The following is a 135,773-nucleotide window of genomic DNA, read 5'->3' on the forward strand; positions in this document are numbered from 1 at the left end:
CGAACGCCTTCTCCAGGTCCACAAAACACATGAAGTGAAGTTGGGCGAACTCCAATGAGCCCTCGAGCACCCGACCGAGAGTATGGAGCTGGTCCAGTGTTCCACGACCCAGACGGAACCCGCACTGTTCCTCCTGAATCCGTGGTTCGACTATCGGCCGTATCCTCCTCTCCAGCATCCTGGAATAGACTTTACCGGGGAGGCTGAGGAGTGTGATCCCTCTATAATTAGAGCACATCCTCCGGTCCCCCTTTTTAAAAAGAGGAACCACCACCCCGGTCTGCCAGTCCAGAGGCACTGTCCCCGACCGACACGCAATGTTACAGAGACGTGTCAGCCACGACAGTCCCTGCACATCCAGAGACTTGTGGTACTCAGGGCGGCTCTCATCCACCCCTGGAGCCTGCCGGTACCTGTCAGCTGCTTCCGGGGTCCCACGAGCCAGCATGGCTCGATAGGACTCCTTCTTCAGCTTGACGGCATCCCTTACTTCCGGTGTCCACCGCCGGGTTCGGGGGTTACCGCCACGACAGGCACCAGACACCTTACGACCACAGCTGCGAGCAGCTGCGTTAACAATAGAGGCGCCTAAAATATATTTCTTAAACATACTGTTAAGCTAATATGAGAAAAAAAACAAAAGTACACTTTTTGACATGGCATGTCATACATATATACATACATATATATACACACAAATAAGGCCATTTTGGGGCATGTGTATACATGCCCACATGTATATATGGGCATTATGAGCTCCATTGTATAAAAGAAAAAAGAAAAAAGAAAGAAAAAGAAATACCAAGCATAGTTTGAAAAAAATGTATAATGCAATTTTGGGTATTAGTGACATCTCAAAAAAGGATTTTCTGACAAGCTCCTCAAGCAGTCTATCAATCACAAACAATGTTCAAAAATCAAGTTTTACAACTTCTAGAGGAGAGAGGGGAGAGAGGGTGCAGTGAGGGCAGAAATACAGGTTGGGTGGTTTCGCCCTCTGCTGGTCTGCGTAGGTCCTTAAACTGAAACATTTTTTACTTCAAAAAAATATTAAGAATTACTGTGCTCCCGTAGTTGAACTTTAATGTTGTTGCCGTGTGATATTAATATAATCCCGTAGAAAAATGTGTTTATGTGCAAGAGCACCCTTATCACCTGACTTCACAACTGTGTCAGATTATAATGACGTTTTGTTTTTTTTTAGTGTTCTATTTTCAAAAAGCTTTCATGGAATGTTGACTGGTAATACTAAACCTAAAAATAAATGTTACCATTGCACGAGACCAAATAAGGCACGTCCTTGAAAAGTTTTGGTGCGGGGTCCATATAATAATTTGATGGAAATAATTTTTTTATTCCACGCTCCCCAATGACTCAAAACCTGTGGACTGTCTTCGTACTAATATTGCACTCAATTTCTTATTTTTGTTTACGTGGACAATTTGCAGTTTGTATTTTTGCCAAAGCCCGTATTAATCAGAAGAAAGGGGGCGCGAATTTGCACTCTCAAAATGCCTTTTCTCGTTTTCCTTAATCTCGGAATGTTGCCCTGGACGTCTCGAGAAAAGAACAAGGTGGGTAGAAAAGTGCACTGAACCTTATTTCAGTTGGTGGCTCGAGCCGAAGCCACCGACGTGTCTGTGCGGACCGACACGTTCAGTTCAGCATAACAACTGGAAATCAGCTGGGAGGCTGGCTGGTGCCGCCGGGCTATCTAACCCGTGTGGGACGCTGACTGTTCAGCGTCGATGTAATGGTGGACAAATGGTGTCCATTAGAGACTTTGGCTGCATTTGCGTTGTGACCACAATTTAGATTGTTCGCCAGATGTATAGTGTTAATGTTACCACCGTTATTCTTATTATTAATGGTAGGTTTTGAACGGCGTCACGACTGCATCGGTCACCTGGAGCGCTGATTGGCTAAGAGCGCTGATCCGGGTACTGCGCTAGATCGAGCCCATTAGCTAAAGGTACCAATATGGCGGAGGTAAGAGGGAAAACAGGGGAGAAGCAATCGATCTTAAATCGATATTTTTAAAATTTGTGTCCTGTATTTTTCACTTTTACTGTATCGATTGGAGAAATGGTAGATTTTCCCACATGTGTAGCGTGTTTCGTGTCATAATTGTCAGTTTTATTGCTCAAAAAAATGCTTGAATGTCGGTAGTGATCCTTCACTACAAGGCCGCTGCGCCTTCGCTCGCTCAGCTGCTGTGGTGTAGCGGCAGCGTAAATTGATACGTAAAATTAACGTTAGCTTGCTGGTTAAAGGTATTAATGCTTCGCGCCTGATGTGATCAGAAACTTGTTATTTTTCAATTGAGGAGTGAATATTTGGCACATATGTCACGAAGCTTGCCCTATCCTGTGTATTGCAATGCTACTCGCAAGAAATTAGTGTTTACATTTTACGGTGCATAACGTTAACTGGAGGCTTTCGGCTTAGCTTGATGGCTAGCTAACTGTTTCAGAAGCCGACACTACGTTAACCGTGGTTTTTGAACATCGTTTGATTCCCTTTGGTGTCGATTATTTCGAACATGTACGATCCTATTGAGTGCGGGGTTTTGTGATTACAACTGCCTTCGAGCGTCGAGTGTAGATTTTCGTGAAAACGCGGCCACCGCTGTTCTAGCCACCTAGTTCAGGTAAAGTTAGCGGTGAATGCAGTTTGTACCTTCAGTTTACGTTCGGCGTCCCCCCGCCGAGCATGGCATCAGTTTTCGGACCTTGACAGTAAAAAATGAAGGCACAAATTCAAGCACAAAAGGCAATGACATTTTCTTTAGTCCAATGCATGGATTTGTAACTTGGTTCTTCTGTTTTGCAGGCTTCCCTAGGGAGTTCTAGTCCAGGTAAGTCAATCTTTGGTATGCACCTATGAATTTGCTTCATGTACAGTGCTGAATATTGCATTGTATTTAAACAATTATAGACTAAATATGACAATGAATTTATTGATTTAGTTTTTTGTTTTGTGTGTGAAAATCTACATTGTATACTTATTTTTCTCTGTGTACCGCTGACACGCCTCCAATCATTTTTCTTTGCTCCCTCAGTTGGCTCTTTATCATCAGAGGACCATGATTTTGATCCAACAGCAGAAATGTTAGTTCATGAGTATGATGATGAGAGGACCCTGGAGGAGGAAGAGTCTCTGGAGGGAGGAGGGAATTTCCGCTCCGAGCTCGCAGATCTCGAAAGGGTAAAAAACAAATTATACATTTTGAAATTTATGAGACGTACTTGGGGAGAAATGTGCTCAAAATACACAACAATTGATATTATACTCCATTGATTTCTATCTTTTTTTATGTAATTGAGTTAAGGATCTTGTTATTGTCATGAAATATTTACTTTTGTGATGCCAAATGTTAATAAAAAATGTACACTGGATAAAGCCACAGCAAACCCTTGATATAAATAGAATTGGAAAAAAAACAGTACAATTTTTTTCTGCAGAAAGATTTAACAAAATATGCTTTTTTAAAAAAATGGAAATTACATTTAGAGGGATTTAATTGGGGATATTTATGTCATTGTCTGTCAGTTATGCAACCATTTTTTGTATTCATTATTTTTGTTGAAATTTTGTGTCATTTCAGGAGGGCAACATGCCTTTAGAAGAGCTGCTTGCCATCTATCGCTACGAGGCCTCTGCAGGCTCCAGTATAGACAGCTCTTCTGGGGACCTGACTGATGAGCTCCCTGACATGACTTTGGACAAGGTACAGGATGCCTCTCATGATGGGATATGTGTTATCAAATCAGGAGATCTTGTGGATTAAAAGTTAAGAGAATCCACTCTTACAGTCACTGTAATGCAACACATTGTGTTTCTATAGGAGGAAATAGCCAAGGACCTGCTCTCTGGAGACTACGAGGAGGAGACCCAGTCCTCGGCTGATGACCTCACCCCCTCTGTCACTTCACATGAAGCTACCGACTTTTTCCCAAGAACACTGCGATGTAAATGACTTATTATTTATATATATATTATTTAAATTTAAAAGAAAAACCAAAAAGCTGCATAACCTAAATTTCAAAAATTTTAGCTGCATGGGTTTTCATTATTAAAATTATTAAATGGTTTTGAGTTTTAAATACCATATTTATTATTAGTTCTTATGTTAACTCATCGTGTGTGTGTGTGTGTGTGTGTGTGTGTGTGTGTGTGTGTGTGTGTGTGTGTGTGTGTGGTGTGTGTGGTGTGTGTGGTGTGTGTGGTGTGTGTGGTGTGTGTGGTGTGTGTGTGTGTGTGTGTTGGAGAGACGATGGAACCAGTAAAAGTCAAACCTAAATGCTGAAATGTTTTGTTTTTGATTAGCTAACGCTATCTCTGATGGTGACAAAGAGTCAGAGTGTGACGATGATGGCCCAAGTCCAGAGGACTCCAGAAAGGTAAACTGCTGTTCCATAGTTAAAGGTTTTCTCACCATGAACTGCATTGACTTGAGCATAATGTTCATCCCAGGAAATAATGGTGGGAAGCCAGTACCAAGCAGAGGTTCCAACCTGTCTCAGTCACTACAAGGAGGGAGAGAAAGGTAATCATTTCAAAATCTACTCTTTACATGCGCCTGGCGTCTCATGTCCTCGCAATGTCGTATCAGGAGTGGGAACATACGTGCCCGGTTGATAACGTCATCGCTTGTTTGTATCCAGCTTATGAAGATGATGACGAGTTACTATGGAACCCGGGTTCATTGCCAGAAAGCAAAGTCAGAGGTTTCTTGTCGGAAGTGTCGTCACGGACAACTGACGAAAAGGCCGGGTGCGATAAACCTGGGATTCACATGCGTGACAACGAGCGGGTAAGCACTGTCCTCACTAACTACCCTTCCAGTGGTAAACACAACCAGCACTGGAACTGCAATACACCCTTTAGTAGTCGTCCTCGTCTTGCAGTCATCTTAAGGTAATTGGGGTTTTGTTTACAGTATCCAGTCATTCATAACCCGCAACTTTTTTTGAACTTTTTCATTTAGGCTTTGACTGAGCTCGTCAAGTGCAACTACAACACCCGTGAAGCACTGGACAGATACTGCAGTCGTGTGAAGTCGTCAAAAGGTAACCAACGCACTGCGAGCGCCCAGCTCTCATTTGGAACTTTTTAAATGATGCAATTTTTGTTATTATTAATATGTATAGCACATATCACTGCCATAGTACCGCTTCCATTATTAGCATGTAATTAACATGTTAATCCACTAGAGGGCATTCAACCTGTAGGGTATTGTTTCAGAGAGATGAGAGGTGACTGGCCGAATGGTTCAGTGTCCACCTTCTGTCTCGAGGGTCCTGGCTTACATTTCCTCAGCCAGCTCACACCAAAGAGGTGCTGCAGCGTCAAGGGTGCTGCTTGAATGTCCTCTTTGTGCTCGTCCACCAAAAGAACAAATTTTGGGCAATGAAACATGCACAAATGTACTGATTTCAGCATCTGAAGCTTGCAGTTACATGCAGTCATTGACTTTGGTGCCAGCCCTATTGATTATGGTGCACCAGCAGTCCGTTAATGTCTTCTTCTTCTTTTTTATTTTCAGAAAAAACGCCTCCATGGTCTGAAGAGGAATGCAAGAACTTTGAACACGCACTACAGATGTACGACAAGAACTTTCACCTTATCCAGAAACACAAAGTAAGTCGCGTTCTCGAGATCGCCTCTGCCGAACAGGCAAAAGTGTTTGATTTAACCCGTGGAAACCCATATTTCAATGTTACTCTGCTCCTCAGGTCACAACACGAACGGTCGCCGAATGCGTGGCGTTTTACTACATGTGGAAAAAGTCGGAGCGCTTTGACATCTTTGTGCAGCAGAATCGGTTCGGGAAGAAGAAGTACAGCAGCTACCCTGGCGTGACGTAAGCAGAGTCTGTTCACTCTACTCTCTCGAGTTCAGCGCACCTGATGTCGAGACTAACGGCGAGTGTTGTTGTCCAGAGACCTGATGGACAGGCTGGTGGACGAAGCGGAGGGACTGGCAGTGGACAGCTCGTCGTCGTCCGTGTGCTCGGGCGCCGGCGGCGGAGGAAGACTGGAGGCCACGACCGACCAGCAGCTCAGCCTGCTCAACTCCATCACCGCCAGTGACCTCACAGGTGAGTCGCTGCACCAGCCGCTCAGTGAATGGGGGGGAAAGTCTTTTGAAGAATTGTTAACTCTCTCTCTCTCTTTTGTTTCACTCACTCTTTGTCTTTCCTTCTCAAAATTCGTCCTTATCCCACTTCACATGCAACTGAGAAAATCGAATTACTGACGGGAAGGTGTCCTCCTCAACAGTAGGGGGCGATATGTCTCTTTTCAGCGGGTTAATACGACCCCTCTCCGGTTGACCTCTCACGTCACCTAACAATAATCCACTGCAGCGTGATACATTTTTCCAAGCGAGGTGGATAATCATAAAGCTTTTTTCATCTGCTACACAACGTACACCAGCGACTGTTACTGACTCACTTCTGCTTTGAACTCGGGCTTCATGAAACAATCTACTGGAATGCTCTACGTCATCACTAGTGCACAAACATCAGTCAGGATGCGCTGTGATGGCTATGATAATAACTGATGTTTTGAATGTGATTATAGACAATGAATCATCAAGTGTGCACCACACAGTCATCATTACAGGTGTTGAATGCTTTAAAAGGGCTTAAAAAATGGATTTTAAACATTTCTAATACAAAGCTTTTCATCATAGTCACATTTTGTTGTGTGTGTTAAACCATAAAAGAGTAAACAAATGACAACGTGTTATGGTTTATATTGTAGACTATTTAATAAACAGCCGACTTTTAATGTGTTCCCACAGAATTCTACACACTCGGAATTCTCTCTCCGTCGCTTTTTATTGCACACTGGAAGTGGTTTTCATTAAAACCCAGCAATGTTCCCATACTTGTTCAGCACATCTGGACTAATTTTCATGCTCTCAGAATGACCGCAGAACATTCAAGAACATTTCATGAGACTGATTACAACGGAGTTCAATGCAGAAATGCGTTACTTACTGTGCCAAGAAGGTGCACGCTATCAGCTGGGGTGGGAGGGTGTGGAGCATGCACACATGCACACATGCACTGTCTGGCTAAACTCAGGCTCAGAAAATCAAACTCCGGTCGCATTATATACATATATTTGTGTGTATACACAAACAAAAATACCCTACCAGTCAAAGGTTTGGATGCACCCTGTGAATTTAATGTCTTTTCTTTCATTGTCATGATATTGACATGGCAGTTTCTCCCTGAAGGCATCAACACTATGTATGAACACACGTGGAATTATGTAGGAAGCAATACGAGTATAAAATAACTCAAACACATTTAATATTTCAAAAAAAACCAACAGCCATCCTCTGTGTGTTTGCAGCCCTGAGCAACAGCGTGGCCACGGTGTGCAGCCCCGCCGACGTGGGCTGCCTGGACTCCTACAGCTTCCCGCCGCTGGACAGCCTCCACCGCGGCGCCCTCGGCCACGACGAGTCCCTGGGCTTCCCCGCCGCCACCGCCGCCGCCGAGCCCGACTGCCTCAACATGCTGGACGCCGGCTTCTACCACTCGGAGCTGGGCCAGCTGGGCGGCGTGTGCGTCAACAAGGACTGTGAGCGGCCCTCCAAGAGACTCAAGATGGCGCTGCCCGACCCCTTCATCAACGACGTGTCGGTGGGCGGCCTGGGCGTGGACTTTGACGCGCGGCGGACAGCCTCACACCACCACCACCGGATCACCGGTGCCAAAATGGCCGTGTCTGTCACGGACTTCGGGAGCCTGGGCGGCGCCGGCGAGCCCAACGGCTTCCTGGGGGCGCACGCGCGGCACCACACACAGCACACTGCAGCACTTCAGTCCGAGTGAACTTCCTCCCCGCCCAGCCCCGCCCAGCCCCACCCCCCCACCCCCTCGAACCCTCCCGTGTTCTTCCCTTTCGAAGCCTCACCTGGTTGTACATAGAAAAAACTGTGACCTCACTGGAGACTCCCATTTTTGTTTAAATTCTATTCTATTATATATGTGTATATGAATATACTTTTTTGTTTTCATTATTTTGTGTAATATGACATCAGTGATGTCTCTCATATAGAACTAAATCTTGATTTCTCTCAAGAGTTTATATAGCCATTTATTTTATTTTGTGTCGTGCGGTCTTGGAGGTTTGTGACGTCCATGCACAGAGGGGCCCAGAGGCTGCAGCAGGAGAGTTGTGGATCTTCCTCGCAACTACACTCATCCTCAGCGCTACATTTTTTTTATTTTATTTTTTTATCATCCTGCCATTTATTTCTTGTGTGTGTGTGTCTCCCCAGCTGCCAACACAACGACTCCATTTTCTGGGTTTTGTGTCAGGATTTAGTCGCTTGTCACCTTTGTTGAAAGGAGTGGTACTGTTTTGTTTCTCCCCCCCCACCCCCTCCTGATTAGTGGTTTGTTGATCGGTACTCTTCCAAGCTAATACTAATGGAAATATTCCCCACCGTCCCCCCCCCAAAAAAGAGAATGTGGCAGGATTGTAAGATGAGAAACACTACGGTGGGGAGCCGAAGTGAATGCGTGCAAAAGTGTTGAGGCGCCAGCAGCGAAGGCCTCGACGCGGCGCTCTTTGTTTTCTCCTGTGGAAGCTGGTCTTTTCCGGGTTTTTGTTCCTTTTTTTCCTTTTTCTGCTCGTGTTCTTACAGTTTTGTTTCAAAGTTGCCAATCTGGTTCACGTGACTTTTTCGCAGCGGCAGCAGCAGCAGCAGCAGCAGCGGCTCGTATTTATTCCACCTCAACCGATCGTGCATCCCCCGTAACTTTCTCGAGAGGCAAAATAGCAGAGTGTGAAAATTGGAGTCGCCTTGTCGGTGGGATTCAGAGTCCATCTTGTGCTGCTTCTTTTGCTGCAAAGTTCAAAAGTTTAAAAAACAAAACAAACGGTAGCAATATTTCAACACAAAGACGTTGGTTTCGTTTTAGTCGTTAAACATTCTCAGCCACCTTAAAGTGTGTCATTACTGCACAGTGAGATTTTTGCTTCATTCTTCGATGCTTCGGCTTCTAGCCGTGCTACACTCAGTCAAGCTTGTCATAGTTTAATAAGAAATATGGTTTGCACATGCTATCCCGAATTAGCCTGCCTGCCCCCTTCCCCACCCCCCACTTTAGATTAAATGCCATTTTCAGACCACTCAGCAGTCTCTCTAAAAGCCTGCGAGCAGTATTATCTATTTAAAGCCACTTTGTTTTTGTATTTAACGTGTTAAAGACTCGAGAATGCCTCGTGTGATCTGGTCGGCGATCTCTCTCTCAGAGTAAAGTAGCAGCGACGGAGCCATTTTCCTCTCGACTGAAGTCCATACGTGTAAGATGTATAAAGAAAGAAATGTTTACCAGGTTATCATGTGTTGATTGGATGCAGTAGTTGTGTTTACTTTATCTATGCATTTGTGCTATGGAAAAATTAGTTTGCTTCAGGGTTACACGGTGTGTGTGTGTGTGTGTGTGTGTGTGTGTGTGTGTGTGTGTGTGTGTGTGTGTGTGTGTGTGTGTGTGTGTGTGTGTGTGTGTGTGTGTGTGTGTGTGTGTGTGTGTGTGTGTGTGTGTGGACAGGATTTGCGCCTGGAAACCACCAAGTTTGATCAAGTGATTCAGTCTCCAAAGCCCACCACCAGAGTATTCACCTTTACCTTTTCATGTAAATAACAAGCAAATAGCCTTTATAAATTCTATTAACGGACCTCCTACACTTGTGAATTTGTGTTAATACGAAGGTTTTACTTTGATCCCTCGTCAGAAGGCAATAATGTGTAGATATGTACAGACGTTTTGGTTTTTTTTTTCTTGCTTTTTACTGGTTGACTTTTGGTGTTTTTGTTTGTTTATTTTTTATTTTATTTTTTTCCTCCCTGGAAACTTATGACACCCCCCGACTCCCAAGCGGCTGAAACCACGCATGCCAGCTGTGTCCCTTCCTCAAGTGTACCACTGAAAACAGCTTTTCCCGACAAGCTTATGGATATTACTCTGTTGCAAAATTGAATTGGCATTCCAACCCTGCAGCCATTGTGTAAAAGACAAGTCATCTTTCTTTGCTTCCTCTTGATAAAGAAAAGCTCTTTCTACATGTCGTCTATATTTGTCTCGATGGTAAAGGGATTGCTGCTGCTCTCGTGTGTTGGGAGCGAGTTTCTCGTCAAACAATGTGCATAATGCAGTAGGTCCTCCAGGCTCTCCTAGCTTTAGCAGTGCAGTGATATTTATTTCACCTGTGGTTTGTACAAAGATGCAGAAAAACTGTCTGAATGTAAAGGCCATTAAGTTGTAGAAGTAGGCTTTTTTTTTTCTCCCCCCCCCCCACCACCCTGTGAATTAAAACGTGATATTTTATTGACTTTAATGTGCAAGAAAGCACTTAACAAATTTCTTTTATATTTTGTATTGTGTTTTAAAGTTTGAAAAACAAAAAAAATATATACAGCAGTTGTGGTTTTGAAAAAGAAAACGAGTCCTTTGAAAACAGAAAACACCTTTGTGTATAAAAACAACCCACAAAACCTAAAAATGTAAATGGAGATATAGACAATCAAAGACTTCACTATAAAAAATGTTCAAGAAGCTATCTTTATTGTTTATAGAAAATTGTACATAAACATTGAGTTGTTTTTTTTCCTTTTGTTAAACATTATTTTGTATTTTCTGTTGTACTTTAATACCTTGTGTACAGATCCAGAAATAAAGCTCTGGAAAAGGTTCGGAGATGGTCTGTTCCCTGAATACCATTGAAACGAAATGCTTAGCTAAAGAGTGACATGCAATAGTAAAGGAGAGAAAACCTGCAAGACTGAAACCAATGACTAATTGTATTAATAATAATAAAAACAGAAACGTCACTAAATCGAAATATTTGATAATTAAACACATTGAGTACATATATAATTATAGCACTGAAAAAGTTTATGAAAAAAAACTACTTTTGGTAATTCATATCAATAATCAAAGGATAAATTGTTTAGAATTTCACGGGAACACCAGACTGCCTTCAGTGGTCGTTTCTAACAACAAAAGTCAACTTGAAAAGAGAGGTGACTGGAGGCAAAGACAAGAACAAGTGTCAAGCAAGGATACACAAAAAGTTCCCTAGTCGTGACTGGAGAGACTGTAAATCATCACAGTAAGTGAGCCCATTCACCATGCATTATTATATGTGTGTTACGATAATAAATGAAATAGAATAACGATCGGTCCACCAATGTTCAGACCTCTTACTGTTTTGGCACAGTTACACATTGAGGAGAACGACCTTCACTCTGAAGGTGAGTGGAAAATGGGGGGAAATATGGGTCCTCCTCCTGAGGCTCCGCTAGTGGAGAACCGCTGGTCTGGAGAGTGTTGACCCACAATCTCCTGTGGTTACACACTGTCGCCCCTACGGGGAAGCACTGCATTGTATTGGGATTTGCCAACGCTGACAAAAACACCAAAGAAGAAACAAGAGGCGGAAGAGGAAGGAGGGAAGGGTGGCGTCACATGATATATCACGTGACGATTATCTTTTAAACATGGCGTCTGGGTCCGCAGGAACCGCAGCCTTCAGAGGCACCATGGCTCCTGTAAGCATCCCAGCAGTGTTTGCCGCGTTGACTTTGCTGTTCGCTCCTGCTGCCGCTGAAATCACAAGCGCCGTTTTGGACAAACAAAGCGGTCAGCTGTCTGTGGTCGAGGGCTTTAAGGAGCACTTTGTAGCCTGGGCCAACTTCACTGATGACATCAAAACATCAGGGTAAGTGGACTCTAAGGTCGTCGTCTCTTTATGTCAGGTTGATATATTTGTTAAAATGTTGTTGTTGTTGTTGTTTTTAAAAAATATATATATTTGAACAGAAAATTGCATGCTATTTGTGACGTATTCCCGCTTGTTTGGGTTGCAACCCGCTTCAGATAACTACAGCTCTTGTTCCTGTCCCATTTGCTGGCAAACAGGATAAAGTTCGCTCGTTTTACATGAGAACAATGATCGCTGAACAACAACCCTCATACCTAAGACATATGAAAAACAAATTCCCAACAGCAAGCCCCCGAAATAAAAATAAATACAAAAATAAATTAAAAATACAAAAACAAGAAGACAGTTTCTTCAGCTATATAGAAATGCATTGCCCTTCCCAATCTCTTGCGCAAAAAGCATGAATAACAGAAGTGAAACACAAAAATGCACAGTCATAGGAGAAGGTTTTTGGCACTACTTAAAACTTCTCCATTCCATTTATTGTTATTAAACATTTTCCAGAGATTTGTTTTGACTGTTTCAAAAAAAAAAAAAGTGTGGCTGCATCTGAGGCACACAAACAAATAGGAATTGTTTTTGTTGCTTATGGTTAATAAGACAAAATAGGAAAACTGAACTCTTTTAGTTCTTCTACTCTGGATGTTTTGCGAGTCTTGCTGAAACATCCAGTTCTGAGCTGGTTGGAACAGTGTGCATGTAGCATGTGGGTAAATGTTGGTGACTGCACTAAAATAAACTGCACTTGGAGACTGACGGCTGTTTCTTAGTGCAATTCAGTACATCGTGAAGGAATGAGGTGTCCCAAAACTTTTTTCCACCCTTGTAAGGTTAAGATTGCAGGAACCTTCATAAGAACTGTGTGGTTTTCCTGATGTATGACTTGCAAATAAAAAGGCTTTAGCAACAAATGAATATATATTTTGAAAAAAAAAAAAAAAATTCTAAATCATGTGACCCATTTGATAAGTTAAACTGCCATCTAAAACTTACAGGGATGTCTCAGACCTCAGCAGGCCATCAACCTTTTTTTTATTATTATTATTATGAGGCAATATGTCCCATGACTTTGAACAAACTGCCTGACGTGATTGAATTCAACTAGACTTAAAACGACCTTAAATGGCTAACGAGATGATAGCAAGAGCAGTGTCACATGGACACTATGGACGTGTGAATCAGGCCCAAATTCTGGCAACAAAAATAAAAGCCTCGGTTGATCTCCGTGCCGCCAGGAAGTTAGTTTCACTTCTTCCTCAGAAACCAGTAGTTGCAAAAATGTTTCCCATGTCATCAAAGAAGAGACACTGAATCTGTGCAATCACTGCACACGTGATCCAGCTGTGCTGACAGTGGATTGATGTAATCGTCAATAACTGCAGGCAGACTACAGTGCAGAGTCCGGTCTTTGGTTTTGTGTTTTTGCTTCATTTACAATAAATGTTGTAGATGGTGTCAGTAATGACATTAAAAACAAGTGATCTGCTGCTGCAGCAACCACAACAGCCACAACAAAGTTTTTTTTTTGTTTTTTACACAAGCATGTGTTATTCATTTCCATGTCTACTCTCCTTAGCTGGGCTTACCTGGAGGTCACCACAAGCAGTCGCTACAATGACAGTCTGCAGGCCTACGCTGCCGGAGCTGTGGAAGCCGCAGTCACATCTCAGGTGAGCATTATTCCTCTCAGGAACCTGTGGTTCCGTGTCAATTACGTCTAATTGAATGTATTTATTCATGCTTGTTCCAGCTCATCTACAAGCACTGGATGAACACTCTGGTCAATTACTGCGGGCCCTTCACGTCGGAGACCGGTTACTGCAAGCGCCTGGAGAGTTACATCAGAGACAATCTGCAGTGGGTTCAGGAACAAATGGAGAAGGAGTCAAATTCAGCGTACTGGCATCAGGTATTTGACCGGCATGTGTTGGATGTCGGATCAAATCAAGAGAGAAGCAAATGAAAAGCTGGAAATGAGCGGTTTGACTGTCCGGCCTTGTCCTCTCCCAGGTGCGCCTGGCACTGCTGCAGCTGAAAGGCCTGGAGGACAGCTACAATGAACAGCTGTCCTTTCCACTCGGGCCCTTCTCCTTCAATCCACTTGGCTTCATGTAAGGAAAAGTAACTCAATTTATATATTATTAAAAAAAAAAAAAAATTATATATATATATATGTATGTATGTATGTATGTATGTATGTATGTATGTATGTATGTATGTATGTATGTATGTATGTATGTATGTATGTATATATATATATATATATATATATATATATATATATATATATATATATATATATATATATATATATATATATATATATATGTATATGATAGTATTGATTTCCTACTTTTGTTTTACATTTTCAATTCAGACTCTTCCAGTTGGGTGGGGATTTGGAAGACTTGGAATCTGTTTTAAATAAGTCCAGCCAGACTCGACCTCTTGGATCCGGTTCCTGTTCTGCCCTCATCAAATTGCTGCCGAACAACGAGGACCTGCTGGTGTCACACGACACTTGGAACACCTACCAGTCAATGCTGCGCATCATGAAGAAATACGTCTTTGACTTCAAAGTCTCTCCCTCAAGTAATTGATTGATTTTTGTATGATCTTCGTCGTCTGTGAATAGACTCAGTGTGACGTGGCACCCAACAAGGCCCTTTTAGATGCTCTTATACGTTTTTATATCTATTCTTTTTTTTTTTTTTTTTTTCAGAATTAAACAGTATTGGCCAAGCCAATCCAATTCCCTCCTGTTTCAGCCATATTAAGCTGCCTCCAACTCCTGAGCCATGTTTGTTGTGTTAAAGGACTAGTGTTGAAGTTTAATCAGTCTCCCAGAGCTGCTGTAATCAAGTGTTGTATTGCCTGTAAAGATTGACTAACTTGAGTATTGTCAACATTGGTAACGTTTCTGTGGATTAAGACCAATTCATTTTATTTCTTTCCAGGCAACAGTTCCCTTCCTGGAAGAACTCAGGCATTCTCGTCTTACCCCGGCTCCATCTTCTCTGGAGATGACTTCTACATCCTCAGCAGTGGCCTGGTGAGAGTTCTTTGGACTTTGCCCTGGAAGGCATGAAAGTGCAGCCACCTGAATTTAGCTTTTTGTTCTGACTCTATGGTTTTATTCTCCTCCAGGTTACATTGGAAACCACCATTGGAAACAGCAATCCTGCTCTCTGGAAGTATGTCACTCCAACCAACACCGTGTTTGAATGGCTGAGGAACATCGTGGCCAATCGACTGGCCACTAATGGCTTACAGTGGGCTGACATCTTCAGCCGGAACAACAGTGGAACGTGAGTTTCACAGACGCCAGCAGAAATAAACGGCTGTGCGGACATTTCACCTTCACTGCCATGTAAAACTCACCGCTGTCTTGAGCAGGGGTGGGCAAACTTTTTGATTGGTGGGGCCACAATGGGACCTGAGATTTGACAGAGGGGCAGGAGCAGATGGATGGAGTGTTTGATAACCCACCCTAATATTTAATGGGATATGTTGAAAACGTGTGCTTTAATGTCAATTGAAAATGAACAAAAGCAAGATTACAACAAAATATCGGTCTTTGAAGCCCCTCGGTATTTCACCCTATATTGAAATGACTCTTTAAACACTGAAAAATGGATGAAATACAGCTGTTATGACTTAATTACTGTTTCGGATTGAAGGGCTTAACATATGGCCCCCGAGCCATAGTTTGCCCACGCCTGGTCTTGAGTGGCGCAGTAAAGGACATTGAAGATAACAGAAATGTCCCACACGAGTGTGTTTATACACAGTGATGCAATGGTGCCATCAGGGAGCTTTGTGCTGAATCAGTCAATGAGTGGCCAAGCAGGCAGGAGTTGTGTCTTCAGATTGTGTGTCTGTGTGTGTGTGTTGTGAAGGTATAACAACCAGTGGATGATTGTGGACTACAAGCTTTTTTCCCCAGGACAGACAAAGTTTGAAGAAGGGCTTCTCCTCATCCTGGAGCAGATTCCGTAAGGCCTCGCGTTCAAACAAACGTGTTCAACGCTTCATTTGAGTGGCATCGCTAAACTAAACGGAAGCTTTTCTTCCTTTTGAAACGGTGCAGGGGACTCATTCATGTCGAGGATAAGACCCGGGAGCTGCTTGAGAAGAGTTACTGGGCCAGCTACAATATTCCGTAAGTGTTTCGTTTTGTTTGGAGTTTGGTGGTAATGTGTGTTACGCTTCTACTTCCTGTTAACAAAGCTTTGGAAAATTCAAAGACATTCAAGGAAATGTTTTAAATGCCTTTAGTTTTAAACTGTCAATGTATGAGGCATATTTTGCTCAATTTTAGGCGAAGTTATTTTTCACAGTGCCAAGGAATTTAATTTTTCTTTCAAATGGACAGTGTTTTATTTTGCAAATTCTTAACCCTTTTCAATCCTGTAATGTGTAGGTACTTTGAGCAGATATTCAATGCGAGTGGATGCAACGAGCTGGTTGAGAAGTACGGCTCATGGTTTACCCTGGACCGTAATCCTCGGGCTCAGATCTTCAAGAGAGACCACACAACTGTCAAAGATCTGGACTCAATGATTCGCCTCATGAGGTTAAATGTATCACAGTTGTGTCCCCCTCCCCCCTCCTCCCCGAGCTTGGAAAAAATGGCATTATCCCGAGTTTTGACCTCTAGTAACCTCTGCATGTGTCTTCTCAGGTATAACAACTTTAAGGAAGACCCCCTGTCCAAGTGCGATGGCTGCGATCCTCCTGCCAATGGAGAGAATGCCATCTCAGCCCGATCGGATCTAAACCCGGCCAATGGGACGTACCCGTTCGGAGCCTTAAGACAGAGGCAACACGGAGGAACAGACATGAAGGTCGTTCTTCTGTCCATCACTCGTCCTCGAGCACCATCTAGAAATGTCTCCCTGTTGAGGTTTGAGATTGCCGCTCATCCTGATGCCTTGTTTGTGTGCGTGTTCCCTGCACAGCTGACCTCCTACGGCATGTTCCGTGATTACGCCATGATGGCGGTGAACGGGCCCACGTGGGACCAGGTGCCGCCATTCCAGTGGAGTACGTCCCCCTACAAAGACCTGCGGCACATGGGCCACCCTGACACCTGGACGTTTAAGCCTGTAAAAGTCACCTGGGCGCCATAAGTGTCCTTTTTTTTGGGTGTTAACAACATGCAAATACTGCAAGAGTGAAAGCCAAGAGTGGCAGTAGCATTGTGGAAATGTACCAGGGTTGCACTAATTTTAAAAACGGGATGTTAAAAATTGCTTTGAATGTAAGACACGATGGCAAGTAATAACTTTACCTTCCGTGGAATATTAAGCAATTAGATTGTGTTAACAGACGATTTGTCCTCCTGCTGCTTGATTTCAGTCATTGAACTTGTAAAATACTTTCACTTTTGTTGAAGAAAAGAAATTCAGCTGAATCTATTTTTTACAACTGTAAATTGCATTTCATTGTAATGAAAATACAATGCAGTATTTTTTTAAATATGATTAATGCAAAAAAAAAAAAAAAAGATCCTCTGAAAACACATTGTCTTCGTTAACTTCTTTTACATCTTTACTCCGACCAATATTCAGAAGTTCAAATAAAAGTCACTTTAAAAAATGGAAGCTGCAAGCAGCGTTCAAGCCTGCTGTGGCCCACCGACCCCTGCGGACCCCTTCCAACACCTGCCGTTGATGCCGCCGTTACCACGAAACCCCTCAATAAGCTTTCTATGGCGTGACTGCATGATTAACAAGAAAATTGTAACTCAAAAGTACTAAATGTGTACATTTAATACTTTTGAGGCGACAGAGTAGCCAGAGATCATTTTATAAAGTGTTACTGAGCCTGTTTTATTGTTTTGTTTTTCAGTAAAGACCTTTCAGAAAAATACTGAAACTTTTGTTCCTGTCAGAACCAAACGAATTAAGAGCATGCACTGGTTTCATAAAACATGTCCCATGACATTTAAAAAATTTGTTCAAATGGAAGGACACAGGCACTGAAATATTATGAACACACCTTGCATTTACATGAATCTCTCTGTTTTTCAAATCTCCCAAAAGAAATAAAGAACAGCAACAGTTTTAAGTTGGGAGGGACAGAAGGTAATAATCATACTGATAAAACCCAGTAAGTGTTTGAAGGTGTGACAAAACACACAACCATAAAATAATAACCCAAAATCTTTGACCAGAATGGAAAAAGCAGGTTGGCATCAACAAAATGTAGATACAATTGGAACTGAAGATGTTCTATTTTAGTTCAGGCTGCGGTGCAAGCAGACCGAGTCTGGATTCACATGATAGTCTGATTTTGACCTGATTAGGCACCAAATTTAGAAACAAATGAAGTTTTCTGAGAATCACAGAACAATAAAAGAACAACTGGCACAACCTACACATTTGAGTTTAAAAAGACAATCCAGATAGGTTGGTCTAAACATAGATTAACATACTGAATATATGATCATCAGGTAGTTGAAAAGGACTTTAGAAAAAAAAAATAACACAGGCTAGAGGGCGAGTCACTGATGAAAACACCAGAGCACCTGTCTAAACAGAAAGAGCACACTGCCGCTGTCTAAACACTGGAACCATCAAAGTAAAAGGTCAAATATCTCATAGTCTGACTGAGGAGGAGGGATCAGCAATTTTCACTGCCTTCTGTCATATCTGGAAGAATCTTTGGGGCGCTGCTGGCGAGTGATGGCCAGTATGGAAACTTGCAGTCTTGTTTGTGCTCGTCCACTTCTCTCTTGTACGCTGCACTCTTTGATCCTCTTTAATCGCCTTTGGTGAGAAGGTCCTCAATGTAGGCGTCAAGCTCGTCATCCGTGTTTATGTCAATGTCCTAAAAGCACAAATTAAGACATGAACAAAAATAAATAAATAAAATGAAATCAGCAATACTTTTAATTTTAGGGCGGAACGGCACATTTGAGTTTGGTCGAAGTGGAGAGACGACCTACCTCTTGCACTTTTTGCAGGAGTGCAACGATGTTCGTTCGTAGTTTCTGCAGTTTTTCGTCAGCTTCTTTGAGTTTGAGTTCATTGCTGTTGCTCTTCTCCTCCACAGCCTTGGCCCGGGCGTCGGCTCTGCTCTGGTACGAGTTGCACAACGACTGGAGACCTGATTCGTACTGCTGGAAGTACTCTTTCTACAAGGAGAAAGACAAAGATGAAGAGGAAGTGATAAATGTGATGAACACACGATTAGAAAATAAAGTAACAGTAAAGACATTGTTAAAGGTCTAGTGTGTAAACTTTTGAAGGAAACCCAGTATTGAAGGAAGTCCACCTGACAGTGCCTTTCGTATTCAGGCCACTGTCAGGTGGGCTTCCTTAAAAAAATGGCGCCGCAAGATGGCCGCTAACTAGGAGCAAGACCTGCTCGATGTATATTCTAATATATGTGAGAACCATTTTAAGGGTAGGAAAACCAAATTACTCTTATTGTACTGCGAGCACACACTTTTATTATTGTATCTTTGGAACGTATATGTTAAGATTTTACCAATACAAAAATCAAGCCAAATATTACACACTGGACCTTTAAGTTCAAAGTAGATCAAAGAAGGACTGGTATTGTAAAAAATCCACCATGTACTCACCAAAGGAAAGGCAACCAGTTCCTCGGCTGTCATGCTGTTAACGTCGTCCTTTGGGATCCGAAAAGCCGGAGGAAAGAAGTAACGCAGCATTGTCCTTAAAAAAACAAACAAACACACAAAAAACATTGTTTTACACATTGCCCTCATTACATCTTCATCCATCTTCACTGGTGGTTGTGCAAAATAGCCGTCGTCTCACCTCAACATGGTGACCAGGCTGTCCGTCACCTCTCTGCTGGTTCCTGGCTGGGTGGTGTCCGGCTCCATGGTTGCCAGCCCCTTCTCAGTCTCCTGCTGGGTGTCGGGGGTCTGACAGACCGGCGACGGCGGTCGCATCAGCCGCACTTCATCGCTACCTTTAAACACCCTTCACACACACACACACACACACACACACACACACAGGGGCGCCAGGAGGTCAATTGGCTGCTGTGGCACCAGGATGGGCTTTAAAACGCACGACGAGACGAGACGAGCGGTCGTACCATCGGTCTTTGGGAGTGGATCGCGGCACGTAATCAAACTTCACTTTCCAGCGAACGCTTTGTTTATTCGCCTCCACCGCGATGACTTTGCCTGTGAACCACTCTTTGTTGACGCGCACTTCAACCAGCAGACCCTTATCTGGGGGGGGGGGGGGGAGAAAGTGGAAAATTCTTCAAGCTGGAGACTTTCAGAGACTATTTTCCCAATTGCACGACTGTTGTCTTACCTTTCTGAGCATTTTTAGCGTCATTTTCTGGATTCTCCTGTATGGACTTTTCAGGTGCCTACAAACACACCACACGTCATGAATACTAATCGGAGAGATGTGGCTTCCTGGAAGGTTTACAGGTTAGAGTTAAGGTTCCAACAGCCTGCTACAGTGGCGATTAAAAGTCTCATGCATGAGGTATTAGAGAGAGAGAGTGACATGCTGGCCGCGGGTTAAAGAGGAGCAAGAACAACAATATTCAGACTTCTAGTTCCATGCGCACCATTAATTGAAAGTGACGGTCGGTTAAATCACCCCGCCTGATCAGAGAGAAGACAGATGGTGGACAACACGAGGTTAATCTCTGCTTCGTTGGATTCACGGTAGAAAGGAAGCGGCTGAAGCTACCTTTCCTTTCGACACACAGGCTGGTGTGGATGTCTGTCTCGTGGGAGCAGAAGGCCCTTTCTTCACAGACTGCGAGTGTGTGCTAACCTGCAAAGTCAACATCAGACTGGCTCTGACTGATCGCTCCTGCTCGACCACCCAGGAAAGTCTGCAAGCCTTCGTCATCCGAGCCCCTTTAATACTAACGTCTTGCCAGCCAACACAATGTTGTTTAAAATGGACATTGTGATCGCTTGCAGTGATTTAGTTTACAATATCTTGAGTTATCAAAGTGAGCAGAATGCAGTCATTATATATATGGTAGTAAAACATGTAAAACTGACACAGTGAGTGATCAATAAAGCCTATTATCTGCACATAGAAAATAAATACAGGTATAAGAAAGCCTGTGTGTTGGTGGAAGCATGCAGTGCAAGCACCTGGAGCAACATGTGCACCTTTGAAGCCTTTCTATTCAGTGCTACTAATGTCAATGTCATGACCTAAAGTTGACAATGACTGTCTATGAACTCTGGTCTTATAGTAGCTGTGTTTCCATTACAGTTTTTTTTGTAAAATAAAAGCGATATTTCTAAAATTTCAACAAAGTACAATTGCAATTTGCAGGTGTTTCCATTGAATGGTGTGAAGCACATAAGCCGGAATTTGTTGGTTTACGTTTGTTTGCTGTCAAGAATGGTTGGTTGTTATATTTTTCTCTTTGATTACTTGTAAAAAAAAAAAATTATTCAGTTTCCTCCTCCGTGCAATCGTAACGCGTCATTGTCACTTGAAGTGAAGTGGTCACATGACCCCTGTACGTCACGTGGTGACGTGTAAAAGTGTCTCCATGACACTTTGTATACCTCTACCTATCGATACGTCTGACCCATTCATCAAGACTACTTTTGTCACAGAGGTTCTTGCCATCCCCTGTGTAGTGCGTAAGAAAACAGATCCAAGCTCACAGCACAATACACAGAGAATGTGGCACAGTGCAGCTCATGCTCAGCAAAACAGCTCGGTGCTTCATTGTCTCTGCGGGGTATCCACACACTGGATGGTGAGTTGGTAACAATGCTGAGTGGGTGCAGCAGACTGAGTGTGAAGTGAGACGTGTCACCGCTTACCTCGTCCAGCTTGCCCCGTTTAGGGGGCGTGGCCTTCTCTACCACTTTGCCGTGGTTAGCGAGCGCTGCAGCCATCTTGGATTTCTTTGTCTGAGGTTCATCTTCTTCACTCTCCTCCTCACTTTCCTCCTCCTCCTCTTCCTCTTCCTCCTCCTCCTCCTCCTCCTCCTCTTCACTGTCTTCCTGTTCTAAGATTCTCTTGCGCTGTCCCACAGCAGCGGGCTTGGGTGACGACGTCTTTGCGGAAGTCTACAAGGAGGAAACCAACACAGCTGCTTCACCATCTTTATGACGCTTGAAGTTAATTAGCCTGCAGCTCTTGGGGGTGAATCTGTGTGAGTTACCCGTGAGCTGCGGGTGGATGGGGGCGTCTTGGCGGACGCTCTGGGTGCAGGTTTGGCTGCAGACGCGGAGGGCTTCGCCGCAGCTCGAGATTTTGGTGGCTCTGCTTTTGCCGGGGGAGGGGCAGGCGTCCGCGTGGGCCGCTGAGAGGGCGCGCGTGACGGTGGGACGCTGGGGGCATTCTTGAGGTGAGCGGGAAGCGGAGGGGAGCGAGGGCGTGCTGTGGATCTCTCAGAGGACCTGGTTGCCTGGAAAAATAAATAATGAAAATACACTGTGACATTCATTTATGACTCAGAATGTTGACTAATTATACCTTTAATTACGGCTGGGCGATTTTGGACTAAAATAAAATCCAGATTTTTTTTTTCTGAAAACTCAATTTTAGATTTAGATTTTTTTGGTAAAAGTGCAAAAGACAATGGAATAAATTATTTCAAATATATTATCTTCATTTTTTTTTTTTTTTTTTTAAAGAAAAATAACAAACAAATTTCCCCATTGGGAATGAAGTGCAACTGAAAGATAATGTAAAAGTATTTTTTTATAATGCATAGTAGTTGTGGGTAAATTATTAATATGGTTGAATTTCACATTCCAAATTCTGACATGATGATATGCAGTGGTATAATTAGAACGAACAATCTCTCATAATGTTTCGATTAAACATGAAGGTTTATTTGTAAAATATGTTTGTATTTGTAAAAGCATCTTGAGCGCTAAAAAGATTTGTACCTGAGAGGAAGTCTCTGTTGGTTTCATGCTGACTTCCAGCGGTAGCTTCTTGACATCAGCGGCAGATTTAATAGTGCTGGTTTTCTAGAGGGAACACACTTTATTAAGACCTGAGAAGGACAGTAGGTTGGAGAGAGAGGCAGGGGCATGCATGGGATACCTGCAAGGTCTCTAGTTTCTCCTGCTGCTGTTTGATTTTCTCTGCCAGCTCCTTCTGCTTGTCCTCAGCCGACTGCTTCTCTTTCTTTAGAACGCCACACGGCAAATTCTGTTTTTGCTCAAGAGCGTCACACCTGCGAGGGGCCAAAATACACGTCACCTGGAGAAACACTTTCCGCACAGCATAAATGTATTCATTTCTAGCTATTGATTTCGATCTGGTTGTACCTGTCCTGTTTGCCGTCTGGGTTCATGAGACACACCCAGCTGTCTGGGTAGCGTTTGTCCACAGCATCCATCTGAAAGGGCAACGTTCTCCACTTCAGACATTTGTCTGAACACAGAGAGCACATTAGGGTCAACATGTCCAATGGCAAATCATAAGAAACAGCATGTGTGAATGTGCTAGTTGGCCTGGACATGAGTGCATAACTCACCACACTGAATAGTTAGTGGAATCTCCATGGCGCGCCGCCTTTTGTATCTCAGCTCTGATGAGGGAGGTGCAGACCAGCTGGCAGACAGGTACCCAAACTCATCCCAGAACTTCACGATGCCTTTCTGAGCTACATGACACAGAGGGGAACGCCGCATTTCAAGCCCAGTTTGAAGGAACATTTTATTTCTATCTACAGCGACTTTGCATGTTTTGACATTTGAAGTTGAAAAGCCCCCCCCCCAAAAAAACTCACCGATATTTGAATCCTTCCAGTACTGCGCCAGATGTTCCCCCATGGACTTCAGTAAATGTCGATATTCCTTTGCATCTGCAAAGTCTTGTTTGTTGTGAGTGGGTTCCAGAACTAAATATGGGACATCCACCACTCCTACAACACCTCCACAGGCCCTGAAATAAACCAATCACCACAGATTCAACCATGTTCAATCATCATTTAAACTCTGTTTGTCTTACTTGCTTTACTTACATGCCTCCCTCCAGCTGGGGTCCCGTCTTCTCATACATCTTAATTAGACGAGAGCAGTTGTATACAAACATTCCATCCAGGTCCCTCTGGTCGATGTTCACCCCAAATATAAAATTCAACTCTTTTGGCTCCTTTAAAGCTCTGAGGAACAAGACGTTGACATCAGTGGATGAGCAAAAAAAAAAAAAGAGTCAATGAAGTCGGTCAAGTATTGCCTCCTTCTTGTTCTTGTCACTTTACTATTCATAACTATTACTGAACATATAGATGAAGAGATCTAGATATATCCAGAACACTGTAAAACAGTTTCAAAACTCTGTTCATACTTCTGCTTTGCTTCCAGAATCCGTTTTTTCATATCAGCGTCCCGTTTCAGCATCATGGCAGAGTCTTGAACCTTTCGAAGGATTGCCTGCGAGAGCAAAGAACAAGATATCAGCACCTAAGATACTCCAGAGGTGATTTTATTTAGAAGAAAACAGATAAACGTTTGTGTTTAAAAACAATAACAACTTAGATTTAGAAAGTGTGTGAACAGACAATCTTATTCTTATTCTAATTTTCTTGCAAATGCACCAAAACACCAACTTTGACTTACCCGCGATTCCTTTGACAGATCCTCTCCCAGTCGGGCCTCCAGGGCTACGCGCTTACTGTCTGCCTCTCTGGCTTTCTCCTCCGCTACAGAAAACAAGGCAATGAATTAAACCTTAGAGACGACACAACATGACTGCAGAAAGCAGATGAGAACACTTGTTTCAGCACCGACTCACCAATCTTTGCCAGGTGATCTGCTTTCTTTACTTCTTGCTCTGCTCGAGTTTTGAACCGGGTTGATGTGTATTTATAAACCCTTCACACAGAGCATGGACAATGAGACAGTAGAATGCAGGAGTTGCAAATGTCAGATAGATGGTGTTTTTATATTACCTTGGTTTATACAGGCAACAAGACAGTCTCTTGGTCCTGACTTTGTGACTCTGAATAAAAATTCTCATGCGTGGGTCAATGTACAGTACGGCAGCATACGCCCTGAAGGACCGCCTCTCTGGCTTCCTGTAAGAGTGGCAGCAATAAGATGAAAATAATAATCAAGTACCAAGTAAAAATATATTTATTACTTATAGTTTCTAATTCCATGTTCTAAATGAACTAAGGTAACGCTGTCGATGGCACTCACACTCCTTCATTCGGCGTGCCAGCCATCAATATGTCTTGATGATCCGTCTCTGCATCCAGCTCTGGCTCTCCATTGTCCATCAGCTTCAGGTTATAGATGATCACAAGAGTACCTTGGAACAAACAGCGCAAATACACACCATACACTGAAAAACATGACTTTAAATGACAAGCAAGGAAAATAACATTTTGAGAGATAACCCATTTGCAGTAAACTGCTTGAAGTGCTTGCTTACCACTGCTACTTTCTATTTTGTTGAACTGCTGCATTAGCTGCTCTTCATTTTTGAAAGGAGAGTATTTGTAGATCAGCTCCGTCTCAACAGCGTATTTCTCAGGGTCAGATGTCAGCGGTTGTTTAGTGTTTAAATCCCAAGATGGAAGAGGTACGATAACCTGTACAGAGAAAGACAAAAAAACAAAACAAATGCAAGCTAAAAGGTTTAGCCAGACTTCAGAATATCAAGGATGTCATGAAATAAGAGGCAAAATCTTATATAGAAAAAGACACAGCATCATATTGAATTTGTTGAATTTGACTGATAATCAGCCAACAGTATCGGCTACTTTAAATAAAAAATACTGAGTCCTGTGTCACATCTCTATAATGGGCTAATGTTTGAGATAACAAAAAAAATCTTTGGACAGTTTTTGCCAAGAGAAGATGGAACGTATGGATAATGCAATGAATCATTACTGTTAGCTTTCTGTATTGTCAGTCCCTACTTATATTTCAAGGCTAATTCTGACCTCATCCAGACCCTCCTCTTCATGGAATGTCCTGGACAGGAAAAGGCAAGTCAGCGCTTTGTCCTTCTTTGTGAACAAAATGAAATCCTTCCCGATGCGCATTGACCCACTGGAGAGGGGAGAACAAATATTTTACATTTAATTTAATTTCAACACGATGCTTCCAGAACCACTGTGCCTTGATGCCAGAAATGGTGGGCAGTTCTTACGATTTCAATCCGTTTCCATACTGTCCGATCTGGGTGGACTCAGGGGAGCGTTTGCTGGACTTTCCAAACTGGATGACGTGGGTGGCCTCACCTATTATCATTTATTAATCATAAAAATTAGCATAGAAACTTTGGAACGCCTTGAAAAGTGAATCGCAATTTAAAACATTTATTCTTTAAGCCTTTTGTCCAGTTTCTGTGGTGAACTTACTTGGGACCATTCCAGTACCATCATCGAGAAAACAAAGCATGTAGCCACCCCGCAGCTCAGGTCTTTTTTCTGAGAGCGCAGCGGAAAGAAGTCATGTTAGGAACAATTGCAGGCTATGCATGTGACACCATGTGACTTTTTCGGATTCATACCTGTGTAGATGTCTATTCGAGTGGCATTGGCATCTCTATTAAAAAACAAATACAAAACAGAGTCAAGCATCACAAATATATCAGATGGTAATGGTGTGTGCTTTGTTGAAACATTGTTTTCAGTACCTTGAATTGTCCACAAGCTCTGCCAAGGCTCCAAATAGGAATTCATGGGTTGTGCTGGAAACACACCACAACTATCAGTACAAAGTATTTAACCGGGAAGAAAGTAAGCAGATCCTCCTGTAACAATTTATCTACAAGGTCATTTTGCGGGTTTTCTAAATGTATTTTTTGTACATTTTACAATTGACAATTTACTTGGGCAGAGGATATATTTCTATTAAACATTTGTCTCTGGTATCCACGAGCATATAAATTCCTTTACTGTATATTAGGTAAAGTATTTAGTCAGATAGGCATAAAGTAAGAAAAGCCTATAAGGTCATTCATGGATTCTTAGTAGTTGATTTGTTTGGAATTGAGCAACTACAGCAGTTGATTAAATCCAACCCTCTCCAGGTCTCTGCCTAATCCCATCCTTAGCAGTGAATCTGGAAAAGTGCCCGGACAGTGAGATCATCACTCTTTCTGAATGAGTCAACAAGATGCATGACTAAATATTAAGATGGACAAACCACCGGAGGCCACATCTCAAGAACTTGAGGTCTTCACGGCAATAAGACGACTCACATTCAATACAGCCAAATTCTGTTTGGTATTTATCCATAATATGACGTTTTAATGGGCCCAGTGATCTCTTGACATCAACTCTCCAGGCATAGTGCTTTTCAATGAAACTAAAAGTTGTTCAGACAGATGGCACGCCTTATAGTATATATAGTAAATGTGCAGTGTGCTTTGAACCCACTGCAAATAGCGTCTCAGATCAATGATGAAGAGCCGTGGCTGTCAAGTAGATTGTAGATATTTCAGACGAGAGAGGAGCTAAAAGCTGGGCCACTCACGAGTTAGTGTGAAGGTATTCAAACGTGAGCTGTGCCCGACTCAGACTGCTGTAGCTCTGGTAGGCCATCATCCCACGGTTCGCTGCCCCTCCGAGTGTCCTGCAGGCGCCCAGTGGAGCTCCAGCAGAGAGTTTGCGAACTGTGAAGACAATTATGCCACAGTCACAGGCTGAACATGCGCCTCAAACACACACCTCTTTCAACTCGGTCCCGCAGTCAGGAAGTGTCTTTAAATTAGTATGGACGATTCTTCACTACATCAAAGTAAACAGCGTCTTGCACACGCTCTCTAGCCCCCCCCTACACGCCCCCTCAACGCTATAGGAACCTCATGGGAAGCTTGTTTACGTCCCGGTGAGATTTAACTGTCTCGCCAAGCAAGGTGTTATCAATTACGGCCCCAAATACCCAAATACAGGCACATGTTTTCAGTTGCTGGCCTAACTGCGTATTTGTATCTATTAAGGCCTGTTCACATTTTGTTGGCAAGTTCATAAACTGACTGGTACAAACATTTCGATCGTTATAAAGCAATGGTTAACAGCACGTAATGTTGAGCGCAAATGAGAAATGTGATGCGTCATTATGTGAGCTTCTTAAGGAAGGCTGTTTATGTTGTTGCATAAACGCATCGCTAGCTAGCTAGCTTCTCCTGGTGTGAACCGAGCTGCTTTCTCAAACTGAGGAATTTCCACTGACTTTTCAGACCGTTTCACGTGACGGCGACTCTGAGGTGGCGTCTCACTAACGTGACAGTCCGTCCACGTTGGCCCCTCTCCTTTACATGGAAAAATAAAATCAATCCACGAGGCCACGAAGCGCCCGAGCATTAAGCGGGACGACTTGGAATCCTTTTCGTGCACTGGTTCCGCCACCCAGCCAATGGGAATTTTCTTCTTCGTTCAGTTTTGTTAGACGGGCTACATTTCAGACTTTGAGGTGTACATCGCCACCTACTGTGCGGGGAAGGGAAGGCATGTCCTTATGTTTGACACTGTTGGTGCTGCGTTACCTCGCTATATTGAACGCTAAAGCGTTCTGATCCATTTTGTTTTCATCTACACAGTCACGTTAAAAGAAATGCAGTTGTTAGCCAACGCCTAATGTTAAGGTATCCCGCCACTGCTAGGTTCATAATGGAAACCTACTGAACTGAAATTCCTCTTTAAGCAACTCGAGCGTGAATATCTATCTAGTCTTTTGAAGTGAAATAAAGACATGCAAAAGAAAATCATGAGTGTGTTTTCATGACTTAACTCGGTTTTCTGTTCCAAAAGAACTTAAAAAAAATGGCTAGTCACTTATGCAAAAGTAGCTGTGTTAATGGATTTAAAATTCAGGTCCCATGAGCCTTGAATATGTATATGTAAATTAGATTCAGATTTAGACGATGAAGATAAAAATCCTCTGTGAAAAAAAAAAAAATAGCAACAGAATTTGCTTTCAACAGAAAAGTGGTAGCAAAGTGGTAACATTACATTCTGTAATAACCGTTACAATTAAACAATAGATAGCAGCTGGGTGCATAACGGCCACTTTCATAAGGAATAGAAACTTGCTAGGTAGTGTGAAATAAGAGCAAGAGAAGGTGAAATCTCTCAACAACAAAAAAAAAATACTTGTGGTCCTAAAGCATACAAAAGATTATTCTCTAATCACATTTATCTTTTATTACTTGTTGACCATCAAATGACTTTCCATCGCACTTTCAAAACAGTTGTGAATTTTTACTTTTGACAAATAGTCAAAAGTAGTATTGATTTCTGGGCTTAGTACAAGCCCTCTTTGAAATCTAATAAAACAAAGTCTCTGAACACCAGAAGAAGACAACTCGACAACTCTGATGGCATTACATGGTCAGTTCCAAAACTCCACAGAGCCACAGATCATATTCTGTTTTCCAGGTGAAATTCAACTTCATATTTCATGTGAGGTGGCTCTCTTTAAACAGAGAGTATAATTCCTTGGGGGGGAAATACTGCTGATCTCTTCTTCTCACCAAGGAAATCCTTCAGGCTTGAGAGGGCAAACATTATTCAGGCGTCAATAAAGGGTTACTGCAAATAAAGGAAAGAAGTAAAGATGGATTATAACATTTTCAAAACTCTTCAACCTGGATAATATCTTTAGTACACACTAAATGATGTAACTACTTTAGATTTAATAGGACTGTAAATTGATGTGAAGTGTGTAATAATGAAATATCATTTAAAAAATAATAAATATAAACAATATATATATGTATATATATATATGTTAATTTAAAAGAATTACATGTTCTTGGTCCAGTTCATTCCAGTTATTGCGGCGCAGGAGTGAATTTGTCAGACTTGCTGCCAAACACAATACAAAACAAACCCCCAGCAGACCCATACTGAATCCCAGCATGTGTCGTGCTGCCACACTCTGTTCCTCCTGTAGAGTGTTAAAAGGAGAGAGTGACTGAGAAGACAATAACAAGGTATTTGCTTTTCCTTTCGTGTTTCAGTATGAAGTCCCATACCTGTGTTAACATGATTGCTAGTGAGGGGTCATTCCTGGAGCTTAAACTGTAACAGGTTTGTGACGCGTCGGGTGCCTGGTTGTTGGCTTCCACGAAGATATACGTAATGTTTTCTTCAGACAAAGGGCAGTCTGGAGGTAATCTTCCATTGGAGCAAAAATGGCAAATTCAAACACACAATAAATACACTCATTTAAATCATCAATTCTTATTCTTTATACAACTAAGCTACTGGTGATACAGATTGAAGAAACTGAAAAACACATACACGTTCATTGGCAGCAAGTGTGTCGGGGCACTGATGGACAGGCAGGTTTGAATATTGTCTCTTCCAGACATAAGCACTACAGTCAGCTTCAGAATCTCATTTTCTGGAAAGTTAAACAGTCAGCCACGGGTTAGAATGATGGCTGTGTGCATAATTTTATAATATATAGTCATACACACCTCCCAGGTGCAGTTGCTCGGCTCTCAAGGTTGTTTGCAGGCCAACCCCTTTCAGTGAGCCACTGTCTGAGTTGGCAGTCACATCCAAAGGAACTCTGACATGCAAAGTGGTCAAAGAAGTGTTTGTAGACTCATTTGAAACAGGTCTATTTGTGTCCAGAGAATGGCCTGTCGAAACAAACTCAGAGGAGCTTGAATTGGTGTTGACACACAGCTGGAAATGTGATAAGGAAGATAGGAGATGGTTCCAGTCCTGCAGCAAGATCAAGCACCAAGGAAAAGAAAAGGTTCATAGTTCAAAGTTCACCATCCAGATCATTTATCTATAGCCAACAAATAATAATGCCTATTTTAAAAGGCGGGCTTGCTTCACAGACATCTTACTAAATATCTTTTATTTTTGATTCAGTTTGCCCAAGGGTTAAAAATGTACATAATCCAGTTTAATGGAAGATAATTACTATTAATTAAAATAAATAAATAAATAAATCTGACAATTGACTCGTTGGCAAATAACTGACGAAACATAGCCACAGTTTTGTGCTCGGTATGGATGGACTGCTTACCTTGGTCGTGTCAGGGTTGGGTGCAGGGTAAGTGGAGCTGTAGGAGCTGAGACTGATGAACGACAAAGCCAGAGTCAAGAGACACAGGAAAAATGTCGCTCCTGGGGGATTGTGGGAGACATACTCCTTCAGGTTGGTCAATGGATGCCAAGAACCCATCTTTTCCAAATTACCTGAGGACTTGAACAGACGAGTAATTTCAGATACGATCTACAATTCTTGACAACAGGACTCAATCATTGTGTTGCTTAATGGGCTTCAACAAGACGACGTTCGTCACAGGTAATCGCTATAGTTTAACACACAATTGTGTGAGAGAATTGAAGTGAATAATAACAAATGCCAAACACTTTCCGTTTAGTTTGATGGTAATAACACGAAGCAACAAGATGGAAAGAAATTACCCCCATCGACAAATGCCAATCAATTGTATCGAGAGTAAATTATATCTATCACCAGACATATGGTCTGGTGAGAGAGCCGAGACGTGTAACTTTGGCTAGCTGTTTGATTTTACAATGTACATTTCTCATATCTTGCAAAACTGCAATACACAAGTCCCCCGTCCCTTTACTTACCAGTCAAAATGTGGTCGTCAGTAACGTAGCACATATTAACCCTTGCCCAAAATTATCTGCATAAGACATAACTCCACGTAGTACGGGACATTGGTACGGAGCTCCTTACAAAATAAAACCAGTAGACGGCAAACGGATGTTCCGCCTAGACCCGGAAGTTGGTGGGTGTACACCACTGGTAATGGTAAACATTGCGCGGAGAGCATAAAGTAAGACCGTTGGCGCTTAAATGTCTCTCTTTTAATCCATAGCGGATGTGATGCATATTATATGTTGTCCTTACATCATTTATTATTGGATAATATCATTATTTATTTGTGAAATAGAAAAATGAAGAACACTGATATGACTGTTAAAAGTGACTCAAGAGCAGTACTTGTCATGCGTTTGTGAAAACAAAACAAGCCGTATTACTGTCACCGAAATAAAAAGGTAGACCAAAGACATGCTATCTTGTTTGTTAGATAACTGTTCTCTAATTTAAATTGTTTAGAATAATTAAAATACGGAGCCAAGATACAGTGGATAGGAGTGAACCTTGACCTACTTCTTCAGTCAAGCTTAGATTGTTGTTGCAGTTGTTCATAGACAGAAAACAGTTAAGCCGTATAAAGAAAAATATTTATAGTTATTTAGTAATTGTATACATATGGTTATTAATTTTATTTGAATATTATTTATATTTACTTTCATTACTTTAAAAGCGTGAGATTTAGATTTGAATAAGGCTGACTCGGGCTTTAACGTGCTGCAATATTTATTTTAAAAAAAAGTTAGTTCTCCAGAATAGTTAATCCAGAAATATTAGTGATAACACATTTTATCTGACTCGGAATGCATGAGATGTTTAAAAATGAAGCAAACTGAAATGAGGTGAGACATAGAAATGAGAGACCAATATTTAAATTAAACACGGAAAACATACAATTGAAGAAAATAGGCTGTATATTCGATGTTTAATTTATTATTTTTATTCATAAATTGTTGAATCGTACTGTGCTTTTTGTTGTGTGTCATCCCAGACTGCAGGCTTTCCACCATGGCAGTGCAAATACCCTTCCTAAAGCGACAGCTTGCCGGAGGCTGCTACAGGGTGTGTTGTGGTGTCGCCAAGCCTCTAGTCCACGTTAGATCAGTACATGTGGCTGAGTCAGGCACAAGATCTGATGAAGAACTGGCCTGGGAGGCAGCAAGCTCTCTGCCGTTCTCTAGAGCCAAGATTGGAACTTTCTTCCAGGAGAGACCAGTGCTGAAGAATCCTTTTCTTGAGGATGCCTTGCTCAGAGGTTACCTGAGAAGACACTTGCCCAAAGTGGTAAAGAGAAAGACTTTACACGTATATAAAGCTTCAGTGGTGGACTTACTACATTGATGCATTCCAAGAAGTAGTAAAAAATGTTCCCTCCTCTGATTAAGTTGTCATGGACATAAAGCTTGGCAAACTAAAGTGAAGACTTCACTTGTTAATCTGCCATATATTGCATCAAGTATTAATCTTTTGTGCATATGAATATTTTGCAGTCATTTGATCGACACAGCCATAGAAGGTCATGTGATCACAGAAATCCTCCTACATTTACAGGCAGTGATCTCAGACTTGTGTGCTTTTGGAGAGCGTGTAGCCAGTGAGGTGGACGAGTGGGGCAGAGAGTGTGAGGTCACTCCTCCAAGGCTGGTTCACTTTGATGCTTGGGGTCGCAGAGTGGACCACATTGTGACCTCTCCAGCCTGGAAACGCATGAAAGACCTATCGGCACAGGAGGGACTGGTCGCCATTGGTTATGAGAGAACATTTGGAGAGTGGAGGTTGGTAGACTGCAGTGATTCCTTTCACAACTCTTTTTTTTTTTTACAATCATGTAGTCCAGTTTTATTTTTATTTTTAAGAGATAGGTCACTGCCAAATTTAAAAATGACAACTCTTTATGTATTTGTTTTCCAGTCGCGTGTACCAAATGTGCAAGTTGTTCCTCTTCTCTCCCTCCTCTGGTCTCTACACATGTCCTCTTGCCATGACTGACGGTGCTGCAAAAGTTATCCAGGTTGGTCCTAAAAGCGTAATCTAACTGTAAATAACAGGTCAATTTTTTATGAAGACTCAGCATCACTTTCATAACTATTAGTATTTGTTCCAAGAAAGCAAGGTTAGAATCTTGTCAAAAAGTTGTTGTTGTTTTTTCTTGAAGTCTTTAGGTATTTTGTGGCCAGTAGATGAAGCCTATAGTCGTTTGACCACCCGCCAACCTGAGCGTTTTTGGACATCTGGACAGTGGATGACTGAAAGACAGGGAGGATCTGATGTGGGTCAGTGGTTAACACATTTTTCTAATGTCCGCAGTGTTGTTTGTGTTCTTATGCAGCTCAAAACTTTTAATTGGAGAGCTTCAATTTCTTTTCTTCCTCAGCCAATGGCACAGAGACAGTTGCAGTTGCTCACACAGATGGATCATACAAACTACACGGCTTCAAGTGGTTCACTTCTGCGACAGACGCAGACATGACGCTCACACTGGCCCGAGTGCAAGACAGTACAGGAGGCATCACACCAGTACTGGCAACTTTTCTCACTCATGACTCAACAGCTTAAATAAATTATTTGCTAAATAATTTCACGCCACTGTTTGCGCTCGTCTCCCTCTGCAGGGCAGCAGGGGTTTGTCCTTGTTCTATGCAGAGGTGAGTAGAGGTGAGGAAGGCCTGTTGAAAGGCATCGAGGTTCAGAGACTGAAGGACAAGCTGGGAACCAGACAGATGCCGACTGCTGAGTTACTGCTGGATGGGCTGCCAGCTCACAGGGTCAGTTACGCAATATCATCCCTTATTGAAATAATAAACCTCAGATCATTCATGCTGTGCTGTTGATCAGCATGATCACTGTGCTTAGCAAAACTGTATTTATCTCACACAGACTTGACCTTGTTTAGACTCAATGAGGAAGTACTTAAACGTTTTAGGAAGTTGTGCGATTACACAAGCTCTTTCACATGTATGTGCTTTCTTAATGTTTGCAGCTGTCAGAGGAAGGCAGAGGCGTGGCTTCCATCGCCAACATGCTCACCATCACCCGGATCCATAACAGTGTTGCTGCAGCAGCGGCGATGAGAAGGCAGGCTGACACTCCAACAAATTATTACTGCTATGCGTACATCACAGTAAGGTTAAATGGTGGAACAGGAAGTGGTCAAATCATGAGCGTTTGAATAATAAGAACAAAGACAGAGAGCATTGTGATGAGGCAAGGAGAGCGATTTTACGAGTTAGAGGAAAGGGAAGCCATCTGTGATTTAGTCTTCTTAACTGAATCGTGACTATTCATTTTTATAAAGATTACATTGATGAAGTGTTTGTATTCAGAGTGGTCCAGTTAGCTCGGGACTATGCAAGTCGACGCTCTGCCTTTGGGAAAATCCTGAAGGACCACGCTCTGCATGTGCAAACCCTTGCAAGGATGGAGGTGAGACTGAGCATTAAACATCAAACTCAAGGCGTCGTCTTCATTCGTGCCTCGCTTAAGCTGTATTGCAAACCTGCAGGTGGAGACTCGCGCAGCATTTCTCCTCCTCATGGATGTGTGTCGCCTGTTGGGCCGAGAGGAAAGCGGCGTGGCAACCCAGCTAGATACAAACCTTCTACGCCTGCTTACACCTGTGCTCAAACTGTACACTGGGAAGCAGGTGAACAGCTATGACTGTGTTATTTGTTGATTAAAAGGTTGACATTGTTACAGTGTCAAGGTATGGATAGGATGTTAAATTTATCAATAAAAAAAAAAACTTAATTGAAATCCCACTTGACAATGTTGCAAGTGAACTGGACAAACTCAAAAGGTATTGAGAATGCGAATCACGCATTATTTAATCTTAGATTTGCAAAACAAATATACATGAGAATAACTTCTAAATTTACATGTTTTCACAAGGCGGTAGCTGTGGTTTCTGAAGGTTTGGAAAGTTTTGGAGGGCAGGGCTACATTGAAGATACTGGTTTGCCTGGACTTCTTCGTGACGCTCAGGTAAGATTAATTACAACAGCATTTTAGGGAACAGATCTCCTAAAATGCTCGTATTCTTGTTTTGCATTCTGTAAAACACATTTCATGGCAGGTCGCTGTGATTTCCCTGTGATTGTTTTCATCTCTTGTAGGTGTTAAGTATCTGGGAAGGGACCACCAACATCTTGTCTCTGGATGTGCTGCGCTGTGTGGCTCGCAGCTCAGGAATAGTTCTTCATGCTTACTTCACTCACACAAAGGTACAAAGGATTGGAATGACCCTGGTCAACAAGTTCAGCCACCAATGAATGCGATCCGAAAAGAATTGTCATTGATGTAGATCTGTGTTTTTTCTTTTGTTCTTTCTTTCCCTGTAGACCCTGATTTCAACTGCTTCAAACATTTCTTCATTGGCACCAGCAGTGAAAATGCTGGGCCAGGCTCTTTCTCAATTGGAAAGTTTTCTTCAGGTGGCAGCTGCCAAAAAACCTGATTACCTGGAGCTAGCAGCCAGAGACCTGGCATACAGCCTGGCTCGAATCTACATGGGTAAATACATAATCTCGTCTCACTTTAAGAAGTTTTCTTAAAAACAATCAACATAAAAAAAACCACATACCTAACATGCTCAGTCCAAAAAATACAACTTGTGCATTTCTAGATAGGCTGGCTTTTTTTTGTTTTTGTTTTTTTAAAATATCGATGAAGGCGTCACACCCCTCATCTCCCCTGCAAACTAGCGCTAGCGTTGAGGGGCTGTTGGAGCATGTAGGGAAGGGCTCAAACTAAGAGATTTTTTTTCAAATTGTTGAATATAGGAAGTACACAACCAAAATGAATCTCTTTATTATCTTATCTATAATGGTGACCCTTAAAATGTCACTGTGGTTAAAAGAGAACCACTGGCGGTGACATTTTGGCCCAAAGTAATACTTCTCATTAGAAAACTTCTCCATATTAAAACATTCTTCCTGTCTGGCAACACCAACATGCAAAGTTCAACGGCAAGTTCCCTACTAACATTCTGTCTGTTAACAGGGGCTCTTCTCATTGACCATGCATCTTGGAAAGGAGCCTCTTCGTCCGACACCTATGCTGCACTCAGGTTGCCCCCCCCCCAATTGTATGTTTTGGTTTTGGTTTTCAAAGACTGTGCACGTATATCACATGTTTTATTGTCTTTTATCAGGTGGTGTGAACAGGACTTGTGTCCTGTGGCAACTAAACAGAAACAAGGCTGCTATGACCCCAGCACTCCAGCACTTGATGCTGCGCTGGTGTATGACCAGCCAAACCAAGACTAGAGCTCAGTCTGCCGTGTCTGTGCCTCATTTTTTTAATCCATCACAATTGTAGTTACTGTACAGTCCAAAATTTCTTACAATTATAATTTAAAGTAAAAAAAAAAAAAAAAAAAGAGTTGACATTGTTGTTTGATATGTATTCATTTTTGTGCAATAAACTGTAATAAAAGTTCACATTATCGCTGTGTTCGCTGTGTACAACTGCGGTATATGAAAGTCACGTCAAAAATGTGAAACGGTGTATTATGACCTCTCAGAGAATACACAACACACCTCTGTAAACTAGAGCACAGCATAAGCTCGCCATAACTGATTTATGGAGACAGACCGAACTTTACTTGCTGCGTTCAAGAACTGTCTGGGAAATGTATGCATGAAGACTGTAAACATTTAATACGATTCGAAGATGACAATACTTCACAGGTTGCCCACAAAAAAATAATGAGCATTCTCTTGATTTACTCTGAAGATCTGAAATAATCCAAATAGATGGCCATGGTTGAAGTAGGTATAATAATTCAAACGAGTTTAGCAAACGTCACATCTCACTTCCTAGTACCGATCCCACAATAATACAAACGGGTATCCTGTTAATAGATTTAAGTGGTGACTCGAGAGAAGCGTGCGACTAACTACCGCATTTACAGTCTCCGTCGTTTTTTTGTTTTTTTTTGTTTGTTTTTTCCCCCACTCGAAGTTTCATGCGGTTTATTGGAATCTCGAGAAAACGGGACGTCCCTGAAGGAGGCGCTCCGTGTTGGAAAAACAGTGGGTGGAGCTCTCCTCGAAGGTGTAAAGACACCATGTCCACGAACGTCCAGCGTTCAGTGACTGAAACTGGCCTAAACAAACACGCCGTGGACGCCAAAGCGAAGTTGCTTTTTCGACAGTGAAGCGAATTTTAAGTGTGTATAATTATTTATTTATTTTTTAAATCCTGCTTTTAAATTGCCCTTGATCGAGACTTCCTGTGCGCTGTACCAAAACAACGCAGGCGAGACCTTCCTGTAATCTCGCCACCAGAATGGATAACGGATAAAGTGAATCATGTCTTTTGCGGCGTTTCTGTCGCTGCTGCCGCTGCTGTTTTTGTGCAATCTGCCCGTGTCCTCCGGCTCATGGGACCCTGGGAAGCAGCGCAGTGCCGGACCGGCCATCCGCTCCTCTGACAACACCACACTACCACTGGCCAGGATGCCCAACAGCAGCAGCAGCAGCAGCGATGAGGTCAGTAAAGCATACACGCATTAACGTGTAATAAATTCAATATTATCAGATGAGCAATGCGTTTGTGCTTTTGGGGCGGGTTTTCCCCCTTCTTCTTCTAGGGAGACGTGAGTGAGCAGGTTGATCCAAGAGTGGCATCTTGTCAGGTGGCTCTTCCGACTGTCACATGATCGAAAAACATGCAACAAGTTCACGCAGCAACCGAATTATGAATCGAATGTAAATCAATCAGCTGCAACAAAGAAGTGATTTAAAAAAATAAATAAATCTATATACATTTGGCATACTTAAAAATATCATCATTATCACCATCCAAATCATACTTTCAAAATTACTTTTTTCTTTACAAAAAAAAAAAATGCTTGTGTCCTTTTCGCCTTTCGCCTCCTTGATCGTCACGCTTTACCACTGGAATGCTTCTCTGTCATAGCGGCCGGCGGGGACGACATAGAGTGAAATTAGTCGGCTGGACTAACAAATAAATAAAGGATGCCCATTATTAAAGAGACAAGATTAAACGAATCGTCCCATTCGATTTGGGAAGATGACAGCAATTGTACCGCCACACTGCAGCGGTTGAGAGTGTTTACCATAGCCACTTTGTGTCATATATGTCCGGGGGAAAACTATGTTCTAGAGTCTGGCTACCTTAGTGCAACACAAACTCATGTCGACAGCCTTCCTGAGACGCATTAGAGATTAGAGAGATAGCATAGCATAGCATAGCATAGCATAGCACAACAGTGCGTGTATTCAAAATCTTTGGCTCCCCCCCTTCAAATTCTTACTTGACATTGAAGAAAGTGGATGACAAAGTAGACGGGCCACCTCTTGACTCTTGACTGACTTCTTTCTCTCCCATACGACGACATTCCCTTCGGCTCCTGCCATTGGTCGAATGAAATCCCGGCGGTAGAAAATGACATCAACCCAAACAGTGAGCACAGTGTGGGGGTGTGAAATGACACCTGTCAATCATTCAACTCGCGTCAACACGCTGCCGCTGATTGGCTCGAAGGGTCGATTGACGTTAGCCAAATGCCGAGGGTGGGACATGATACCCATCGATCATGTACACTATGAAAATGAAAATTGAAAACAAGGGCTGTTCAGTAAATAATGACCGTTGTCGTGCTTTGTGTGTTGTTTCCAGTGCGACATTGTTATGACCCTGAATGCCACAGATCGGTGCAACTTTGTGAAGAACTCAGCGGACTGCACGAACGAGGATGGTTTCATCAACTACCTGGATCTGGCCTTTTGTCTGCTGCCACCCAATATCATTGCCTTTACTGTCACTCTATGTGTAAGATCTCTCTTTACATCTTACTTTCATTTAGAAAAAAGAAAAAAAGAAAAAGAAAAAGAAATTACTGTAGGCTAAGTATACTTTGCCTTTAGAGCAGTTTAAATCATAAAGCAATTTATCTCAAACTCTGTTGTGATTGGTGTAACAGGATATGTTTAATGATGAGTGTAGAAGCAGGAAGGACATGTTTTGAAGATTCAGCACTGTTCTCTTCGGTGGATTCGCTTGAGTGGGACAGATGGGAGTGCCTTATCTGTCCAATGCAAGAGAAAAACTGAAACCTTTTCTCACACTTTGCAGCTAATATGGCTCCTCTTCCTGTTTGTTATTCTGGGACTCACAGCGTCCAAGTTGTAAGTATCAAGTTTTCTGTGTTCACAGTGGGTTTCCCGCCTGATTTGGTCTTTTTGCGAACTGTTCATTTCCCTTGATTGGCTATAGTTTCACATGTGGCTACAGCACATTAAAAGATTATACACGCGTTCTTGCCCTTGATGCCCTCAGAGTATGGTCACACAATCGTTTGCTGTGAAAAGTTCAGTTTGTTCTGCTTTTTCCACACTGTCCCCACTCTCACTTCACACACACTGCAGGAACTGAGTTGCACAGAAGCTGCTTTCTATACTGTAAAAACTCCTCTTTTCACTGTATTTCTGTATTTCTGTATTTCTTCTGTTTCTCTTGCAGTTTTTGTCCTAATCTTTCCGCCATCTCGACCAGCCTGCATCTAACTCACAATGTTGCCGTATCCTTAATCTGCATCTGATGTACAGCCCTCCCAGAAGTTCTGACCTTGCTCTGATTCGTGGCGTTTTTGACCTCAGGAGTCACTTCAAGTGCTTTGACATACATCTATTCTTCATAGTGATAAGCTAGTGGTAAGCCAGTTTTCCTTGACTGCTGCGTGTGCTGAGGGTGTGACATTTCTGGCTCTTGGTAACGGCGCTCCAGACATCTTCAGCGCCATTGCAGCGTTTTCACACCCACACACGGCCGGACTGGCTGTCGGCGCCTTATTTGGTAAGTGAGGCCTCGCCTTGAGAAATAAGCAAACCACGGGGGTCATCTGAAAAACAAGAAAACTGTTTGCCCTTATCTTGCTCTTCCCCTCACCTCCACAGGCGCTGGTATATTTGTCACCACAGTGGTTGCAGGCAGCGTGGCGCTGGTCAAGCCTTTCCCTGTGGCCTCTCGCCCCTTTCTGCGTGATGTCATCTTCTACATGGTGGCCGTGTTTTGGACTTTCTTCATGCTGTACAGAAAAACTACGACGCTCGGCGAAATTTTCGGTACACACACACACAATTAGTGAGCTGTACGGCCACTTGCCTCGCTGTTAACAGGAAAAAATGGTGACTTTTGCTGCAGACCCAAACTTTTCAGTCAGACCAGCAACTAAAACTGTATGAGATTTGAGCGGTAGCTATAGTAATTTGCTGCAACTATGTTTAGGGAATATCCTCATATTTTACATTTAGTCAGTTGTGGCTTTAGTAAGTTATTCATTTTTTCAACACCTTTTCTCTCTTTTTGTTTTCACATTTGCATGTTGATAAAAAAAAGGGGGGGGGGGTCAGAGGATGGAACGTACATCTGTGCTACGCCAAATAAACATAAATCTTCTTCTTGATCCAATTCCTTTTTTAGGGTACCTTGGCCTTTATGTGGTTTATGTTTTGACGGTCATTGTCAGCGCATACATTTACAACCGGCAGAAGCGTTCCAGGAACTCTGTCGTCCAAGATATTCAAGAAGCCCGAGGTAAAAATCCCAAGTACATGCATGCATAGGCAGAATAATGAAAGTGTCTCTCAAACTACAAGGATCTTATTGTTTTTGCAGAAGAATATCACTCATCTGACTCATCGGATGATGAAGTTCCCCTTCTGTCCGACGGCACCATTCAAGACGACTATGGTGAGAACACGGAATGTTTAGAAGCCACTGTGCAAGTCAATTATTACTGGATATAACATGCGTGTGTTTTTCAGAGACAGAGTACGGGTCACTTTTGCCAAGTTATACAACTACTGCTCACATTCTGCTGAGTTCTCTAAACCCACTTGACAGCAGAAAGTGGAGGAGGAAGCCATGGAGCTGGAGAGTATTTAAAGTAATAAAGGTAGGCCTGTATGCGTGAGATAAATTCCATAAATGGAGCAAAACCGAAAGGGAAATGTGTACATGTTGTAAATGTAAATGTTGCACTTGTGTCCTGCACTCATCAGATACCGTTAGAGGTGCTGCTGCTGCTATGCATCCCAGTAGTGGACCCGGACAAAGAGGACAAGAACTGGAGACGACCGCTCAACTGCCTTCAACTTGTCACCGCTCCTCTCGTGTGTGTGTTCACCTTCCAGTCAGGACAATGTAAGTGTGTCACTGTGAAAAAGCAACAAGTTGCAACACTGAAAAAAACTGAAAATGGTGCTTTGTTTCCTCGCCTTTTGCTGCATTTAGATGCCAATTACATGATCCAGGGGCAGTTTCCTCTCTGGCTTTTAATTTTGCTGATGGGACTCTTCCTCTCTGCCATCGTCTTCTTCACCACAAGGAATGACTGTCCTCCCAGATATCATCCAGTAGGTTTTTGTAATGATTAAAACAAACACATATACACAATTTTAGATAAAGGATATGTTAATTATGGAAAGTGTCTTTACAGCAAGGGAAGGTCAGGCATCAATCGTTTTAATATATTCAAGTGACTTTATCTGTAGGTGAGCTCTATTAAGCATTTAGCATATTAACCTTTTCCATGTGCCAGATGAATGGTAGTGTGCCCTCTTATAGTAATTATAAACAGGACAGGATTAATACCCTATGGGGGCGCTATAAACTGAGGAACAGGATCGCCAGTAGGATTTTTCAGATGAAAAAAATGAATTCTTCTGAAATTGCCAAATCGCCATTGCCTTTTCTGTCTGTGACCAAATTCCTTCATGTGTTTTATTTGTAACGTTATGATAAACGTGGATTTCCGCAGGCGTTTGCTCTCCTAGGCTTTGTGGTCAGTGCAGTGTTGATCAGTGCGACCGCCTCAGAAGTGGTCAGCCTGCTGCACATGCTTGGTGTGGTCTGGAGCCTCAGCAACACCGTCCTGGGCCTCACGCTGTTGGCCTGGGGCAACAGCATCGGAGGTGATCTTTATGGAACCAACTTTGAAAAAAAAAAAAAAAAACTAACACTACACATAACTATATGTGGATTTGTGATTAAAACATCTAATAAAAATCATATTTTTACAGACTGCTTCTCAGACATCACCCTTGCCCGACAGGGTTACCCCCGGATGGCGATAGCTGCCTGCTTTGGAGGCATTATCTTCAGTATCCTTGATTTGACTTGTATGACTGAGTTTGACAGTAATATAATTGTTTTTAGGTGTGTGCATCCTTGACTGTGCTCCCCTCAGACATGGTCTTCGGGGTGGGACTGGGATGTCTGGTACAGATGCTTAAAACACACTCCGATGTGCAGGTAATGTTCCAAAACATGTTGACGGGTGTGGCCAAAGAGGGATTAGTGGTCGTCAGTGCTGCGGCTGTTTTGGAACATTTGAACATGATATTTTGTCTCCTTTTGTTTCTCCTCAGTTTGAAGTGGAGGGTTTGTTGATGTGGATCCTTGCGGGATCGCTGGGTTTGTCCCTGGTCATGTCCTTCATCACGGTCCCACTGAACCGCTTCCTTATGACTCGGGCCTACGGGGTCTTTCTCCTCGTCTTCTACTGCGCCTTCCTTCTAATTGCACTTCTCACTGAGTTTGGCAAGTTCCACATGGCTTAGATGTGACTTTGCCATCTGCCTTTAATAAGGGAGATTCTCCCATTGTGAACTTATTGCACACCGGAGGAAGCTGCATACTTATCATATCCTCTTCTGTTAAGGACGTTATTGCACCGTTTTTACATGACTCATGTCTTTGTGCACTTGTTTTGAGTTCTGTGGTTTCAGGAAATCAAGCGGACATTTACGCTCAGGGAATGCTGGGGAATAATCAGATCGACATCATTTTAGTTTTTTTTTAATTCTAAATGGAGCTCTGCTCTGAATCTTAAGGCAACAAAGGACTAAAGAGATAACGTTTAAATAATTTTAATTTACTAAAGTACTGTAAATCAAAAATATACACTGTACAAAGCTGTTTTGGTGAGATTAAACATTTTGGTTTGGTTGTTTTTACACGTGTTGATGCTCTCTGCTCTCTCATGACCTTTTCTGGGGTAATTCCAAGTAGACAGCTATGGAGTCACGATAAACCAAAGATAAAACATTGACAAATTGGATAGTTTAATAAAATTTCTCCATAACTAACTTAAATACAGTACAGAATAAGAAGTTATATAAAAGTAAAATATTTTAAATCTGTTAGTTTTACGATACATCCGAGTTGGGTCGATCATTTCGACTCGAGATCAATGTTACCGTTCATACTTACCAAGTCTGTGTTAATACTGGTCACGAGAGGCCTCTGAACTAAGGCTTCAGGTTAATTTATTACATAATGTACATGAGGTCAAAAAGGCCTATTTCAGTACATAGAGTACACAACAAACTGCAATAAGACAGTGTCCCAGGTAAAAATCCTGCAGTCTTTGAAAGCTTCATCATAGGACAATGTTCTCAGTCTCTTGGTCCAGAGACAATCTTATGCTGCCAGAAAGACATCAAGTAGTTTCTCTTAACTGTAAGTCCCACTGTGTAAAAAAAAATCTTGAGTATGAATAGAATGCTTCTAGTTGGGGCTTCTAGCTTATAGAAAATTGCTGTGGTGTTGATATTGCTGTGTACTTCCTGCCACCTGTTGGTTACTCAATGGGGTGAGGTCCAGTCTGTGCGTTGGACTGAGGCTCAGGCAAGGAAGACAGGTTGGAGACAGGACTGTCTAGACTCTGCTCCAGACTTTGGGCTGTCTCGGGCAGGTTTTCCCTGGAATACTCTGCATACCACTCCTGGAGAGAGAAGTTAGGAGGCTGTTACGGCGAACCTGAAAACTGTCACGCTGTGCAAGTTCGGACCTTTGGGCTTCTTACCAGTATCTCCTCCGCATACATTTTAATGCTGAGGTCACTCTTTGTCCGAGACCTTCGACCTTGATAGACCAGAGACAAGTGCTGCGCGCCCAGAGGGAGGAGGATTGGTTAGCAAGCAAGGCTTTGTGTGGCCAGCAGCAGAGAGACAGTTCAGAGTTTGTGTGTGTATGTGTACTCACCCCGCCCTTGTCCATGGCTTGTAGGACTCCTTGTAGAGAGCTGAGGGACGACTGTCCCGGGCAGATTTGTTTGTACAACTCCAGAGTGGCCAGAGCTTCATCTCGGCCCACCTCCACTTCAAACACTATTCCGTTCTCCTCTATACGTGGACGCATAAACAGAACTGGCTCTTAATGTGATTGTAAAAGTCATTTAAGAGTCACAGAACAATACCACTGGCACTAAAGCTAATCTGTGACACACGCATGTTGATAACATTAGTCAGAAAAATCAACTTGGTCCCACCCTCTGAGTTCTCCAGTTGCTCCCGGTTCTTGCGGCTGTAGTTCATGCGGAACACAAAAGCATCAAGAATGAACGCCACAATAATGGTCATCACCACCTGGAGAGGGTTCAGGTAAAATCATCAACACACAGATGAAGGCAGCAATTGAGAGATCATTTCTGCAGACGTAAAGGACACGCTGAGCATGGTCACCATGGTAACGATGTAGAAGGTCATGAAGTACAGTCGGCTCCAGTGGCTCGTCATGGAAGTTACTCCTTCCTGCAAGGCAGTCACAGTAGCAACAATCAATGAGTACATGTCTGCAAGACAGCAGCTGCTAAAAGACTGCAAATATAATCAAAAATTTGACATTACCATGGTGATGTACCAGTTGTTGACCACCGTCAACTCAAACAGAGTCACTAGGGAAAATAACAGAAAAGTGGTCAATCCACAGGCTAAACATCACGCTGAGGTAGTAAACTAAAGTAAAGTAACTAAACCAAACTGAAAACATTGATTGACAGTGAACAGTCAGCTGTGAAGTGTCAGCTGACACTTGTGAATGTTACGATACAGGAAAAGCTACTGCAACATCCAGATTGATCTCTATCAAGATACACACAGTCTGTGATTTAGTTAATATTGGTTTTGAAAAAACTACTTATTCAGAACATGAATAACATGGACAAAAACTTGTCCAGAAAAGGGGCATAAAAGTCACTGAAGTTTCTTTCAGGGGAGAATTGGGGAAGTTGAAAAAGTGCAGACACGCACAGATGCACTTTTGGTTTCATGTCATTGTTTGATTTTGTGACAGGGAACTCACCAAAACTGCTAAGAATGTTGTTGAAGTTGTTGAGATAATAATAGCCTTCTTCCAACACAGTTTTGTTGCCATAGGTGACGTTAATCAGTCTGTAGGAGTCAGCCACTGTGCTGGTGCTGAAAAGCAAACAGGTTGGAGATCAGTGAGTGGGTGTTAACAAAAGCCCATTGTACTATGAAGTTTCTGATACAGTAAAAAAAAATCCTGTGCTTATAACTTTACTACGATGTAAAAGAAAAAAAAATCCTGCATTTAAGTATCAATGTAGTTATTTATTGACGGTGCCTGTGGGACTTACTTGCAGCAGTTGGGGTAAACTACGTCCGCAAAGAACTCCATCCCCACAATTGCAAAGGAGTAGTAGAAGATGATTAACGTTAATCCCAGACTGGCCATTCTTGGGAAGAGCTCAAACATTGTGTCCAGCACATTACGATACCGCTGCTTTATCTTAAACAACCTGCAGAAGGAGGTGAGGGATCACAGTTAACCATAAAAGCGAACAATAAGTGCCAGTAAGTATGGTGCATTCATTACATGGAGACGAGAGCGTACCGCAGCAGCTGAAGTGGTCGAAGGACGACAATAAAATAAAATGGCTCCATGTCAAAGGCGAGAGCAATCAGGCCCAGGAAGGCAAACACTGTCACTGAGAAATCAAACCTGGGGGAGGAGCACATCAAGCGAATGGCTTCAGCGGTAGGCATCAACAAAATCATGGACACTTAATCCAAATATTGTAAGTAGGGATGTAAATTATCGATGAATTCATTAATCGTTAGTTGATTGACCTCATCAATGGATTAACGATTAATTGGTAATGCCATTTTGCCTGAGAACCTAAATTTCACAATGAAAAATGTGTAAGGAACACATATTTAACCCTTAAATAGTTGAGGGTCCAATGTGACCCATTTTTAGAGAACAGTAAAAACACCCAGAACATTTATCCTCTGATTTCTAATGGGTCACATTTCAACTTTTATTTTTATTTTTTAAAGTTGTTTAAAATTAACTTGTCCAGGGTATATTATGACCATCCCAGTATCTACAGGTGAATTGCTCTTTCCTGCCACGACACTGTTATAATGATATTAACTACCCGTGTAAAAAAATTCACAATTAATTGCGACTAATTTAATATAATCTATTAAATTCTTAATCAACAATTAATCGACAGTTGATTAATTGTTAACATCCCTACTTGTAAGTCTCCATGATTATAAGGGAATCTCATCATTTTTGGTCTGATAAATATAACGTTTTGGATTGACCCCACATCCAGTTATTACTCACAGGTTCCATCCTGAGCTGAAATAAGCCATTGGCCCCAAACCTGAAATTTTCAGTAACACTTCTACACCATAAACTGAAAACAGAGAAACAGAGGGAGAGAAATAATGCCATTACAAGTACATTTAAAATCACAAATGATCAGTTTCAAAGCAGACGCAACAGTGATTGTTTAGTGTTCATGTGACACAGCAGCAGCAAACTCACTGGTCAGGAACACAATGTAACTCCAGGGGACAAGTCTGGACGAGGAAAATCCACCTGCAGGGTGGGACAAGTGTGAGACGAGGGTGAGACCTCTGTTGGAGTGCAACACTTCTCCACACACCTCCTGCTGCATTGCTTTAAGGGGCTGCAAATGATCTTACTGTTGAGTGTGTACGTCTCCACCAGGATCCACACGCCGTTGATGGCCACCACCGCATCTGCAGTCAGGTAACATCAACCATTAGAAGAAACTCTGTCTCATCCTCAACACAGAGACCTGTGGACAATGTTCATGATGGCACTTACACATAGCATACTGGAAGGCCTTTGATTTCACCAGCAGGTTAATGCCTTTAGGGAAGAAAAAAAAAGAAGCAGCGGTTATGAGGAAGTGAGAATGTTTTTGTTAAACGGACTGAAAAATGAGCGCAACCCACAACTTGCCTTTAAAAATGAGAAAGGTGGTGTGTGGAAGTTCATCAAACCAGTGCTCTCCGCTGCGCCTTGCCTGGAACAACCAAGCGCAAAACTTTACAATGCGGTCACGCAGAAAAAATAAATATGCACCGGCACAGAGCCTGTGTAGAGTCTGTTACCTTCCACTTCAGGCCGGTGACCTCGTAGAATTTATAAAAGTCCTGCAAACTGTAGCAGAACAGACACAAGTTAAACCGTGTTCTATGAAATTTGACAGAGGAGCCTTAAAACTGGATTGCAGCGTCAGGCAGTCACCTGAGCATCGGAGCCCCTGAAGTGTTCAGAGCTTTGAAAGTGAGGAAGCGGTCCCTCGCAGACATCCGGGGTCTGTAAAATCGCATCAGACCATCAAACTGTTTGAGGGAGACGCCCAGCGGCCTCTGCGGAGAAAAACAGCAGCAGGCAAAGCTTTTGACCGTTTCAAAAAAAAGAAAAAGGAAAAGAAAGATCAATTTGTATCAGGTTGCCATTATTGATAGAGCAACATGAAACTGTACCTGTCGGCTCACCAACAGCTGAAAGGCATGGTCGATAGCGGAGCGCTTGTGCAGCAAAAGGGATTTAAACTTCATCTTCTCCACATCATTGAACGTGTCAAAAACGACTGCCAGAAGCTGGATGGGGAAACAAAAGACAGTGGAGCTGCTCAGGAAACCAGCCAATTAGGAGGTGACGCAGCAGATGATGATGTCATAATCCCAAAATGTCCCAACTTGTGCTAACGAGCCTTAAACAAAACATACAGCAACATCATTCGAACCATCAACGAGACAGAGGTTTAATTGTCGTAGCATCACCAGTGGCTGTTGCTTTAGAACTGCAACTCTGTGGCTGGACTTTTAGCAATGTGATCCATACCAGGTTCATGATGAAGTAGAGTTCGATGGAGAGGTAAACAATGAAGAAAACACAGGACCAGCGGTTCTTGGAGTATGCTGGCATCATCACATCTGGGAAACTGCAGGAAAGAGGAAAGAGTCAGACCCACGCACGTGCGGTGAACCAAAAGCATTGGCGATGAGTAACAGAAGTAGAAGTGCTGCTAGCATGTTGTGTGTGTGCGTGTAAGAATGTGGAGAACTGAGAATAACTGTGTGCTGCTGATGATGATCTTACTTTGCTGTGGTCAGCAGCACAAACAAACTGACAAGGCTGTTTTCCAGGGTGCTGAAGTACTGGGGTGAGACAGAAGCATTGAAAAGTAACTGTTACAGACTGAAAACATAACTCTGCGATTACAGCCACATTTTGAAATTCAACACTCTACATACTGGGTCGGAGGAGTTCGGAGAGAAGAGGCAGAAACCTGGAGGGAAAAGACACAGTGGTCACACAAATAATGAAGGAAAATCCTTCACTCACTGAAGACAATGACTGCTGTTCAGTTCAATATGTGACTGCAAATTATTCCATGAAATGTTACAAAAATAATATGTTTTCTCACCCAACATAGCAAAAATAACCATGAAGAAGAGCAACAGGAGAAGGATGTCAATAAACGGTGGGAGGGACTGGAAGATCTGACGCAGGTTTCTGATTGGACAGGACACACTTGGTTAGGCTATGTTCACAAATTCATTTGCAGTCGTTAACTCATCTAAAAAGAGTTAACGACTGCAAATGTAGTTGGACATTATTAATTTAAAAAATATGTCATTTCCCAAAGGTGTGTTAGATGTGTTGCTGGTGATTTCTAATAATAATGATATTGCGATGGAGAACAAACATCTCCATACAAACAGCTGTTTTGTCACCTTTCTTGAGAAGCATTCCTCATTTTTTTTTTAGAACATTTCCCCAGAATTAAATTAAAACTGGTGTGTGACAGATTGGAAGGTGTTGCTTATTATGTCTGTTCGGTTCATTTTCGCAGTTATTTAAAAGTAAAGATGAGTAAAGACACGCAGGTTTGAATGGATAAACAGTCGCTGTTGTACCTGCGTACGGCTCCACAGTATCGGCAGTCCACCAAGAAAATAGGTCTGAGAGCTCTGGTGACTCGCAAATGTGACGTCTGCCTGATCAGCACCACGATGGCCTCCACAAACTGCAGCATCAACACGCACGTCTGCACAAGGAGAGGAGACAAAATTAAAAAAAAAAAAAAAGTGAACAGGAAGAGGAGTAGAACTTGAACTTGACTTTGGGGCCTGCAGGCGACAGTGCAGTTCAAATACAGACCAAAAAAAATAGATTTCTCAACGCAAATCAGTGCTTTAAGCTACAAAAGACAAAGCAGCAGTGAAGTTACCTTCACCATGGTCCTCTTGTGTCGGATGAAAGTGTGGAAGCCTAACCAGCGCAGTTTCATGCATAACTCAAAAGCCACCATGACCAACGCCAGCAGCTCTAGAGTGGCGTGGACCTGCGGAGGCGTCAGACACACAATCACTGCAAACTGCGAGCCATGGCTTAATGTTTGCTTCCTTCATGAAGAACACCGCTGACTTTTCGCCAGAGAGCGTTTGTTGGGTTTACTCACGTAGACGTCCAGGCGTAGCGAGGGCACGGCGGGAGCCTCGCACAGCGACAGCATCATGAGCAGCAGGCCGGTCAGCAGCTCCATCATGTAGAAGAGGTGGTTGTGGGCAAACAGGTACGCCGCCAGCGCTTTGGGGTTGCGAGGGTGAGTGAAGAACTTGTCGTTGTTCTCTCCCTCCTTAACGCGTCATTCAAATGGCAAATCAAGACACGGACACTCAGACAGAGCTCTGCATTGCTGCTGATATCGAGTTGGCAACAGTAATGCGCAGTAACATTATTAATAGTTAAACCATTCGGTCACATAAGCTTTTAAGTATGTAGTCATTATTGACATCTTAGTTTCTCCATATGCTGATAATGGACAAATAGTCCACATTTGAATGTCCCAGTTCAAATACAGAAAAAGATTATTTCCCCGTCTTCAATTCAAGCGATCACATGATGCAAATCTGACCCACAAAAAGCACGCAGCGTTTCACGAGGCAGCACTAACACTGCAATAGAAACCAGTTAACGACCGTGCAACAACTCCACTAGCCTTCACGTGCATTCCACACTCTACAACTGGTATTTACCTGCAGGTAGATGGCCGCCTCCTGGTAGTTCATCTCCCAGCTTTGTCGTAAGGAAGCATTTTGGGCGCGGTGGTTTTGAGGGCCGGGTGTGGCGACCACTGCGTTGTTTACGATGTCATAATTTCCTGCACCTCCATCTGCATGAAAAGAAACTCTGTGTCATAAATAAAAACAAAAACGTTTGTTTGCCAACTCAACTCAGGGTGGCGATCCTACCAAAGCCCTCTAGCTCTAATTGCGAGACAAAGGAGGATATCACTACAGGAGTGTCAACAGAGGTGCGGTCTTCATGAGATCCAGCTGCATGGCCACAGAGGCACTCCATTGATCAGGGTGGATTGTTCTATGCCCTTCCGCCGCGTCGAGGAATCCAGGTCCCTGAGGTTCACAGTGCACGTCTGCGCGTCACTCACAGCACATCAATTGTACGCCAGAATTGGTCCGCATCTGGAGGCGCAGATGTCCGAAGATTCCAGCCGTGCCTGATGCACACTTCAGAAGGCACAGACATGAATGGAGTCCGCGTGAGTCCTCGCAGACGGAATTATCCGAGCCAGACAGAGGACAGATCCCAACAATTAAAAATGCTCCACAGGTTTAGGGGGAGAAAAATCCAGAGGTTGCAATCGGAGGGAAGCTATTGTGTCATCAGTGAGAATAATAAGCGACCAATGGTGAGTGCACCTTGAAATTCCTGCCTTAGTTAGAGGGGTTGAACTTTGATTCCTGCCTGGCTGGCGACAAAGTGCTGCAGTAACATGACATTATATAGGCTATCTATACAGGCTATCTAACACTGAGAGGACACAGACACAAGGCAGACAACCACATTTACCAACAATCAGCAAGAGAGCAGTTACAGCATGTAGCAAGGAATTAAACGTCCATCTAAAGTGACATTAGTTCAAACTGCGCAAAATAGACTTCACCCTACAGTAAAAGGGATACCTTTTAAAATATAATAGACTACAGCAGGCTTTTTATTAATGTAAATCAGATTCCATTAAAAAAAAAAAACAACAACCCTCCATGTGTCCATGTGAGCCTCTAACCGCTTATGTAATTGTCATGTGAGTCTGAATGTTCTTTCAACACTATACATCACAAAGTGCAGCTGCTGGCTCGACTCCTACGAGGTCCAAGCGCTGGAGATCATATGAGCTTGTGAGGAGCAGTCACGGGCAAATCCTCCCCACCATGACGCTGGCATTTTGAGCTGAAGTGTAAAGATCCAATTCCGGTGCAGTGGTAGCCTGGCTGTTATCCTGACAGGAGTACATCCAGAGTCGGCTGAGAGTCATTCCAGCTCCATATTTGTGTGCGAACAATAACATGTTTGCAGCCTTTCGCTCAAAAACACGGCGAGGGTGGGCTCAAAGGCACATACAGAAAAACAAAAAACAGAAAAACAAGTACGAGAGTTTCTCCAAAAGTCTAGCTTTGTACCGACGTCAGGCCCATGGGCGCCAAAAGATAAAACTCAACTCCCCCACTTGGCTCAGGGCGTCTGATTGGTCACAAAGGTAATAGAACACGGTGCTCCTTCTCAACGTCCGCAGTCATACTCCTCTCTCCAGGAAGTTCCAATCAGGACAAACAGTGAGATACATCCTGCTTGTCCGCCACTCCCAGATAATGTTTTTCAGAAGAAGAAAAAAAAAATGGGTTCCTCTTCCCGTCGACCTCCACGGTCAGAGAAAGCAATCGAACAAGCAAGCCACCCACACTGACTTGTGTAAGGTTAGACATTCACACACAGCAGACACACACAGCCCACCAGCACCGGGGAGGGGCTGACTGGTGCACAGTCTGCTGATGTAGCACTTTTTCAGATGGGTCACTTTGTAGCTTGTAGGTGAGGCATACAAAAGGCAGCAGGATTATTATGTCGGGCGGTTATGCGCACGCTTTCTCTCCTACGCACACACACACACACACACACACACACACACACACACACACACACACACACACACACACACACACACAAACACACACACACACACACACACACACACAGGACCCTGTCCTGATAGGTCTGGCTCTTCTGGACCAGTGCGACCTGGACATGCAACATGTGTGCAGCTTATTTGTCTGTGAATGTCATTGTAAGGCTTCAGACTGAACATGAGGTAAGTAGAACTCATTTAAAATGCACAGTTCTGTTTAAAATCGTTCATTCAGAATGCCTACACAAGTAAAATGAATGACTTCAACAAGCCAGTGTTCATTTGTGAGGAACAGGTTGGTGAATTGGCTGCTGTTGGCTTTTCTGTGAATCATCCAGACTACAACCAACCATGAATTTTACAATTACTTATGAATATGCTGGACTTAATTTAACTCCAGAGATGTAATTTGTAGGACTTCTCTTAATAGAGGAATAATCCGAAACCTGGTGATGATTTGAGCCATGAGTTGGTATCCTGATGCATGTCAGAAACCACAAATCAGTGGGAAACGTCAAATGGAGGAAGAGGAGCTTTTTTCCTCCAAGTCCTCAAATCAATCAAAAAGTTTTGAAAAAGCAAAAGATATTGACCAACTTAAAATGTTTTTCAGGAATCTGTTACACGTAATAAATAAATAAATAAATAAATAAATAAATAAATAAATGTAAAATAAAATAAAATGGAAAACAATTATTTAACTTTAAAACAGTGCTGCATGCACAAAACCACGCAAATGGTGATGTGTGAACGGGGCCTGGACAATTATTAAACATCTGCATAGGTCTAGCAGATAAGCGCCACAGGGGCAGACGAGATAAGAACATGATCTTACTTTCGTCTCCTCTTTCAGCGTCGTCGCTGAGCAGACCGCTGTTTGCTTCGTCCCAGGTCAAAATGAGAGGCACGTCGTCGTCAGACTCCATGGCAGAAGATGATGGGGCTGCGACTAGCTTTGATTCCAACCAAAATCTCCCGATTTTGGTTTCACTGCCGTATGCAACGGCAGCTAAACAAGTGCATGGCTCGCTGTGCCAGCAGCGCAACGCCCGTTCATCCTCGACGCTGCCCGCGAGCTACCGGGTAGCACTTAGCTAACAAACTAGAAGCTCTCTCGTGCGCTGTACGGAACTAGGCACCGTCTGTTAAAGCACAAGTTAGGACGCCTATTCGGAAACACGCAACGCGTGAATTGGGGGAGTACTAGTCGGTGTCTGTTTCGTCGGTGTCTGTTTTGGTTGTCAAAGAAGGCATTTTACCGAATAAGATGGTCAACAACAAGCCGAGACTGACAGCCTGCGTTCGCTAGATCATCATCACTGCGCACGAAGAGCTTTCTTCCTGATAGCAAGAGTTGGACATGTCGACAGTGGTCTCTAACTCAAAAAATTTCTCCATCTACACTAAGCTTATTGCAAACTGCTGTAAACGGTGTACGACTCCCAGTTCTCAACTGTGTTGTCAACTCAAGTCTATCTAGAATCAACAAACAGTTACGACACCGAAGCACGTTACGGCAGCGGAATGATACATTTCAAATTAAGAGTATCAATTTGGAACTATTTGTTAACTGAGTTTTAATGACATACAAAATACTTATTTTTTTCCAACTTACACTTTGACTTAAGTCAGGCACACATTCAAACTGCAGAAAATTATTAAACATACGAAAAATTGCATTGAACTTTTATCGACGGAATTTGTGTTTAAGGTGTTATGTGGCCATTGCCTCAAACAGGGTAGATGTACATAATAAGATGTATAATATAACAATATTGTTCTGTGTTAGTGTATAATTGTTAGTTAATTGTGTTAGTGTACATCTTTTTTCCCCCTTACATCAACTCAACTGCTGCCATACATTTGTATTTTATTTCTACCTGTGTGTCCCTTGCAAAAAAAAAAAAAAAAATCCTGCATTTTGTTCATAATAATTTATGCTCGAGTAACAGCACATGATTTACATTTATCATTTTAAACAAATGGACACCCAAAAATGTTTAGTTTAGACTGTTTTGACCGTTACTTGTGCTTAGACTAAAACCGACAAACAGCTTTAACAGTTTGCTGGGTTTCTTTTTCAGTGGTTTGTTATTCAATTAAGTTTTACTCAATTTTCATCTGTGAAGGGCAGATAAAAAGTACCAACTGATTATTTATTTATGTAACCCAAATAACCACACGGTGGCAGCAGAGAACCTTGAGTTCAAAATATTTTGGCAGACGGAGAGAGAACGATCCATTCTCTGTATTTATTATAGTATTATTGAAGTTACCACTGTCAGAATAATCTATTGTGATTTTAATTTAAATGATCGTTGTCATGATCATTTCAAAACCTGGCTACTTCCTATGAGAAGTCATGCAAACACTTTTATAGAACAGTGTCTGCAAAGCATTCTAATAAAAAACAAAGCATTTTACCTCTCCACTTTTAACCTACACGAATAAACTCAATGTCTCAATTGAATCAACAGTGTTTGCCTCTTGTTACATCCAAGTGAGAGGGAATCCATCAAATATATTTACACTTGATGTGAATTTCCAGCTAAATGTGATTTGAAGAATGTAGGACGCCTTTATTCGTCTCCCTCTGCTGGGTGTTCTTTTTTGCATTGTTCCTTTTCTTCCTTTTCTGCTTTTTCTGCTGACAGCTTTATCTGTGCAACAGCATGGTCCTGCATGAACATCCTGACCTTGATAAAGGGAACAATCAGGAAATGAAAACTTGAGTTCATTATTTTCTCATGCTCTTGATGTTTGTCCGAGCCCCATCCGGTTACGTACCTCGTCCAGCTGTTTCTCTGTGTCATTTATATCCACCTCTTTTTCTAATTTGATATGTTCACAGGCCAGTTCAAAGAGGTCAAGGGTCACCATTTTAATCTTCACGAGCAGAAGCGTTTTCTTTGCCGCTGTTTCCAAGATGTGGTTCCATTTGCTTTCCTGTTGGCGAAGACTCAGAACTGTCATTCATATAGGAAATGTCAAGTTTTGTTCGGACCAAGTGCTTTGATTCAGCGCCGTACCCATGTCAGAGCTTCTGAGCACACTTTCTCCAGCTCTTTGTGGAGCTGGTACAGCTGGTTGGTCGTGTGCAGCTTCAGTAAGTGATGCTGGTCTTCCAGCTTCCGCAGAGCCTTTCTCTGCTGGTCCACCTGTGTCTGTGCCCTTTTCTCCTTCTCACAGAGTTGCGATTTGAGGTGGAGGAGATTCTCAAGATGGACCATGAATAGGTTTCCCTCTTTAAACTGTAGCAGACACACGTTACTCATAAATACTAAAGTAATGCATTTAGGTTTTAGGTGGCACAAACAAGAACAATTCCAACCTGGTTGTCAGGTGTATGTTTTTTGCCATGCAAAGTGATTACAGAGTGCACATGATAAATTGAGAACTTGTGGAGCATTTAGTAGGATTGGAATATGTTTTTCAGGTTGTATCTTAAGGTTAGCGTTGTTTGACAGAAACAGTACCTGAGTGATGTGGACCACCCCCTCCATGAGTTCATCATACAGAGCATGTTTCTGCAGCTGATGCAGCAGATGCTCCTTCTTCTCCACCAGATGGACGTACTCCTCTTTCAACCTCTTGATCTCCGCTTCCTTGTCAAACTTCTCTTCTCTCTCCTTCTCCGCCTTTGAAATGATCTGATTAATGTGTTCATCCTGCACACACGGACATTAGGGAGAGTGATTTGAAATAAGAAGTCCTTCGTACCCTGTGTAACGCTAGGGTTGCAGATGAGAGCTTTGCGATACCACACCTTGAGGAACATATCAAAGCCAACGCCTGATTCTTTTAGTCCATCGACCTTCTCCTGCAACGCTGCAATGCATTCTTGCAGTCTATCCAAAACCTTGCACAACACACACAGTGGGCACAAGTCATCATTTGCAACATTTACAATGTAAGACAAGGGCCAATAATATTTATAGGCACCAGTGTCGGTGAGTAATCTATTACTAAGTAATCCACTGCTGTAATTAAACTACTTTTTAAATGACGGAGTAATGTTAAGGGATTAGTGCAGCAAAACTGGTCATTGTATCACAATTACTTTATCGGGTAACATGTCCGTTACTTTTCAGAAATATTTTGCACACTAAAAATGTCTTATTATCCACAAAATCCACAACCGAAAACAATGTCGCAGATTATTTTAACAATATGGGCTGTGAAGGCACTCGTGCGGTACATGAGTTTGTTCTGTGAAATGTGCAATTTGTGTTCACAGAGCAAACATTTATTCATGTTAAGAGGACAGAGGCAATATTTGCAATTTAATAAAGCAACTGTGAGTTTGTATTTTTTTTTTTTTTTTTACCATTAGTGTGTAAATTATTTGTAATAAGTAATTGATTACTTCAGAAACAAAGTAGTCAAAGAAGTAATTAGATTACTTTTTAAGGAGTACTCAGTAATGAGTCGTTGGATTACTTTTATGGAGTAATCCTAACAACAACGATAGGCACGCAATAATTATGTGGGTGCAATTTTAAAAAGATTCCCATTGAGACCCACAGAAATACACCTGGGAAGAAAATATTAATCTTCAATTAAAAATATGTAACTTAAAAAGATAGATAAAAAAAATATATACATTTTTTTTTTTTTTTTTTACGTGAGCTCACTAAACAAATTTGTCAGCAGACAGGTAGGTCTCGAGAAGCTGCTTAAATCCCACTGGAAGTCACTCAGGTAAGTACCCCCCTACTTGCTTGTCAGGTGTTGTCTCAAATGACTCGGGGTGTGGTGGTCAGGTCGGAGCACCTGTCTGCGCTCCTCAGCCTCCACGTCCAGATGTTCCTTTTCCTGCTGTTTCGTCAGCAGATCGAGAAGGACATTGGTCATCTGGTAGTGCCTGTCCGGCCCTCCGTCCCTCTTCCCCACGGGCGTCCTCCTGTTCACACACACACACGCGCGCGCACACACGCACGCACACGCACACACGCACGCACGGCGGAAAGTTATTAGCATCGATCGCTCACATTGACTGGCAGCGGCCGCGGCTCCACGCACGGCAGCTCCAAAGCAAACACTCACATCATCTCGTGCTTCAGACGGTCCATCCAGGACTCCTTTATTTCTTCGCTGTGTTGGCTGCTCTTGCCCGCCGTCTCCATGGTGACTCACACACATACGCGCACACGCACACGCACGCAAATTCTTTTAAAGGCGCAATCCGTGATTTCACTCGGTGAACAGAGGGAACGGCCAGCACTCGGTTTCTAATCGGGGGAGGCATATGGGCAAACATCAAAGTCATCGTCACAAAACGATTGCCTCCCTCAGAATTCTGACATTAGGGTCAGATGACCAACGTTATTCTGTCGCTTCAACGTTTACAGCGTGGTTGGTCAGTAAAAACCGTCGGTGAAAAGTCGTTGCCTTTATTTATGTTTTAGTGCAGCGGATTTGACAATAGTGGTTGGTTGGCCGCTTTGTGTTTGAGATCAGTTTGGTTTGTATGTTTGTGCAGATAAGAGAAAGAAATGTGTGGCGATGGAGGCAGACGATTGGCTGTGGCGGTCCCGGGCCCCGCCTACCACAAGCGAAACTCCCTTCAACTTCTTCCTTCTAATATATATGATACTGTAAAACCCATCAGCGAGAATAAAGCTCTTTCACTTTAAGAAAAAAAAAATAAATAAATAAAATTCAATGTTCTGGCCCATTCCCAAATTAAGACACGTGATTCACTTAACGGCAAACAAGGCAAAGGGAACCAACGTGCAAGAAACATGGCAACTGCAACCGTGGATCACAGAGGACGGCCAGGTGATATTTGTCAAAGGAACCTCCAGCTTAATGGTACTTCACCTGCCACCTTTCACACCAAGTGCACTGATACAAAGACTGTCAGGAGCAAGGCGAGAGATCAATCATTCTGGAGAGAGAGTGCACTGCTGAATTATTAATTAATTAATTAGTTAATTTAATTAATTAACGGTGGTGAATCATGAGATATCAGGGAGTTATGGTGCCCACAAAATAATCACTAACCTTCCAATACCTTAAGATCATTTGACTTTCAAGTGCAAAACAGACACATCAATATATAACAATAGATTTAGATGCATGAAGTCAGTTCCTGCAAATTGCAATGGTGACTACTAAAAAACAAAAATAAAACATTATCAACATAATCAATATCTTCAAGAACCTATGTAAATTGCTCATTGTTGGTACAGAAAAGTAGTTCAAATTCCAACAGTAACATGGAACCTAGAATGCAGCGCATGACCCCACAGCATTGATTGACAGGCGTTACCACGGAGGGATGTGTGCTATTTCACTTTGAGCAGAAAAATCACACTTGGAATCACACCTTTCCCGACTTTGACAAACACCATAGAGATGCGTCAAAGCGAGGATACACGCTGGTCCCCGCCATGCACCGGGATGACAGACGCAGACAGACAGGATGACACTGTGATGGAAGCATGTCAGAAACAAGTCCATCTGTGTGACATGCCAAAAGATGTACAGCTTACTTCTCAGAATGATTAATTGGCATAGAGTCAGCAGTTGGAACATGTCTGGTAAGCAACAGTCTGAATAGTTCCAGCCGAGTGCGAAATTAAGAGAGGTGACAGCTATGCATGTGTACAGCAATGTTTTCATTTATATATGTTTCTTAAAAATTGCTATTTGCATTTTTTCCATTTGACTTTAAGATGCTTTTCTCTGTGTTTTGTGTACAAATATCACACGTTGTTTGGTTTATTGGCTCATGCCTCAAAGAAAACAAAACAGTCGTTTGTATTTTAGCAATAGAATAATTCAGAGGAAGAAGAAAAAAAACAGTTATGACCTAGTTAATGCCTAAAATATGTGTAAATCTCACATCTAACTGAGTCCTATGAGTTAATGGGAATTTGACATTGCGTGTTCATAGCACCATGCCACAATATGACAGTGGTAGGTGGCAAATAACACACTTAATGGAAATGCTGTGTGCTGTTATTTTGCATAATAATAACTCCCAGGTGTGGTGCGGATGGTGACGCTGACAGTGGGAGTGGCAGAACCAGAGAAATGCATCTGATACACACGCTCACACACGCCAGTGCGAGTGGGGCAAGGAGGAGGGAAAGGCAGTGAAGAGGAAAAACAACAACAGATAGCTGCCGGCACAGATGCGGCCGCATCCATTTTTGATGAATGGGTGTCTTGCTACAGAAAGTACTTTATTAATACTAATGGAACGATGCTATTATAATAAAAGCGTGTTGTGGCAGGTGAAGGGGCACGGCGTGACGCAGAGGAGATGGAAATATCACACCCATGTAAACACCAGCAGCCCTTTTAGCAGCTGAGGAGGACGAGGAGAAGGAGACGAGCGGGTCAGAATCCATAAGGCCAGACGGGGAGAATCTGAGGACAAGCAGGAAGAGACGAGGAGCTTCTTATCTCAATGGCACCACATTTCTGTCCTGGTTTTGTACATGAATGGCTCCAATATGCCATAAAGCGAAAATAAAAATAAAAAAAAGTAAAAGTTCACACTGTTTTAGAATAACTGCTAGTGGATAGTCGACACGGTGGCAAGAAGGTCATGGGTTCGATTCCGGGCCTGGGGCCTTTCTGTGTGGAGTTTGCATCTTTTCCCTGTGCCTGGGCGGGTTCCGTCCAGGTTCTCCGGCTTCCTCCTACAGTACGAAAACATGCATGTCACCCTGCCTTCGCCCCATGACAGCTGGGAGAGGCTCCAGCAGACCCTAACAACCCTGAGTTCAGAAAGAAGAGGGTATTGAAAATGGACAGATGGATGGATGGATGGATGGATAGTCTTTGCTTATCTCTTTTTCTTTCAATTACAGAGAGAGATCCAACCTGTTATACATCCAGAGAGAGATCCAGCCTGTTATACATCTACATTGAAACATCTTTGATCTTCACTCAGGTGTTTTCCCCTTGGCCAACACCTCAATTTATCCCAAAATGATGTCAATGTTCCTGTTGCATTCACTATATTATACTATACTACCCAGTACTGTACTATACTATACAGTCTGAATATATGATAAAATGATTCTCCCAATGTTTCGTATTGGTTTATGAGCAAAGCATTGCAACGAAAATGCAACTACAATGAAAGTTAAAACCACGGTGTGTGTGTGTCTAAGCTGCAGTGAGTCAAGGGTCACTGCAGCTTAAACACACACACACACACACACACACACACACACACACACACACACACATGAATGTGGCACACATGAATGGACAGGTGGCAAACATTTAGACATCCATAATTAAAGGTCAACAGTGTGTTGCAAACAGATATTGAGAGGAAGTCTGTGTTTATGCTAATGCCTTGTCAGAGGGAGAGGCCGGCGACTCTCTGACACCATCTATTAATGATGAGACAAGATCACCGAAATGCACTGGGTACGAACCAAACAATGCAGCTCCCGGCAAACAAAGGGGCCGTGACAGCGGGCTGAGTGAGTGCTCTGAAATCAGGCTGCGTGTGCACACAGTGTTTTGAGGGAGCGGAGTGTATGAATGGATTTGTTTGTTTATTGATGTTTGTGTTTTGTGTTTGTCTCACAGCAGTGGCCTTGTCTGGCCTGTTTGCAAACATGCTCGTACACGAGATGCGACAAGCCTGCGGGGAAGCCCATGCGAGCCAAATGCGTGTGTGAGCGGGAGAGAGACAGAGGGAGAGTGAGGGAGGCCGTCTCAGGGAAGCTGAGCCACATGGACCTCAGATAACATGCTGGCTAAATGATAGAACTTTTCTGGATACAAATGTAAAAAATAACATATAAAACTGAAATAATACATTGTCATTTATTATTTCCTGTTGAAGATGGAAAACCCATCACTTTTCATATTAAGAATTTTGATGATGTTTGCTGAGATTGGGAACCACAAACATTATGTAATAAGCCAAATGCAGGAGGATAATAAAATAATTTTTTAATTTAGCCAGCAGCATCTGAGGACGGCAGCGTCGGTCAGATCGGCTCTCTGCTGCAGACTGAACCAATGGATGCACTGTCACATTTGGTGCCCCAAAACCAGTTGTGTACTGTGCTTGTCTGGCCCAATAACTTAAACTGTCATTATTATTACAATAAAAATCTACTGCCCTGCGATGAACTGGTGACTTGTCCAGGGTGTCCCCTGCCTTCGCCCTAAGATAGCTGGGATAGGCTCCACCAGACCCCCGTGACCCTGACCTCGGGACTAAACGGGTATGGAAAATGGATGAATGAATGAATACAAATCTACTAACATTCTAGTAAGATACACTTTTAAAAAAACAAGCAATTTGTTGTGGGTTATTCTTGTTTGTGTGCCACCCAAAGTGCTATTTGAGGTCATTGCAGTTGCTTGTTTTTTATTGTCAAGCCAGTAAGAGATTGATTGAGTTTTTTTCCTATCATGAAGAGTTTTTGATTTCATACCTGAAATAATTATTGCAGAAATGAGGCGATGAACACTGATCTGGCTATGTCTAGATTTGCTCTCTTAGCACACGCTAAATCCCGCCAGCGGCTCAGAGTCTGTAACAGTAAGTGAGTAGAGCAGCAAAATGAAGTCCTGCTGGTAGTGATATCATTATGTTGTGTGTCCCGTCTGGACAAGGGGGCCGGAGTGAGGTCAGGGGGTGCGGGGGTTGGGGTGATCCACCAGTGAAAAGGTTTGTGTGTGTCCGACTGGTTGTGTGTCTCTGTCTCAAACTATTTTAGTGTATCTGTGTGTGTGTGTGTGTGTGTGTGTGTGTGTGTGTGTGTGTGTGTGTGTGTGTGTGTGTGTGTGTGCGCGTGTGCGCGCGAGAGGGCAATACATGAAGGATTAGCGTGCCTCTCCAGTCCTCTGGCTGTAATCAGACGGGACATTGGCTCCATGACGTCCTGAAGCCCCCTCCACCACCCACTGAGGGAGCGCCTCACTCCCTTTCACCCTGTCATGTGTGTTTGGCCGCCGCTCTCAGAACCTTGGCGGTATGTTAGGAGTTAAAACAATTATTCTTGCTCACATCACTGTCCCCTCCCCGTTTCCATGATCTCAATTTTAGTGAATGACAGGGAGGGAGGAGGAGACGCAGATCGTTGGGGCCAATTACGCCACATCAGTTGCAGGATTTTTGTTTTGTTTTCTTTTTTTTCCCCACAGCCGAGCCGCTGAGTGAGAGTGAGGGTGAGAGCGCAGCCCGAGACGGAAAGATAACACAGCTTCTCCTGGGTGACAGTTCGCGGGCCGTCAGATAAACAGCCATCACTGATCAAGTTAGTCTGAGCCCTCTGACCCCAGGCTGGACCGACTGCTGTTAGTTTGACCTTTAACCTCTGTCTCTCAGACCATCACAGAGCACAATCCGAGCTCCCTCCAACACCCCTCCTCTAGACACACACACACACACACACACACACACACACACACACACACACACACACACACACACACACACACACACACACACACACACACACACACACACACACACTCCTGCTCAACCTCTTATCCTTGACAGCTCTTATGCTCATATTAAGATCTACTTCAGAGATTTCAGGGCTGTTTCAGCCAGTCAGTCTAATTTAGGGGTAAATTAGCTTGGGTCCCAGTCTTGCAACTCCGCTGTGCTTAACAGCATTAGACCGTTCTTGTGGCTTTTAAATAACAACAAGGATGGATAGTATCATTCAAATAAACCTCGGCCTGCCTACTCTATTGCACCGTGTGTAATGGCGAGGCATTCGTTGTTAAACATTATTGCACTGCCATTCCGCTGACCTCAGTGTGCTTACTGGTTGTAATTACGGATACTTATAGCCTACAATATTAGCACATGCTGATACTTCCATCAACCTGTTTTGCGATGATCCTCTGATCTGATCAAGCTATGCTGCTCTGCGACATGTAGACAGTTGTGGAAGAAAATGCAGCAGATCCTTCAAATATGTGATACTTTTATATTTACTTGAGTCCTTCCCATGTTTCCCGCCTCACAGAGGTTTCCAGCTTCTCCCATTTTGTCACTCGGCCCTGTGACAGAGCACCATGAGACCCATAAAGACAAACCATAATCAGCTTTACCAATTACACTCCATCTCAGGCCACTTTTTCCTCACAAAATCACATCAGTAATGCTGGGCATCGCACAAATGTCTTAGCAAGCGAGGACTCCAAAGGCACAATTATACGTTTAAAACAATAGTTCAGACTGTAATGAAATAAGCTTGAAATTAGTCTTTTATGCCTTTTGAAGGAGCTAATTTTGAGAGAGGAATCACTCTGCACGGCTGCAGCACAAACGCAAGCTCTCCCCTGAAACCTCCAGCATTACGTCAGTGAGGGGAAAAAATGGAGGTCTGCAAGCCAAATAAGTGATATTTAAATTGTTGTTTTAGCTTTCGATGGGCTGTCTTTGCACATAGCAGAAAATACATACGCGTGAGTGTGTGGGTTTGTCTCAGATGATTCCTTTACTCAGTCAGCTTTGAAGCATTGTTAATCTGTAAATTTGGATCAGAATGCGAAAAAAGGAGCGTACGTAGTATGCAGTTTACTGACTCTGTGTGTGTGTGTGTGTGTGTGTGTGTGTGTGTGTGTGTGTGTGTGTGTGTGTGTGTGTGTGTGTGTGTGTGTGTGTGTGTGTAGAGGGGTTGGGGCCATGGTGTGTAGACCGGGGAGATAATGATAAGCACCACTTAGGCTCTTTGATCACGAAGGTTCATCAATCCAGCATTCGACCTGTGTGTCTGAGGTCCCTTACTGATGAATGGGGGTCCCCTGCACGCACAACCCATACACACCCTCTGTGTTCCAGATTATTTTCCACGGCTTTAGCCAGCGCTTCATTTTCCGTGCTAACTTCCTCGACATGCGAGGCCATCTCTTAGCTCTGTTACTGTACAAGCACGCATGAAGTAATGCAATCCATCTCCAGGGGTCGAAGCAGATGCCCCCTCCCCTCCTTACTTGGGAGCCTCTCGCTCCACCCTTTCCTCTCTCTCCTTCTCCTCATCCTAGCCTGAATGTGTCTGAAGACGAGGGGGTTAAGGAGGAACAGACCTTTTGAAGAGCTGCCTGCTTAACCCCTGACCCTACCGTGTATGAAAGAAAAGGAGAAAGGGAGGAGAAATAGACGCAAATACATCAAACTGACTTCACTAACTTTAGAGTGTAAAACTCCTGAAGTCTATTTGGTTTCTCTCTCAAAATAAGCAGGACGCAGGATGAAGCCCGCTAATTCTGTCGCACGAGAGAAAAACACAATCTGAGCAAAATGGTAACATGGAGAGTCTGAGAGAGAGAGAGAGAGGGAGAGAGAGAGGGAGAGAGAGAGAGAGAGAGAGAGAGAGAGAGAGCCAGGACCACCAAGACACCCCCGCTTTTCTTTGTCCTATATTCCTGCAGACCCCACCTCTCTCAGGGCAGCAGGTTGTCAGTGAGGGGGTCCAGCTGGTGGAGAACGGAGATGCCAAACAACCTGTCAGAGATAAGAGGAGGTGCTCCCAGGACCCACAGCGCTCGGACTGCAGCAGTTTGACACACTGCGGTTCCCCTATAATCGATAAGATGGCCGTGTACACCTTTACACTTTGGACCCCCTGGACTTTGTGGCACTAACCCTAACCCTAACCACTACACATACCCTTTGGAGAAAAAGAAGGTAGAGGCCACTGTTGTTTTCATGTCCTCAAGCCACTACATGCACTGATAAACTGTAGTGCACTCTAAAAGAGTTTCCAAATTGCAGGCTCCATACTTTAAATAACCCAGTGGGAATGTTAATAGCTTGTTCCTGCGAGCGTGTTATTAATAGCTTAAAGCGAAGACAGCGTAATGAGAATCTTGCCAACATTTAAAAGTCTACCAAAATTCTTACCCTCTGTGTATATAAATCGGTCTTTATTTTCATTGAACAGAAAAAAAAAAGTCTGTTTTATGTCACTACTTGGAGTTTGAGGGCAAAACCAGCAAGAAAGAGAGAAAAAAAACAAGTATGTCTGAACAGTAACATCTTGTTTCACAACAGCAAACAAATCTTTACAATGCTGCATAAATAAATACTATGAGCAGGACCATGGATATAAAAATCTCATTGACAAGATTCTCTCTCTCTTTCTCACACACACACACACACACACACACACACACACACACACACACACACACACACACACACACACACACACACACACACACACACACACACACACACACACACACTTTCAATCTTCCAACAAATACTGAGGAGGAAGGAGAAGCTGCTCCCTCAACACTGTTGGCTTGTAACGTCAGAGCACCTTCGCACATGTTACTGCATGTAAAAACAAACACGGAAAAGCTAACATTTATTTCTTTCACTGTGAGCCCAAAAAGAGGTTCTCAAAGCCATAAAAGTAGAAATACTCTTGCGGACATGGCGGGAAGCATTCAAATTTACAACAGCGAGACTAAAAGGACTACTTAACAGTGCAGCATCGACACCAACACATGAACAGCACTGAGATCACCTGTGTCTGCTGAGCAATCCTCACATGTTGTGGATCAACAAAGGACTCGTGAATAATTCAGAGAGGGAGGGCAGGGGAGGCAGCATGTGTGTGTGTGTGTGTGTGTGTGTGTGTGTGTGTGTGTGTGTGCACGTGTGCAGCACTATGCACTCTTGCGAGTCGGAGTGGAGAGCTTTCATTGGCTGGCTGTGACTAAACAGAAAGAGCTGATTGGTCATCAAGGAAGGGGGTGACTAAGAGGACAACGACGACAACGACGACTGCGGCGTCAGAGCCGAGTTGTGCGTTTACCCAGAATGCACCGGAAATGGCGTTCACAGGTCCCTCAGCCTGTAGCGCGTGCTAAACAAACTGTTTATCTCCGTGGCGAGGCGCCTGCGGCTGCTGCAGCCCATCTCGCTGGAAATTAACTCACAGCATCCTTTGAGCCGGGCTGACACGAGCGTCGCAAACCAAAACCCACCACCCCCTCCCCCGCCTGCACCTCCCCCACCGCACCGCACTGCACCATCAGCCGCGGGGCCGCAGCCGTGGGAGCTGAAATTATTTTGGTCGCTAAATGTTGAGCACCGCCTTATCTGACGAGTTGAAAAGGGAAGCAGACGTGGTCTGGCGCACTACAGCTTTGTGACATCACTCTTTGGTTCGTGGTGAGTTGATGCCAAATGATGGCGCCCTTTATGTCCAAGATTCACTTTTGACAAGTTTTGCAACAGAAGGAGAGAGAATATATTTACAACCTAGGGGTGACACCTTGTCGCGTAGCACAAAAAACAAAACAAAAAACACATCACAATTATTTACAAATATGATCACATTCGTACGAAAGAGGATTAGGGCCACAAGAAGAGAAAAAAAATATCGCAGGAAGGAGGATTTTATTTAAGTTCTCATTTCGAGTTTTAAGTTGAAATTTCGTGATTCAAAATTTCGAGAGAAAGTCGGCATAAAAAAAAGACGAAATTTCGTGAATCAAGAGGAAATTTCGAGATTAACGATGAATCAATTTATGGTATTCGCGCACCTTTGTCACTTGACAACATGTCTTCTGTGGAACCACTTGTGGAATTGTACTTCAAAACTGGGTTTAGTAACAAGGAAATCCTGACTCTTCTGGCACACAAACACAGTGCGCTAATAAGCATTAGGACATTGAAAAGACTGTGTCGAACTTTACGTCTGTTCAGTAGAAAAAAACAAACAAACTTGGAGGAGGTTGCCCACAAGGTTCACCCACAGCAATGAGGAAAGGAAAACGGAAGTACTCCACTAGACTTGCACGCAGAGCCTTTCGACTTTATTCTCGACATTGTGACTCACTTCACATTGACATTAATTGCAAAATTTCAATTGTATTCACGAAATTTTGTCTTTTTTACGTCGACTTTCCTCTTGAAATTTCAACTTCATTCTCAAAATGGAAACGTGAAAAAAAAAATTATATGTTTTCTTTTCTTGTGGCCCTGATCCTCTTCCGTACATCAGGGAGCAGGAATCTCTCTTCGCTTATCCTTTTTTCTGTTTTCTGTTTTCTGTGGAGGTCATCCCGTCTCTGGCTCAGTTAGGAGGCTGCGCTCCACTCCGGGATGCCGCAGCGGATGTGAGCGTGCATCTCCAGTGTGTGGTAGAGAGGCGGGGACAGGCTGGCCGTGTAGCGGGGGAACTCTCTGAGAAGAGGGCTGAGCTGCCGGCTGTGAATGTGTTGCGAGCTCTGGGCCGCGGGTCCGGAGGTTTGACTCTGGTAGGAGTCGTGGGCGGCGTGGTCGCCCAGCGCCGGGGAGCTCTGGTGGGCCGCGGCGCCGATCCGAGACCCCTGAGGGCTGGCGCTGTAGGGCGGGTGAGGGGTGTAAGGCGGGTACGGTTCCATGGGGGTCATGGCGGAGGGCAGAGGGCAGTTGTACGGCCAGGGCGCGCAGCCGAGTTCGTCCAGTCTGGGCTCGGAGCCCGCAAACATGCACGCCTGGCGCTGACCCACGTCTGAGCTGTAGGGGGAGTCAGAGAAGGCCAGGGTGGAGCTGCCAGAGAGACTTGGAGGACCAGGAGGAGGAGGCGGAGGAGGGTAGGAGGTGGAGTTGAAATAAGACTCGCCCTCAGTTGGCGAGGCGCCGGGGAAGTGTTTCTTGTACGCGTGCTGTCGATGTCCTGAAGAGCAGTTCTCCTCCGCTGCGCAGGGAGACGCAAACAAAAGCACACTGGCTTCAATGACGGCGGCAACAGTTTAACAGGCGACATACATAATAAAATAATCTCTGTAATAATCTTCAGTTATCACCCCCAACAGTTTCCTCCTACTGCATGTAGTTGCACCTTAGAAATATTTTTATTTTTATCCAGCCGATATAGTTTCAAGAATTATATAATTGAACCACTATTACTTAAAAGAGAACTTTTTGCTTTACATACTTGAATTAACATGCAATGCAAGCTCGTACAAATGACCAAGAATGAGAAACAACTATTACAATTAATTCAGCTGCTCACATTATGAATTTGATGCTACGAAAAATGTAGAACAAATACTAAACACGTGCTTATTCAATATGAAAAAATAAATAGGACGAGCTTTAAATGAAAACGATCAATTAATAAGCTGGCACACAATTGTTATTTCTGACTTGAAGGTATAAACAGGCATCTTCTCTGGTCCACATTCCTGACATCAATGATGATTGGATGTGCCCGCAAGTCAAGTAAATATAATTTTACAGTCATCTATATCTCACGTGTCAGTGAACTGGTAGGCTAAAATATAGAAAATCCAATTATTTAGCACATCTAGTTTAAACTATGGTCTGGAAAACCAGAACAAGAAAAAACTTTCTAAAACCTATTAAAATAATATCAAACAACGAGATGGATATTTTCAAATGGTTGCCAATTTGTTGTGTTTTTTTTTTTTTTTTTTTTTTTTTTCAAGCTGAAACAGATATTGGACGAGTGAAAGGTTATCACGTAAGACACTTTTTAAAACTTCCATATTAAATAGTGCAAGTTTGTTTTTTTAGTCAGTGGCAGAAAACAGAGACCAAAACCTGAGATGTACCTCTTTTTTTTTTTTTTTTTTTACTGCATCAATGGAAAGTCAAGCCTTACCTTTCCTCTTGGTGCAGTGGTACACCTGAGCCTGCTGGCCGTGCTGCAGGTGAGGACGGGGCAGGGCGTAGGGGGCGGGCGTGGCGCCCAGCAGCTCCTGAGGGCTGCTGCCGTTCAGGCTGTTGTCACAGCTGTACGGGGAGCCCACGCACTCGGGCGAGGCCTGCACGCCCCGACTGTCGCCCCCGAAGGGGCTGGCAGAGGTGCAGACCCTCTGACGGACGGTGCTGCGTGGCACCACGGGGAAATCCTTCCTGAAAAAACAACAACAAAAAAGAAAGGATTTAAAGGTCCAGTGTGTAAAATGTGGCTGATTTATGATTTTTGCATTGGTAAAAGCCTAACACACTGCACTTAAATACAAAATAATAAAAGTATATTCACAGAACAAGGAAAGTACTTTGGTTTTCCTACACTTTGTCTTTCACATCATAGGAATGTAGATAGAGCAATAATGGTGTCGTGACCATTTATCCTTTTCTCTGCTTTTGTCCTTAATATCCAAACTCAACTAACAAAATAAAATGAATCAAAATTAAATCAAACGGCCACTAAGGCACCGAGGGACTGAATTCACGGAGGGATGCAACAGAGTCCATTGTCCTGGCGAATTGAAAGAAATGAACAAAACAATGACTGCTGCCGCCTCTCTTGCCCTGGTAAAAAAAACAACAAAACATAACCCTTCCCAGTGCTGCCCCCTATGCTTAGCAAACCCATATACGTAGAAAAGCTATTGACTATTCCAGAGCTATAAAATACCCTAAAATTAAAGAACTTTTTAAAGAAATCTCGGTAGTTAAGGAAGCCCACCTGACAGTGGCCTAAATACGAAGCGTGCTCTCAGGTGGGCTTCCTCAAAGATTTGACACACTGGACCTTTAGCACTCAGGCGGGGGCGTAACAACAGTGAACGCAGATCTTCCGCGAGATTTAATCCTTGCATTCGCCATTTCCTCCGTCCTCCTGGCTGTTTTCTTTCTCACTGCTCCTCCTTTGATTCTCGCTGGCCGCTCTCAATCCCTTCAGCTCTGATCTCTCTCTGAGCACACTGCCCTCTTGGTGAACTCTGTGGTATGTAGGGGACAGCGGGCCACATCTCCCTGACTCTCGCTGAGATAGTGACACGCAGACTCGCGCACAAACCCGCGCACACACAGACAACACACACACGCACGCGCACACACACACAGTCGGTGCTGCTGTGAGATAACTCGGCAGTCTAAAAATAAACATCCATCCGCGTGTCACTTCAGATAGAGTCTGCTCTCGGCTCTCCTCTCCACCAACCGCAGCGGCACAACAGCACAGGGCCGCGTGCGTTTAATACGAGCCTTTCTTCTTCCTCCTCCTCTTCCTCCTCCTCCTCCCCAACAGCCTTTCCCTTTGACTTAGTGAAGCTTCTAATCCGGCTGCGTTGAACGGAAGGCATGCAAACAGATACCATGTAAGGCCATCAGCTGACGAGCGCCGACACTCTGAGGGAGGCAGCAGTAGCAGCAGCAGCAGCAGCAGCAGCAGCAGCAGCAGCAGCAGCAGCAGCAGCAGCAGCCTGATACCAGCCGCGCTGGGTGTCGACTTTGCGCTGAACATTGTGGACAAGGGTTCGTCCTTCAGGTGACAATGGCTCACATCGCTGCACAACACTCGGCCTCACACAGACACGTACGCACGCACGACCACGGCCATATGGGCCTCATCATAACAGTCCGAGCGGAGAAGAATAGGACGCAGCGCACACGCACTGAAGCCCACATGATGCTGTGCAAAACAAGCTAACAAACAAAAATGGGTTGGAAAAGCGACTCACCCCTGCAGTTTGGCCATGCGGTGGAGCTCATTGTCGTCGCTGCCTCTGAAGCCCTTAGCAAAGGGATTGTTCTCAATCTTCAGCTGCGTAATCTGATTGCAAAACAGAGAAGGCCTTAAATTGTGAGCAGTATTACACAATTGCACAACAGCACGCCCACGCACACGTGTTCTTCCAAACGTTCCCCGACGCACATGGCTTTTGAAACATTCTCCTCATTGACTGGAAAGTCGATCGTTTACTATTGGAAAAGGGGCCCACACACGAAAAAAAAAAAAAATTTTTAAAGCAGCTGTGCCGCAGCACGGCACGGTGCGCATTCCTCAGCATGCCGACATTTCCTCAGGAGTGGACCGTGTCCTCGCCAGCTGACGCAGAATAAACTGTTTACCGAAACAGTCGCTGGGTTTAAGGATTTCAGGCCAAAGCTTTTAGAGGGCCCGAAGCTCCGAACTTTGATGTTAAGTGTTGCAGCTTTTCTCAGTGATGTCATGGAGGGAAGGAAACCTCGGTGTTGTGTGTTCATCACGCCTTAGGGAAGATAAGGGCTGACGGAAAATAAGTTTAAACTAACTTTGGAAAGGTTATAATCCTGTCAGGTAGAAATTATGTTGGTTTTTGTGCAAATTATTATTTTTTTTAAATGATGTACTGTGATGGGAGCGTGGGAACACAGATTTAAATGAATGGCTTCAATGGTAAAGTTGACGGACATAAAGTATAGGAAATTGCTAATACAGTGGTCACTTTGTGATGGCCAATTTACTATTATCCAGTATGCATAATCAGATACATTCTAAAATAATAATAATAAAATTAAATGAGTAAATACATATTTCTAAAGTGACCTATCGTATAATTTATGTTTGACATTTTAAATGGGTCCAGTATTAAAAATGTCACAATATACAGAGAACTTCCAGAATGTGAATTGAACCGAATTTTGTTTAAAACTGACTATAATAAATTAATGATAAATAATGCAGTTCATGAAAGAAACTTTGAATGCAAATAATCAGAATTTATGATTTCCATTGGGAAAACTCAAGGGAAAAAAAATGATTTGACATTTGTGTGTATTGTGTTGTGAAATATAACACAAGCAGCAGGCCAGAGGCTCCAGCAATGAGTCTCACTATCTGGCACTGTGGAAACTGGATCAGTCAAGATCAAGGGAAAGAAACACATCATTACAGACATTCACACACTCTCACACATGTTTTCCCTCTCTCTCTGTCTGAAACACACACACGCACACGGGCACGCGCGCGCGCGCTCGCACACACGCACAGTGTCAAAGGCCATCATTTGTTTTTCGACATGTTTACAAATTCTGGGTAAGGACACATAAATAGAGACATTGCAAATTGACTTTCTGGAAGCAAAATGCAAACAGTAACATAAGACCAAACTAATGAAAATGTTTCACTTTTGGAAAACTGTAGTGACTGCATTATTTTATCCATTTAGGACGGCGCAACAAGGCTCTGGCGGCTCGTGGTGTTCTGTGTAAAGAGTACCTTGTGGTTCTGGTACGATGTTACGGCAATGAAGGCTGTCTCCGAGAAGACGTGGGTGCAGAAAGCCGTGTTTTTTGAACCAAAGCCGTTGTTCTCATCGGCCTTGACGATGTGGAGGCGGGGCTGGTATTTGTGCATGGAGTTGAGAATTATCTGCATGGGGGGAGGGTTTGAGAAGGTGTGATTAACGGGCCCGTCGTGTTTTCCAAAACCCAACGCTGGCCCATGTTGGGACCAGGTGGAGAGTAGACACTACTTTAGATGAATTATACAGATTTCATGAACAGCACAAATCCCTGAGCTAGACGGAACATATTCACATCCTTACAGATCAACAAATCTCAAAGAAAAAGTAAATCCATCATTTCCCCCAAGGCAAGAGCCAAGATTGAAACAAAAAAAAAAAGAGAGAAATCATGTGGTCTCCATTAAAATAAGAACGGAAAGCACATAGTAGCACAAACACTTGCCATTGCAAACAAATTTTAACATAAGGATTTTTTTTTTTAATTGTCCAAATAAGGTACAGCACATTTATTTTAAGCACGATTAAATTGACTAACTAAATCAAGTGACTGTATTTGTCCTTTATCAGATGAGAAACCATGCATGCATTGACACTTACACATTTAACCAAATAAATGAAGTCGAAATTCTCCAAAAGTTTGCGGCGAGTTGCTCGTGTGTTGCCAAAAACTAGTACAGCAACAAATAAGTGTCCCCACAAAACACAGCTATTATCCGGCCCTCTGCGTTGACGTGCAATTTCGCGCGCATTAGTTTAACCAGAGGGGCTTGAGTTGAATCGCGGTGACGTGTCCGGGAGTGACACGCGGGCCTGCTGGACTTCATGGACTTCACACTCATTCCGATCGTTGCGTTTAATTTAACAAGCGTGGGCAGATTTGGCAACTAGGTTGCTTAATGCGCGTTAGACGAATTTACTTGAAATGTGCACAAAACGCGTGCACCTGCTCTTGGAGACCCAGATCCGGTTCCGGTTCTGGAGCAGGCCGAGGCTGTAGTGTGGAGGAGGCAGGCGGCCCTGCAGGAGGTGATTTGTGCCGTGTTGTGATGTGTGCTGAGTTTTACTGTGTGCTGCCAGAGAGTGCTCAGGTTCGCATGTCTGACTCCCAGCTGTGTTTGTTTGATATTTCCTCCTCCAGTAAAATACCACTCGAGGGTTAACCGCCCCAAAATGCTTGTTTTGACTACTCGGTGTGACAGATAGTCCATTTTCATCAATAAATGACAGTTAACGTCGCCGCCATTGCTCTGCTCCTTCGCAACGTGTTTTATTCGTTAGCTTAAAAAAAACAAAAAAACAAAACAAAAAAAAAAACAGCCAATAGTCCATCTTGGGAAGACTACTTTTCTGGTCAAAGCTACACAAACAAAACGAGTCACCGTTAAATAGGAGGACTTACGTGTCCGAAGGGGTCCAGGTGGTTGTTGGTGAGTTTAAGTTTCTGGAAAGAGACGAGCTGGCGGCTCCAGTGAGCACCGGTGGCGGGGGAGTCCGGGTGGACGTAGAGCCTTCCGGGCATGGCGGGCTCTGCCTTCCCGGTAACCGACCTACACACGGCACATCACGGTGGAGACTCACACTCTGATGTTTGTCTGAGTAGAAAACCACCACGTTGTCCATATATATGTATTTATATAAATATATATACATATATATTTTTTTTTTAGGACGAATGTTTTACGTATACCTTTATTTTATTTATCTTTTACGTATACCGTGCTCGTCTTTTAGGCATGTCGTGCTCATGACCTTTCTCGTACTAGAGAAAAAAAAAGACACCGAACGGAGTAATCAAAAACACACACACACACACACACACACACACAGCAACCTGTTGGAGAGTCCATCAATATTTAATCTCGGCGATGGCCGTTTAGGCTTTAAATGCAGTGCTGTTTTATTTATTTATTTATTTATTTATTTTTAATCTGATTGTATTTATTCATGTATTTATTTATTTATTTTTGAGTGAGTGGACGTGCTCGAGTCTGAAAACTAAATTGTAGTTAAACAGAAATATTAGAAATAACAATGAATAATAGTGGCGTGTATGCATTGTGCAAGCTAAAGGTCAAATGACGTGACGGAGGGAGACGTAAACATTAAACACAGTGTGTTATATTTGGGACAGAACTCGTACATTTGGACTATTTCTTCCAGAAGCTTCTCGGGGTTCCTGATCTGAGCCGCAACTTTTGCCGTTATTTCATTCTGTTGAAGTGGCTTAAGCAGTGATGGTTCTCCCCCTGCAGTCATGGATGTGATCGGATGCACAATGCAGCCGAATAATAGCGCTTAATCCTGGACTGTGGCTCCTTACCGCCCGGTGAACCCTGGATTTAACCGGCGGGCAGTCACGGGTGGAAACTAGGCCACGCTGAGCTGCAAGAAGGATCCGACCTTTTCACGTATAGGCGGCACGACACGGAGGAAAATCTAGAGTTGTTTTGTTTTTGTTTTTTTTGCGGTTTTAAATAAAACAAAAAACGAGTTCAATCAGATGGAATGGTTACTTTTAAAATTAATCGAAAGAGGCTAGGTGAGCTTTTGTTTTAGTCGAGCTAGGCTACCCCATCATAAATCAGCGACGTGTCATTAATCGAGACTGGCAAAATTGACCGCCTGCACACTTTGCCCCCCGGGTAATCCTGTCCAACATAATTTGGACATTTTTCGGATTAAAAAAAAAAAAAAAAAACATTTTATTTTACTAACCATTTGTTGTCTGCGAATTTGTAGCGATGATCATCTGCAGGGACAATGTCCATCAGGAGAATGTACTTGGTTTTTGGGTTGAGTCCCGTGACTTTCACCTTGTAACCTGGGAACATTCTCCTATTGATAGTAAAACAAAGGAACAAAAATCCTCATCAGTTTCTCCCACAATAAGATAGAACAATACAATGTATTCTAAGTGTTCGTCCATTCGTCCAAAAGGTCGAATTAGAAATTAGATTTTATTGCACTGGAAATTTACCTTCAATCTTAGACCCGGAGTCAACAGATAAAACAAAAGAAAACAAAAAAATATTCTACCTTCCAGCTTTGGTGATGATCATCTCTGTTCCCACTTCATCAAATTTAGTCCAGAGTTCTCTGTCATGTAGGAACACCTTTATACCTTCCATTCCCTGCAGAAAATGCAAACAAACAGACATTCCGTTCACCAAATTGAAAACTTTAGAATAAAACAGGCTGCACAATAGATTGTTCCTCCACAAAGAAGTAAATCTAAAAAAATAAAATAAATAAGGCAACATCAATTTCCTTATCGGTGTAACTACTTCAACAAAAAACGAGACTTTTTTTTTTTTTTTACGTGCTCTTCAGATTGAATTACTTGAAAGTATCATTATTATTTGAGTCGATATTCACATTTTGGTCGGTTGCTCCTGTCGAGGTCGGTCCATGCTGCTGGATGGGCGCTGGACGTGGTGAAGCTGGTGAGTTCAGCGTCGTGTAGCTGTGATTTTCCTGTTTGCTGTCCTGTGGAGAATCCATGCAATCCGAGTCCGAACGGTCCGAGAGACCGAACCGGTCCCCTCCGTTCGCCATACCCCTCTGACACACACACACACACACACACACACACACACACACACACACACACACACACACACACACAGGGGGAGTTAATATTGTTATTTAAAAATCCCACTAACGACCTGTTGTTAGAAAAAAGATTTATATTAATATTACATTTCTTTTAATTAATATTACGTTACTAAATTAGCTTTTTGTTTAGCATGTAATGAGATGAATTTCAACACTTCAACACTTGTATAAATTGAGGTCAATCTATCCAAACCAAAAAAAGCATGGTAAACACATTACTCATTATATTATTATCTAATGAAAAAGCAATTATCGCATGCCTCAAATGAAATAAAATCCAATAAATCAATGCACTTCTTCTAAATAACCAATAATGTCATAGCACTAATGATAGTCTCTATTTCACCAGGTCATCGTATGACAGAGATCACACGTTTAACTGATCCAATAACCACAGAACAAAGCACTTTAAAGCCCGAGTGAAACGTAAATGAACTTGAACTTTGACATGTTTTTTTTTTTGTTGGGCCCTAAAGGAAGTCTACTGTAATACACGTCTACTGCCAATAAATATGAAAAAAAACAAAACAACAGTCAGATTTTACACTACGTTGCAGCAAACAATGTCAATGTCAATGCTGCAAGAATCCACTGATATTTCTTATTGAAGCAGTGACAATAAGTTGAGTTAACGCCTCCGCAGTGTTAACATGCAGAGCAAGGGATGAACTGCTAGGTAAGTACACATCACTGACATTAAAACACGGCTTGTGCTCGGCATGTGCGTGTGTTGTGGACAGATGCTGTTATTTCGCAGCATCTCCCACATGGCGCTTTACCTCAGATGCACCGCCACGCGCACCGTGCACAGAACGCGCTCATCCTGCAGCCCGGCCGCCCGTGTCGAGCTCTTCTAAAAGTGTATTTCAAAGGGAAAAGTCCAAATTCCCGCCGCTCGTGGATTTGGTAAGTCCTTAAACATCCATCGCGCCCGCGCATCAGCTGTGGAAAAACCAGGCGCTGCTGGGCCAGTGATGTCCGCCTCCTTGCGCGCACACCTCGGCCGGTGCTGCTCCGCTGCGCCCCGTCACGGTCACGGCCGCCCTGCAGGAGCTGGACGCTGGAGCCTCGGTTCAAAGAGCGGATGCGATCTTTATATCGCCTCTCCTCTCATCACCCCGGCTGACTCGAAGTGCAGTCCCGATTTGACCGGCGATCGTTCCAAATGGAGTCCGCCTCGCGCACTGCGCCCTCCCCCTTTCGCTCGTCCCTGCTCCCCCATAGGTCGGACACGGTACTCGAAGGCTTCCCGCAGCCCAAATCACTGCCGTGACGCGGGCCAATCACAAACACACAAACACAACCATGGACTGTGCACGAGCAGGGGGGGGCGCGCAGACCCCCAGGACGCGCACCAACCTCCACAGAATCACCCTCGCTCAATCGATTGAGGCTTGATAACTCTTCTTATCCAACATTCATCGCGCCGAATCACCGCACATGACGCATTGATTATAGACTTCAATTGAACCCTAATATCCCCTCCTGGTATCCAGCCTATATACATGGATTCTGTCTGATACTGTAGTACTGAGACCACCTATACTGAGTGTTAAAGAAGGAGAGGCTAGACATGTTCTGGATTTAAATGTTGAAGTTCGTTTTATGGCAACAATCCAAAGACCCCAGGGTAGATTCTTCTTCTTCCACCCGGAGGCCCAACAAATTTAAACGAGATAGTCCTGCTGTTTTACATTCTGACGGTCAGTGTAAAGTCATTTCCTGTGTCAACCAACAGCTCAACAAAGACTCAGTATAGTTGCACGCAGCAGCATCATCATCAACATGAGAGGCTTGACGCGAGCGCGCATCACTTTGACTGGATTACTGTAGAATGTGATCACCGTAGGCGTGCAGGGTTGAGAGGGCTGGAGGGGTCACGGAGAGGCCACCGTGCACGATCTGTCCCGACTCTTTCACAGGCCCCTGCTGCCTCCTCTGCTCAGTCTTTTGCGCTGTTAGCTCGCCTTCATAGTTTTACAGAATATGATCCTTCAGTCGTTCACGAAAAGGCCCCCTGGTCTTGGTCACATCTCATGTTGGTCTTCAATTGAGTCGTTGGACCCTCCGGAATGACCCCAAATAGCTTGTAATAGATAGATAGATAGATAGATAGATAGATAGATAGATAGATAGATGTAAGCACATCCTATATGGAAATCGTTCAAAACATCAGATGTACTAGATAATATTCTTATTATGTTGTTAATTATGTTAAAGCCTCGATTACAGTTGGATTTTTTTCCTCTTTTTTTTGCGCTTTATGCCGATATTAAATCCCCGCCAATAAAGAACCGCTCGAGCAACGTGAGTGCGCGGCCACGGAGGTCCGTGTTAGTGCGTGTATTCACGCTCCAATCAAATTGTACCTACTGTACTTTCAATTCAATGGACTCATTTCAGAGACTCGCCTTGTATCCAATTGTTTACCCAATCACATCTAAATAAGACGTAAAATAAACCCCGAGGGAGGATACCAACAAAGTTTCCTGTAGCGATTTATTTAAGTTTGTTTTTTGTTTGTTTTTAAACTGTAGGTCAATGCAAACAGGTTTAGTTAAAACAAAAAAAAAAAAAAAAGTGTCAGGTTGTCGTTTAGACTGACAGACTAAACGTATTGATCTCAAATTCCCTCAAGAAGTATTATTTTAATATTTGAAGTAACTTCAGGTCCCGTATTCACTCATAATTGTCTTCAGTCTACATAGTAATTATTAATAGAATATTTATGTGGTCGATTATTCTCATGCGATGGTGCAAAATAAGGGGTGAAAGCATGTTTGACAGACCATGATGTAAAAACATACTTCTGGCTTTTTGTGCATAGGACGACGGGTCGCTTGTGATGTGAATCTAGTCAGAACAGCGTCTGAGAAACAGCTAGAAGTTGATGATATAATCGAAAAATGAACACGGTATTTATTATTTTATTCGATTCGAGATAATTTTAGAGAGAACAATAAAAATATGAATTATCATCATATCACGAATAACATCATAATTTGATAATAACGTACTTCCCGTAACACGAATTAAAATACGCGCAATAAACAATACAAAATTATAAATACTAAAATATTTCAACACTGTGCTGAAGTGTGAATATACGAAATAAATCAAGTCAAGATTTTCATTTAAGACTAAATTAAAGATTTTTAAGATGAGCTGTCTTTACGTTTCAAGCGATGATAACAATGAAAACAATCAAGGTGTTATTCATCCAGAACTTTGATGTAAAAATGTCTCACTGGAAAACTTATTAAATTATATTTGTACATATAAAATTAATAAAGAAATAAATGGATTAAATAATAAATAAATAGTGATCTTCATACATATTCCCAGTGAAAGTTACTCTTCATTGCTGGTTGAAACTTTAAAATAGCACACTTAGTTTTTAAATTATTATTATTATTATTATTATTATTTTTTTTTAACTTGTGGAACTCCGACAGGATATTATTGCTCAGTTGCCTTGTGCATGCAGTGGAAACATGAGAAGGTTCCAATAATACCTGGAATGAGGTGGCGGTGGTGGCGGCTGGACGGCTCATTATTGTCCCGCACTGACTTCAGCTGACTGGATCCTCTGTTCTCTGTCTGCAGGAAGTGGTGACGGGGTCCCAGACCTCCTGCACTCAGCAGGTCTGTCTCACACACCTCCAGCCCGGCCAGGGTCCTAGCGTGTGCTTGCGTGTGTGTGTGGCATTACAGGGCAAGGTCAACCCATTCCTCTGCAAACAATCACATCACACAGGGCAAAATACATTCCACTCCCCCCCACACCCCCTTCATAACCTCCAGTTTGTAAGGTGGTCTCATGTGGGAACAGCGGAGAGGGTGGGGTGGAGGGTTGGCTGCAGTCCAGACGAAGGCCTCCAAGTCCAGATGAAGGAGGAAAACCTGTTTCGCATTAATGGGATTTCATTTTACATGCTGTCTGAGAGGGAGAGTCTTTCTGCACAGGCTTAGGCAATGCTCTCCTGTTCAGGTTTGTCAATGTGGCTTGGCTTGATGTTAATTGGCCTTCATTTGGCATCAGTTAGTGGTTAAGCAGCAACTAAGTGAGAAGTTTTCACATCACACATCGGCTCAGAGGGAAGAGATCCCTGAAAATGCGAAGATCCTTTTTTAGTCCTGACTCTGCAAACTTGAGCAGAGAAGTGAAACTTTGTGTGACGCTGCCTTACAGAGCAGACTGGTGGTGGTGGTGGTAGACTAGGATGATCTCACAGGTTCTCAGTTGGGACCACTTCTTCTTCTTTGGAGAACTGTGTTAGTTTTAAGAGGTTATAAACCTCCCATTAAGACCCGTTACTTTTTCCTCCCTGACTTTCACAGCAGAGCATGTCGACATGCAAACAAGCAAAAATAACCTTAAAAAAACTGTAAGAAATAAACTATAGAAAAAACATAAAGTAGGATATTTACTGTTTATAACCACCTTCAAAAAGTTTCAACCTCATGCCTTAACTTGTAGTTTTGTGTTTGGGAAGAGATAAAAACAAACAAACAAAAAAAAAACAAAAAACAAGGCAGGACTGAAGCAACCTCCCTGGCTGAGAGTTTTGGTGCATCAAGGTATCAGCGCCCCTTTGTGATAGGCACCTACTTCCTTCCTTGGGTGTTTGTTTGGCAAGACAAAGAAGTAAGGGATGAACTTTTCTCATTTACAAGGAGTGAATCTTCAGGCTTGAGACAAAAAAATACCCCAATAAAATTAATTTTGTATGTGGAGGACCTTTGTAAAGTGTTGATTGCAAATATAGTGGAAATTGGCATGGCTACCAGTAGTTTACTTTATTCTGATTGTTATAAAAAATATATATATTTTATATACTGCTAAGACTATTTCAATTTACAATTCCATTATTTGGGGTTTCTTTTACTTTGAAGGGAACTTAGCAGGAGTGAATAGGTTAGGAAATTATCTTAGCGAAGCAGACATAACGTTAGACGTTATGTGAAGAATGTAGGATAGTGACATTTTCAGTAATAAAGTAATCTTTGTTTGAATTGTCTCCATCTCCACCACCACCACCACCAGAAGCAGGCGACTTCCCGAGTCTTGAGTCACCTCAAACCTGCGGCCAGGACTCCTCGCCTCAGCGCCCTTCAATGTGGCCAAATGAAGTGACGTCCTGCAACTCCCTCTGGCGGTCTTTCACTGCAAACACAAATACTTGCAAAAAGTTAAAGGACAACCGTGACTATTTCCAAACAAAAACAACACACTAAATTGGTACGTTTAAAAGGCATACGATGTTATTAACTATTATTACTATATAACATAAGATCTATTAACTATTGATTACCTGATCCAAATTGTTAAAGAAGCAACAGAAACACAAAGCCCTTTGGCAATGTATTCTGAAGCTCACCGAGCGAAAAATCACTAGTTTCAACATCTTCAAAAAGAGCCCCAGTTAAAAGAGCAGACTGCTGCAAAGTCAACCAAGTGGGAAAATTAACATTTAGAGGAAGCTGTCTGTCAGTCTGTCTGCCCTTCAGAGCTGTCTGTCACTCAGAGGCGTCAAACTAAAGTGTTATGTGACCTTTGCAGCGTGTTTGTCCAGAAATTAAACCCAGGAGGCTCATCGAGCGACAGCGTCTGCAGAGACGCATTCTCCCCCCCTGATGACATACATGTAAATGTAGTGAAACTAGAGAGAGACATAAGCGGCTCACCAAAGGTTATTATATACTAAACGCTACTCCCACGGCCCCGTAAGCGCTTGGGTTGTCCGCGACTTGTGCGACTTTCATCACCGCCGGGCCTTGCTGCACATGTTGCGTGGATTCCCCCTGCCACCCTGAGGACCTCCAGCAGACGGAAAAGCAATTTCAACACAGCTGACATTTCACAGGCACTCAGGGCCTTTTTTGGTGGTTTTAAAAACTGTGACACAAATTAAACTGTTTGGTCAAGGCGCGTTACTCTGGCAGGTCCCGCAGCCGCACAGCTGCGCTCGGAGGTGGAGGAAAGAGTGGACGGAGGTCACGATGCACTTTAAGGCAATTTAGCATTCAGCGGACCTTTGCACTGGACGTGCGAAACACTTCACTTAACACGGCCTGCGGCCACTGCATCGGCAGGCCGGTGTTTGTGTGTCTACATCGCGTGCACGCACTGAAGGCGAAGGTGTTAAAGGGCAGACATGCTGGCAGCGACCTTCTGAACCTTTGGACATTTCCGTACAGACGAATGTTAAAAGTTTTATCGCAATCACTTGTCTTCAAAACAGCCAAACAGAGTTAGTTTGACAAACGTACATAAAGAAAAGACGGAACCAGTTGGTCAACTGTGATGTGAGACTATTAAAAACAACCTAAACTGGACGAATGAAAAGCATTTTTTTTTCTTTTAATGTACAAGAAAGAAAATGAACATTGTGAGCCGGCAGATAAGTGCACACAGCCTGAACGTGGTACCGAATCAGTGATGTCTTGAGGGTGACCTGAGCACAGGCACCGCTACCGATGTAACAGCACAGAGTATCTGAGGCACGACCTCAGAGGGAGCGCTAACATCAAACACAGAAATACACAACCATGAGTGCAGGAACGCACACGTGCGGGCACGCAAACAAACAGACTCCTACAAAATGAGAGAAGCAAAGTGCCAAATTACAATTAAATTACCAGAAGAAGTCGCACATATTCCCCATATACATACTGTATATTTCTATATATCGCTGGAATGGGAAAGTCACATTTGCAAGTGCTTGCAGTACATTCTATGACAAGTACCATCAAGCCTATCACTCTCATATCCTGGTACCCTGTGAATAGGACGCCGCGGAGCATAAAGCCCTGTGTTAAAGGTCTTCTGTGTGGAGGGGAAAAAAGCATATAAAAGCTGAATACAACAAACCCTCTATTAGTTTGGCCAATGAGCAAGTGTACCAAACAGCCTAAAATGACAAATGGGCAAATGCTTGTTACTGTTTAATGAGGGGAAAAGTGGTGTGAGGAGGGGAAGAACACTGCTGGGCTTCGGAGTAAAATCCACTAATCTAAAAGCAAAGGAGCGGAGAGTATAAAAACTCGGAGCTCTTGTGACCTCTTCCTTGTGAATACTTAAAAGTGGAGGCGGGTATAAGTTTGGATTAACACAATGATGTCCACCCCGGGGAGTTAAGTGCAACAGATTAAAAGCATGTGCCATAGTCATGCATGGACGACAAAAAATAAAGAGCACAAAAAAAGATTATTCAAGTTTTTTTTTTTTTTTCTTTAGAAGAGGTTACACCTAAAACACTCCCTGGAACTATCTCACAGCCCTGATATCAACACTCCTCCGGTCCTTCATTTATAATGCACCCACGCAGTCAGCGCAGGGACCTAGAATTAACACCACGGTGCCGAGGCAGGCGTTCACAGCATCGCGTCCATAGCGGCCATCACCCTCACCCTCCAGTCACATTCATTTTTCTCTGTTTTCAAAGCAGGAAAGCAGCTCGGGGCTAGACGTCGGTGGTGCGGATGCTGTCGTCGTCCAGGCTGAAGGGGAAGCTGCAGCCCGAGTGCGGCTGAGGCTGCGAGCGGTGCCTCCGACGGCCGCACGCCGCGTCCCCCGACGCCGCCAGGATGCCCAGCCCGCTGCAGGAGGCGCCGGGGCCGGCGGGTGGCGGGTTGTTGGAGAGGGAGTTGGAGGAGGACGAGGTGGAGGAGGAGGTGGAGGAGGAGGAAGGGGAGGGCAGGGCGGGGGGCACGGGGCTGAAGGCGCTGTCGTCGTCGTCGGCGTCGGCGATGGACGGCTCGCACGGCGGGACGGGCATCCACGGCTGCCATCCTTGGGTCACGGAGCACGACTTGGACAGCGTGGGTCGGCGGTCGTCGCCCTGCAGCCTGCGAGACGCCCAGGAGCTGTTCTGGCTCCCGTAGAGGGAGGACGCGCGCTTGAATAGGAAGCCCTGCCATTTGGGAGGGAGAGACAAGACACACCATAGCTACTGATCACAATCCAGAACCTCTCCTTGCTTCTACCTTGGCTGCGTTCAGACTGCAGGCGAATCTGATTCAAATCTGTTACAGCTCCGCACCTGGAATGGCGCTCTCTGGTCTGGCGTCACGTAGAGTGACGTCACAGAGAGTGAAAACCCATCGGTGTGTTGGTGAGCTGTTCAGACTGAGACACATCTGTCCAAATGCCATTTGAAACTACCTCCCGAAGGCGGTTGAATCCGTTTTGCAAAAATCGGATTTCATGTGATTTGCAACTGTTCAGACATCAAAAGCGCCATCCGGTTTCAATCTGGATGGGCTAAAAATCGGATTTTGGCTGGTAGTCTGAACGTGGCCAAAATTAGAACACAACAGAAGGAGGTGACGGTAGAATGCTGTAGAAGAGGTTGGTGGTCGAGGGGGTTTACCTTCGGTGGACCTCTGAAGTCCTGAATCTTCGTCTGGATATCCGTGATCCAGCCCTGCATTTCTTCAGGGGAGTCTGTCTGCAATCAAGAACCGGCACAGGAGAAAGTATTGAAGGGCTTTTGTGTCAAACTAAATGGCTCCCACAAGTTTCCAGCATTTCACTTTCTGTAATCTGACGCCGCGCCTGCCAGCTCGTCCCACGATGAGAACAACAGTTCAATGAGAACAAAGTTATCTCTCTGTACTTGAAGGTTCGGTGTGTAATATTTTGAGATTCTGAAGAAGAAACAGCGACATCAAGTGGTTACATTTTAGATTGCAGCGTCTTTCACTCTCCCTCCCCCTACTGAGCTTGCCAGTGAACTACGGTGGCATGCGCACCCAAACCTGGACATCTCGTCCACTTTCTTCTTCGTTGGTTTATTTGAAGATGCGGCCAGTCACCCCTAGTTACGAACCGCGCTGTCAGACAGGCTGGATTATCCACAGCACAAAGCTGTTTGCTTCTGGTAGCAAGACCCTTGCGTTCTGTGTATTCTTATATATATGTATGGGAACCGTTCTAAGGGTAGAAAAACCAAATGACTTCTATTTCACTGTGAGTATACACTTTTATTAATGAATTTATGGGCAGCATATTAAGCTTTTACCAATACACAAATCATAAATCAATAAAATCTTACACTCCGGACCTTTAACGCAACAAGTCACTGCAGCACAAGTAGTTGATCTAGATTGCTTCCTGCGGTGTCCACGTACCTTTAAAAACACTGAGTGTTTTGGAAGTGAATGATTGCGAGAGCGACAGGAAAGGCTCGCAGATAAAGGCTGCAGATTTGACAGTGACATACACATACATGTCAAAGTCCAGCTGAGTTATTTGGATATGGGAGCCAAATGTCTATCACATCACGTTCGCAACAAATCGAAACTTTTTTTGGAAAAACAAACTTTGACTTTTGTAGGTTGCGCTGACAACTCCTTTTTCTAGATGTTGCATTAAACTGGACAATCAAAGAAGCAAAGAGGGAAAACAAACCTTCAAATGAAACAGCAATACTGCGTTTAAACTGAACTGAACATTTTTGTTGTTTCAGTTTCCTGTTGACTTATGATTGCCAATGCTTCCTTTTTTTTTCTTGAACAGACAAAAATAAATTGCACGTGCGTGCGAGCTCCCTTTGAGCAACTTCCCATCTGATGTGGCCCCTGCTGTCAAACACAGCTGTTCTCCCAGAGGAGGGAGGGTCTCAAGCAAGAAAGCACTTGTTGTGAACGCCGCGGACGGTTGTGCATTTTTTTCCCCCGCAAAACAAACTCCTCGTTCTCAGACAGCGAGTCCTTGTCACACATCAGCGGCAGAGCGTTGACAGACAACGGCTCATAACATCAGGACGGATACACCTGGGGACACCGAGGCTCCCAACGACAAAACACTTGCACTTCGTCGCAGTTGACGCACAGCCGGTTTGTCAAATGTTTGCAAGAAGCCAAACATCGGAGGCTGCTGCAAGAGAAAGACTTGAGTTGTACCTGAATGTAGAATGTTCTGGAGCCTGTAATGATCTCAAACAAGTTGTCCCTCAGCAGGAGGTCTCTGATGGACAAAAGAGGAGAAAATAATCAATGTGAAATATGTTGAGGACGGACTTGTTACTTAAGGAGCATTGCGGTTAGGAAACACAATGTTCATGTACATTTCCTGCTAAAAAGAATGAAACAGGATATGACCAGGAGCGTTGTTTTTTTTTTAATTTGCAGTACACAGTATTTAAATTGTGTGGCTACAAGTTAAGTCACAGTGTTCATTCTGGTATATGTGAACTCGTGATACAAACCTATTTTTGGCACAAGAGAATAAATCATGATCTAATTGTTGTCTGAATTGGTTTTTATGGTTATCACACTGCTTCTGATTCTACACTTATGGCCAGGCCTTGCTCGTAAAAGAAGTCATTTGATCTCAAGCAACACGTCTGGGAGATTCAAGTTCAGATGAAATGAAAAATAATACATTCCTTTTTCAACTCACTGGACAAAAGGGAAGCTTTGGTTCTATCAGGAAGTGCCAGTCTGTCCCTGATTTGACGTTGGGAGTAGGCCAGCGGTTGGCTTACATGGTTGGCTTGTAGGTCACTTCATGTTAGAAGTCAAATTCTATTTAGTGCTTAAATCGTAAAGCCAATTTGAACATCTAAGCACTAACTTGGCTTTACATTTCAGCCAAGTGCCCCTAACCAATCGTAACAAAGAGTCACAAGTGGCAATAAATAAAAGGTCAATGTTGAACCTTGCCTTAATTAAACTGTATAAAGTTAACATCCAAAAGATCCTAAGACGACAAACGCCAACACTGTGTGCTCATCTGACGTCATCCAAAACAAAGGCTGGGCACTCGAGCAGATTCAAGTTTCCATTCATACAGCAGGCCCACTCAAGGGGGCTGAGCTGTCAAGCATAGATGTTGTTTTGCCACAAAAAAAAAAAAAGATGATTGACAGACAGGCCCGCCACACAGTTGAGCGGACTGCTGTTTGGAATAAAGACACTGTTCTCATCTTTGAAGCATCAAAACAATACAAATTTGTGTTTGTATAATAAAAGTACTGACGCATCGTTTTTTTCACAATAGTGCAGAGAAATAAGACCGGTCAAACAAGAGTTAAACTTCTGATGAAATCACTCCAACATGCTCCCAACAGTGACTCAGACAAACAAATGCAGTGGAACAGAAAAAGACTTTGAGTCCCTGATTTGTTTTTGACTCACCCTGACTTGACGAGACATTCGTGGACCTTCTGAATGTCCCTTAGTAGAATAGACCGCAGCGGCTCCTTATCCTGGAACAAAGATGCATATAATTCAGATACTGAGGGGAAAACTAAAAAAAAAAAAAAATTTGATAAAGAAAACTATATAGCTCTATTTAAGAAGAAAAAAAACTACTTGTTACCGTCTCAGACTTGTAGTAACTGACGGCGTTGTCATCCAGAGTGAAGAACCTTCTCTTCCAGCTCTTCCTCTGAGAAACAAGACGCACAGAAGCAAACCCATTTCTTTTGGTTTCCCCACTGCTATTTATTTATTTTTATTTCTTTTAGACCAGCACACTCACTGATCAGTAATGAGTGGGTACTCACCACATTTCCCTGTTTGACACAGTAACTGCACCTCACCACGCCTGGCCTGGTGCCCTTCCTCTCCTTCCCCTCTGACTCCTCGCCCTCATTCTGAAACGTTTCGTCATAACCGTTGTCAGTATCACGCTGACAGTCATGCAACCGCCGAAGCCACGTTCAAGCGAACGTTTTTTTATTTTATTTTTTAGCGAGTCCAGCTGCATGCTGCGTTCTAATGTTTGACGGTCGGCTTAATAATGCAAACCGCCGACATCGTTGGAGCGACGGTGGCTTATTGGTTATTACTACCTGGATGGGAGTGTGCACCACCACGCCACCAATGATCTCCGTCTTGTAGGCCTGCTGCCTCTTTCCTCCCTGAGTGTCACCGATCACCGCAGCAACGTCGGTCCGCGGTGGCGCAGGGCCTGGTTTGGGAACCTGTCATCAAAGCGACAGCCGCAACTGTTTGTAATAGTAATAGGCAGCTGTTGGAAATGTATTCCGACATTTAAAGATGCAAATCCACCACGCGATCAGGGACATCTTTACTTCATCACACACATCAGACATCATCATTTTATTTACTGCATGAATCAAGCAATTCATAGATTCTTTCTTCATATCTTTTGTACACGTTTTCCCTTTTATTTTTTAAAAAAATCTCACAAGCATGTGATTGTGTTATTCACTTTGCATACTGCAACTTCAACTTGCGGCTCGTTTAAAGATATGCATAGAACCCCAAGACTATGAAAAAAACATTGACTGTTGAAACCCAAATATAAAAAAAAAAGAGACATTTTCGCATTCGTACCCAAAAGACCGCAGAAGTGTGCTTGAGGAAGTAGTTTTTATGCAAGCTTTAAGCACAGCCCGAAAAAACAGAGAAAAAAGCCGACACAAAAGCTCCTCCTGTCAAAGGGGAAGTTGGAGGGGAGTGAGCAGAGCCGTTTCCTGTGTGCAGAGTGCAGGTGAGAGAAAACATTTGTCTGCTGCGATGAGACAAATGGCTGTCGACAGCCGACACAGCCTTCAGTCACAGAGACGGCGACAGAGGTGTCGTGCAAACATACGTGCGCTCATCTACTCTCTCGCAGTGTCGCTTTCACGCCTTCACTGCATTGACAAGTGTGTTATCACTCTTATTCACGCGCATTCATTCATCAAAAAGCTCGAGGGGCGTTTGTGGGGAACGTGTTACCGGACCCAGTGGCTTTCAGTCGCACAACCACAAACAAAATTGATCTCATCACATCTATAAAAAGTTGAGACTTTTTAACCATCTCTCTCTCTCTCTCTCTCTCTCTCTCTCTCTCTCTCTCTCTCTCTGTGTTGTGTGTGCGTGTTTTCTGCTCACTGTGATCTTGCTGGCTTTGTTTAGGGCAGCCACCCAGTCCCTCATGTCCACCACATCGTTGGCTTGGAGGAAGTACCGCCGGGAAACTGCATTGATGACTGAGAGAAACAGACCTCGGTCCCATGAACACACGACCAACACAACCACCACGTTACACAAGTTCAATCGCATGCGTCGATAAAATAAATGCAGCTGTCCTTGACAGCAGCGGGACCGTGACTTTGCATTTCCGTGAGAGACTCACCGAAGCAAAATTCTGTCTTGGGCTTCTGCTTGGCTGTTGCTTCGCTCACCTGGGAAGAGGAAGTGAGAGAAGAGATGAATTAAAGGGAGCAGAGGCGACAAGGGGAGACATAATGCAAGAGAAACGAGGACAGTTGTGGAGATCAAAGGTAAAGAAATTGGACAAGGCAAAGTGGTGGAGAGATGGGTGAGGTAGACGGTAGAGGACAGGAAAACCAAAAACAGAAGAAAGGAGAAATGGGTGCTAATGAGACAGAAGACAAAAGGGAAAAATACACTGCACAGTAGAAAAAAAGAGAGGGGAGCACAAGCAAGAGGAGAAAAGAGACGGAGGACACAAGTCTGTCACAAGTATGTCTCCATGTGTGTTGGGAGGAGGCCTGAGCACTACAGCCAATGTCATTATCGCTCGTCAGCCCACAAACATCTGGAAATCTTCACTAAGGCTGCTCCTGCGTGACACCAAACTCCAACAACAGATCGCTCAGACGCTCCCCCATCAGCGTCTCCCTCTGTCTCTCTACAAGTGCACGCTGGCGTCTTTCAATCTGCACTGTGCACAGCAGGCGCAGCAACGTCAACGCAGCGTCAGTCGGAGGTTCACCTTGGAGATGTAGGTGAGTTTCAGGCTGCCAACGAAGCTGGAACCACTGGGCAGGTTCTGCACGCGAGGGGAAAAAAAAGCAAACACAAAGACTCGTCATTGGCTCAGAGTCCAAGGTTACGCGGCTCCGATTGGTCGGATCCACTTTCTCTTGTTGTTTGTGTAGTCAAGAGCGTGTGCGGAGCACCTGAGGGTTGTCCATGTACCACAGCAGGGCATTTCCCTGAGTGTCCAGGATGAAGTATCGCCTCTGGAAGCGGCTGCTGTTCTCCTTCTCCTCGATATCCAAAAAGCCGCACACACGATTTAGCCGGTCCAAGTACGGCATTGCTCCTGCTAGCACATATCACTGGAAGAACACACAGAGGAGGAAAAGGGGGGGTGGGGGGGGCGGGGACAACAAGAGACACTGGTCAGATGGACCACGGGGGGAAAAAGGAGCAAGAGGATCCTCTTGTAGGACAGGCAGAGGCAGGCAGATAGGCAGGATAAACCATCTTTCATTTACTGTTTAAGCGCATGCACACACACACACACACACACACACACACACACACACACACACACACACACACACACACACACACACACACACACACACACACACACACACACACACACACACACACACACACACACACACACAGGAAGAAAGAAACCAGCCAGCAGCAGCCACCACTCAGCAGTTTTTCATGTGACGTGATTGAGGCTGAGCAGAAAAACCCTGAAGCCCTGAGGCTGAGGCTGAGGCCCTCCACCACACAGCCAAAAATTACAGACTGCGCTCAAGATCTGCACACACACACATTTCCACTGGGCACAGAGGAAAGCGGCAGCGGCGGCGGCGGCTGCGGCGGGCAGACGAGAGGAAAAGTCGGGGAGCGCAGCCGAGATGTGTTCATTAAGACGATGCCATGCAACGAGAATGACGGCGCGCTGGAGAGACTCAGCACTCACTCACTCTCAGCTCAGCCTCTTTGGGTAACGCAGCCGAGAACGGGGCCTTATAAAGTGAAGAGTTTTGTTTCAGTGCATAACAGCACAAGGTATTATGGGAGGAGTTGGGTTCATGACGCGATCCTCATGAAGCTATTTCGGTCTCATCACGGATCTGCATCCACCACAACTGATGGCCGAGACCCACTAGCAGCAGCGCTTCCTTTCTATTCTTCCATTATCTTCCCTCTTCCACAGACTCTTGAAGTTACGTGTTGTGCGTTTAGGCAAAAGTAAAAGTTAAGGGCAGTATATGATTGTGAGTAAATCCAATAAGCCAAGTGTACACAGGGTCTTTGTGGGCATAAAACAACACAAGAAGCAGAAGCACTCAGAATTTCCACAATACAACAAAGAGCAGGGAAAAACAAAACGCAAATAAATGACACATAGCAACGGGCGACACACTTGCATGTTCTTTCTGATGCCGATGCCTGTAAAGCTTCTTTTCAGTGGTGCATCGCTGTGCCACTGAAATAGGTCAAACACACAAACCACCGCAAAGCCCTCTGAACACACTCGGGGTGGAACGGAAAGTCAAAATGATGCCACAAAGTTCACACATATACTAGCGCTCAGACCTGGCACACCCCACACACACAACACAACACAACACACACACACACACACACACACACACACACACACACACACACACACACACACACACACACACACACACACACACACACACACACACACACACACACACACACCATTTTACGGTTATCAGAAAACATCTGGTGGAAGAACTGCAAGAGAAGTAGTGCTGAGCAGAGAAAAATACCACTAATGACTCAAATGTTGTCTATATTATGTAAAAGTACCAAGACTAGAGGGAGTTTCTGTGTCCATGCAGTCAGAGAAACTCCCTGACATCTGCTTCGCTAGCGTGTCCTCTCATGTGTGGACCGATTCAAATTGATGTTACACCCGAGCAGCTCTGTCACGAACCCAGACAACTTTGAAATGCGGCAGTGAAAGCCAAGGAAAAGTGCCAATAAAGACATTAGAAGGTAATACTGAGTCAACCAGCCCCACCCGAGCCCGAATTAGCCACAGATTAAATTGTTTAGGTGCAAGACATTGATTTCCGAAGAAGAAGAAAAAGAAATGAAAAACTGCATCCAAGATGTGCAACTTCCTGAAAGTTGCAAACAACAGTTCCATCAAGTTTTGAGGAAATGAGGTTTTTCCATCGTTGTTTAAGAAGGCAAGGTCCACATGAACATAGACCAGTCGGCACTAAGGAATATATTAACAACTAAAGCTTTTCCAGACTTACTGAGAACCGAAAATATCAGTATCAGAGTATCGGTACTCGAAGATGACAAATATTCAGGCGTCTTACCAGTGAAGAATGTCTGGGAGCAGACAATGTGTTACTTTAAACGCTTCACATCCTTTCAATCTGCCTCGTACTTTCCACAGCCGTACACATTATTTAAAGTCAAATAAGTGAGAGAGGTCCACAGAAGACTCAGGATTTAGTCTGAACGAATACGCACATTATCAGCTCTGCTTTAGTTCATCTCTGCAAGGCGGCAACTTTTGTCGAACTCACTTTCACGAGAGCCAGGAGAGGGCGTTACCATCGGACCTCAAGTAACGCGTGTTCCATTTGTGGTTGTGTAAAGTGGCCTAAATATTCAAACAATCCTAGCCATGTATGTGGTACACTCGACCAGGACTGGACCAAGTTTCAAACTTGTGTGATGCCTCCACTTCCACTGCTGCGTCGGCCTGCCTTTTCACTTTGGTTTTTCAAAAAAGCACAGTGGAATTTGACACTTCCAGCACTGTGCTTAGTCTGCAATGAGGAGACTGGAACTTTGAACAGGAAGACACAGGAAACTTTTTTTGGTGACTGGAGCCTAATCAATGAGGTTGGTCACTCCTGGCACGGAGATACTCATGGGTTGCTGCTGTTGACAAGTGTTATACAGCGTTACCTAAACAATACACAACGGTGGGAAAGCATGATCTGTGCACAGACGTCACCTCGTGACCTTGAGAGGCCGAGGTGACGTCCAAAATCGCGCTCTACTCTTTATATAGTCACTAAATACGCGACACGCCACAGTGCTGTCCCAATCCCGAGTGAACATTGGTATTAACAATGTAGTCCACTCAATGTATCCCACAATGCATCGCTAACAGTAGCGTCCAACTGATGGTCAATATATCCAGTCATACATTAAGCTCACGCTTCACCCAAAGGTAGAAAAGGCCAGCATGTGGGAAGATGCCAACTACAGTATTGTTTGCACAAAAATTCATATATGTACGTACATTCATTTAGATATCGATTTATCAATTACCTCCTGCCGACGAGACGTTTTAATAATGGGACAGCAATGACGTTGTTATTGGCGCCAAAGTATGTTTTCTTTCTTTTTTCTTTTTTTTCAATATATAATTCGGTTAATGAGTGCAACTACGTAGTTGGCTACATAGAACTCCATATAAAGGGAGTTGGGAACGAGAGATTTCGGACATAGCCTGACACTTTAACTTCTCAACACTGTGGAAGAGCACGTACCTTACTTACCATACTATAACAAAAAGTAAAGAGTGGAGGCTCAGAACGTGGAAGTTTCATGTAATAACGAGACAAAAACAGTGAAACTTCCACGTATTTACTTGATACTGTACCCCTCCCCCCCTTGTTTTTTTTTTTTTTTTTTTTTAGTATGGCAGCAATACGCTTCTGTTCGCTCCTAACCGGTGACAGCTGGATGTTCACACTGTCACAGAGCTCCGGCGCCACTGACTGAAAGCCGGCTGCTTGCCTCGTCTGAGCGCCGGGCGGGAGCGCGCACGCATGGAACGTGCGTGATTGTGAGCGTGCAACGAAAACGGTTTAAACGCGTGCTTGCTTGCTTGCTCGCTTGCTCGGTTGGGAAACGTTCTAGGTTCTAGTCAGAAGCACCTGACGAAGGAACGTGCGTTGCGTGTTGTTGGGCTGCGGTGACCTACAGTGACTCACCGGAGACTTTTAACAGGCCGAGCCGGCCACACCTACTGCACTGTGTCAGTCACACACACACACACACACACACACACACACACACACACACACACACACACACACACACACACACACACACACTGATAGATATATGTCTCGGCGAGCCAGAACTTACCCGCGGAGGAGAGTCAGTGCGCGCAACAGCCAGCGCCCCGTTCGGCTCCGAAGCGGCGGGCAGATATCCGGCTTTGGGTAACACCTAACTGCATGATGAGTAAAGTTCGAAAAAAGTTCGTGTTTCGGATCGGCGTACAGCGACAAGGGCCGGCGTGCACGTCGCTCCCACGCTCCCGCCTGTTTGTTTGCGAGATCGGTTTACTGAAGAATTGTCTTTTTTCCGGGTTGGCCGTTTCGTTATTAGAATAAACCAGCCCCGGATGTGATCATGCGTCCTCTCAGCTCCGGCCGGGTCCTCCTCCTCCTCTGCCGCTTCCACCTCCTCCACCTCCTCCTCCTCTGGCTGCTGCACTCAAGAAGAGGAACTCGGTGTAACGACTTTTTTTTTTTTCCCTCCTTTTTTTTTGTGTTGAACTTACTACAGCCCTTTTATAGTTGCGAGTCACGTCTCTTCTTTACTTTCAACCAAAGTAGCGCGCTAACTTTTTTTTTTTTTTTTTTTTTTACTTTGAAAGCCACAACCTGTATTCGGTTTGTGTGATCTCACGTCTTCTCTGTCAGGTGGCAGATTGTGAAAAGGTCCGAGCGTAAAGAGATTAAAAAAAAGACACAGCAATATGATTCAGCTAGAGCAATAGCAGGGGGGGAGACTTCCTGTGTCAGTGCTCAAGGGGGAAAGAATCCGCATGAAATCAGACCCACACAGAGACATTGGGAATAGCTCAGGAGTAAAGTAAAACGACATAGTTTGACCTGAAGTTTCTGCATAAGCCCCAAACCGAATTCCCACAATATGATGTATATTTTTTAAAGGAAGGGGACGACTGGTTTCTGTTTTGGATTGCCGTAGTTCTATGGCAAGAAAATGTGGCCCCCAAAATATCTCGTCTTGGAAAGTCATAAAGAGCCCTCTGTCTCTCCTGTTAACCAGAGCAGCATTGTGTTTTGCATGGTATGAATGAGCTGTGGTGAGATTGTTGCGTCACAGTGTTGGATTCAGCTTTAAGCCACAGAACAAGTGACCTTGCAGTGTTAACCATTATATTTACCATACAGGAACACCTGTCAACAAAGCAAACCAGTTGAAATAGTTAACCGTTTAAACCCAAGTGCTGCTGCGCCTTATGGTCTGAGCTCATTCTGATTGTCATGTAGAATTTTTTTTTTTTTAAAAAGGGGGGCAACACTGATTTGAAAACTGCAGAATTGACTTTTCAAAGCGCCTCAAAATGTTGCACAGTGTTGAGTGTTGGAGCGCTCAGAGCGTGAACTCATGTGTACGATGGGTTTGAACACGAAAAGCGTCTGACTTTCCTCACACACAGCTGTTTCTTCATGTGGTGGAGCCTTACGCTTTTATAAGAGCTTCAGAAACAAATGCTGAAGTTTATTTTTTTTTCATTCAAGTGAATGCTTTTTCAAACATTTTCCTTTCAGCCAAACATCGTGGCCTGGTTCAAGGAAGTGGTTGCATGTATTATGACCTGCACAGTTACGAGGTTGCAGATGGAAGAAGGCAATTTTCCACAAACCTCTTTGGTTTCTGCATAAAAAAAAATACTCTTTCCGTGTCATTGTACAGGTGGCTTTACACCCGGCAAAAATTAACATAAGTCTCTTAATATTTTCTCAGGCTTTTTTAAAGGTCAGGTGTGGGGATTCAAATGTCATAGCAAATTGATCTTATCTACACACAAACACAAAAATAAGGGTGCCACCGTGTCTTTATTCACATAAACACGCATGCACAAAACAGTAGGTATGACTACAATGGGTTTTTTTGCAAGGTTTTGATGCACATATTCCTTATGGTCTTGTGGCAACGACAAAAGTTAAATAATGTAGCTTTTAGATGTAAATATGCACTAGCAATTCAATGAAGCGCCTACCACAACCACACCTACAGTAAGTCCCACTGACTGCAGCAAAACATTTCAGGAGTGCTTAACACCTACACAGTTATTCATCATCTGACGTTTGGTGGCTGTGCACGTTCACATAACCTAAAAGTGAAAGCACCACTTTAGACACCATAACTATCCCAGTTTTGGACAAAAAATAAAAACAAGGAGCGATTTTGGAATATATTTTTCTGACTTGAACCACCTGAGATACTCAAGCTCCAAAATCGCTCCGTTAAAGGTCAGAAATGACATTTGGACGAGGTTAAAAACAAGTGGACGAAAGTGGCGAGGAGCAAAGGATAAATCACGGGTAGAGGCAGAGTTGTTCACAGCTGACTGGAGGCCAAGCGCAGCAGCAGGGAGGTCGCCAGCAGAAGGGAGCTGGAGGCCGCGGCCCCTGCGCTGTTGTGGTGGTGCTCTCCGTGGCTGTGGCTCTTGTGGGGTCCGTTGCAGTTGTCTCCGAAGCAACACTCCATCTTTGCTCCCGAGCTGCTGCCGTGGGCCTTCTCACAGAAACCCTTGTACGTGCACGATTTCATCACGGTGTCTGGAGGTGAGAGACGGTGCGTGATACTAGCAGACGCTCGCAGTCCAATCGCTTTGAAATGACTGAAGGTTGTGCTTATTTGGTGCGACACTGTGCGTCACTTGCGTCACACACGCGCACAAGCACACGCTCACACACACAAGGGCATACAGAGTTTTCTTTGAACCACGAGGGTGATATCCGAAACACTCTGATTTCAATAAACCACTAGAGTTGTTGCTCAGCAGTTCAAATCAACTGAGTGAAGTTGTGTTCCTGTATTTTCTTCCCCAGTTTTTTTTTTTTTAAATTTCAATAAAGGGCAATGTGGACTTGCTGGGGTTCCTTCAGGCTCAGCTAAACTGTCATATTTTAATATAGATGCAAAGTTTCTGCAGCATACAAAAATCATTTTTGAATTATAAATATACAGTATGTGCATTAAAATGGAGTTGCCTTCCTAGGTCCCATGACATTTTTTTTGTGTCATGTAAAGTATATTGGCAGTTCTAATATTGTCGCGTATTTGACCTTTACCTAGATCTGTGCTCTCTCTCTCTTTACGTGGGTGGGTGTGTGTGTGGTTTGTTTTTTGTTTGCACTCATAAACTCGAAGGCTGAATGCAGGGTTGCAATCACTGCTTAAAAAAACTCTCTGTGTTGACATGGAAGGACTCATGCCAAAGCTTTCTGTCCCTCATGTATGGATGTTACAATCCAGGTCAAGTCATGCAATCATGGGTGCGATCACTCACTCGGTCCTGTAATGGTGGAGCAGGCATCGGCGTACTGGGGGCAGGAAGTGGAGCCCTGTCGGTTGCAGTCGTTTTCGTTGGATGCCACACACGTGTGACATTTGAGTGCGTGGACTGGACCAGACAAAATCAGAAGACAACATTTTTGAAGTAAGGCAGGAGTGTGTTGACAATGTAGACTGCACATGAGGATGGGTTCACAGGAAATGAGGAAGTGGAGCTCAGTAATCGTGGTACCTTGTGGTGGGCTGCAGTATTCGTCACACTGCTAAACGCTGTACCACACAGACCAAACTGTACATTCTAAATACACCACCAGTCACAGGACACATAATTCTTATTTAATGGTTTTTCTTTCATTTTCATTTCATTTTCAATCATCAGATTCTTCCTGACAGCTGCTACGCTGTTTTGTTTGCTACGCACGCTAAGCAATCAGAGTCGATTGAGCAAGTCAGGAACTGAATGAGGGATATAGAGAGTGGTAAGTGTTCCGTTTAATTCTTGGTGAGAACGAGCTGGCTTCACAGTGACTCACTGATATTTAAAAAGAGGCTTGATCACGTAAACAAATATCAGCGTGACTGCATTAGAGGCAAGACAGACAGACTGGTGGTCAGCGCCGATTCCTGGAATTAGCTTTTCCAGACATAGCGCACATGAATCACCAGTTCAATCATTCATCGTAACACATGTCTGTTCTTTCCCATACGGCTCCCAAACATGCCCATGTTTTTTTTTGTTTTTTGTTTTTTTTTTAAACAAACAACTCCAGAACTTACTGCATCAATCTTTATTAATCCAATAAAGTTATATTTATTTATTTCTTCAGCATTTCAACTTTTTTCATTGAAATGCTGAAGACGCATTGTTAGAAAATAATCATTGGTAAAAAATTAAAAGAAATATATAATGGGCCGTATTTTTTTAAAACTTATTATTTGAACTACAGTGACGATTCAGCACCTACTTAGTCTCTATGCTGGAAGTGTACTGTATAAGCAGCTAAGCCGGAAATCATTGGTTGTTCCGTATAGTTCAAAACTCACTGTGGTCGGCCAGAGAGAAGAGCAGCAGTAGGGTGAGAACAGTCCTCATGGTGGTAGACAGCTGGGTGGGTCGCCGTGTATTCAAGTTTTGAGGAAGAGTAGACGAGCTGAGTGGAGACTGGGATGCAGGGGACGCTGGGGGGGGGGTCGAGGAGGGGAAGGAGGTTTAGCCATGAAAAGGTGTCACAGGGCATTAAGGTCTTATCCCTGTAAGCCTCATCTATGCTGCACAGGCAACATCCTGCAGACTTAACCAAGCAGAGCTTCGAGAGAACCAGTGGTTAGTGTTACAAAGCCAGCCGTGCCGTGAATAAGGCGTCTGTTCCACCGCCACTCTGCTTGTTCAACCCAAGAGTCAAAGCTTGGTGTGCTTAGTTAGCATGTACAGTATGTGCAAGAATGTATTAGTCTAACAGGCAAGTCTTTTGTAAAAGGGAGGCCATGACACAAATTGCGACAAACACACAAAAATGAGCAAAAATGAGAAACCATAAGACAAGTGCCAAAAACCTGCATAACAACAAATGATATCCATGTTTATTCAGGAAAATGTTGACTTCAGTAAACTCAAGTCTTGTATGTCAAGTGAATGCATCACAAAACGAGCAATGATTAGAAAATCAAGTGAAAATGGCACAAACAACATCAGAGGTAAATGATACAAATATGTGTGTAGTGGCATGCCAGTGGATTGGGGCACCGAACGTCATCTGATTTCCATCAACGATATCCAGTTACAAAATAAGTCTTAATAATAATAACTCTTCACCAAATCACCGTGCCAGACAAATACACATAAAGTTTTATTGGCAAAACAATCATATTTTGAGAAATACAAAGCTGTGAAAATAAACATGCAAATATACAGATTTGTCCATTGAATTAGAGTGTTATTAAGATAAGCTTTCAAAAGAACCCCTCAGTGTTCTGTGGCCAGTGTGATCACCAGTAACTCTGTTTGACCCAAAGGTGCTTTCAAATGGAGGTGGACATATGGCAGCATTTGCATATCTTACAAGTTCTGTATAACTTCATCCACAATCAAGTCATTACTTGACACATTTAGGCGTCCTGGCTTCTTGACACAGGAAAAAAAAACAAAAACAAAACAGGCTTGGGCGGAGTTTACAATGGCGACCAGGACATGACCGTGTCTAAGATTGTCATACGTCTGTGTTCTTGATTCCCCCGTCTCAGAGAGAACCAGGTGGCTTATAGCTTCGGCTGTTGCTCGTGAACAAACTAAATCTCTGCGGTCAGCTCCTCCTCCTCAAACCATCCCAAATCCTCCCCTCTTGTGCAGCCTGACTCAGCCCTGACTTCATTCCATACCCCTGAGCTTCTCTCTTTCACAGCATAATCCTTCTTTTTGTTTCAGAAAAATACATGGATTCGACCGTTACCTTTGCGTAAAAACAATCCTTCAGAAAAGCGACTGAAATATACACAGGCTCTGAAACTCTTCACAACTCTGAAACGGGCCCGGCCTGCGTGATGTCATCCTGTCAGACGAGTTGCTGGGAATTTCAGCCGCTAATCTGCCGGGAATTTAAATTGAGTCACGAGCAGATTGTTGCCATTGGCCGGCGTGACTGACAAAAGCTCTGGACGCGCGCACGGCCTCGTAACAATGAAAACGAAATGATGTGACCGCATACATGTGACCCTGAAACAATGACTAACATGTATGGGGCTCGTCTTCACTCAGGTCATTAGTAGTGCAAATTTGCTAAACAGAGGAAGTGACTTGCATCTTTTTTGTACATAAGCAGCCTCAGTGGCGCAGGGGTGACAGAGAGCCGGAGGGCTGCGGCATGCACGTGGTGCCGCCGCCACGTCGGGGGAGTGGGGGGGGGGGGGGGGGGATGGGGCGGAGGGCGGCGGATGACTCCTCTGGAGGAGGTCACTCAGTCTATCTTCCCCATTTTGGCGATCAGCTCGTCGCAGATCTTGGTGAGCTCCTCGATCTCTCGGTTCTGAAGGAGGCACAAGAGAGGAGGCGTCAATCTTGGGAAAGTCGGAGCTGGTGGGAACGGCACCAAGAAAAGACAGAAAAGAAGCGTCTGGTACCTTCTGCTGCAGAGCCTGTTCCAGAGAGTCGTTCTTCATCTGCTCCTTCCTCAAGCTGGCCGTCAGCGCCGTGCCGTCTGAATTGGCCTTCGCACGCACCTGTGCGATCTCCTCGTTGGCCCTGCGGGACGCGCAACGTCAAATCCATCACGAGCACTCAAAGGGAAAATATTTTGTTTGCCGGACCCCACATTTCCTCTCCGCCACCACGTACTTGTCTAGTTTCTCCTCAGCGTGGACTTTCAGCGTCTGGTATCGCTGCTCCTCCTGCTTGACTCTGGCCAGATACTCCTGAGCGCACTTCTTCAACACCTCTTCATTCTGGGCCATACAGAGCAGGGAAAGACAAACTGAGCATAAGCAGATCCAACGTTGAGTTGAGTTTATGAACATGCTCACAGATTGAGAGATTGAATAGAGAGATTGTGAGAGAGACATCTGTTTGAAAAACACCAGCAGAAGCTCTCGCGATTCTTTTGAAGCGCCGAAAGTCCTCTTCAAAATGACAGAATTTATGTCCCGTGGGCCAAATTTGTTTCAGACTGAGGCATCTGCTGCACAGACTAACAAAGACACAATTCACTACACAAAATGAGCAATTACATAATAAATAAGGAGAATACTAAAACACTCAACAGGCGCACAGAAATGGCTCAAATCATTTGGAAAATAACCCTAACCCTGACCCAGCGTCACATGGCTCCTTTTCCATCCTGTACAATCTACTCATTAATGACTTTGACTAAGAGTGGTTATATGTGCTTATGTCTATTGTGCTAACATATAGATCTAACATAGAGGGACCCTAAGACCTCCTTCCTGGCTTCAGTAAGACATATTGGGAATGCAGTACAGGAGATGTGTCAGATAGGGTACCCACCGCCCCTGGAAGACACAACAACCAGATAGGAGCACAGGGACCAGAGCTACCACAACAAGCTACCCATTAATATTAGAGAGTGTCTGACTTTTAGGACTTTAAAAGCACAACTTACAGTCTGGATATTAGACAAACTTGTGAGCCCCTGTAACCATGTTTAATCTGGGTCTTTCTTGTGAGTGCACTTGTATGTCTAAGGCGTGTGCGTGTGCAACAGTGTAGCTATGCAATTATTATGCGCAAATGTTTATGGCTGATACGTGTGCAATAATATAGGCACAGTTATTACGCATGAATGTTTATGGCCGGTATGTGTACAAGAATGTAGGTATAGTGTAGTACAATATGTGTGGATGTTTATGAGCTTTTTATCTCAATTGTTTTTATGTCAATTGTTGTTTTGTTTTGGGGACTACGGATTCAATTTAATTTCCACTGTCCCATCTAGATAAATTTATAATAATTAAGATGTTGTTCGCCTACTCTAAGGATTGATTGTTCAAAGGCACAGCAGCTGCACTCAAGGAGTCTTTTCTGTGAAAGAACTGGAAATAATTTTTTATTTGATTAGTCTCGTGCCTGTCTAGAGACCTCCAGTCTATGTGAGCCGCAGCCCATCCCCATGAACGCTGTCTCTAATCAAACTTATTTTTGATTTGATTCCAATTTGATCCCCTTTGTGCGACTGTCAACCGCTCTGAACTCTGCTCACCTTCTTGAAGCCCTCCAGCGTGCTCTTCATGTTCTCATAGCGTCTGAAGATGTCGGAGAGGGAGCGCTCCACAGAGTTCAGGTCGGCCAGGGCAGCCTCCTTCTCCGCCGTCACGGCCTGCAAAGCCTTCTGGGAACTCAGCTTGTTGCGTTGCTCATCCTCTGCCAGGGGTGAAGAAGAAGAAGAAGACGACGTCGTTGTGGAAGGATTAATAACTTGTTTCTGCAACACGCTAACATCTCCAGTGCCACCTACGAGCAGCCCGTCTTCTAGTAGTCTCTTCACGTCTCTACTCACCAATCATCTGAGCGATTGTCTTCTCATATTCTGCAACAATTTTCCTGTAATAAGGCAGGGAAAACCCATGATTAGAGCCTCGGCCTCATGACAGACTGGTGGGTCTTAAAGACAATATTTATTTTGCTTCCCTCATGCTGATCATACAGTTTAAAACTCCAGAGGCTCTTTTAAGAAATAAAAGGGGCTGTAATTTCCCAAATTGCTGCAACACGATGCAGAATCAAACCCCCCCCCCCTGTAGCGAGTAGTATTCTGCACTATCTCCAGATTAAAAAAAACAAACAAATGAAAAAAATCATCCAGCGAACCTCATCTCAGTGACTTCTTGTCTGCTGGCATCGAACCTCTTCTTCCAGTCACTCACTTCCGCCTCTTTGGTGATGATCTAAAAAGAAAAAAGATGAATCTCACGCTGAGAGCCGTGGAAGGATCCACTCCATTCCAAACACTGAAGGCATTTGTCACCCTGGATGACAGTGGTGAAAGTGTGTACCTCCTCCCTAATGAGGGTGAGAACTGCCTGCTTTTCAGCCTCACTGATGCAGATGGAATCCAGGACCTGACTTCCTGTTTTTATAATTTCACTTCCCCCGGACTTGTTCATGAGTTTGCAGGGCTCCTCGAACTGCTGAGGACACAGGGAGAAGCATCATTTCCAACATTTAGATAATCAGTTAGAGCACTTTTCAAAACATATCATATAACACCCATCACGGTTTTATTGACCATTTTTCATTCGGTACAACATATTTTAATACCTGTTTAACCTCTTAAAAAATCTAAAGAGGAAGAGGCTAAATCAAGTTACTTGTGATAAAAATAGTAATGCTTGGTGTTAAGATTAAAAGCCAATTTGACAATATGGCACAATTCCACATAATAAATTGACACATAATGCTGGTGTTACATTTCACCTTGAAAGTCTCTCAACTATCCAGATGCTCTTCTATTTGCATCCCTGTATGTGCAGCCACTTTACTCCTTTTGTTTTTTTTTTTCTTCAAACACTGTTAGAAAACGTCTCACTGAATTTTGGCCACCTCTCCCCTGCTGTACTCATAACGCCTGCTCTTTCTCCTTCTCCGCGCCTCGTGACTCTTCTCTCATTTTGTCCTTCTCCGGATTATGACAACCGCATTCTAATCCGCCAAGTGATAAATCTTAATCCATCTGTCACCTGACTGCATACACATGGTTAGCAGACACTGCGGGCCCCCATCTGCTCCACAGCACCGCACAGCATCGCATCAGACACGCTCATTGTGCAGATTCTTTTTTTTTTTTTTTTTTTAAGTATGCAATGTTGAAATGATGAAAGACTTTATTTAGGAATTATGACTCAGAAATTATGAGCAGGGAGTGAAGACAATTCTGAAAAAGTGATTCTTAGAAAAGTGAAATGGGCAAAATAAAACTGAACAATAGACTTTGTTTTGTTGTGCGTCTGGTTTCAGTCTGCATGATCTTTAAGGTGTTCCACCCCCACCTAGTGGCCACTTGCGGCATCACATTTTATGAACGAGTTGGAGACTTTATGACTCTCACGATAGAGAGATGCGACGAACAAGGCAACACTGTACCGACTTACCACAGAGCAACAGTCTGAGGGCTCAAGTTTAGATGTCTCAGTGTCTCCACCTGGGGAAAGACACATGCATGTGAGAGAAAATGAGGTGTCAAGGGATAGATCGACTGTATTCTTTTGTACTTCTGGACTTCTAAAAGAACATTTCAAAATAAAAGTGTATAAACTGTAAAAAATATAATAATAATAATAATTTAAAAAAATAAAATAAAATGTTGTTTCACCTGATTATTAACCTGATTAGAGATCCAGCCACTAACCCATAACTTTTGTGATAACTTGCAGTTTTCATTCAATTCCTGAGAGCAATTATCTACAATATGTTTGGGTACCTTCAGTTGGAGCTCCATCAAATCTAAAATTCACTGTAATAAAATAATGTTGGTGTTTCCTTTTTAGATCAATGTTTAGGGCAATTGGTGCTGTACTGGATTGATAAACACCCAGAGTGGAAACTGGTAGGAGTGTTCGAGGGCAGCTGTAGGACTTATCTTCTAATGAATAAACTGCACTGTTGCAACACCGTTGGAAACCACTGAGCAATCTGCTCGAGACCTAAGCAGTTACAGAATTCTATGCAGGGGGAAAATTACATGGGAAAAGGTGCATTGTCCACTCACTAGTGATTCTCGTGAGCAAACACTTCTTAAAAATGATAAAATCAAGTCATCTGATGAGTCACTAAACAGGGTGGTGGCAGAACCATTCATTTTCGTCTTAACTGGCTGGCTCGCTTACGTGCACATCATGACGTCAACACAAAAACATTAGGATCAGTCTTCACGGGTCGGTTTCGTACTCACAGCTGCCATCCTTGTTGGGCGCGAGGCCGACGCTACTCGCCAGCTTCTCCTCGTCCGTGGCGTGGCCCCCATGTTGCTCCTCGCCGGCCTGTAACAGCAGCACGCCGGCGTTACGGAGCCGCCCAGGAACCAGTCAGTCAGCGTGGCCTGCTCCACACGGTGACTCGCTTACCTTTTCGCAGAAGTCCTTTTGCATCTGCTGGTTGGGCTTCACTTTGCAGGAGTTCCTGAGAACGAAGGTCAACACCAAGACCAGCGTTAACACCACAGGGACCGAGATCTCTGCCTGCGTGTACATGTTGCGATTATTCAGAGCCGGACAAACAGGGAGCCTTACATTCGGACCTCATCGCTCGGCTTTTTGTGCGTGTGTGTGTGTGTGCTGAGTGTGCATTCCCGACCGAATGTGCTGAACTCTGCTCAAGAGGGCAGATTAATGAGAGATTGTTGCCAAACTGAAAAAAAACAAAACTCGGCAACAATGGTTGCGCAAAGCATGGGGAGGGATTAGGTGTTTCCAAGACAACGCTCTGTCCGATACTCTCTAAATATCTACTGGTTCTACACCGTCACTTATGGGGCAAGATACAGTAAGATCAGGTGGACGACACGGCAGCCAATCTGAAGCTTAGGATGAGTTGATTACTGCTGTGCACTATTACTTACACTAGAACACAAAGGAAATGGACTTGCTCGGCAGTCCTGATGCCACGTGGAGAACGACAAAGAAACGAGACAGAGTGACAAGGTTGAAAGACAGAGGGTTGGACAAGAGACAGGATGGGACAAGGGTACGGTTGATATTTCATCTCTCAGAACTGCAACTGAATGAGTATTTCCTGTGCTTATCCTTATGCGTTTAATGTAAGATTAATGATACTAATGAGGTGACAGTGCAGACAGCACGACTATTGGACAAATTAAGTTAAACACAACAACAACAAAAAAAAATCACTAAACTAAAAAAAAAATGTCCGTCATTAAACAATAGAGATTGTTTAAAGGAAACTCAAATAAATATGTTAACAAACAAAGAAACCCTCCTCTCTCAGTAGAATGACCTTGTATTTATGAAACCTGCGTATCTTTAAAAGGTCAAGACTGAACTTGCACACCTACAACACATAATTGAACGGTTATGTTTTGTAGGTCATTTTCAAATATAGAGAGATTTTTAATTATTGACGTGCTACTCGTATTTAAAAATATAATTAAGAGCCATGCACATGTGAGTCATGGTCCAGTTTTAGCTGGGACTTACACTGCGACAAGACATCATCATTTGACTGAGGAAATACTCAATTCTAAAGAATTTCTTATGTGGCTAAAGAGTTGACAAAAAAATTTGAGCAACCTTAAATAAGAGAACCCTTAATTATTAACCCTTAATTCCTCAGGAGAATTACTACTCAGGAGAAAAGACAACGGGTGATTCAAAGGAAATACATTGGGGAGCAGATAAAATATTAATAAAAGTTGAAAAATTACAATGTAAAATGACTGAGAATTGACTGGATTTTCATGGGGGAAACACAGACCATGCAAATCTGTTAAAAGAGGGACTTCTTGATACGCAAAGATTACATTCAGTTGTCATGTCTAATGCTGTGCAGGATTTGTCAGGTGGGAACATCTGTCTAATATCAGATCAGTTCCATCAGCATCTACAAGAGCAATTTATCATTTTCCATTTTACTTACTTAAAACCTGAGCTGCTGCTCTCACAGGTTTGTTTTGCAGTGTCAGAGGTCATATTGCCGTTGAGCAAGTCAGGGTCCACGCAAACGTCATGACTCGGATAGAGGTTTGAATCCGGGCTGGAGTCCGACACCAGCGGAGCCTGGTCGTCCACCTCTGAAGGGTCGGGCTTGTTGAGGGGGGAGCGGACGGACAGCGACGGGGGCCGCATGGCTTGAGGCTGTGAGGCCGCAGCGTCTCTGCTGCTCAGCGTCACATTGAGGTTCTGGTCCACGGCAATGCTCCTGTCTCCAGCTGAGGACCCAGTGAGGTTATTCAGGGGATCGGGCTCTTGGATCATGCCCACTTCCCGGTTCAAGTTCTTGTCCAAAAAGCGGTTGGCAACATCCGGCGAAACTGTGAGAGGGGAATCAAATTACGCAAGTTATGTGTCCAGTTTTACATAAAGCCCAGGGATCAGAATGTTAAACAATAGTTGGGCCAGTAAACAGGCCTAACACAAACAGAGCGGAAACTAGAAAAACTACAGAGCTGAAAAGCAAAGCTTTGCTCTCCTGGCAAAGAACAAACACAGATGAGCTCACGTCTGAGGCTCCCTGGAGACGACAGGCTGCTATACAACTCCGATGTCTGACCTTAAAATGCTCCTGACAATCTTGAATTAAACTAGGAACACTGATGGAGAGAAAACATTGCCTGAAGCATCTTCTCTTCTAGAACGGGACGACCTGCTGATTACTAAAGCCAGTTTTTTGGCAATTATTCAAAGCGAATCTTAAGATTAAGCCAGTTTCATATGATGTATTTTTTAGGGTGCAAGAGAAACAAATCAAGAACACAAAAGTCATATCATCACTTTCTTATTAACACATTTAGCAATGTAAGAGTAGCAGCTGGTGGGTAGAAATATTGTGTCAAAATCAGAACATAGCTGAATTTCAAGGCGATCTCCTTTCATGTTGGTCAGCAACAGAATGCTGTTCAAACAGTAACTGTTTTGACCAAAGAACTCTACTGCAGCACACCTTCCTCAAAGGCAAAACAGAACAACCATCAAAACATGAACCAAGACATTGCAGTTTCATGTTATGCGAGGAACATTCTCTCTAGACATCTGCCACAAACAGGGGCTAACGTGTCGCTGATGACATCACACAATTATACAAGTTTATATAGCGCTCTGCTCGAAAGGGTACTTCCAGAAACACCCTTCGGAGATCAGGAGCAGGCGTAATGGAACCACACCCAGTGATTTAAAGCACCACAACCGCTTGGCTAAGCAAGGCCAAACATCAAGCTTAGCGTCAGGCACAAAGCCAGAAGAAAAAGAGGAAACGGAGACGGGGAGAGGGAGAACCAGCAGAAGACATCGCATTAGAAGCTACAACGGAAAGCTATCTGACGGTGCGGCCGCGTTGTGTTTCAAAAGGACAGGCGGTTACACTGTGGCCTGAGGCTGTTCTGATGAACTGTGATTCCCTTCAACTGTATAATTAGAGTGAAGCAGAATAAAAAACAAACCGTTCTTTATGAAACAAGAATAGATTCTGTCGAGCAGATCGACCGTCTCTGCAACAAGGAGACTCCTTGCCTGGAGAATCTGACTGTTTTTCGCTGCTTCGTGCCAAATCTTAGGCAGTGTGTGCAGAAAAATAATTCATTTCGCAAAAAGAGAGACGATTATTCAAACAATTCAATATTGATTATTTAGTGAAGCTACAACAGGCATCACAAAAAATAAAAACAGTCTGCACCAAGCGAGTAATGACTTACGACACATAGCACAACACCAAACAAAAACTCGAAATAAGCTGCAAATGCCTTTGCTTTTGATTTGCTGCTGAATTTTCTTTGCTCTGTCCACCGGCCAGCATTTTTCTTAAGTCTTTTGTAATTTCGACCAATAACATCTCCCTGTTGTCGAGGGCAGTAAAGCTCCATCTCATTTGCCACACCTATGGTCACACTAAGTTGAACCGATGTTACAGTGAATACAAGCGATTGGTTCTCTTTTATTTGTGCACTGCACATGATGGTGTTACAATGATGGTCAATTTTCAATTCAACGTCCATCACTAATAATATTTCATACACATGGGAGATACACTGCGGTAAGCTGAATTGATCAAAGAAAGCAGACAGAGAATGACATTGTGGTCTAGACGTGAACTCACAAGCATGAAAAATAATAGTTCTCGTCCCCGTGTGACCCAGAACACTATGGCGCACTGTTGACTGTTGACTGAATATCATCATTAAAAACCCATTCGAGCAGAAGAATGTTGCGGTCTGCAGGGGTTTAGTCATTCATTTAGTTGTAGGGTTTAAAAAAATAACATAACTAGCTTTTGGGAATGGCTTCCAGGAAGAAGCTGTAGTCGGCGAGCCAGATACCTGCACCTCCTCACCTGTGTGGCTGGAGTTGTCTAGTTTGGCCAGTATCTTCTCAACCCCCGGAGACTCGGCCTCTGGGGTCCCGAAGGTCCCCTCTGAGTCTGAGCTGTGAAGAGAAAGGCAGAGGAAGTAAGTTTCCAGTTCAAAAGAACAACGCACATCGGGAAAAAAAAGTTAACTTTCCGTAGCAAGTAAACGCTCTGCAGGACCTGCTGTCTTCACAGAGCGTACAGCATCCTGGGAGACGTAAGCCCGTCATCACTCTCTACCGTCTATCTGTTACCCTCTAAAAGGCGCTGAAGAGCATTTAAAGCTCAGTCATCCGGAGTGGAAGATGGTTGTTATGCCGAGCCATTACTGAACTGAACAAACTGAAATGAAATTTCAGTTTGTTCAGGAGTGACCCAGCATCAGAGCCAATGTGTAATTACTGTGCAATAACTCTTATTACACTGATGTTAAGACGCCGTATTCATGTATCTAACATTTAGATTACTGACTCAGAATGGATGTTTGTGTATCACTTCTCTATTTTATTTTTAATCAGACATGGCACTGCAAATTTCGTTGTACTCTGGTGCAATGACAATAAAGCTCTCTTCTATTCAATTCTATCGTCATACATGAAATGGAAACACTTCACATCACTGCCTCCAGAATGCGTAACAAGGCCTCCCCAACAGCGTCCAACCGTCTTTCAGAACAAAGAAGACACTGGAAATGTTCAGTGCTCTGAGCGAGAACGGCAAACGGCTACCAAGGCAAAAACATGGTGGCCGTACAACACGGCGAGGGTTAAAAAAACAAGCATCGGCTTTCGAACATTCATCTTTTCAGTTTCCCAGATGGGCCACGAAGAACAAAAGATCCCTCAGCTGTTGGCGGCTCAAAAATAAACAGGCTGCTTTTATTTTAAATGAAGAGGAAGGGGAGAGAAGAGGAAGTGGAGTCCTGCAAGGCCACCTGCATCCTTTGGCTGTGAAACAGGACTGACACACACACACACACACACACACACACACACACACACACACACACACACACACACACACACACACACACACACACACACACACAAAAAACAAAGACGCACACAGTCTTTGAGTCGGCTGTGTCAGCTGACTCGCCACTCAGGACCTAAATTTACTTCCAGGCGGGGGAGTCGGAGGGGAGGGGCGAGAGAGAGGGAGAGAGAGAGAGAGAGAGAGAGTGCTTCGTGGTTTATCCCTCTTCTCCTGAAAACACACGTAAACATCCGCGCACTAATACGATACAGAGCATCAACAGTGGCAGCAGCCCAGCAACCAAAGCAGCGCACTGGCTGCTCCCCCAGACACACATTCATTCCCACACTGGACTGGAGCTCTATACAAACGCACTCTAGCGTTCACAGCTAATCCTCATATACATATCCCACCCGCCTACTTCACACACACACACACCCCAATGATGGCCCCCAGCTCCTAGCTTAAAAAAGAAATTGGAGATAGGAGAGAGACAAAAAATCTCTGGAAACTGCCAGGTTACCAGGCTCTCTCACACACACACACACACACACACACACACACACACACACACACACACACACACACACACACACACACACACACACACACACACACACACACACACACACACACACAACAAGTGGCCTGGACAGTCTGAGCCTGAGTGCTTGGTGTCTGACGTGGACACAAGATGTTGCACACAGAGTCGCGACAAACAAAACATCAATTTGAGTGTCTGAGCGTCTGCGCTCAGCCAATAATAGCATCGGAAAGAATCTGAGATTATACAGCAGCAATAGTCATCTTGTGTGTGTGTGTGTGTGTGTGTGTGTCCACCACCATCCACCACCTGTCAGCGTGACTCAGAGGAATCTGCAGTCAGCACACAAACGCCCACACAATGCACACAATCAATCCAGAGCTGCTCAAACTTGAAGCGACTGCGAACGAGATTTGTGCTTGAATATGTTTGATTCCCCCGTCAGGAACCACCTGTCAGCTCGCCGCCCGCCTGCCTCTCCCAACAGAACAGAGTCTTGCCCCCCCCCCCCCCCAACATTACCCAGCATGGCCGGGCCCCCCCCCCCCCTCTTACTTGTTGCCTTCATCATGGTCCTGGGCTTCAGGCTGCCCGTCGTCCCCTGACACCCCGGTCACTGCCGACCACGTCCACTTGGCCCACTGCACCGGAGACAACCAGGACATCCCTTCCACCACCAAGGGAGCTTTCAATGTGAAAGAGAAACTTCCTGCCCCCTACACCGGATTAGTTTAGGGCTCCGGTGGCGGTCGATGGTGCGAGCGGCACCGACGGTCCTGGAGAGGAGCTGTCGATGCGTCTCCTCACTTCCTCTCTGCTGTCTTTAGCCTCGCGCTCACTTCCTCCTCTCCTCTCCTTTCTCCTCTCTCGCCTCGTCACTCAGCACTCCCGCGCTGCCTTTCTGCGTGTCTCACTGCTGCTGCTGCTGCTGCTGCTGCTGCTGGGCTCTTCGCGGCAGCACTGACTCACACGGCGCAGATCGCCGGAGCATCAGCAGTCACTCCTCTCCTCTCTCCTCCTCCTCCTCTCTCCGCCCCACTGCCCTCCTCCCTTTCTCTTCCCATCCCTTCCCCGTCTGGATGGAAGATCAGCTGGTTAGCCGGCTCAGAGCTCACCCCCCCATCCCCCGCCCCCGCCCCCCCTGCCTCCCCGTTTCATTCGAGGTGTGACGTTCGGCGAGGAGAGCGAGGAAGCACAGGGGCGCCGCTTCCTGATTTAAGAGGCGAGGAGGTCTGGCTACTCTGCCGGGTCTACCAGAAGTCTGTGGAGAGCAAAAGAGAGCAATGGAGCACAGCAGGAGGTTCAAAAATAGCCCGCGACGGCTCTTAACGATCTGTAACACCACTCTCAGCAAACAGGAGGGCCGCTGTGCCTTTAAAACTTTTTTTTTTACTTTACCCCGTGTGAAGTGGTAAATTTGCTGACGTGGGACGAGCACAAGGCAGCGCGTCTGACGGTAAATGCGTGTCGTTAGCGGTTGTTTACCCGCCGTCTGCCAACAAAATCCCTGGATCACTGTAATTGTTGCAAAGCCGTTTTCCCCCCCCCCCACCTCCAAAATAAGAGCTTCCTGAGGCTCGAAAAGAGGAAGCCCGACATCAGGAAACTGAGCCCTTGCAGTGTCTAGGTACTAAAATACACACAAGCAGAGGTTGCCTGAAGTCTAATGTCTGAGCTGGAAATTTTGGCTATTAATTCTTAGATGATCGTAAACCAACAGAGGATCCATTGTTTACGTGAGAGAGAAAAAACAACAGCCAAAGAAAACTAGGCCATCCAACAAAGCAATCAATACAGAAAAGCCAGAGCCAGTGAGGGAGAAACTATTTGAATGTCATTTGGATGAAAGCACTTTCACACACACACACACGCACACACACACACACATCAGTGTTGTTTGGATTACTCCATAAAAGTAATCCAACTACTGATTACTGATTACCCCTTAAAAGTAATCTGATTAAAATTTCAGACATTTTGTGGAGAATAAGACATTTCTAGCGAGCAAAATATTTTTGGAAATGTAACAGAATCGGGTTTACTTGATAAAGAAATTATGATACAATGACCAGTTTTGCCACGGTAATCCCGTTACATTACTCCATTGCTCAAAAAGTAGTTAAATTACATTGATGGATTACTTAGAAATAGATTACTCGACAACACTGACACACACGTGCCTCTGAGGCGGCCGGTGGAAGGCTTATGTAACTTTAAGTCCATGCTTTCACATTTCTCTCTCTCTCTCTCTCTCTGGTTTTCACACACACATATACAGACACACACGCAGCATCCAGGTCACAGACATGTGCTCTTTTCAAATGACATGGAGCAGAGCTACTGAACCGGGAGGGGCGATGGAGACGATGAGCTGGGTTTGTTTTCATCATTTGAGGCTCACGTGTCGCCGGCGATAAACAGCAGCTCCAATATTGCTCCATCACGTTCAGACCGCCGGAGCAGCCTGATGAAAGCACGCACCAAGGCACATCAGATATGATGTCACACGCTGCTGAGCACAGAGAAAAGGGGCTCTGTTCAATCTGTGATAACTGATGGACTGAAAAAAGAAAATTGGAGCAAAGCTGAAGCGGTGGGGAATCTGGAGCACAGAGGTTAAAACGTGAGTGAAAGGAGAGAAAGTTGGTTTTTAAAAGAGAGGCTTCAATCTAAAATGCCTCCTTCTGCACATTCTTGACATTCCCTCCGTTGTTTCCTGCTTCAATCGTCAGCCGACTGAGAGGACAAACCTGTCGGTGTGGGCGAGGACACGCAAGCCTGGCCAGTGCAAACAACCCCCCCACCAAAGAAACACAACTGAATGAACACCCTGTGTTACAGGAGCCTGTTTGCTCTCCTACACCTTGAAGTTGTAACTGTGTAGCTAAAATTCAACACCTGTCCCCCAAACACACAGGCGCTAGCAGGCTGAGCCTGGGGCAACACACGATGACAAACAGCAAAAGCGGGGAAAGAAGAATCAGTATTGCTTATGTAACACCTTGAAACCACAAATAGCGCAGAGCGAAACGACGGCAGAGAAAACCACATATGTAACACGGCGACATGCAACCCTGAGCCCACAGAGACGGAGGTCGTCGATTACGCTTTGACTGATAGCAGCACGTGTGGCTACGAGCTAAGAATAAATCAGCAATAATAGACATGACAGAGTCATAATAGAGATGAAGCGAAAGCAAATGAGAGCCTGTCTGCATGTGTGTGTGTGTGTGTGTGTGTGTGTGTGTGTACAAAAAGAATGTGCTCTCAGTTCACTCCACTTATATGAGAAGGCCATGGATCTCACATGTGCTATCATGCCACCTTCAGGTCACTGATGTTATTACCCCGTGTTTGTGGGGGGTGAGGGGATGAATGGAAGAAGAAGAGCAAACCCTTTATTGATCCCACAGTGGGGACATTTGCAGCAAAACTGTATAATGCAAAGATCGGTTTTGGATTTGGTAATGCTGACAACAAAGTCCAGAAGCTGCTGTCTGTCTATCGCTGAACTGGCCTGTTTGATGGAGCCGCATGGCATATGAAGACTAAGTTAGACCTGTACTAATGTATCGGTGGATGAGGTTATGCTTCTTCACAAGATTAGTTTCAGTTTTATTGTGTCCACTGTGAATGTATGTCATAGTGCTGCCTGTTGAGCATCTCTATTATCTGGTCACATTTCAAGTTGCTGAAACTTTATCTTTCAAATGTCCCAAATACTCCATGCTGCATCTTTACTTCAAAAAAATATTTAAAAAAAAAAATATATATATATCAGGATTAAGAAAAAAAGAGAGAAGAAGGCATCATCGGTTCATGGCTTCAACATTGTATGGTGGAATGTGTGTAAAGTGACAAGTGTATTTGCTGAGGGCCTTAATCACCTTTCTTTTGTGTAAAAAAGAGGACACATCCTGGAATGCAAACCCTCCATGCTTGTATAAGATAAAGAGTGAAACTGGTTAAGCCAGTATTAGTTGAGATGGACAGAAAGCAGCACAATCATTATCTATAGTTAAAATCAGGAGTGGTGGATAATGTGCAGATGCTCGCTTGGCTGCTACTATAAAGTCCTGTGCTTAGAAAATGTACATTGGTACCAATAGTACCAAATACAAGGAGCACGCTAATATCGAGGCAAGCACAGTGAATATCATACATGTCAGATAGGTTTAGTGATGGACATGAAATGGTCTGTAATGATGTAATAACGCAACACAAAACAAAGAGGCTCTGACTGCTTGCCCTCTTCTGTGATGTGGCTCCATCTAGTGGCCTTTCACGGTACTTAATTTACAAGTGTTGCTAAAACAAAACAAAACCATCCATCCATCCATCCATCCATCCGTCCATTTTCGATTGCTGCTTCGCCGGCACTCGGGCTGGGGTGGACAGGGGTTGTCATAAATACAACCAAGATCGTAATGAGTATAAGAAGTCACTTAATGTTCAAAAAACGAAACTACTCATATTTATGATGTGAAACCTGTTTGTGAACAACAAGTGGGCAAACTTGAACTATATTTTTTGGGAAAGGGAGCTACTTCATTTGTCTGAAGCTCCTCATTAGCAAAACCTGGGTGAATGTAGAACACACTGAACTCACAGAGGGAAAAACACACAGAAAAGTCTTTGATATGCTTTTGCAGAGCACAGCAGCAGTGTTTAGACCCCTCATATCTCTAAATGTTTCATACAGGAATGCCAGTTAGCCGCAATCAGAGCAGAAAAAGCTGCAAGGAGGGAACGGAGTTAGACTGAACGGAGCCGAAGCACTCCAAGCTCCACACACCACACTGGGATTATTAAAGTGACAAGGGAGTGATAAAATAGAAGGGGAGAGAATGAGGGAACAAAGGATGCAGAGAGGCGGGGGTTCAGCCAGGAGGAGTCGGATGGAGACACCAACTGAGTGATTGTTCAGGGCCACAACAGGGCCACAACTGCACACAACTCCCAGAACAATAGTTGCATGCATTGTGCACACATGACCGCACAGAGTGAGGAACCGTCACGGCCCTTTGCTCTTCTGCTTCATAACGTCTCACTTGGTTTTCGTCTCGTCGGATTCAGTGGGACACACACACACACACACACACACACTGCAATGTTGGACGTTTCAGCAATTCTTCTCCGGAGCGGCTGAGCAGCGAGTTTCACTTTCATCCCAGCCATCCAAGTCTGCCATGGCTGATCCATAATGGATGAGTACAGCGACTCTCATGTATTCACAATGCCTCTCTAAAGATAGCAAACTTCTTTCAGCTTCCACTGGCCTGGAATTCACAGCAGCTTGAAATGAGCACTGAATGCAGGTCAGCGTCTTCTGCAAATGAGGGACTGCCAGGACGATCATGGGAACAGGAAGGCCCCAGTACATCACAGACTGGTCCTCTTAAGACATGCAACCAATTATTAAGCCCAAACTAAAATTAGACCAGATGGTGAAGGCTGCGTTTCCCACGCCACTCGGTTGGCTTCCACTTTTCCCACTGGGAGGACCCCGACCCCCACCTGCCCCAGTGAAAACACAGATGCTACAGAATAAAATAGGAAATGTTTGTATGCTCTACACACGGTACATTTTATTCTTACTTTACTCTGCATCGGTATGATTAAAAAAAAAAAAAAAAATGCCAAAACATTCCCCAACCCCATGTACCAACCCTCTAAACGTATACATCTGTCCAGATTATATATACTATATTATATTAAATATTCCCGCTTGTGGACGAGCAGAAGCTGCTAAAAATGGACTTGCAAAGCATCAGATCAGTGGGATTAGCGGAGGGAAAGTGAGAGGGCTCCCTCTTTGTTATGAAGGATTAGAATCAAAAGAAGAGGAGAGAGCACAGCTGTAAAAGTGCCCTTAAGCTCTTGACTAATGCCAGAGCAACATCTTCACGCTCCTCTTCGCTTTGCCTTCCAGCGGGCAGAAACATGCAGGAGCAGGACAGGAAGGAGAGTCTCGGAACAGGACTGTTGAACGCTGCCTTCATGACCGCAGCATGACCTGATCAGCTCACGCTCATTACATTAGCCTCTCCTCCAGAACCTCCAGCTGCATAACCTTCCATCTCTCCTCCCCGTTTCCTTTTGATCTTGAGCGCTTCTAAATGTGGCACCAAGCTCGACGTTATCCTCTACTTCTCTCGCCCCATCCAACGGCCAATCATTTCGCCGAGCCAAGGCCACGCAACCCTATTGGGTCGACGTCGACCTGCTGTTGCCGACTCATCAACAACCTGCAATAACACAACATGCGCACAAATGTAGCGTCTCCTCTTACATGCTGCTCCTCTTCCCCGGAGAACTGACGGAGCGCTTCCTGTTTTGGCTGATGGAGCCCCCCATGGCAACAGCTGAGTCTGCCTCCGATCTGCTCCAGATGCTCCGATCCCTATGTGTCCTTCACCTCCGCGGCGCCTCCCCTTCACGGCGTCCCGCTCGGCCGCTCAGAGCCCGGTGCCACATCGCCCCTCATGACTGACTGACTGGTTATCTGTCCTTCAAGCTTCCACCCAGCTGTCTCTCTGTCGATGCCGTGTGATGCAGTGTGAGTGCTCAGGAAGTGCTGCTGCTGAGCTCACATGAACAGCTCCAGCGGACACAGTCCCGCCTCCTCCTCGCTCTAATCTCTCTCTCTCTCCCCTTCAGATTACAGTGACTTGTCAGGCTGTTCTTTTTTTCCTCAGAAGAAAGACAGAGACTATTTTGTGTGTGTGAATGTGTGAGAGGGGGTGGGCCGGGGGGGATTGCCTGAGACTCAGTGTGTGTCACTGTGCCATTTGGGGGGGGGGGTTGACAGTATTGTTCACGCATGAAAGAGTCCCTTCTTTTGTCGGAAGGCCGAATACCACATGTCAGATCCAGGGGGAGGGATGGAGGAAGATGGAGGAGGAAGGGGGGGGGGGCATAATATAATACAACCTCACTTGTTGAGCCAAGTACCTGTTGTGACCCCTAACCCTTTTCCCAGCAAACACCCACTTCCTGCATGACAATAGTCACTCAGATGCATGCTGCCCAAAGTCCCTCAATTCATCACTATTCCAGCACGACTTGCAACACTCTTTGAAAAGTAGGTGCTGCGGGTATCAAACTATTTGTTTGTCCCTGTTAAGACCACACAAGTCTTTAGTAAACACAGACAAAAACTGAAGGACAGTAAATATGTGTCATAAGAAGAGGTCAAAGGGTGCTTTAAAAGATGAGTCAGGCTTGGCAACCTTGGATCTGCCAACAAAACAAAATGAAATAAGTAAATACAACGAAACAACTCACTACTGGTGGCCACGCGTGTTTCTCAGCGATCCAATTGGACCTTTTACAAAGTCCACGACAACAACGTCAACTTAAATCCTCGTGGTCGTGAACGAATTTGAATTTTGCTCGTGCGTTTTCCCCACATGTCGGTAAATCTAAATTATAGGTCGTTGTCAAGGATTCACGATGATAACGGCACGTGACAAGAGATCAACCGAAGTCCTACCTGCACAGAGGGACCTATGAATATGACTTTCACGAGAGTCCGATGAGGCGTATCAGCAACTGAATAATATATTTGCATTTGTTGAACTTCGCGACAGGATACATATGAATCGCTTTCCGGTTTTCACAATAAGACTAAATTGAGCAGGAATTATAACAGCTACACAAATTACTTCCTGAAGTACAACCATTTCTGTAATTTTTTTTTTTTTTTAGTAAACCTCTAAAAGTGCATTGTGGGAGGCACAAAAATGTCCAGCAGGTGGAACTTTGATGTAAGATAAAAGTCATTAGTTTCATAAAAGTGGGGCTCTGGCTTGGGTTGCCTTAAAGCTAATTAGATTGGAGAAAAACATTGACGTGTTTCAAGTGCGTGAGCAGCTTCAGAGCTCCATTAGCCAAGTTGGTCTTCAAAAAGTCCCCCCAAATCCCAAAAGCCACTTACCTTGTTAGTCCAATTAATAGACTTACTATGACATAGACCTCCTTTGTGTTTTATTGATAGGAAATATATCATAAGCGTTGTTGGATTCTGTTGATATATATGTTGTGTCTAAATGAAGCAACCTGTGTGTTGGTGAGTTTACGACATTTATTCATCATGACAGACAAAGATCACGCTGTAGAGCAACGCATTGAATGTCCCCTTCATTAGTGCCTTTAAAAACACTTCCTGTGCCTTCTGGCTTAGTGGCTTAGTGTAATGTAGCAATTTCCATAATTGAAAGTCTACTGAAACATGAATCAATTTATTTGGCATTACATAATATGGAAACTATAAGGACGAAAATGGTTGTAATGGGATTGTAATAGTTGGGGTGGCGGTATCCGCTTAACCTAATTAAATACATGTATTGCAATACAATCAAAGCAAGTCAAAGACATTAAGAAGCTTGTAAATCTTTAATATGGCACATACACAACATTCACATAGGGTACGCATTGAGAAAGGTTTTGGTATTCATCAGCAATTGATGACAAAAGTGCACACACATAGGATTAGGAGTCTCTGGCCAAAAGGGCTAGTTTAACTTTGACTGAGGTGAAAACAGGCAGGAACTGCAATAGTGTAGTTGTGATATTGAGTATGACAAAAATATTAGTATGTAATACTCAAGTGTTTTGTGCATCCCTACAGAAAAGAAATACAGGTCCTTTGGAGGTGGACTTGGCCTGACAGTGCAGTATTGTTTTATATTAAGAGGCAGAATTGAAAACACTTTTCAATATACAATTTTTATATAAAATACATATATTTACCTAAAAAAAAAAAAAAAAAGTTATGTACAATATACTTAATATCAGTCTTTAAATATATTTAAGCTCAATTAGTTTGGGTATTTTAATTGCAGTATTACGAGTGGCATTTTAATTTTAACAATTTTGAGAACCCCGTGTGCATTACCTCTAACTAAACATGCACGCAATACAAACATACAGAAAATAAGAATGTTATGTTGTTAGGAATTCCTGGATAAATTTTGATATGAACTTTAAAACGGCAAAAGTATAAAGTGGATAAAGAGGAATGGTACAGATCTGTGTGGAGAAAGAGAGAAACCGGCCTGATGTATCAAATGTAATGAGATCACACACACTAATTAGAACAGTACATGCTCACACAATGGGAACACATCCATCTCGAGCTGTCAAGTGCCAACGTTTCATACACTTCATTACAATACACAAAAGAATGTGCAAGCTGAAACCTGTGCATTATAAGTCAAACAAACAATCTGAACAGTAAAACAACATCCATAAAGCTTTATGTGGGAGCAACATGTATAGTTATATTGCACAAGTAAGTAGCAGCTTTCAGGCTTCAAGTGATGTAAGATCCATAGGAAATGGAGCTGCCTGGAGACATTTGGAACAGACAATGCATCAACCTTCATTTTTCCTCACTAAAAAGTCAACATTTTGTAGTTAAAGAATTTTAAGGTACTGAAAAAAAAACTGTTTGGTAGACAGAGGGCTTCTTGGTCGAGGGGGGTCTAGTTAGAGTTTTGAGGGAATCCTTGACCACTTGACTTAAATTCAATATGAGGTGTGAAAGGTGTGACATTATGAGAACAAAGTTCAGTGTTTACATGCAACTACTAATGTGATAAACACTAGTACACAATTCAGCTTCCCCACTTTAGAAAGTGTGTGTTGCATTTTTTTTATCCTTTAGTCAAATATTTGGTATGCTAGAAATTATTGGTGAGCCAAAGTAAAGTACTGACAAATAAACTGAAGACCTAAAACACACAAGCATGCAAACGGAAGCTTGACACTGTTGCAACCTGAAGGGGATTTGTGGTGGAAACACTGCACACCATCATTACAGTTTGGATGAAAATTAAAGTTGTCTCCGAGAATCTGAACCACCTGTCAGTCTTCACTCTGTCAGGTGTAGCTGAGGCATTCTGGAAGAGGACTGTGCAGCCTCTGCTTCTCCCAGATGTCATCTCCTCAATACAGGGCTGCCGTCGTATTTTAAAGTCATCGTTTCACAAAAAAACGCTGCGTTTACTGCTGCGGCTGCTCTAAGGTGACACCTTGTTTGTCATAGATCTCCTTGAGCAGCAGGAGAGCAGTGTCCTCAGATTCCCTAATACAGGAACAGAGAAGGGAAACGGTCATTGCATGTATGGGTCGAAATCAATGAAGACAAATACGATGCAAGAAACGGAAAATATTAGGAGCATGGATTGTAGCGCCGACAAGTGCACTCAACCTTACCCCCTCTCCAGGTACATATGACTCACCAGTAGCACAGATGGGACTGGATGGCAAAAAGATATTCATTGAAGCTCTCAATGGGTTTTTCCTGAAGTACAAAGTCAATCCTGCGTCCCCCATTCAGCATCCCCACTTTGATCTCGGGCTGCTCAGCCTGTTCTCCTGGCTCAGAGGGCTCTGCGTCTTCACTCACGCCTACTGGGACAGAGGAAAAACATTTGAAGGCTCTACAGGAAGGCATGAAAAAGAGCAGAGCAAGAGCAGCCACTTTACCCCCATCCCCCACCCCCAAAACCAAATGATGCAGTTATGAGTTCACATAAATGAGGTGGGTCACTGCTGGATCAATGCTAACGACAGGCTGCTGTTGTCAATGAGTCTTTTCAAGACGTACAAATGAAGTGAACAGAGATGCTGAGCCCTCGACGACAGAAGTAAAAGCAAAACGTTTACCAGCATACTGCATTATGTGCAATTCATTCTCTGTTGAACTTCAGTATCTAAACTACTGACATCAAAGGCCACCTGACTGTAAATAAGTAGTGTGACTCCATATCAAACACAAAAACCCAATTTAAAAAAAAATAACACTGCTAATTTTGGGGCTGGAAAAGATATTGATTGTTGAGGACAAATAAGGGAGTTCATAAACTTATTTTAAAAATAAAATATATGCCATAGGTTGGTCACATTGGCGGCTTCAGATGCACATGGTTAATAAATAAGAACAAACACCCACAAAAGTCTGACAGCAAGGAGAGGAAAGGAAGGATTTCAGGGAGTTGTCAGTAAAATTTAAAGGTTAATTGAAGGTTAAATAGTGGAAGCCAGGTAGCAGAGCGGTCGGGGAAAGAAGGCGTACTGGACGAGCAAGAACATGGGGCAAAACTGACAAATATCTAAGCCTTACTTGTTGCAAGGGAGCTGAGAAGAGTTCATTCTTCTGCAATAAAAGAATAGACGACTCCTATTGTTTGTGATTTCTGCAAGATAGGTGCTGTGGTTGTAACCACAGGATTTGATTTTGTGCAACAACTTTCTCTTAAGTTAAGACTGGGAAGCTGATTGGAAAGAAAAACAGTTCACATGGCTCTCTACTCCAATATGGAACAAGGAAACTGAGAACTAGAATCAGTTTACATGATCTTGTGTATAGCAGCCAAGTGACTATCCTGGCTTACCTTGAAAATAATGCATATAAAGGGCCCGTGGCCATTCCAGTATTTTAGTCCAAAAATCAGCACTTTTTTCTCCCCTCTTAGCAGAAGCAGAGACTGCTGCAGAGGCGAAGGTTCAAGGTAAAGACGCGAGGGACGTGAGGGAATCAGGATCAACCGCAAAAGAAGGCAAAGGGTAGAGGGAGGGGGCGTGCAAGGAAAAGGAAGGGTCAGAGGAGTATGAAGAAACTAGGTTAGACACTCTGTTGTGCACTGCCACACAGACACACTACACCTACAAACACACAGAAGGCAATTTAAAGTATTTGGGTACCGTGTGCCTCCTGGTGGCTTTGCTCGGTGGCCGTCTCTCCTTCCTCCGCCGAAGGCAGTGCTGCAGGTAGTCGAGCAAAAGACTGCCACGCCGTGCGCAACGACCCCAGGACGTTGTTCTTCAAATCCGTGCTCATTCGAGTCAGGCTGTCTTTGAGCTCTACGGCGTGACGAGAAGCAGAGTAGAACACTCACCACGCTGAAGAAACGACGGGAACAAATGAAAGGAGGAGCAAACAGCCATCGGGCCGTACCCAGGTGCATCCTCTTGCGTCCTTTATGGTGAGGGATGAGCATGGGCTCCAGATCCACCTCTGACACAATCATCGGCTCTAACCGATAAGCCACTGGGTCATACTGCACGGCAGAGGAGGACAATATAGAGACAATGATTATATTTTGCACACAGGGAGTCAGCTTCAGCACATGTGCCCCTTGGAAAAAGGTTGTGCTGCGACAGCAGGACCGGCAGTGCTGCGAGCAAAACTAAAGTGAGCTCAACTCACACAACTAAAAAGTGCAGCACATTTCAACTGATAAGGTCCAGCGTGACTAAATATTCACATTTCAGCAATAGATCTGGCTCACATCACATCACAACAGGCTTTGTGTAAACAGGAATATTTTGTGATCCTTGACTGAAGGCCACGCTGAAGACAAGCTAATTATTACACTCTTGCTCCTATCTTGATTGAAAATCTCCACCTCGTTCTTCTAAATTAAAGAAACCGTTTCAAAATCGATTTGTAGTCATTCGCTGAATGATTGGAATGGCATCAAATGGCACTCCCTCCATTGACACAGCACACCTTGCTTGACAGGAACACAACTATGTGTCTGAACAGACCAGAGAGGCGTGTTATGACAGCCAATAGTAACCCAGCTTAGCAAGCTATTCGAGGGCATGGGAGCCGTTTTACATGTTAAGTCAAATGATGGCAAACATGATTATGGTCTTTTTAAGGTAGGAAAACTGCACAATGTTGCTTCAAGGCTGCAGACATCCATATCCTAACTAACTCCAAAGAAACATGGGCGTCGTCTCTGTGATATTGTTCGCAAACTTGGCATTAAGCTGCCTGCCAAAAATCCCACCGATTCTAGGTGCAGCATGGCTTAAGCCGAGTTAATGTTGCTGGCTAAAAACCCCTACCTAGTCATCAACCCAGGCAGCAATGATGCATTATATGGTACTTTGAAAGAGGGAAACCTACTGGGACCAAGGTAATTTTCTACTGCTTTGCAACAGTGGTTATTCCTGTTATGAAGGTGTGCATTTTCACTTTTTACAACCAGCTGCAAGTTCCCTTTGGGGACTGGCTGCATTCTGTAGTCTTTTAGTATTGAAACCTAAAGGCCAATTGATTGTCACATCAATTATGTCACATCACGCTAGATTTGTTGTTTGTTTTGTTGTGGTTTGTATGGATGTGTGTATGTATATGTATAGTGTGTAACACAACTTAATTTGATTATAAGTATCAGCACAAGTGTCTAGACAGGTTTACAAATACAATCAAGTTGATATAAGTTATTTAAGGAGTTTATAGGTATTACTTCTTCTCACTCCTTCTCCATTGTCAATTGTTTTGTCTTATTTACTTTCTTTTGCATATTTGAAATAAACACAATCAATGAATCAATCAAAATCAATTTGTCCACCACATTTGAACCATCCTCCAACCCCAAAGTCCAACCCCAAATACTGAGTCCCAAGCAGGGACTGCCCAACTCGAGCCTCCATGTAAAAATGTGGGTGTTAATGTTGAATGGAGGCCCACTGAACTCCGGGATTTTACTTACAGGGTGGTAGATGTTGTAAAAGCTCTTGCAGGTTGGGAAGGTGTAGTTTGGGTCGATGTGCTTGAGTCCACGCACTGTCAGGAACATTCCGATGGGGGAGCCAAAAGCGAAGAAGGTTTGCGGATGAAAAGCCAGCTGCGGGTAATCAATGGACACCTAGGGCAAGAGAGTGAACCACTGAGCCCGCTGGCTGAGAGATGTGACTGCAAGTGTTCTAGAAAGATACGTGCGCGGTGACATGAACGACTCCTCTGGTGCACAGTGGCGGGACGGAGGAAGGAGAGCACAAAAGCGGGTCAAGGGGAGCAACGGGGAGGAGAGCACTTATGCAGGTCAAGATGAAGACAAGCACATTGTGTGGGTGTGGCCGGGAAAGTTCAGTGGGGGGAGGATGAGAGTCTCAATCACGGCACAGTGATGGAAATTCTACTGCAGACAAAATGGATCGTTTAATCCAGTCTGCACAAGGCCTACTTGTCAAGGGAAACCTGGTGCACTGTGGGATCAGAGCTGGAGTCAAAGGTTGGCGACACTACAAGAGACACACCTGTCCCTTGGCTATACCTCCACTGGTCTATCCAGGCGAGCAGGCGAAGGAGAGAAGCAGGGGGGGGAGGGGGTGATGCTTGGAGCCGTTTCTTATTCAGCTCTAGAGAATTAATTAAAGAGGCGGTTCACCTGCCACTGAAATTTCATCCACTTGCTACTCAGCCCTGTTTCGATGTAGGCTGTGGTAACATTTGCTAATGTACATCACTGAATTATTATTCGGGCAGCCCATGGCAGTCCAACATGAAATGAAACAACAGGAGCGTGTCTCCATACTGTTTGTGTGATGCAGCAGCAAGAATTAACCTGAGACAAAAATGTTATTGCAATGTTTTATCGCAAAATTATCCACAGTAGCCTCATATGTCTCAAACTTTGCCTCAAATTTTGGTTAAAAAATAGTGGTCGTTTGTTTTTCTGTTTTGAGACAAATTGGACCCCTGTGTCTTTCAGACACTTGAATGAGAGGAGACAATATGTCTGGAGAAAATGCAACTTGTTTTGGCTTTTGTTTTTAGGTTTAAGTCCATGGCTACTTCAAGTGTCTTTTAAATCTTTCCATCTGTGAAGCTCCGGAAATGGTTACATTTCCACCAGAGCCAAAATCGACATAGGTTTGAGTATCAGATGGGGGAAAGTTCAATTTTGGGTGAACTTTTGACTTTGCTCGGGAGCTTGACCACTACCTGTCCGATGCCCACGTCAAAGTATTCGTAGTCAACGGCGCTGGTGATGGACGGAGCCCTGTTAAGATGAGGCTGTGGCATCTGCAGCTCCGAGGGCAGGGTAGCCTCCTGATCCGTGCTCCCTACAGGAGGAACTTGCAGCCCAGGCGCCAAACCTATCGCTCCTGTCCTGCAACCCTGCTGGAAAGTGCATTTTCATATGAATAAACATGGATAAATATTTGAGTGACCCATTGGACATTTTTGAAAATCATATAAATGTATCTGCATTTTTATATTCTAAATTTAAATCATAATTCTGTGCTGTGATGGTTTCCATCAATCGCACAAAAGCTCCAAATTGAAACTCAAACATGACAGAATAACGTGCCTGTGGTCTGCAGTTATTCAGAGCATTAAAATAGCCTTAAAACCAAACAAACACATCCATTCAATGCAGTTTTACCATGCAAAAAAGTTGCAGTATAGACAAGCAGAAACTGCTGAATGTCAGACCATGTCTAACCTCTGAAAGCCATCTCCTCCTCATGAAATTGAGTATCTTCTTCCGTGGTCCGAGAGGAATTCCCAATTCTTTCAGGTCACTGTCTTGGCAAAGAGCCTTGAAGGGAAAAGATATTAATAGAGAGATGATTAAATACTGTCTCTGATGTTTTTTGAAGTGTGCGTGCATGCAAATTACCAGTGAATCCAGGTCTACATTTTCTGCCAGCAGTATTTGCAGATATTGCTGGAGGCCCAGCCTTGTAAGAGTCTGCTCTAGTGTGTGGCAGTTGTGAATAGAGGACTCTTCAGAGGGGACCTTCAAAAGATAGAAAACTGATTGTGGCTTAGATTATCTTATCTTTGTGTTTATAGGTAATTATGATTGGCATGTATTGCTTGCTGGGCAATGCAAATGCACCTTTTTTCCAGCTTTTGAGTCAGCCCTTTGATTTGTGAGCAGGTCGAACAGGATCAGCGACCCTGAAAACACACAAAACCGTCCTTCACACGTCAAGTTATACAATTTCGACTGACAAGTTTCAACTGTAATTCCATGTTTGGGCATGCTTTACCCAGGCTGTGGCCCACGACTGAAACCGCCCCGACAAACTCTGGGTGACGTTGTTTGAAGAGAGTGTGCAGGCGGTTGATCTCCGACGCTACCGTGTCCACTATGGTCTGGCAATAGGTGGGGCTGTTGTAGAAGAACAGGTCTAGCAGAGTGTCGTTGGTGAAATGTCTGAGCCTGCAAATGCTGGGAAGGGTGATTCTCTGGATGTCCCTTTAAAAAAAAAAAAACAATTGGGAGAGAAAATGGAGAGTCAGCATTTGGCATTTGGCATCGCACAAGTCAGAAACGCTGCTTTATCCATGTCATCAGCGCTCACTCGTCTACACCAGTGGCGTCCCCGTGCAGAGCGCTGTGCCAGTTAACAGGGAGGAATTCCACTTTCCCCACTTTGCCTTCGTGCTGAGCTTGTTTGTAGTGCGAGGCGAGGAGAGACAGCGAGGCACTCCTGAAGTCGTTCACTGCGGGGAATCGCAAAAGGGCGAGTAGCCGTGAATACGCCTCAATAAATGTGTAAATTGGCATGCACAAACTAGCCAGACTTACCACACTGTATAATTGACCTGAAGCGTAAGTCACAGGCAGGGCCGATGCCGTGCACCATGAAGACGAGGTGATCCACCTTGTCTGGCTCGCCTAGAAATCAGGTCAGGGAGGCAGAAGTCAGGAGGGTGTAAAATATGGGGGACCGATGCACGTGAAGCACTCATACCATCAGGTATTTCCACAGAAATGTTGTCTACTCCTCTCTTGACTGTTCGAGGCCGGGTCTGCTCGGAGGGCGAGGTCATCCATTCATCTTGCAATCCGATAGGCTGATACTGCATTATCAGCTGGGGGCGAAATGAAAACGTGCAAAAGAGGAGTGAATCAAAAAGAACGTTATTCCCCTAATTATAGAATTGTGGATTTATAAAGCCATGGTGCAGATTATTATGGTTTTGCTTTCTGTAGGGCAACCAGGAGTGTCTTGAAAGGCGGGCTAACAAATAAAATGTATTATTATCATTATTATAAGATGAGTGTTTTGGATATTGGCATGCTGAGGTAGAAGCAGACGGCAGAAAGACCGACCCGCCTCGCTGGGAACGACTGAGAAAAGCTGTTGCTCATGCTGCAGCAGCAACAGGTATAAATGCAGCCTTGAGCTTTACTTTGGGATTGTGCAAGATGACAGTCTCTCCGGTGGGAAACTCCAGTTTCTTTTTCCATTCGTCCAGGGTTACCGCAATCATGTAGGCCTCCTACAAAATGAGGGGGGGGGGGGTGGGGGATCAAACAGCAGTCAATGAATGAATAAGGAAATAAAACAGGCACAGTTAAGCGAAGGTTCAAGTGATAGGATGCAGAATTGCACAGTATGAACTTTGAGTGTACGGCTACCTCCAAGTTTCTGCTGAAGTCCTCCGAGTAAGGCATGAACCTGGTGTCTTTGTCCCCTTTGTAGAACCAAGTGCAGCGGCGCACTTCAGTGGGACCTTGTTCCCAGTAGACAGCGTAGCGCTTCCTCTCCTTGACATGGACGTCATACCGCTCTCCATCCACAGCCACCACCACCTCTTCCTTATTTTCTATGAGAAAATATGATAAAATGTTTTAGTTTAAAAAACTGTAATTATTAAAGATATTTTGAAATGGATTTTGCAGGTATTATGCTATGATTTAGCGCTCACTCTAAACATCCCAAATTGCATTTAAGTGCAAAATACAAAAAAAAAACATTGTCAAAAGAATGTGCAAGAAATCTACACATTAATTCACTATTTCAGTGGTCATAATTGTTTTTAAATACTTTTTTGATGACTGTGCACTAGCGTCAACACTAGCGCAATCACGTTTTTAAGTCACCAAAAACTGTGCTGTAGGGAAATTTCCTTCCAGACTGAAGATTTCCAAAGCAAGCACACAAAAAAATCATAAACACAAGGAGCCAATTTTTGGGGGCTTGTCGCTTTTCTTGGCCATCATCTTTTGTGTGTGTGGCCTTTGCAGATAAATACCAGACAACCAAAATAGTTCCAGTTAACCTTTCTCACAGCACTTGGACACGTGCCAGGATAGATGCACACCTAACAGTCCCACTGCACTGAGCTTGAGTGGCATTTCGTTAGGCTTCAGGACACTTTGGACATTACCTGGCAGCCTGTAAATGTAGTGTGTGCATTTGGAGGAAAACCCTGCGGCGCTATGACATTTTGAAATAATGTGATTTTGACCGTGTGACACACCCACCTCCTCCTACATTGATGACAAAAGCCTTGCATACCTTCCAAAGTAATCTACTCTAACATGTCATCCATTGGCAGGAGTATAAAATTACCGTTGCAATAAGCGGCCTCAAGTTTGTCCGAATCCTCCTTGCTGAAGGGAAGCCAGGAGGTGTTGTCCTGGGCCAGGCGGCAGTAGAACCAGTGAGGCGGCACTTCTTGGTAAGGAGGAGGAACTGACTCCATGTCTAACATCTCAAAGGAGGACGCAGAGGAAGGAGAGACCTCATCTACCACACTGGGCACCTGGAAAGAATAGCCAGATGACGCACAATCAATACTTCTTCCTCTTAATGTCAACAAACGCAGTCTTATAAGAGAGAGGGAAAAGGAGAGAGAGGGAGGGAGGGAGGGAGAGAGAGAGCGAGCGAGAGAGAGAGAGAGAGAGAGAGTGCAGTCCAGCCCAGAGGATAAGCCTTTTCCTCTATTTTTGTCCTGCAATAGATGCCAACAGTAAGGAACAGAGCCTTCCTGTTATACTTGTTGCACTCTACGGATCTTGATTCCCATTGTTCCAAGCCCTGCCACCGCTTGACACACCGTCCCACAGACGCCCACTTCCACAACCGCAATCCGATTTTATGGTGTAATGAATCGGCATTATGTGCTTGGATTTACAGCGAGGTTGAGAAGAGGCGGACAGGGTCATAGATGACCCTTTGTGAGAATGAATTCTAGGCCCCTTTCACCGGTCTTACATCTAACCCACTGTACACACTCTATTCAATGCACCCCCTTAATCTGACATTTACAAAATGCCTACCCCTTAAATGGAACACGATTGGATGTGAATTGTTAAAGAATATCTCTGCTGTGAACGCAATAAAACACATGATGTGATAAGTTTATCTGCAGCTGTGGAAATTATAATACTGAAGTGGTGGAATTTAATGAAAACTGTTCGAAAAACTGGTGAAATAGACTCCTTGACACCTAGCGAGGGTGCGCTTTCATTGTCCGTTAAGGAGGAATACCTTAGAAAATCAGTATTAGCCGATAGTGACCATTTGCCTGAACCAGCTTGTTTTTCAACAAGAGTGCTAGCCGATGGCTAATAGCGAGCTAGTTACCTGCTTCCACCACAAAATAACTTTAGGGCAGCATAGTTTCCATATGTGTCCTATGCATCCCAGGCTTTTCAGCTCAATATAACAGAACAGAGTTGACAAATGATAACTTGCCTGGAATTAAGTGAGCGCTATGAAAACGAGAGCCTCTTTGGTTGACGCCAATGCTGATTGCACATTAACATTCCAATTGCTTTGGCCAATCAGAATCCAGGAGAAAATATCTTTGTTGGTTGGTTGTTTAAGAGAACAAGTCTCTTAAACTTGTTCTGTCAAGTTGCAAGTGAAACTTTCCGTTTAGAACTTACGCATGGTGACGTTCTCCCATAGACTTCGTTGAGCGTTTGGTGGTTTTCTGTTCTGACCCCATACTGCACGCATACATTTCTGTGACGTCGCACTCGAAGAGGTCTATACTGGCACCACGTTGGACACTGCTAATGAGTCACACTTGTGACTTTATAGATGCTCAGACTTGTATAGTATTCTTTGTCTTTGTTGCTGGATTTAAAAGCAACTGCTGCTGTTGCAAGCACCTTCAGGTTTTTATTCAATGCGAGTCCCATCTCACAAATGGAGCAGGCAGACAGACTGACCCTTTCCACCAACTCGTGTGTTAAATATTGCACTTTGATCTGGGGTTCAAAGTAGTTTTTAATGAGTCAGCCCTACAACGGGACTGTCTCAACCACCTCACTGCCTTGTCACAGTTTTTCACAGCTAAAAGACAACATCAAGACAAAGGTTTATGAAGAAGCATAGAGGGCAGTGATGATGTAGGACCAGGATGAAGAATAGATCTCTATCAGTAATGTGCCCCCCCCCTCCCCCCCCCCCGCCCTGGTTAAATGAAAAATAGGTTTTGAGGTAGCGTGCTTATGCAACACATAAGCATGCTGCACACACAAAAACAATGCAATGATTAACTACAGCTGATAAGAACCAATGATATGGAGAATACCAAAAATTACTGAATAAAGGGCATGGCATTAGTAGCAATAAAGAAGAATCCCATACAGACAAACAGATAAATGAAGAAAATAAGCCATGCTCAGAGACCTGATCCTCAGGTGGTGTGTCTCCTGTTGCCGTGGCCGCACTGCTGTCAGTTTTGAGGAGTGAGGCGGCCAAAGGCAGACCCCCCTCTTCTCTTGGACTGCCTGACATCAGTCTGGGTCATAAGGCTTATTACCATCAGCTTTAGTCTGGGGTGGGCACCGAACTACACAAAGAATGAGAGCCAAACAAACAAACAAACAAACAAAACAAAAAAGGGAAATGGAGAGTGGACGAGCACAGTGTCAGCAGCACACTTCACTTTGCATCCCGAACAACGTGTGGGAGAACGTAAATTCCATCTTGACAAAGACAAACGTAAAGTTAGTTCTTGTCAGAGATCACGTGGGGAAACACACACACAGTCATAGTTTTAACCTTGAGTAGTACTTGACGTGCTAGCTTTCAGGCTGAACGAGTGTCAGCTGTCTCGGCTGGCGGCTCCGTAACTCACGTTTGATGCGACTCAACATGTAAACAGCTAGTAGCCGTCGGCGTGATGGCTAGCAGTCAGCCGTGGAGTCAACGCGTCTGGTTATGAGCAAATATACTCACTCAACCTGTACGACACTGTTAATACAGATTTAGCGATGCTGTTTGGAAGTTGACGTTTATCACCTTCAATAGTGCAGAAATAAAAAGTCGAGTCGAGAGGTTGTAAACGCTGTTTTGGAATCAAGCTAGCTGCACGGGGCAGAGCTGTTAAGCTGACCGCTTAAAGAATCTGACGTAGTTTTAGGCGTCACGGCCATAGTTACACTTTTCAACTCACCTGCAACTTTATGAATGCATTAAAACTTGATGCTCAGTCTTATTATCGGCTGTTGTCTTGCTTGTTTTTGCTGAACCAAGGACAGCCTTCTCTGTCATAGGATGCTGATGAGTTCAGGTGCAGTCAGATATATGAGCACTACGAGACGTTCGTCTTAAATGGGCCAAATCGAGGGCAAAAGATAAACCAATCTACAGGAAATGTGGTGGGGCTTTTCTTTTCATTCGAGTGTAATTATCATATCAACTAATATGAAGTAGCTATTCAACTCAGAATTTAATAGCTTTTTAGCATATCGGCATACTAGAAAATTAAAGTTCACTATTAAATCAAATTTTCGAGGAGCATTTAATGCAACACCAAATGACAACATTAGAGACCACCCCAAAGAAAAGGCTGACGTCAGATTTTATTTTTATTTTATTTTTTTGGAGCTCATTGTAGTGCTACTGTTTATCATTTATAAAAGTAGAACTGCCATTAACTATAATAAATTCTAATAAACGGCTTCTTTCTATCTATCTATCTATCTATCTATCTATCTATCTATCTATGCACAGAACTTAGAACTCCTGAGTGCAAGATGCAGTGTTTATTGACTTCAGATGTCATGGAAGCCAAGGCCCAACACACTTTGCACACTAGACGGAGTTCCTATCAATATGCAACTAGTCACATGATTGGCCCAACCCAGAAATCTTTGGACTGGTTTGGGCTGAAACGTGCCCACCCAGGTATTTGTGAAATGTGAAATGGTAGGTGGAGGCTTCCATGAGAAAGCAGCGACAATACGAGCCTGACACACCCATTTGTGGCAAGTTAACCGTCTCCAGTGCGAAGCATCACTGAAATGGCTTTGCTTCTATTAATCCCTTGTGAGGATGCATCACCGGTGTTAATTTAACCTTTGCTTGGTAAAGCAGTTGAAAGCTGCTCACAATTCAACCCCCCTTTACCGTAACTGTGCAGAGCCCATATTCGTCATTCAGGGAATGACTCATTTAAAAAAAAAATTTGAAGAAAAAAACCTAAATGCCAAAAAACAAAGTCGTTAATTAGAGTCAAGTCACTTCTAAATGTGTTGTTTTTAATTCCCACCTCTTACCAAAGCTTTATGTAGGGGGAGGAGTGAGGAGGAAGAGTCAATAGTGTTAGAATGCAAAAGACACACCCAGTCCAACACAGTGAGAGACATGCAGAGCAATGTGCCTGTGTGGAGCAATGAGAGGGTGTGGCTTTTTTTTACTCGGGGAGAGCAGATAAGCTGAGTTTGCTTTGTAGACGGGAGTCACAGTCCTGAAAAGACAGCCTGTAACTTTCACTTCACTCTGCTGGGCTGACGGGCAGTCCAGTCGCACAGCCCCACTCTTCCTCTGTGCCTCTGTTGTACATTTCCTCCAGCGGTCCCGAGCACGACTCAGAAGGGAAGTAACTTCCAAAACAGAGAAGTTTTTAAAAACTCACATCAAAAGGGTAAGACAGCCTTGAACACGCCGCCATGAAGGACAAAGTGAGGAGAGGAGGGGGAAGAAATCAGGCCAAGACTGGTGAGAAATCTGTACTGTGTGTTTTTTTCCCCTCCTTGCTCGGTTCTGCCTTCTTCCTTCTGTTTTGGAGCTGCGCCTCCCCTGCCAGGGAATGCGAGGAGGAGGGTGGAAGATTTAGCACTGCACTGCTGCTCTGAATATGGCTGATCCCATTCTCTGCTCTTAACAACCTTTTCGCCACTTGTTCCGCTGTGCATGTTGAATCTAGCTCACAGTGCACACTGACGGAAACTGTCTGTATGGCACTTTTAGAATGTTTCATCTGAATATAAAAACCTATAAAAAACTGATGTTGTAAATCTGTTATGAAAATTTGTCCGCCTCCTTTGCGATTCTGCTGCCTTTTTCTAATGAGAGACTGAAGATAATCAGCACATGCTATACAAATGCACAGAGGTGTTCGCAGAAGATAGGTGTTCTTTTGTTTCAAAGGAAACTGAAGCGATGTTATGTTATTACAATGTAACAAACAAATTCTTCAGTATTCGTTGGGCTGTCACAATGCCAAAACAAACCGCAAGTCCCTCATGTAGTAGTAGGAGGAGGTACAAGACTGTGATGGCTCCAAGCCTGCGGCGGGGAGGGCCCATTATTCAGCCAATCGTGAACAGAGGCACCATTCTTTTTGGTTCTTCCCCATAAAATAGTTCCAGATTGACAGCACAGGCCCTGAATTTATGCACTGAAGTGCTTCAAGGCTGATCTAAATTCAGCCTTGGGGATTATGTGCAACGGTGTTCTTCCTCTGAGCTGTCAAAAGACATCTTCACATGTCCGTAACACTACAACCCCCGACCCAACTTAACAGCTAAACTAACTCTCAGGGCTCATGTTTGCCATCTGATGTGTTTTAGCATTTCGCCGTGTCCACATGCCAGCATTGGGTGTGGTTGTCCCTTCACTCGCAGATGACTGAAGGGCAGTAGGCAAATTCAACAGGTTTAGTCACACTTCAGGTTGAGGAACACGCTGGGTCCTGCTCTGCCTCTGATTCTGATTGTGCGTGTGTGCGTGTGTGTGCGTGTGTGCGTGCCTGTGTGCGAAAAAGTTAGACACACCCCAATTACCCTTTACTTGATATTTCCTTAAATATACTCTGTTTTACCCTCGGGCACTCTCACTCCCTCACGTTTGCTTACATTTCTCTCTCTCTTTTTCACATACACACACACACACACACACAGACACAGACACACAGACACACACAGACACACAGACACACACACACACACGCACAACCACACACACACTGTTATTTTTTTTCCATTTGATCTTGTCAGTGACATTTTAAACTGCAATTGAACCTGCCTGGATTACAACCTGGAGTATTTGGCTTATTCATACCCAGGCACAGTGATTATCCCCAGCCAGTGTGGTTTCACTGATTTCCCATGTCATCATCATTATTATTAGATGCGATCAGCGGCACTGGTGGAAAAGACGCAGTTGGTATGAAGGCGGATGAGGATGCATCGTTTCCTGTGAAGATTCAGGGGGCAGGAGTTGAGCCATTTGAGCTGCAGGTATAATTCCCGCCATTCATTTCTCCCCATCCTGTCTCATTCTGTCTACTATCAGATGTTGACAAGCTCTTCTTAACTGAACCCTCACAGTATTAAGGAGGACATTCTCGCTGTTCTCACAGAGGGGCCTTACACATCACTAGTTTTCCTGCAAATGTAATTTGTTAATGTGTTAGCTCCATGTTCTTTGAAATTTGTGCTGACCCACCCAGATGACCTGTGTGCGCTGTAGGTTTGGTTAGAAAGAGAAGAAGGTTACAAGTGGAAAGTGGATTAACAAAATGTCATTTGTTAATGTGTTACCTCCAGTTCTTCTTACAGGTGGCCTAATCTGCAGAAACACATCTAACCACATGTTCCAACAGGTTCAGGGATTCTGCCTTGTTCACGACGCTTTAATGAATTTACTTTCGAGAGATGAGGTGAACCCACGTTCCAACCTGTCACTCTCGCTCGCTGGAACCACCTTGGACCCTCTTGCAGAAATTCAGAGCCTCAAAGGGCTGAAGCCTGGAGCCGTTCTGCGCCTGGTAGAAGGTAATCGCCATTGCTTTTTTTTTTTTTTAAATCTCTTTGTTGGGGTTTTTGAGAACCACCATCTGAGTTTCTTTAAGGATTAAACGTGACATGTGTCATTTCAACAATGCATTAGTTATGTTATTAGGCAATTATGTCTCAAGAGCTACTTTAAAGCTATTTTTAAAATAATGAGTGAGGAATTAGAGACAATGACTAGAGACAAATACCCATCATGAATATCAACCCCCATCCTCTTTCCCTTTCACACACATAATCACACACATGCAGAATTTTCTCAGCTTAGTGTCAACAGCTGACTCACATTTTCTGACTCATAGGTTGGTTTAGACAGGCAGAGATTACAGTTGTGTGCCAACCTATTAGTGCTCAACAGTGAGCTATCTAAATTCAGCCTGACACTGTCATGGGGCCCATTTATGTGACTTGCAGAATGTACTCTGTCCATCTTGTGTTGATTTTTATAATTTACTGGTTAAAGGGTTAGGGTTAAAAGCTAAAATGGTGACAAAATAGTTGTTGTTTTTTCAAATTCATTGAAACAAATGTGAAAATAATGTTTTCCACACCACTTTCTGTGATATCAAAACCAACATTTCTTTTTTATCATGTACATTCATTTCACATTCATTTCACTTTTCTCTTCATTTATGAAATCATTTATTTTGTACAAATAAACAACTTTAGCAAATCATTCTGTGACATCAAATCCTGAACATTACTTTTTAAACCAGAATACTCCTTTCACTTTTCTGCTGTGCAAATAACTTTTTTTTGGCAAACCACTTTTGTAACATCCACCATCCTGGCTTCCCTGTGAAACAACACAGCTTTATGTTGTGCTCCCATCTCCTCACAAAGTGCAGAGAATAGCTGTGCTTTCAGGGGTCTTGTTTTGATGAAATTGACCACATCAACAACATCAGTCATGCGACAACATCACATTTTCCATTTTCTACCTGCCACACGGGATGACGTTGAGCATTGCGTGCGCTAAGTCATAATATAGCGCCAGTAATTATTATTATGTTTTCAATAATGTCCCTTTAGAACCTTACACCTTCCGTTCAGTCCGTATCCATCTGGCCCGGGTGCTGGAGCTGCTAAGAACTTCTGGACCCCATGATGCACTAAAGGAAGGACGCTCACCGAGTGTCCTTGACACTCTCA

General features: G+C 43.7%; 13 protein-coding genes and 1 long non-coding RNA gene across 34 annotated transcripts in view; 6 read left to right on the forward strand and 8 right to left on the reverse strand.

Moving 5' to 3' along the window:
• The first annotated feature begins 1,526 nt into the window (after positions 1–1,526).
• Positions 1,527–8,908, forward strand: mier3b (mesoderm induction early response 1, family member 3 b). 5 transcript variants are annotated; one of them, XM_076033173.1, is made up of 14 exons: positions 1,678–1,750; positions 1,875–1,989; positions 2,833–2,857; positions 3,062–3,207; positions 3,608–3,730; positions 3,848–3,971; positions 4,330–4,403; positions 4,477–4,549; positions 4,668–4,816; positions 4,991–5,072; positions 5,549–5,643; positions 5,739–5,866; positions 5,946–6,103; positions 7,371–8,908. In XM_076033173.1, exons 2-14 carry the CDS (start codon positions 1,981–1,983, stop codon positions 7,853–7,855), a joined length of 1,671 nt encoding a protein of 556 aa, XP_075889288.1. In that variant the 5' UTR covers positions 1,678–1,750; positions 1,875–1,980; the 3' UTR covers positions 7,856–8,908. The 5 variants fall into 5 exon arrangements, with proteins under 5 accessions (XP_075889286.1, XP_075889288.1, XP_075889290.1 ...); XM_076033175.1 differs by having other exon boundaries at positions 1,679–1,750; positions 1,875–1,972; XM_076033171.1 differs by lacking the exons at positions 1,678–1,750; positions 1,875–1,989 and adding an exon at positions 1,527–1,574.
• A 2,609-nt stretch (positions 8,909–11,517) lies between these two features.
• On the forward strand, positions 11,518–18,246 carry plbd2 (phospholipase B domain containing 2). The gene is made up of 12 exons (XM_076033176.1): positions 11,518–11,753; positions 13,333–13,426; positions 13,507–13,665; positions 13,767–13,867; positions 14,134–14,348; positions 14,714–14,808; positions 14,904–15,064; positions 15,656–15,751; positions 15,847–15,918; positions 16,180–16,332; positions 16,441–16,603; positions 16,718–18,246. The coding sequence occupies exons 1-12, from the start codon at positions 11,533–11,535 to the stop codon at positions 16,886–16,888; spliced, it is 1,701 nt and encodes a 566-aa protein (XP_075889291.1). The 5' UTR covers positions 11,518–11,532; the 3' UTR covers positions 16,889–18,246.
• Positions 17,575–28,080, reverse strand: morc2 (MORC family CW-type zinc finger 2). 3 transcript variants are annotated; one of them, XM_076033169.1, is made up of 28 exons: positions 27,901–28,080; positions 27,193–27,331; positions 26,351–26,404; positions 26,225–26,259; positions 26,073–26,141; positions 25,862–25,952; positions 25,653–25,761; positions 25,139–25,298; positions 24,904–25,015; positions 24,654–24,779; positions 24,497–24,576; positions 24,322–24,404; positions 24,050–24,135; positions 23,724–23,864; positions 23,490–23,644; positions 23,235–23,363; positions 23,026–23,131; positions 22,799–22,931; positions 22,639–22,722; positions 21,906–22,151; positions 21,562–21,810; positions 20,453–20,539; positions 20,063–20,120; positions 19,836–19,974; positions 19,550–19,717; positions 19,351–19,444; positions 18,709–18,897; positions 17,575–18,590 (listed from the first exon to the last, which is right to left on the reverse strand). In XM_076033169.1, exons 2-28 carry the CDS (start codon positions 27,261–27,263, stop codon positions 18,522–18,524), a joined length of 3,123 nt encoding a protein of 1,040 aa, XP_075889284.1. In that variant the 5' UTR covers positions 27,264–27,331; positions 27,901–28,080; the 3' UTR covers positions 17,575–18,521. The 3 variants fall into 3 exon arrangements, with proteins under 3 accessions (XP_075889284.1, XP_075889283.1, XP_075889285.1); XM_076033168.1 differs by having other exon boundaries at positions 27,892–28,080; XM_076033170.1 differs by lacking the exon at positions 20,453–20,539 and having other exon boundaries at positions 27,892–28,079.
• A 756-nt stretch (positions 28,081–28,836) lies between these two features.
• Positions 28,837–31,427, reverse strand: LOC142892990 (transmembrane protein 248). 3 transcript variants are annotated; one of them, XM_076033184.1, is made up of 7 exons: positions 31,287–31,418; positions 30,709–30,881; positions 30,143–30,395; positions 29,964–30,066; positions 29,696–29,837; positions 29,467–29,607; positions 28,837–29,249 (listed from the first exon to the last, which is right to left on the reverse strand). In XM_076033184.1, the coding sequence occupies exons 1-7, from the start codon at positions 31,318–31,320 to the stop codon at positions 29,247–29,249; spliced, it is 849 nt and encodes a 282-aa protein (XP_075889299.1). In that variant the 5' UTR covers positions 31,321–31,418; the 3' UTR covers positions 28,837–29,246. The 3 variants fall into 3 exon arrangements, with proteins under 3 accessions (XP_075889299.1, XP_075889300.1, XP_075889298.1); XM_076033185.1 differs by lacking the exon at positions 28,837–29,249 and having other exon boundaries at positions 29,449–29,607; positions 30,709–30,888; positions 31,287–31,427; XM_076033183.1 differs by lacking the exon at positions 28,837–29,249 and having other exon boundaries at positions 29,449–29,607; positions 31,287–31,420.
• LOC142892991 (acyl-CoA dehydrogenase family member 11) lies at positions 31,417–36,755 on the forward strand. The gene is made up of 15 exons (XM_076033187.1): positions 31,417–31,495; positions 32,309–32,601; positions 32,869–33,092; positions 33,229–33,328; positions 33,473–33,590; positions 33,692–33,834; positions 33,930–34,082; positions 34,298–34,392; positions 34,641–34,740; positions 34,820–34,960; positions 35,206–35,298; positions 35,430–35,537; positions 35,655–35,826; positions 36,316–36,382; positions 36,467–36,755. Exons 2-15 carry the CDS (start codon positions 32,326–32,328, stop codon positions 36,579–36,581), a joined length of 1,905 nt encoding a protein of 634 aa, XP_075889302.1. The 5' UTR covers positions 31,417–31,495; positions 32,309–32,325; the 3' UTR covers positions 36,582–36,755.
• Positions 36,756–37,359: 604 nt separating this feature from the next.
• On the forward strand, positions 37,360–43,301 carry slc8b1 (solute carrier family 8 member B1). 2 transcript variants are annotated; one of them, XM_076033181.1, is made up of 16 exons: positions 37,360–37,808; positions 37,910–37,954; positions 38,962–39,114; positions 39,418–39,470; positions 39,805–39,862; positions 40,032–40,137; positions 40,239–40,406; positions 40,765–40,878; positions 40,960–41,034; positions 41,109–41,239; positions 41,346–41,487; positions 41,578–41,699; positions 42,104–42,257; positions 42,366–42,446; positions 42,533–42,597; positions 42,714–43,301. In XM_076033181.1, the coding sequence occupies exons 1-16, from the start codon at positions 37,629–37,631 to the stop codon at positions 42,903–42,905; spliced, it is 1,839 nt and encodes a 612-aa protein (XP_075889296.1). In that variant the 5' UTR covers positions 37,360–37,628; the 3' UTR covers positions 42,906–43,301. The 2 variants fall into 2 exon arrangements, with proteins under 2 accessions (XP_075889296.1, XP_075889297.1); XM_076033182.1 differs by lacking the exon at positions 37,910–37,954.
• tpcn1 (two pore segment channel 1) lies at positions 43,199–53,389 on the reverse strand. Of its 4 annotated transcripts, none has more exons than XM_076033179.1 (26): positions 53,250–53,384; positions 50,466–50,602; positions 49,889–50,065; positions 49,658–49,771; positions 49,344–49,474; positions 48,851–48,939; positions 48,678–48,712; positions 48,523–48,581; positions 48,265–48,364; positions 47,904–48,020; positions 47,662–47,786; positions 47,526–47,574; positions 47,374–47,437; positions 47,236–47,280; positions 47,091–47,147; positions 46,930–46,983; positions 46,726–46,798; positions 45,985–46,092; positions 45,728–45,889; positions 45,430–45,545; positions 44,976–45,022; positions 44,811–44,879; positions 44,618–44,714; positions 44,332–44,471; positions 44,153–44,233; positions 43,199–44,071 (listed from the first exon to the last, which is right to left on the reverse strand). In XM_076033179.1, the coding sequence occupies exons 1-26, from the start codon at positions 53,338–53,340 to the stop codon at positions 43,928–43,930; spliced, it is 2,481 nt and encodes an 826-aa protein (XP_075889294.1). In that variant the 5' UTR covers positions 53,341–53,384; the 3' UTR covers positions 43,199–43,927. The 4 variants fall into 4 exon arrangements, 3 of the variants coding, with proteins under 3 accessions (XP_075889294.1, XP_075889293.1, XP_075889295.1); XM_076033178.1 differs by lacking the exon at positions 53,250–53,384 and adding an exon at positions 50,682–51,281; XM_076033180.1 differs by lacking the exon at positions 50,466–50,602 and having other exon boundaries at positions 53,250–53,389.
• A 1,225-nt stretch (positions 53,390–54,614) lies between these two features.
• Positions 54,615–57,641, reverse strand: cfap73 (cilia and flagella associated protein 73). Its single transcript, XM_076033188.1, has 7 exons — positions 57,461–57,641; positions 57,188–57,317; positions 56,181–56,273; positions 55,891–56,082; positions 55,444–55,665; positions 55,202–55,360; positions 54,615–55,110 (listed from the first exon to the last, which is right to left on the reverse strand). Exons 1-7 carry the CDS (start codon positions 57,538–57,540, stop codon positions 54,994–54,996), a joined length of 993 nt encoding a protein of 330 aa, XP_075889303.1. The 5' UTR covers positions 57,541–57,641; the 3' UTR covers positions 54,615–54,993.
• A 4,485-nt stretch (positions 57,642–62,126) lies between these two features.
• LOC142892995 (uncharacterized) lies at positions 62,127–65,597 on the forward strand. The gene is made up of 2 exons (XR_012927631.1): positions 62,127–62,661; positions 64,793–65,597. It is a non-coding gene; the product is annotated as an uncharacterized LOC142892995 (long non-coding RNA).
• Positions 65,598–66,424: 827 nt separating this feature from the next.
• On the reverse strand, positions 66,425–81,221 carry LOC142892993 (T-box transcription factor TBX5-like). Of its 2 annotated transcripts, none has more exons than XM_076033189.1 (9): positions 79,477–81,221; positions 75,722–75,907; positions 75,383–75,477; positions 75,062–75,181; positions 73,746–73,893; positions 72,319–72,471; positions 70,799–70,890; positions 68,989–69,242; positions 66,425–68,058 (listed from the first exon to the last, which is right to left on the reverse strand). In XM_076033189.1, exons 1-9 carry the CDS (start codon positions 79,513–79,515, stop codon positions 67,457–67,459), a joined length of 1,689 nt encoding a protein of 562 aa, XP_075889304.1. In that variant the 5' UTR covers positions 79,516–81,221; the 3' UTR covers positions 66,425–67,456. The 2 variants fall into 2 exon arrangements, with proteins under 2 accessions (XP_075889304.1, XP_075889305.1); XM_076033190.1 differs by lacking the exon at positions 79,477–81,221 and adding an exon at positions 76,741–78,034 and having other exon boundaries at positions 66,426–68,058.
• Positions 81,222–82,259: 1,038 nt separating this feature from the next.
• Positions 82,260–94,124, reverse strand: plekha2 (pleckstrin homology domain containing A2). Its single transcript, XM_076033191.1, has 12 exons — positions 93,806–94,124; positions 89,851–90,012; positions 89,664–89,720; positions 89,061–89,109; positions 88,817–88,914; positions 87,766–87,897; positions 87,478–87,567; positions 87,291–87,359; positions 87,107–87,177; positions 85,871–85,934; positions 84,337–84,414; positions 82,260–83,877 (listed from the first exon to the last, which is right to left on the reverse strand). The coding sequence occupies exons 2-12, from the start codon at positions 89,989–89,991 to the stop codon at positions 83,428–83,430; spliced, it is 1,299 nt and encodes a 432-aa protein (XP_075889306.1). The 5' UTR covers positions 89,992–90,012; positions 93,806–94,124; the 3' UTR covers positions 82,260–83,427.
• A 4,432-nt stretch (positions 94,125–98,556) lies between these two features.
• Positions 98,557–117,613, reverse strand: LOC142892996 (transforming acidic coiled-coil-containing protein 1-like). Of its 6 annotated transcripts, none has more exons than XM_076033195.1 (13): positions 117,527–117,613; positions 108,498–108,589; positions 106,092–106,485; positions 104,564–104,618; positions 104,392–104,479; positions 103,592–103,641; positions 102,497–102,631; positions 102,312–102,388; positions 102,001–102,044; positions 101,704–101,864; positions 100,326–100,432; positions 100,112–100,232; positions 98,557–100,017 (listed from the first exon to the last, which is right to left on the reverse strand). In XM_076033195.1, exons 3-13 carry the CDS (start codon positions 106,427–106,429, stop codon positions 99,949–99,951), a joined length of 1,245 nt encoding a protein of 414 aa, XP_075889310.1. In that variant the 5' UTR covers positions 106,430–106,485; positions 108,498–108,589; positions 117,527–117,613; the 3' UTR covers positions 98,557–99,948. The 6 variants fall into 6 exon arrangements, 5 of the variants coding, with proteins under 5 accessions (XP_075889310.1, XP_075889311.1, XP_075889309.1 ...); XM_076033196.1 differs by lacking the exon at positions 117,527–117,613 and adding an exon at positions 116,324–116,575 and having other exon boundaries at positions 102,497–102,628; XM_076033194.1 differs by lacking the exon at positions 117,527–117,613 and adding an exon at positions 116,324–116,574.
• An 802-nt stretch (positions 117,614–118,415) lies between these two features.
• ddhd2 (DDHD domain containing 2) lies at positions 118,416–131,114 on the reverse strand. 3 transcript variants are annotated; one of them, XM_076033199.1, is made up of 18 exons: positions 130,997–131,114; positions 130,228–130,390; positions 128,155–128,347; positions 127,218–127,405; positions 126,989–127,078; positions 126,547–126,667; positions 126,381–126,470; positions 126,154–126,295; positions 125,839–126,047; positions 125,685–125,746; positions 125,463–125,582; positions 125,286–125,381; positions 124,781–124,957; positions 123,546–123,701; positions 121,997–122,099; positions 121,744–121,902; positions 120,279–120,447; positions 118,416–120,121 (listed from the first exon to the last, which is right to left on the reverse strand). In XM_076033199.1, exons 2-18 carry the CDS (start codon positions 130,333–130,335, stop codon positions 120,040–120,042), a joined length of 2,265 nt encoding a protein of 754 aa, XP_075889314.1. In that variant the 5' UTR covers positions 130,336–130,390; positions 130,997–131,114; the 3' UTR covers positions 118,416–120,039. The 3 variants fall into 3 exon arrangements, with proteins under 3 accessions (XP_075889314.1, XP_075889313.1, XP_075889312.1); XM_076033198.1 differs by having other exon boundaries at positions 120,279–120,450; XM_076033197.1 differs by having other exon boundaries at positions 120,279–120,450; positions 124,781–124,960.
• A 1,134-nt stretch (positions 131,115–132,248) lies between these two features.
• The window catches only part of LOC142892998 (clustered mitochondria protein homolog), an 11,067-nt gene continuing 7,542 nt past the window's right edge, over positions 132,249–135,773 (forward strand). The window contains exons 1-4 of the mRNA XM_076033200.1: positions 132,249–132,543; positions 133,957–134,066; positions 134,432–134,603; positions 135,654–135,773. The exon at positions 135,654–135,773 is cut by the window's right edge and continues 18 nt beyond it. Of these exons, the coding sequence (XP_075889315.1) occupies positions 132,495–132,543; positions 133,957–134,066; positions 134,432–134,603; positions 135,654–135,773 (451 nt within the window). The 5' untranslated portion in view covers positions 132,249–132,494. The remainder of the gene's footprint in view (positions 132,544–133,956; positions 134,067–134,431; positions 134,604–135,653) is intronic.

Source organism: Nelusetta ayraudi, unplaced genomic scaffold (genome assembly GCF_046127955.1).
Source record: "Nelusetta ayraudi isolate G7.1 ecotype Tasmania unplaced genomic scaffold, CSIRO-AGI_Nayr_v1 ptg000041l, whole genome shotgun sequence".
NCBI classification, from domain to species: Eukaryota; Metazoa; Chordata; class Actinopteri; order Tetraodontiformes; family Monacanthidae; genus Nelusetta; species Nelusetta ayraudi.

Excerpts from the sequence above, each read along its gene's own strand:
- morc2 (XM_076033169.1), bottom strand. The coding sequence starts at position 27,263 with ATGATGGCCTACCAGAGCTACAGCAGTCTGAGTCGGGCACAGCTCACG. Across the intron at positions 20,540-21,561 it reads AACGGGGCAAGCTGGACGAG|GTTAGCACACACTCGCAGTC; the intron begins GTAAGCGGTGAC and ends TTGACTTTGCAG. Across the intron at positions 19,445-19,549 it reads AGCCTGGTCACCATGTTGAG|GACAATGCTGCGTTACTTCT; the intron begins GTGAGACGACGG and ends TGTTTTTTTAAG.
- tpcn1 (XM_076033178.1), bottom strand. The coding sequence starts at position 50,790 with ATGGAGTGCCTCTGTGGCCATGCAGCTGGATCTCATGAAGACCGCACC. Across the intron at positions 46,984-47,090 it reads GGAGACGTACACACTCAACA|GTGGATTTTCCTCGTCCAGA; the intron begins GTAAGATCATTT and ends CCCACCCTGCAG. Across the intron at positions 45,890-45,984 it reads CGACCACTTCAGCTGCTGCG|GTTGTTTAAGATAAAGCAGC; the intron begins GTACGCTCTCGT and ends CTCCTTCTGCAG.
- cfap73 (XM_076033188.1), bottom strand. The coding sequence starts at position 57,540 with ATGGAGACGGCGGGCAAGAGCAGCCAACACAGCGAAGAAATAAAGGAG. Across the intron at positions 57,318-57,460 it reads CGTCTGAAGCACGAGATGAT|GAGGACGCCCGTGGGGAAGA; the intron begins GTGAGTGTTTGC and ends GTGTGTGAACAG. Across the intron at positions 56,274-57,187 it reads AGGCTGAGGAGCGCAGACAG|GTTTTGGATAGACTGCAAGA; the intron begins GTGCTCCGACCT and ends GTGTTGTGCAAG.
- LOC142892996 (XM_076033192.1), bottom strand. The coding sequence starts at position 110,696 with ATGTCCTGGTTGTCTCCGGTGCAGTGGGCCAAGTGGACGTGGTCGGCA. Across the intron at positions 101,865-102,000 it reads GACAATCGCTCAGATGATTG|AGGATGAGCAACGCAACAAG; the intron begins GTGAGTAGAGAC and ends CACCCCTGGCAG. Across the intron at positions 100,018-100,111 it reads AACAGGCTCTGCAGCAGAAG|AACCGAGAGATCGAGGAGCT; the intron begins GTACCAGACGCT and ends TGCCTCCTTCAG.
- slc8b1 (XM_076033181.1), top strand. The coding sequence starts at position 37,629 with ATGTCTTTTGCGGCGTTTCTGTCGCTGCTGCCGCTGCTGTTTTTGTGC. Across the intron at positions 37,809-37,909 it reads GCAGCAGCAGCAGCGATGAG|GGAGACGTGAGTGAGCAGGT; the intron begins GTCAGTAAAGCA and ends TTCTTCTTCTAG. Across the intron at positions 42,598-42,713 it reads AAACACACTCCGATGTGCAG|TTTGAAGTGGAGGGTTTGTT; the intron begins GTAATGTTCCAA and ends GTTTCTCCTCAG.
- LOC142892990 (XM_076033183.1), bottom strand. The coding sequence starts at position 31,320 with ATGTGCTACGTTACTGACGACCACATTTTGACTG. Across the intron at positions 30,882-31,286 it reads TGACGACCACATTTTGACTG|GTAATTTGGAAAAGATGGGT; the intron begins GTAAGTAAAGGG and ends TCAAGTCCTCAG. Across the intron at positions 29,608-29,695 it reads TAGCAATCATGTTAACACAG|GAGGAACAGAGTGTGGCAGC; the intron begins GTATGGGACTTC and ends AACACTCTACAG.
- plbd2 (XM_076033176.1), top strand. The coding sequence starts at position 11,533 with ATGGCGTCTGGGTCCGCAGGAACCGCAGCCTTCAGAGGCACCATGGCT. Across the intron at positions 13,427-13,506 it reads AAGCCGCAGTCACATCTCAG|CTCATCTACAAGCACTGGAT; the intron begins GTGAGCATTATT and ends TGCTTGTTCCAG. Across the intron at positions 13,666-13,766 it reads ATTCAGCGTACTGGCATCAG|GTGCGCCTGGCACTGCTGCA; the intron begins GTATTTGACCGG and ends GTCCTCTCCCAG.
- LOC142892993 (XM_076033189.1), bottom strand. The coding sequence starts at position 79,515 with ATGAGCCGTCCAGCCGCCACCACCGCCACCTCATTCCAG. Across the intron at positions 75,182-75,382 it reads ATCATCACCAAAGCTGGAAG|GAGAATGTTCCCAGGTTACA; the intron begins GTAGAATATTTT and ends TACTATCAATAG. Across the intron at positions 72,472-73,745 it reads ACCTGGACCCCTTCGGACAC|ATAATTCTCAACTCCATGCA; the intron begins GTAAGTCCTCCT and ends CCCCCCATGCAG.
- plekha2 (XM_076033191.1), bottom strand. The coding sequence starts at position 89,991 with ATGCCGTACTTGGACCGGCTAAATCGTGTGTGCGGCTTTTTGGATATC. Across the intron at positions 87,568-87,765 it reads TGGTGCACACTCCCATCCAG|AATGAGGGCGAGGAGTCAGA; the intron begins GTAGTAATAACC and ends GAAACGTTTCAG. Across the intron at positions 84,415-85,870 it reads CCAGAACATTCTACATTCAG|ACAGACTCCCCTGAAGAAAT; the intron begins GTACAACTCAAG and ends TCTTGATTGCAG.
- ddhd2 (XM_076033197.1), bottom strand. The coding sequence starts at position 130,335 with ATGTCAGGCAGTCCAAGAGAAGAGGGGGGTCTGCCTTTGGCCGCCTCA. Across the intron at positions 125,382-125,462 it reads ATGTAGACCTGGATTCACTG|GCTCTTTGCCAAGACAGTGA; the intron begins GTAATTTGCATG and ends TTTCCCTTCAAG. Across the intron at positions 122,100-123,545 it reads TTTACAACATCTACCACCCT|TATGACCCAGTGGCTTATCG; the intron begins GTAAGTAAAATC and ends TCTGCCGTGCAG.
- LOC142892991 (XM_076033187.1), top strand. The coding sequence starts at position 32,326 with ATGGCAGTGCAAATACCCTTCCTAAAGCGACAGCTTGCCGGAGGCTGC. Across the intron at positions 34,083-34,297 it reads ATGGGCTGCCAGCTCACAGG|CTGTCAGAGGAAGGCAGAGG; the intron begins GTCAGTTACGCA and ends TAATGTTTGCAG. Across the intron at positions 34,961-35,205 it reads AACTGTACACTGGGAAGCAG|GCGGTAGCTGTGGTTTCTGA; the intron begins GTGAACAGCTAT and ends TGTTTTCACAAG.
- mier3b (XM_076033171.1), top strand. The coding sequence starts at position 1,542 with ATGTTGCCCTGGACGTCTCGAGAAAAGAACAAG. Across the intron at positions 3,208-3,607 it reads AGCTCGCAGATCTCGAAAGG|GAGGGCAACATGCCTTTAGA; the intron begins GTAAAAAACAAA and ends GTGTCATTTCAG. Across the intron at positions 3,731-3,847 it reads CTGACATGACTTTGGACAAG|GAGGAAATAGCCAAGGACCT; the intron begins GTACAGGATGCC and ends GTGTTTCTATAG.